Here is a 112,641-nt window from a genome sequence, read left to right as displayed (position 1 = left end):
CATCTGATGCACCTATTATTCCTACAAAGAGATATCCTAAGTTTTGCTCAGTTTACCATGACTACGACAAATCTGTCTGTTGTTGGCTCTGGTCCAATATGGGCACCTGCAAGTGCAGGAGATTAACTGTCAGACAGCATGTTATTTAAGCAAACCTGGGAAACTATAGAAGGTACATCTGGCAGATTAGAAACCTGGATAGCTTGTTCTTAGCAGATGCTTGATAAAAGTTGTTTTACCAGTAGAATATTGACCTAAGAGCATAACCATTGGCTTTGCATCAAAATCACTACTCGTCTGCAAAAAAGGAAAAAAAAACAAAGAGAAAAAGAACTGAAATTAACTGCATGAAAAGGACTTATTTGGAACAAAATGACAAGGGGAAAAAGATAATAATGACATAAAAAGACACAGGAAAGTAGTCATTTATGTCTTATACAGTATTTAGAAACTGGGAATATAAGTATGTACCAGCAAAGGAGAAACGAAATCATTGAATTTGTATGTAACTTCCAAAGGCTTTAGCTTTTCGATGTATAATTTTTTCAAGCCATCGATGACAGAAGTAACAGCAGTCAGCGGTATCTGTTTATATATAACAACATAAAAGAAAATATCAGCAATAATGATATATGTTTCATTAAAGAAATTAGGGTCAATTGACAAAAAATTATTTATACAGGGCAAACATTTCAGCAAACAGATACGTGTGCCCACACTACCATAATTGTACTAGTATTTCCTTCAAAATTTCCTTTGGTGCTGGTTCAATAAACGGATGGAATGCAATATTTATTCGCAAGAGCTAATATCCTAGGAACATACAGAAGTCATTGAAAAATTCTGAAGACAACATGAGTTATTACCTTCTTTGATGACTTTGAGCTGAACCATTTATTTGAAGGTGATTGTTCCTGAGGAAATCCTGCATGGACATAAAAGGTTTGTGTCAGATTTCTCGCAAGCATGAACTTCCTATTAAAGAGGAGCATTACTTACCATCCAATTCTGGATCCACCCGCTTCACCATATGCTTAGATTTCTGAAAAACAATTGCTGACATATTACTATATGACATTGGGATAAATCACAACATTGATAAAGAAACAACTATAAGGGTATAATACATTACCGCAAGTAGAGCATCCAAACCTTCCATCACAGGTGGATTCAAACTGCCTAAATCTGTCAGATATAACCTTAAACTGGTTAGCTTACTTAGATGCATAAACATATGCTATCAAATAGGCATGATTTGGAGGCTAGCAACAACCATCGCGCTTAAGGCTATCTTGAGTGATCTCATTCCCTGCTTGAGCCAGAGAGACTAGCTGCCAATTGATAAGAAGCCCATTACTGGTGAACAATAACCCAAATCGCCCGGTAGAAGCAGGGAGCACAAGAGCATCGAATAGAGTAGGCAAACCTGCATTGCCGCGACAAATTCGGGGAAACCCAGGTACCCCTGCCGTCTGGAGTCCGCGATCGCCCATACCTTAATCGCAATACAGTTCGACAAAAAATGGCACATGAGGAAAAGAAAAACCGATAGCTCCGCCAGCGAGACAGAATAGGAAGGCGGGAGGGGCCACAGCGAGAGGCCGCACCTGCTTGAGGTCGGGGCGGGAGAGCTTGGACATGCCGAAGAACTTGATGGCGTCAGGGCCCGTGATGCGGCCATCCCCATCTGCAGCACCGTCGATTAGATTAGACCACGCCGCAACCCACGCGAGCAACAGGGAGAGCGGGGGATTGGGGATCGGAGGGGAGCAGAGCAGGGGGTTGTGGATCGGACCTGAGTCCGCGAGCGCGAACCACTCCTGGTAGATCTTCTGGTGCTCCTTGGAGCAGCCGCTCACGGGGTAGCGCCCGATCTCCATGGCCGGGCGGCGGTCGCCGCGCCCCTCCGCCTCGCCTCCGCCTCCGCCTCCCCGCTTTACCGCCGGGAAAAGCAAAACCCTACGACGTGGCCGCACTCACTTTGGAAACAGTGCAGCGTTTTCAAATGGGGCTTTTACTTGAGCTGGAGGGGTGCCCACTGCCCGTGCGGCCGTGCCTCCTCTGGAGTTTGGCTCGAACCCACGCGAGCTTGGCTGCTCTGCTGGTTGCCCCAACGCGATGAGCATTGACGCGGCCGTGCCAGGCTGCCAGATCGTGGCGCGATGGCCGGTGGGGATGAAGTGGGAGTGGACCGGATCCTACGTGGATGATATTTCTCCGAGAACCGATTTGGACACGCGACCGATTCTAGCGATTTAGCTCCAAATTGACATTCTAATGGGCATGCCTCCGAAAAAAAAACTAATTCGAAATCTGCCATCTCTATTGAAATATCACTGAGTTGATTTTTTTAACCCCGGAATACAGAGATATGATGGCATTAAATATACTCCCGTTTGAAAATAAATTTATTTTTAATTTCGAATCAAACTAATTTTAATCAAATTTTTAGGCTATATTATAAATCAAAAATTTAAAGTATGCACATTTGGTGTCATAAATGTTGATAATCTTCTCGATAAATTTGATCATACTAGCATCTATTTCGAGTCAAAACTAGAAGGGCACATTATTCTATGATGCCATTTTTTTGCAGATCAAAGATTAAATATTACCTTTACCGTGGTGGCACATAAGAAATTAATCATGTTCTAATATAATATTTCAGTCTATGTGGTACTTTGGTTCTTTTGAGTCTAGCAAATATGTATACTTTATTTCGATAAAATACTGTTGCTAGACCCCTTTTTGCTTAACTTGTTTAGTCACAATTTAAAGATCTTCAAACTGTACCATGATTGCTGATTGGCCAAATGCCCTCCCAGCCGGCGCAAAACTGCAAATGCTGACGTCTTAGATCGAAGGAATGAACGGTCGCGATGCAAACAAACCCCATAAGACTACACACAAACTGATGAGCCTCCTAGAAATCTAGCCCCGCGCCACCGGTATCTACCACCACAAAGAGCAGTCGAGAAACCCTCGCCGCTGCGCCGCCTCCCTCGTCGTCTCCGCCGTAGATCTCCGTCCCCAAAGCCTCAAAATCCCTGCAACCCGAAGCTGCCCAGCACGCTGTTCTGTTGGCAACCAGTAATAGTATTTTTCTCTCACACCAAATCAGCACCAGCCACCAGCTAGCCAACAATACTTTTCTCTCACAGCAAATCAGCACCAACCACCAGCCACAGCCAGCTGAATAGAGTGACGGCGATTCTGGTAAGCAGCAAGGATCAATCAATGCTATAAACGCTGCAACTGAAGCTGCTTGTCTTATTCTCAACTAGGAGGAGACCGTTAAAAACAATGAGGTAAGGAATGTACAGGATTCATAATGTTGGCCTTACTAGGTGTGCAAATGCTTTTCAAACTCTATATTGTCCACTAACAACACATTTTACTATTTTAGTAGGAACTTTAGTCTTGTAATCGTTTTTTCCCAAATGTAATTTGAAGAAACAAAAGAAAGTGACTGCAATTTCTTGGCTCAGGATTGAAGAGAGTTAGAGCTATTTCTTGTTTTTTAACTGTTAAGGTTTCATCCTTTTATGCACGTGTGATGTAACCACACTTCAGTATGGCAATCAAAATTCAAAACGATGCTTTGAAGTGTAATTGTGATTTTGCCTTTATTTTTTTAACTTTATGATTTTCCCTTTATTTTTTACAAGTAGTTGCGATTTTGACCTTATTCTTTGCGTATTTGCCCATGTTTTGATCGTTGACTAGGGATAAAATCGCACTGAATTGTGAATGGTAAAGGGCAAAATCACAAAGTTAAAAAATAGAGGGCAAAATCACAATTTCACTTCAAAGTAGGGGTAAGAACACAAATGCCTCATTCTTTTTATTATGCTGCTACACAAAAAACTGACAAACCCAATGCTGAGTGCAACACATATTCTCTGCATTAAATATACTTTTTTTTGCAAGCTGTTTCTTTGCATATATTGGTGCTACAATGTAGTTCAAATAATCCAACTGGGTTGTCATCTTTGCTCTAGCCTGAGAGTGCACAAGGCGATGCTGCTACTATCACTATGGGTGGTCGGGGCCGTGGTGGAGCAGCAGCAATGCGCGGCCGCGTGGATCGGAAGGGGCATGAGGCGGCAGTAATCGATCCGTACTGCATTGTATCTTCGAATATCCACGTTTTTTTGGAGTTAGGCCCTTCCTCTTGCTATATCCACGCTCTTTGCGTGGCGTTGTTTTGTGAGCTCTATGATTTCCTCCTAGATGTGCTAATTGGAGCAGCAAATGGATGGGAAAAATATTGCTGTTATGTAACGTCACAGGCAGATTAATTATTGTCCCATCTTGTTCGTTTTCTTTGTAGGATTATTTGGTAGTGTCATCATGCGAACCAGATTTTTATGCTGAGATTGGTAAATATTATTTGTTCATCGTGTGGGTTTCATCTCATCTAGAGTTGGTGAGATCACCATTCTCTGATTCGGCACACACTTCTGCATTGTTCGTCATTCACAAAATGTCTGGTTTGACGGAGAAAAAAAAAATCTTATGGCTGAAACCGAAATTGTTGCCTGGAGAGCCATGTATAGACCTTTTACAAAACTGCAATGGAAAGCCGGCCGGTGCCTCAAATGAACCGCTAAACTACAGCTTCACTTTAATACTCGGATATACTATCCATAATGTCACGCGTATGATGACGTATCTGGACAGTATTGTAAATAGTGAACCCGACACATGCAGTGTTGATCCAGAAGAAGCAGTGATCGGCAAACCGCAGGAACTCCTCAACGTCACGCCTGCAGTGGAATAAAATGAATGAATGGCATTCAGAATTCGGAAAGAAAAAGTTTGCTGAGCTGAAAGCACCATTATACCCCGAGGAATCAGATTCTCCGTCTGCTCTAGGAGGCTTTTCGTTTCCCGGTGCACTGGGATCCTTCTTGGATGAACTCATCTGCAGTTAGATATAGCAAGCTTTGTTCTTTTTTGAAATGAAAAGACTCATTGTTCTCAGTGTAGGATGAACTCATCTGCAGTTAGATATAGCAAGTTAGATATAACAAGAGCTTTGTGCCAACTGAACAAGATACAAAAGGGATATCCATACAAAAGAGGCAACTCGATTTGTCCTTTTCAAGTGAAACATAAAGGTAATTAAACACCTTACACTCCAGTCGCTTATTACAAGGGGTTAAATAACTACTCCCTTCTTCCATGTTCCACCATAAGTGATATTATATATGATAAATAAAGGGTCAAAGTATCGTTTGGAAGACCGTGACATATTCCACCATGCCTTATAAACGTGGAAGGAGGGAGTAATCAGCAAGACATGTTCCCAATTGCTTTAGTATCAGCAAGAATTTATTCTATAAGAAAGCGTGCAAAGAAATACACCAATAACCTTTAGTATCAGGAAACCACTATATATAGTTTAGAAATTTGATTTGAATCTTTTGATACCTAGTATATTGATAACTAATTCATACAAGAATAAACCAACATTGCAAGGAAGAAAAGATGTTCCAACATGTTAGAAATCTTAGTGACAAATAACTGTATAGTTAAACAATCAATTATCCAGGAAGAGTTTAATGCCGTTAGAAATATGAGCGGAACACTATACCCGAGTATTTTCACTGGGAAGGCCTGAACTGAAGTTCCTTCTTCCAAAATTTGAATCAGAATGAACCTGCCTGTGCCTGAATGGGCAAATATCGTGCTTAGAATCAAATCAGGAAATAAACTGGTTCTTCTGTTAAAGAAGCAAAATAAATCTGACGGTGCTAAAAAAATATTATTCCATGGCGAGTGAATCGCAGAGGTCAATTAAGGCGTATACCATGTTGAATTAAGAAAAAGAAAAATTGTTCATGAAATTTCGTTTCTGAATGGACTCATAACACATAAATATATATTCGAGGAACAAAGGAAGACCCAGGTATATATATACAACTTTTTTTCGATGGGATATATATACAACTTTATTAGTACATAATGTGACGAAAAACTTGACTGGAACAGAAACGACACGCATAAGCTTCTTAATCAAATCCACCTTTGAGGATGAACCGAGGCTATAGGTAGCATTGGTTCTAGGCATCAGTAGATCCTTGGCTCTTGGTGGGCAACCAAAGGCGGAGCTCCCTTGTACCTGAAGAGGAGGAGCAGGCAGAACCCATCGAACCTAGGGTTGTTAGGAAAGAGTTCACGATCGACATGGCACCTGAACCCAAGCAGAGACGATCGAATTCGCCTACCAACGGAGCGGTAGTCTTAGCCAGTGGGGGCAGCCGCTTCACAAGTTGACGCGGCAGGGCTTGGGGAAGCTTGGATCCGAGAAGGCGCAGCGCCATGGCTGGCTCTCCGCGCGATCGACGAGGAAGAGGAGAGATGACACGACACAGATCCTCACCGGGCCAACCTTTTTAAGCCGCGGCGACGGGACACCACGCATCCTTGAGGAGACGTACGACACGCGAGGCTAGCCAACAGAGTCGTACACGAACAAGGAAGGTTTCCATCCTACTAGGCTTGGACTCTTACCATACAACCATGCATGAGCACACCTGTCTAAACTCTAAACTTTCTTCTGGATCGCGATGGAGTATCTGCGATGACTCGGCGAGCCAGCACCTACGTACCAAGATTTCAGCAAAAAGTTGACAGGTCACTTTAGGATCCGTCGCTTATGTGGTCGTCATCTTCCCGGTGGTTTAGCCGCCACTTCCCATCCTGACCCAACCAGCAGTCAGACATGGAAGATAGTCTAAGAAGAAGGCAACTATGGTGTCATGGCGCATGGATATGGAAGGACCGAAGGAGCCACAGGCGCCTTCCATGTATACACAAGCGCCCCGCCGACGACGAGTCCCAATCTCGGAGCGAACGCCGCCGCCGCCGCCGATGCCGCGATCACTGCATCTATATAAATTTGCCACCACACGGCATGAATAACTAGCTGATCAAGCACGCACGCGAAACCCAAGCTGCTCGTTAAACCCTAGGCACTAGCTAGCTGCTAGCGTCAGCCACCGCTCCGAAATCATGCATCTGCTCCACTTCGTCGCGGCGTGGCTGTTCCCCGGCGCTGTGTGCGGAGCCGCCGTGAAGATGGCCAAGGCCACGACGATGATCGCCGAGGCCCTCGAGCCCGACAACGCCTCATCGCTGGCGTTCAGCGTGGAGGCGCCCGATTCGGCCTCTTCCATCTCCTCCTCCTCATCTTCGCCCTCGTCGTCGTCGAGCGACGGTCACCCAAGGTTCTTCACGTCCCGGCAGCAGAGCCCCCCCGCCTCGCCGTTGTGCTTCGGCGCGGGCGGCGCCGGGCGGCTGCTCCGTGGCTTCCGCGGCGGCGCCCGCGCGCGCTCGTCCACGAAGCATGACCATGCGGCCGCGGCCGCGGCAAACAAGGGCGGCGACGTGGTGGGGAGAAATCTGCGCAAGATTTCGAGGCGGCTGAGGAAGGCGAGGAACCCCAAGGGGTCGCCACCGTCAGCCAGCAGGTGCGCCGCTGATGACACCGCCCGTGAGAGAGCCGAGGCCGTGGCGCGCGCCATCGCGTACTGCAAGGACACGCTCCGGCGCGGCGCGGCGCCGGCCCGGCCGCCGCCGCCGCCTTCGCCCAGCCTCGACGACTGGCTCCACGACAGGCAGGAGGAGATCATCGCAAGCGCCGCCGCACACTGCCACAAGCGCACGGACTCGCAGACCCCGCCGCTGCGGCCGCCCTCACCAAGCCGGGGCAGTTCGGTCACCGCAACCGCCGTCGGGAACGGCGAGGAGTCGCCGCGTCCCGGCCGCGACGCCATTGACAGTAGGTTCCTCGCTCTCTAGTCTCTACCACCCGGCAGCCGGCACACAATCTGTGGTGTCAGGGCTGTCGTAGAAATTATGATGCAGGGCAATGTCTGATGCATTCGCTCTCAACGCATGCGTGCAGAGTGCAGCGTCGAGTCGTCGGTGACGGCAGCAGATACTGCGATGTCGTCGTCACCAAGTGATCTGGCGGCCGATGAGTTGAAAATGACAGGCAGCTTCGACGAGATGCAGTTTCTGAAAATCTTCGACGGGGACGAGGAAATGATCGGACGTCACTTCATCACTGTACGGATCTGAAGAATAGGCGTTCTTGATCGTGTTCAGGAAGCAGTGTCTACTGCATCGAAGAGACAACTGGGAAGGGCACGAAAGCATAGCTACAGTTGGTCGCTTAGTCAGTTTATGTTCTCTTTTTTTTTTCTTATAACTTTGTAACTACTAGAGGTGTCACTGAAGGGACTGAAAATGTTACTAGTAGTGTAGTGTCAAGCTAGAATTAGAGTTTATTTGTTTATCATAGTGGTTCAAAACGAATTAATTAATCCAAAAGCTGACCCTAATGCTAGCTAATCGGTGCAAACTGTATCTATGCATGTTTTTTTTTTAAATTTGTTTGCTTTCAATGCAACATTGTTCGAGCTTATCAGAAAATTTAGTTGTATTATCATTTGCTATTGGATTTACATGCCACCATGCGTAGGAACATCCCAATAATCATGTTCAGAATTGGATGCTGAAAATTAAATCTTGTTAATAAATGTCATATAAATGGGCCATGGCTCTAGTGGCCTCTTCACAGCCCAACAAGACCCTTAAATTTTTTAGCTCAAAATTGTATTAGATTAAAGCCCAGTCTTTTTAGGGCTCGGCACTTAGATTTTCTAGTTCAAAATTTTGAGCCCTTTACCACCCCTATTATAGCAAAGTAGCTGAGGATTGACAACCTTGTTTGTCAAATTTATTCATGCATTTTTGCTACTATGTTCTGTGATGTAGTTTGTGTCCAATTTGGTCATGTTGCCACATACTCATGAGTCATGATGCACGAGAGCCAGCGGCGCCGGCAACCGGAAAGCCGCGACGGAGTTGCCTGTAAAATGCAAACTGCATTCATGTAACACAAGCACTTCGATTATTTCCTAAAGATGAATAAGAGGCCTTAGGTTGCAAGATACTAATGGGGGAAGGAGCATTGTAACGGCTACACTAAAATGTGCATTGGCGAATGAGAAAATTTGTTCTGCGCGTGTGCTATCACTTGCTAAGTGTGTCACTTAAGATCTTAATTACCCTGATTAGCATACCGTCACTGCAGACAAGTCATAATCCTGATTTTTTTTCTTTTCAGGATGCTTGCCCGCATCCTAACAAGCTTTTTCTCGGAAGATGCAATTTGATAGCACCATTTATTCTTGATTAGTTTTGTGATGAGGGCAGAGCAAAATTTCCACTTGGCTGCTGACCCGCTGGAATATCCTTGCAGGCCACGGAGCACGGAAGCAGAGACCTCTGTCCAACTTTCAGTTCGCTCAAGCTCAAGTAACCCTTTGTAGTTTGCGTTGCCTTTCCATGCGCAAGCTCGGCCAGCAGATGCTAGTGGTCACAATTTGGTCAATCAAAGAATTCCAGAGCTCGCATAATCCACTCTGAACCTGAACAGGCACCTACAATGGTAACCATGCAGACGCAGGTACTTGCTATGCAGGCCAGGCCGCCGCACGGAGACCTGCCCGGCTGACGGTTGTGCGGAGGCGAGGAACTCCCACAATCGCGTCTCTGGGTGCTCTGTCGCCGGCCGTCTTCACCGGCGAAGGGGAATCCCGCCCCCCTCTGCCTCTACTGTCAACTGAGACGGCGGACATCACGGCATGAGGAGGAAGACGACTCCCTTAATTATACGATTGAATCCAGACCGTAGAAGTGCGATCGGACGGACGGTGGGAACCAGGGGTGGACAGTATTTCGATTACCGTCCACCCGGTCGGTATTTGAAACGCCGTCCACGCCTTGCGTCGCGAAGAACGCCGCCTCCGCTCCAGGCCATGCCTTGCCGGAGCTCCTCCGCACCCAGGCTGCTCCGTCTTCCCCTCTCCCTCCTAATTGTCCCCTTGCGCGGCTGATGTTGGATCGTGCAGGTCTCCAGGCCCAGCTCGCGGCGGCGACGTCGTCGACAGAGGTCACAGCGATGCGGAGGCGCTGGGAGGTAGGCCTGCAACTGCAAGGAGGGTCACGATCGATCCGCCCCCACTCGGCCTTGATCGGTCACGGCGCACCTGAGGATCTGCAAAATTAGATGGAAAAGAAGAGACGGTAAAGTGATGCAATTACCATGAACTCAATTCAGATCAGAGTGGCAAGATAAAATACTAGACATATAAATACATTCATTGGCACATGCCAGAGGAAGCAAATCAAGAATGCAGATGAGGACGCATCCAATTTCGTCAAAAAAAAAGAAGGAAAAAAAAAGGAATTTTAACACCACAGCCCACGAGAATTTACAAGGCTAAGGGAACCATAGGATGAGAGAAGTTAGGAGAAGCAGATGCAGCACGTTGAGCATTTCTATCAAGACAACAGCTCCAAATAGCTACTCGGCTCAGCAGGAAGTGAAAGAGCACGAACGGAGATTATATTTGGAATAATTGTTTAAGATCACATAAAAGAAAGAGCACCAACGGAACCTTATGCTGGCTCAATATAATCCTATTGCTCACTGGAACAGGAACAACCGAAACAACATTTTTCAGCCGAGAAGATTTTTTGTAAATGAGAGTCCCCAAGAGGCTAGAGCTTCCGAACAAATTCCGTGCAAAACTACGAAATTATCCCTAAAAGAACTTTGACGAAATTCAGGCGCTTCAAGCGCACTGATGGAAAAGCTACTGCTGTTCGCTGGCCCAATTGATGTCTCTCCTCTCCCATAAATCTGACAGTCTTTACTCAAAAATAAATATTTAAGCTCAAAATCTCTACTACAAGTCCAAGCTAGACCGAACGACTCTCATTTTTGGAGAGGGTTGATGAAGATTAAAGAAGAAGTCTTGGCCTGTGGATCCTTTGAGATTAAAGATGGGAAACAGACGAGATTTTGGGAGGACACTTGGGTGGCCCAAAGGTCATTGAAAGAACAGTATCCATCAATTTGCAACAATGCTCGCCAACCACATGCATCAGTAGCGAGTGTTTTAAGTTCGAAACCACTAAACATTTCGTTTAGAAGGGCATTGGTGGATGAAAAACTCCAAAAATGGCTTGATCTGGTAGCTAAGATAACCAATATCAATTTAGTTGAAGGGAGTGATCACTTTAGATGGAATTTACATAAATACGGGGTCTTTATTGTTAGATCTATGTACCTCCGCAAGATAAACCAACATGCTCCCTTTCGCACAAATTGATTTGGAAACTAAAAATTCCTCTCAAAATAAAGATCTTCTTTTGGTTTCTTAAAAGAGGAGTTTCTAACAAAAGATAATGTAGCGAGGAAGAATTAGAAGGGGAGTTTGAAGTGTTGCTTCTGTAATTGTAATGAATCAATTACACAACTCCTCTTTGATTGTCACCATGCAAAGGAGATTTGGAAGATAGTCTATTTAGCTACAGGGTTAACCCCACCAAAATCTATTTCCCATATGCTAGGAAATTGGCTCTCAAATTTTGATAACAACGAGAGGCATGTCGTTTTGGTGGGGGCAGCTACATTGTGTTGGGCTATTTGGAGATGTCGTAATGATATTATTTTTAACAAAACCAAGTTGCTGTTTCAGGGGGCCTACTGGTTGCGCTTATGGGCGTAACTACAGCGTAAAAATATGATAAAGGTGTTGTTCCGAAAGGCGAGTCTTGCATTGGAGATCGTTGCCTTGGAGATAGCCAATCACGGGTGGAAACATAACTTTAGAATTGGTTTAGATTATTTTTCCTTTGTTTATTTCCCCAGTTAGTCAATAGACGGCTATATTTTTAATAATTGTTAGGCTGTGTACACTTTGTTCAGGTCGGAACTTGTTTTCATTATTAAAAAAATAAATCTAGCGTACTGCCCAACCAAAAGGACATCACCGATCAATACTTTTTCTCTCTCTCTTGGTCAGCAGTCAACACCTTGTTAGCTACTGTCTCTACGTGTCGTGTGGCTCATTTAATTTATGGAGTAAGCTAGTACTGTTTAGTGTCCGAGCCCGCACGGCTGCACGGCTATTGGGCTGCTGGGACCTGGGAGGATTACAAGTTCTTATACCGTGCGGTGCCTTGTCGGTGGCACGACTCGACCGCAAGCGCAAGGGGGGTGTGTCCGGCCAACCCGAAGCCCCACTTCGCTGTCTCTCTGGCCGCTCGTGCACGAACAGGATGAGCCAGCCGTGCGTGCACGGTGGGGATGGCACCACCCGTCCACTCGAACTCGAACAGTGTGGTCACTCACATCCTATCAGGCTCGGTTCAGTTTCCTGTTCGCCTCGCGCGAGCACCGTCAGCGTCGCTCGTCGGTTCGGGCGATCGAGGCACCGACGAACAACCACGCCGCTGCTCTGTTCGTTGACCCCCGCGCGCTGACGTCACGCCTCTCGCGTCTTCGACTCCAGGTACGCCTAACACATGGTCGATTAATTAGTCACCACCTTGCTGTAAGTGTCATGTGCATCATTATTAAGCTACTATGCTTAAGTCTCGAAGTCTTCACTATTTGGGGGTGCCGGGGACGAAGACCGTGTGACGTCGACGCGTCCATTCCAAGAGCAAAATAGCAGTCCCACAGGTAGGGCCTTGTTTAGTTGCTTGGGATGTGTTTAGTTCGCAAAAAAATTTGAATTTTGGTACCGTAACATATTTTGTTGCTATTTGACAATTAATGTCTAATTATGAACTAATTATACTTAAAAGATTCATCTCATATAAAAAAATTATACTGTGTAATTAGTTATTTTTCAACTGCATTTAATGTTCCATGCATGTGCCCGAAGATTCGATGTGACGGATAGTAGAAAATTATTTGGGAACTAAACAGGACTTGGTGTAAAGTTTTTGAAAAACAATCTTTTCATATCTGAAGTATTAAACATAGACTAATCACAAAACTAATATAAGAACTCGTCTGTAAACTATGAGATGAATTTATTAAGACTAATTAATTCATCACTAGCACATATTTACTGTAGCTTTACTGTAACAATTTATTGTCTAAATATGGCCTAATTAGGCTCATTTGATTCATCTCGTAATTTACAAGCAAACTATACAATTAGTTTTTTATTTCGTCTAATTTTAATACCTCATACATTGCCCTCATACATTGCCGTACCCATTTGATGTGATAGTTTTGAAATTTTGAATTTTGCATCTAAACCAAGCCAGAGATAGCATTATCCACTTGTTTTATTATCCATTTTATTTCACACCATGCTCGAGCATAATTGGCTTCCATCCGTGTTTTCCACCCTTATCCACAAAGCGTAATTTTTGCGTGCTCTTCTATGCTAGCTTCGTACACGTGGTTTTGTATAACGTGCAGTGTAAGGCAAGCGTAGTCCATTTTCGTCATCTCCACCAATACATACGTAGCCGCCGCCTGCCGCCCCCACACCGTTCTCTTCGTTTCCTCGGCGGCCAATTTCGTTGTCATATTGCCCGATGATGACTGCGTGTCACGGCATTCAGCGTGTCAGGCCATCTTCTGCGCAGAGAAGAAGATGCTATTCATAAACACACTTAGGGCCTGTTTGGTAGGGCTCCGGCTCTTCCAAAAACAGCTCCGGCTCCGGCTCCTCAGATGGAGCGGCTTCTCTGGTGGAGTTGGAGCCGTTTTAGAAAATGTTTGGCAAAATAGCTTCACTTGTTAGATTGATGTGTAAGCTGCGTGAAGCCACGATTTCATGGCTTCACCTTGCCTGTGTAAGCCGCCGATGGCTTCAGGACCGGCTTCACATGTGAAGCTGGTTACAAAACAAACGTTTGAGAGGGCTTCACCTGGAGCCGCTCGTGAAGCCACTGGTGAAGCCCTCCCAAACGGGGCCTTACATCTCGCCGAGACAGTAGAGTGTTTGTTGAACTAATTACAGCAGCAACTAATGAACTACTACAGAGTGTCTCAAGAGACGAAAAAAGAAACAAAAAAGATCATGCAAATTACACAAGAGCTTCTAGCCATTCTAACATACACAAGAGTTAGTAGTTTTTTTAATCTTACTTTTGCTCTTAGAATAACTAAGGCAAATTCTTGCTGGAAACCTCGAAAACATTCAACTAATGAACTACTAGTAACTACTTCAGGGCATTTTCTTTCTCCTTTAGCAGTCTGTACTGTTTACTTCCCTTCTTTAAACTTTCCATTCGAAGAGTACAACTCCGTGTCCAGATGGGAGATGGATATCCGGGTATCGGCTACACTTGCTTTATTAGCCATTTTCTTCGATGGTGCCTGATCTTTCCTTCTCTGTTTTCCCTCGTCAGCTGAGAAGATGATGAACTGGAGACCCAGGTCTCGACCCAGATCACACGGTGAAAGTGAGACTAGGCGACGACTCCGACTTCAATCTGTCCACACGATGCGGAAAAAGCAGGCGAGGCCGTCCTCAGATTTCGCTGTTCGTTCGACCACGGAGCGAAGGGCAGTAGTGATGCGCGAGCTGTCTTTGTTCCACCGCCGTGCCGCGCACGAGCCGGCAGAAACCTTTGCGTCGCGTCTGGCCGCCTCCGTCAGTGCCTCCCCTCTCCAACAGTCGCCGGCACGGGCGCGCGAGGCTCCACTCCCGCCGCCCATCCCGCGCCGGGGCCCTGTGTCACGGTCCCCGAGACCCGACGTCCGGCCAGGGAAACAGTGGGGGGCTGGCCGTGGACAGGCAGGCAGCGAGGCCCGGGCGGCCAGACCGCCAGAAGAAGGGCCCCGCGTCAATGAAGGATCTGCAGAGAACCAAAAATGGCAGCATGTAAATGCGGCCAATTCGACGCTCACGGCTCACCCCTGGCCTCTCCTCTCCATTGCGAGCACTGAACATGATTGATGATTACGGCCGTGTTAGTTCGAGCGCAAAAATTTTTTGTGTTGGAATTTTTCTAATTTGAAGTACTAAATGAAGTCTATTTATAAATTTTTTTCACAGATGGGTTGTAAATCGCGAGACGAATCTAATGATGCTAATTAATTCATGATTAATCAATAATTAGCAGGTAGTTACTGTAGGCTCATTAGATTCGTCTCGCGATTTACAGTCAATCTATGCAAAAAGTTTTGTAAATAGACTTCATTTAGTACTCTATGCATATATCGAAACATTCGATGTGACGATTTTTTTTATGTTTACGGAGTTTACGTGTAAAGATGACCTACATATGATGCCATTGTTGTATGTGGTACTGCGAGACAGTGAGAGTGATCACTTCTAGATTGTGATGGCGTACACTTCTTACTGCTAAGAATTTAACAGAGAAATTCAGAACACTCTTATTTTCAAAAAAAAAATCAGAACACTCAATTCTATCCTCACTTGCAATACTCTACTGCAGTACCTGGGAATGTTCTGTTCCGAGGTATTCAGGGAGTAATGCTAACGAATAGTGTCAAATTTCTTTGCACGTGTCGGTTTTTGTTTTTCAAGGAAGGAATTTTTCTGGTTCTGGTTGGTAGTTGCGTCGAGGAAACGCGAAAAAAATCCGTGGCAAGGGAAAGGAGGAAGAAGAGAGAATGAACCAGCACCACGGATTCGTCAAGGACAGAGACACATTCCTCTGCATTTTCTTTTGTCACACCAATTTTTACAGGCTTCACCTTTCTCTTTTTTTCACTGACATGACAAACAACATCATCATTGACAACCATCATCGAGAGAGGTTAAAAAAAAAGTAGAAGAGGAGGTGAGTGAGAGTAATCGGAGTAAAAAACTAGTGGGCGGCCGCCGCGCCGGCGCCGGAGCAGAAGGAATCCCGGCGGACGGCGCTGCCGCCGCGCACGACGAAGTGGGCGAGCGACCGCGTGCTGGTCTCGGCGACGCGGTTCTCCTCACACAGGAACTCCCTGGAGCACGCCCGCTCCACCTCCCGCTCGTAGTCGTGCACCAGCACGTCCGTCGTGGCGTCCTCCCCGGCCCGCGTCCGCGCCAGCACCCCCGCCGTGAATATCGCCGACATCCTCCCGGGCGACGACGCCGTGTACCTGTTCCACCGAGCACGAACCGCATTGGGGAGGGATTTAGAGGGTTGCGTTCAGCTCGAACTAGAAATGGATCTTTTTTGGGGGTGTGGGTGGAGAAGAGGATAATGGAAGAAGTTGGATCTTGGATGGGTTACCCACCCGCGCGGGCCGTCGACGAGGATGACGTCCCAGGAGACGTCGTAGAGCTGGTTGGGGAGGTCGTTGATGGCGAGGCGGCAGTCGGAGAAGAGGAGGTTCTGGACGGGGCGGCACTCGGCGGCGCGGGCGGCGCGGGCGGCGTCGAGGAGGTCGGGGAACTCGCGGACGGTGGTGGTGTAGGCGACGTCGTAGGCCTCGAGTCCCGGGTGCCGGCCCTCGAGGTGGGAGACGTAGTACTGGTTCTCGTCGAGGAACACGGTGCGGCCGCCGTGGTTGAGCGCGCGCCACAGCGGCGTCTCCCCGCCGAGCCCGAACACCAGCAGGTTGCACGGCGCGCGCCGCTTCAGCACCGCCGCGATGGCGCGCACGTCGGCGCCCGGCATGCTCGCCGTCGAGTTCCCGCCCGCCGAGGAGTACTGCACCAGCGCGTCGAACACGTACCCCGGCAGGCCCTCCCCGGTCCCCGCCGCTGCCGCGCCGCCGCCGCCGCCGCCCCCGCCCCTCGCCGGCACCGCGAACGCCGCCGACGCCCTCCCGGGCGCGCCGGCCGCCCCCGGGTCCCGCGCCGCCGACAGCAGCGTGGTCGCCAGCGACACGCACGCGAAGCAGGCCAGGAACACGGCGGCGCACACCCGGCGCCGCGCGCCAAGAACCGCCCCGGGCGACCCCGCGCCGCCGGGCGACTTGTTCGACGACGGGTGGACGACCAGCAGCTTCGCCCCGCTCAGCCCCTTCATCTCCTCCCCTCCCCCGGCTGCCGAACCCCAAGGCACGAACTTGGAGCAAGGCAATGGCCAGGTGGAGCCGACGTGCAGGTGGGCGTGACGAATTTAATAGGACTGATCGGCTCCCCCTTCTCCCAGAGAAATAGAGAGAGCGAGAGCGAGTTGGGAGTGGAGAGCGAGATGGGGAATGAGATCCTCTGCAGTTGACGCCCCTGCCGTTGAGATGGGGAGGAGGTTGTGGTGGTGGCTGCGTGGGATGGGGAATGGATGAAGTGTCAGCTCAAGTGGAGGAGGAGGGAGGACCGGAGGAGCTAGCTAGATGAAGAAGATGGGTTCGGTCCGGAGTCCGGAGGGTGGTTGAATTGAAGGGGGAAAGGAGTTTAATCCCGCCGCGATTTGCGGTGGGTGGTGCTCTTCGTTTTCGTGAGCGGCGCTGGCGTTCGGCATGGAGGATTAGGCAAGGCTCCAGAAGATTAATCGCGCCCAAAACATGTCGAACCCAGATAGGAGCAGTGTTACACCGCTACTGTCTACTACCACAGACTGTTCCCATGAAGATAGCAAACGAGTTGCTTAATCTGAAGTAGTAGCATCTGCCGCTGATACTGTAGCAGTAGCCCCCCAAAAAACAATTATTTGTGGTAAGCAGAATCTGAATTATAGTCCTATTAAAGTAATCTGTCCGTTACAAAACATTAGATGCTACAGTATTTAATTATGTTTCAGTAGTAGGGGTACCACTGTGGAGTTCAATTTCAATCCGGTTGCGTCAACGTAAGGTACGGTTTTTTGTCATGTAGGAAAACTCACGTTGTTAGGCCGTCGAGGCTCCTTTGAATGGACGAAATGTGGAGAGCCATGAAAGCCATCGCTGTCTGCCGTTCTGCACGACATCAAGGGAAAACAGCAGAAAGCAGCATGATGAAATGAAACGTGCTGGCCCTCTCACATTTTCTCGCCTGCAAATGCCAGTTCCAGCTTGGCCTTGGAACGGCTAAACGCTGCAGGTCGAGGAGCACAATCAATTAGTTGGGAAGATATTTTGCAGAAATTAGTTGAACATATGACTACATGAGGGGATGTGCCATCAGTTTCGAAATGAAAAGAACTTCATACTGAAAGTCAGCATGAGGAGTCATGAACCGATGCGTAAAAATTTACCACCTAATTCCTTATATAAAAGTCAGCAAGAGAGGTCTTCAGATACACCAAAGTTTGGTGCCAGGAAATGTTGTTTTGTTTTGGTAACAAAAAAGAAAAAAAAAGAAATGCACACCTCCATCCATAAATGAGTTTGATGGGGAGGTGTTATCAGAATACGCTTGGAATTTAAGTCACGGGGCTGACACGTATACGCCAATCTGCTGCCCATCCATCGACGTCCGGCCATTTCCGGCCGCGTTTAGTTTGTAAAAAGGAGGGTAAAAAGTTACTGTAGTACATTTCGTTGTTATTTGACAAATAATGTCTAATCATGAACTAATTAGGCTTAAAAGATTCATCTCGTGCTAATCAGTTAGACTGTGTAATTAATTATTTTTTCAACTACATTTAATGCTTCATGCTAAACGGAGCCTAGCCGAAGAGAGCACAAGCTGCCACCACACTGACGACCCCCCTGCAGCGCTGCTGCTGTCCTGAACCTGAAGCATTTGCCCCCGCTTTTTTTTCTAATAAGGATCTCTGAACCACTGGGATTAGTGATTACTCTATTGTGCAACCGAGAATGAAGCAACTGTAAGCTAATCTCAGAACAGAGGGTGCTCCGACAATTAGCGCCAGAGAGATTTATCTTACTGGCATAGAACGGGGCAGCATTTTGCATAAGCATAGTACAGCACCCAGCGTATCTTATCCCACAGAATCTTTGTACAGGCATCCCCAAAATTCCTATAGAAAAAATATATATTGGAGAAAATGTAGAAAAATTCCTATACGAAAGGCATTTCTTTGGGGAATCCATGAAAACCATGGATACTGATGGACTGCTTGCTCTGCCAATATCGGTTGCTTCTCTGAGACCCAAGGGAGTATAATATAATAGAAACACCAAGCATCAAAAGCAAGAAACGATCAGTGCATCTGAAGAAAGGTGAGAGCAAGCATGCTGTCTTGGTCTCTTAACATTGACGCCCATAAACTTTAGGCGGCTTCCCAAGGATGTTTGGCATGCGCCAAATCTCCACGCCATGCCGGCGCTCCCCTTGCAATTGCAAGGTGAAAAGGAGAGCTTGCTCGTCTGATGCTGCTCCTCCACCAGAAAATAAAATATTAGGTCGATAATGGCGTCAAAGAGTTAATGGAATCATCGAAAGCAATGTCTCGCCTTCTTTTCAGATCCGCAGTGCTTATGGATGCTGTGATTGCTCTTGCTCCCAGGATCAGAATCTTGCTGAAAGCTTTGAGGGTGGTTTTGTTTAATCCTGATAGTATGCCAGCTCAGTGCTCTTTTATGGACTTGTTTTATGCAGTTTAGGGTTCAGAGCATGGATAGGAGAAACTAGAAAGCTTATTCCATCCAGCTGGGATGCAGGAGGCAAACCTCTGAGAGCCTTACACTTGACCGATGCTTAAGGACTCGAGTTTAAAAAGGAACAAAGTACATTGCTGTCTTCTGAGCTAGCATGCAACTAGATTCGAACAAGTTATGCTCCAATGTGTTGGTTTGACGGCCAAATTGGGGTACAAAGTATTTTGGCCTTGTATTCCAAACATAAGAATGCCAGCTGCCTCCGTGGAGTTTCTGGCCTTGTATTCCAAACAGAAAACCTGGACAGCAACAGTAAACAACTTCAGCTGTCAGTTTCGACAAGAACTAGCAAACAGTGTGGCGAATGCAAGCAAACACCATTTTTTTTAGGACAAAGCAGACACCATTTCAAAGTACCCATAAACCAGTGTCAATGCAAGCAAACACCATTTTTTTTAGGACAAAGCAGACACCATTTCAATGGGAACCGGATCCGCTGCAGTTACCTCCCCTGCAGTTGGGTCACTGCCACGTGGGCCCCACACGTGCAGGCCCCACACGCAGTGACTCAACTGCACGGCGGCCAACTGCAGCGGAGCCTCGTCCATTTCAATGTACCCATAAACCAGTTTCAATTTTCAGACAGAGCACTAGCAGATTGCTGTTGGCCTGTTGCTGCAATCAGCGGAGCTCTGTTGGGATCTGACTGCGCTAGTGTTTTCGAACGCTGCATTGAAACATCGTACTTGATGGAACCGGAGATCTAAGCATTGACTCCTGACGTGTCTCTATGAACAGCACCTGGATTAGTGAGTAGTGTCACGACTCCTGAAGAAAACCAAAAGGTATCTTGTCATGGGCTACATCTGTATGGACCTAAGGCCATGTAATAGAACTCTATTGGGCCTGCGTGCCGACTGGGCCACGAGCCTGTGTACCCAGTACTTGTGCCTGTGCGGCGACGGGAAACGCATCGATGAGAAAACCTAAACACAACTACCGTTCCTCTCTCTCCATCGCTTGCTCTGCCGAGGCGGCGCCGCCGACCTCGCCCCCCCGCTGTGCGCGACGCCGGCGAAGTTACCCCAGGAGCGTGACATTTGGTATCCAGAGCTTCCTCTCCACCGCGGCGACTCGATCTTGTCCTGTCCCGCCGGATTAGTTGACCCTGGCGCCACCATCCACCACCGCCACCACTTCCCGACCTCCACTCAATCCACAACCCAGTTCACCTTCCCCAAGCCCACCACCGCCGCCGCCGCCGCCGCCCCCAAAATCTCGCCAACGCGGCCGGAAACCACCAACCCTAACAGCAAGGATGGCCACGGCGGAGGAGAAACTCGATCTCCTTGTCACCGAAGTGAAGGCCCTCCAGGCTGGGCAACTCAAGCTGCTCACCACCGTCGACGGTCTCAACACGTGGAGTATCAATGCAGACTCAATCTCCACCGAACTCAGCATGTCGATGAAGAATCTCACGTCGCGCATCGAGGCCTTGGAAGCAGCAACCGCTACTGCTCCGCCTCAGGCCCCGCCGCGCGAGGAAGAGGGGCGGGCCAACGGCCACCGCGTCGTACCACACTACCAGGGTGCCGATGGGAGGAACTCTTCTCTCCATCACACCCTGGTCAAGGGTGAGAATCAGTTTCCCAATTCCACTTTCTTGGCTACTGATTTCCCTGAGACCAGCACTAGAAGGCAGAACATGTTTACTCACCAGTATGACTCTAGGGAGTTCAAGTTGCCTAAGTTAGATTTCCCTAAATTCAGTGGTGAACACCCTAGAGTGTGGAAAGAAAAATGTGAAAAATACTTTGCCATGTATAATGTTCCTATGCATGTGTGGGTCCCCTTTGCAACCATCAATTTTAGGGGTAATGCTGAGCTATGGTTGCAAACTTATGAAGCACAACACTCCATTGACAATTGGCCTGAGTTGTGTGTAGCAGTAGAGAAGAAGTTTGGTCAAGACCTTTACCATAACTACATGAGAGATCTCCTTTCCATTAGGCAAACTGAGGATGTGCTTGAATACGCTGGTAGATTTGAAACTGCCAAGCATAGAATTCTAGTTCATAACAAGGACATAGAAGATGTGTTCTTTGTTCAAAAGTTCTTAGATGGCTTGAAATATCCCATACGCAATGCCATAACACTACATAAACCTAGAACAGTTGATGCCGCGTTATCATTGGCTTTAATGCAGGAAGAGTTGCTGGAAGCATCAAACAAAAGATTTTCTTCCGGAGCCCGAGAATACAGCAGGAGTGCTGTCAAAACCTCAAGCACTACACCAACTGCTAGTGTGCTGAACAATCCTGCCACAGCAGAGAAGCCTCAAGCAGACAAGTACCAGAACAAGAACAAATGGGACAACAAATACGAAGCCCTGAGAGCAAAAAGAAGAGCAAGTGGTCTCTGTATGAAATGTGGGGAACAATACAGCCCACAACATCGCTGTCCCAAACAAGTGGGTTTACATGTAGTTGAAGAACTGATGGAGCTGTTGCAGCATGAAGAACAAAGTGAAGCTGGAACTGACAACGGTAGCCAAGATAGTGAAAAAGAATTATTGTCCTTGTCTGCCTTTGCTGCAGAAGGTACACAGGGCAATAAGACCATCAGGATTCAAGGGCTGATACAACACATAGAGGTCCTCATCTTAATTGATTCAGGCAGTTCAGGCACCTTTGTGAGTGAGGCACTAGTGCAGTCTCTAAAGCTGCCAACTGTTGATATTCCAGCAACACAAGTGAAAATGGCCAATGGGGGCTTACTAAGGAGTACCAGAAAAGTTAATCAGCTAACATGGTGGGCTCAGGGGCATACTTTCTCCACTGAAGCAAGAGTTTTGGCCTTAGGGTACTATGACATAATTCTGGGCATTGATTGGTTGGAGCAACATAGCCCAATGTGGGTGCATTGGAAGAGAAAAAGGATGAGATTCAGTCATCAAGGAAAGAGAATTACACTCAGTAGGGGTTAAGGATAACACAACACACTGTAAGAAGATTACAGTCAAGAAGCTCAAAGGCCTGATCAGAAAGAGAGGGGTAGCACAAATTGTCCAATTGGCACCACATGATGAAACACAAACAAAATCTACAGAAGTACCTCCAGAGCTGCAGCAAGTACTAGATCAGCATGCTACTCTGTTTCAAGACCCTAAGGGGCTGCCACCACAAAGGAAGTATGATCACTCCATACACTGCAACAGGGCACCCAACCTGTTAACCTCAAGCCTTACAGATACTCTCCAGCCCAGAAGGATGAGATAGAGAGACAACTCAAAGATATGCTGCAGCAAGGGATAATCAAGCCAAGCACAAGCCCATTTGCCTCTCCAGTACTATTGGTGAAGAAAAAAGATGGTACTTGGAGATTCTGTGTCGACTACAGGCACCTCAACAACATAACTGTGAAAAACAAATATCCACTTCCCATAACAGATGAACTCCTGGATGAGTTACATGGAGCACAGTGGTTCACCAAACTGGACTTGAGATCTGGATATCACCAAATCAGATTGCTACCAGCAGATGAACACAAGACCACCTTCAAAACACACAATGGCCACTGGGAGTTCAAGGTCATGCCCTTTGGCCTTACTAATGCCCCAGCGACATTCCAAGCAATCATGAATGACATATTTGCCCCAATGCTGAGGAAGAGTGTATTGGTGTTCGTAGATGATATACTGATTTATAGCAAGTCCATGGAGGATCACATCAAACATCTCAAGGAAGTCTTTGCTATATTGCAAGCCAACAAGCTATTGCTGAAGAGGTCCAAGTGTTCTTTTGCACAAAACCAACTGGAGTACTTAGGGCACATCATCAGTGCCCAAGGTGTTGCAACAGAACCAAGCAAAGTACAAGTAATGCAAAACTGGCCAACACCAACTGACATCAAGCAACTCAGAGGCTTTTTGGGGTTGTCAGGGTATTACAGGAAGTTTATAAAAAATTATGGTTCCATTAGTAAACCATTGTCAGACTTGCTGAAAAAAGGAGCAACCTTCTTGTGGAATGCAAATCTGGAAGACAGTTTTCAAGCTCTCAAGCAAGCTCTCACAAGTGCACCAGTTCTGGCATTACCTGACTTCTCCAAGAAATTTCAACTGGAAACTGATGCTTCAGATAAGGGGATTGGGGCAGTACTGATGCAATCTGGGCATCCCTTTGCCTATCTCAGCAAAGCCCTAGGACCAAAAGCCCAAGCAATGTCCACCTATGAGAAGGAGTGCCTTGCAATACTGCTAGCTATAAGTAAATGGAAATCCTATTTGCAGCATAAGGAGTTCACCATTTTAACTGATCACAAGAGCTTAACCCATCTGTCTGAGCAAAAGTTGACTCATGGACTCCAGCACAAGACATTCATCAAACTCATGGGGCTGCAGTACCGAATCCAGTACAAGAAAGGACCAGAAAACAAGGCAGCGGATGCTCTCTCCAGGAAGGCACAATCTGATTCAGAAATAGCAGCCATATCCACTGCAGTGCCTACATGGCTGGAAACAATTGCTGAGGCCTACTTCAAGGACCCCGCAACAAAGAACTTACTGGCTGAGCTTAGTGTGACAGGCTCCAATGCTAAAGGATACACTCTCAGTGATGGCATCATCCGCTATAAGGGCGTATTTGGTTAGGCAACTATGAAGAAGCACATAAGGCCGTGCTGCTGGCTCTACACACAAATGGCATTGGGGGTCACAGTGGTATAACAGCCACATACAATAGAATCAAGCAATTATTTGCTTGGGAAGGCATGAAGGACGACATAAAGAGGTATGTCACCAACTGTGAGGTCTGTCTGAAAGCAAAATCTGAACATAACAAGTATCCAGGGCTACTGCAACCGTTACCAATTCCACCAACTTCATGGCATACAATCAGCTTAGATTTCATTGATGGACTGCCCAAATCCAAGCACTTTGACACCATACTAGTCATCATTGATAAATTTTCAAAGTATGGTCATTTCCTGCCCCTCACACATCCATATACAGCATCATCTGTAGCAAAACTATTCATGGATAATGTGTATAAGCTGCATGGAATGCCTCAGATCATAATTTCAGATAGGGACAAAATATTCACAAGCAACTTATGGCAAGAATTGTTCAAGCTAGCTGACACAACACTAAATATGAGTTCAAGCTACCATCCGCAAACAGATGGACAGACAGAAAGGCTTAACCAGTGCTTGGAGACATATTTGAGGTGCATGATTCAAGCGTGTCCTAATCAATGGGCTTCATGGTTGTCATTGGCGGAGTTCTGGTACAACACCACGTATCATTCCGCTCTCGGCAAAACTCCATTCGAAGTACTCTATGGGTATCCACCTAGGCATTTTGGCATCACACCTGAGACACAGTGTCAAGTGCCTGAATTGCAGTCTTGGTTACAGAACAGAGCAGAGATGCATAGAATTGTGAAGCATAATCTAGAGAGAGCACAAACAAGGATGAAAATGCAGGCTGACAAAAATAGAACAGAACGCAGCTTCACAGTAGGGGACTGGGTCTATCTTAAATTGCAGCCATATGTGCAGCTATCTGTGGCAAGGAGGTCCAATCAAAAGCTCAGCTACAGATACTTTGGTCCTTACCTTATACTACAGAAAGTGGGTGAAGTAGCATACAAGCTCCAACTTCCTCCAGGAAGCCAAGTCCATCTTGTAGTACACGTCTCTCAACTGAAGAAGGCATTACCACCATCTACCGAGGTTAGTCCTGACGCTGATCTATCTTGCATTTCTGTTACATCACCATTGCTTCCTGTTCAACTGCGAGCTATCAAGCACTGCAAGGTGGGCAACCGGATGATTCCCAAAGTGCAGGTGCAATGGTCTAACTTACCACCATCATGGGTCACTTGGGAGAATCTGAATACACTACAAGCTACTTTTCCAGACTGTGTGAATCTGATCGTTGGCTGATTTCTGTTGAAATGGCAACTCGAGGGCGAGTTTGTTTTTTAAGGGGGAGGGGATGTCATGGGCTACATCTGTATGGACCTAAGGCCATGTAATAGAACTCTATTGGGCCTGCGTGCCGACTGGGCCACGAGCCTGTGTACCCAGTACTTGTGCCTGTGCGGCGACGGGAAACGCATCGATGAGAAAACCTAAACACAACTACCGTTCCTCTCTCTCCGTCGCTTGCTCTGCCGAGGCGGCGCCGCCGACCCCCCCCCCCCCCCCCCCCCCCCGCTGTGCGCGACTCCGGCGAAGTTACCCCAGGAGCGTGACATATCTGTACTGGTATTTTGATCCCTTCTTTTCTGAAGGGCGGGATAGCTCTGCAGTTAAGTGGGACAGGCCAATCACATTGATAACCCATTGCGTTGTTCTAAACTAGACGTCAAACTCAACCACTAGCTAGAGGTACAGGAAGTTCAGGTAGCATAGGGTTGGGGGTTCTGTTGCAACGGCGAAGGGGTCGGTTGGTGACCTGCAGCTAACAGCCTAAAATTCGACCGGGGGGTTGAGAGATGATCGCCTTTGTCCTCATCATATCCAACATCAGGCTCTCTGTTATTGGTAGACCAGGCTTGCAGAGGCAGAAGACTAGGAGCACGGGTAAAATATATTTTCATAGAGCAGAGGCTTGCAGAGGCATTTATCCATGGGCATTATTGGCGCAATCACTCGCTACTTTTTTTTGTGTTTACAGTGTGCACCTTTTCAGCGACCACAACCTCTCATGGACGGTGTGTACAATCATTGTTCAGAACTTCAGAGATAGGGAAACAAAAGCGATGGTACAGTTCATCAGAACTATCACTATTAGATAGAGTACTTCAGTGCAGAAAGTAGGACAACCTGCAAATATCACGAAGAGCGCCAAACCCTTCTCATTTTTACATAACCATTCACAGTATGACAGTAGTCGTTGACGTTTCTATAATGCAGTGCCATACGCCCATACCCCACCTGGATTCAAAGTACATCAGCGATTGTGAACAACAAATGCACACCATTCACAGTACAGTTAATTGTCTTATTGACGCTTCTACAGTGCTGCGCCAGATCTTATCCTGTCATCCATCAACAAGTACAATAAATAACGTACTGCAAGACTGATTTCTCATAACCATGTTAAAGAGTAAATGTGTTATCAATTCATAACAACACTACTAGCTTAAAATCTGAAGAGGGCCGGTGACATGATAGGGGAGGGAGGGGGGATGTGCACTGACAATACTAAGTGATACAACCAAACCCAGTTACATCATGTCATGCATCTAAAACATGGCCAATACATTTCCTGCATGACTATGTCAGCGGGTTCGGTGTCAGAACCAGTCATGAGTGAACAACGTTGATAGTTGTTCAAATCCCTTATCTTTCAGCTGCACTAGGGGTGCTTATCACGCTTTCGAAGGCCCATCCGGGATTTGGCATATCTAAAACATGTTAAGGAACTTGATTAAAAAGTAAAAGAAAATGAATGTAAAGTGGTGATAATGCATGGTTACTCTCAAAAAGCTTTAGCATGCATCAGCATTAGACTACAGACAACTAGTTCAAATAATGAAAGAATAATTACTCTCACAATGATTGTTAATTGTTAACTTGCAATGCCAAGCTCTCATGAATTGTGGTGAGACTGAACAAACATGAACTAAAATCAGACTAGAAACCACATAAAATTATCCGCATGATCTGGTGATGTGCTGCTAAAGTTCAGGTATAACAAATATGTAATGAAACCAGCTCTCGTCAAATGGTAATTAATTAAAGTAATCAAATTAACACTACATATATATTTGCAACCTAATAAACTCTGAAAAAGGATTTGCAGCTAAATATAATAGTAGAAAAGTTAAATTCCTTATTGTAGGATACTCTAAGCGTATTCCCTCGCCAGGTGATGAATACAGGACAACTCCTTGGAGACGATTTAGGGCTTCAGTTGAGCTGTTCGCATCCTGCAGACATGAAATTAAGTTTAGGGTTTACTTGGTAGAAGTTCAAACACAAAGATAGCAGTAGTAAAAAAATGTGACTAGAGAACGAGCAGCAGCATTGCATCACAATGAACAAAAATGCTAGTTTTCCAGCTACTAAGTTGCTACCCACTATTTCATGACATCACATCACATCAGGAAAGCTTTGCATTGATCACTGTACATACAGTAGGATAACAATAGTCAATGGGGCATTGTATTGGCAGCTGCGTTTGGAGCAACAGATTAAAATCATGTATACACAGAAAGAACATTAAAGTAAACCTGAAAGCATATACTAACTTATTCAAAGGACAATTAAGACAACCTTAATTGACTGAATTCCTTCTTTCAAAAAAAATAATTGACTGAATTCATCTTGTTTCTTAACATACTGAATTGACAGAATTGAAATTTTGGCCTGGTGCAGCGGTAGAGCCTACCGTCTGTAACCGGAAGGTCCCGGGTTCGAGCCCCAGCCTCTGCACATTTGTGTGTGTAAGGCTTGGGGCTTAAAAACAACCCTTCCCCAGACCCCGCACAGTGCGGGAAGTCTACGGCACTGGGTACGCCCTTTTTTTTATGATAAGTAGAAACATGTTTTCCTTCCATAACCCACTTCACTCATGTACAAAGGCATAGCTGCATTTCCTCAGTTCCAATTCAAAAGATTAAAAAGAGAGAATCTCTGCAGGATTGTATAAACCAGGAAGGAATCTAATTAGATACTCTGAACCTTTAAGAAGACTCGGCTCAATTTATAGGGCATTGATGTTTCGCAATATCTGCCTAGTGATGAAATTAAGTGTGTTGTTCTTGTGCCAGTACTAACTAAAGCTTCTAGATTTGGCATGAATTGAAAGCTCAACCATTATATATCATGAACCCTGTATGTACACCATAAGCAACGTAACAAAAATAAAACCACTATTAGCCCCATGTAATGGCTGCCTTGTTCGAAATTAAGAATAGGCAGTATGATAGTCCACATCACTGTTTCATAGGAAATAAAATAAAATGGTAATCAGGGACACAGGAAGAGCAGCACTTTTCTTTACTAATCATTATACCTTGAAATCAACAAATGCAACTGGAGCTCCAAGCTTGTTTTGCATCTTCAGCTTCACAAATCCCGCACAACTAATGACGCAGATAAGCTTGTCAAAACAAAGATAAAGGTTTAACCCCATCTCATGAAGCACTAATATATTGGCAATACCTCGAGAAAACATCTATGAGCTCTTGCTCTGCACAAGTTGGACCAAGGTTCGCAACAAAAAGAGTAGGACATGGAGGATTATTTTGAGGCACAAATGTGGATGGATCCTGAAGGCAAGTGCGTGACGTAAATATGTAAACATTGCACCTCTTCCAATAAAGCATCTCATCCAAAAACAAGAAGAAATAGACTAAAAGCTGACAACGTCGAAACATTTCAGTTTCTTAAATCCTAAGCTTCGCGGTTCTTGTTCATAGTGACATGGGATTTATTCAGCATTCTATTGAACAACTTCAGTTTTTAATATTGTTCAGTTAGCAAGACAACATCAAAGGTCTTGTTCCTCATCATCTGGACATATGATCGATTGTGGTTTTGTTCTTCATCATCTGGACATATGATTGAACACATGTGTGGACAACCAATTAAAGTACAATTGAAATCATTAAGTTGACAACACAATAAAAGGTTGCTTAAATTCTGACTGCAGATCTAATTATCATAAATGCAGGAAATGACTTCTTCTCCTTTTTTTCTTAAAAAAATGGCATACAACTTGTGAATAAAACAAATCACAAGTGCCCCCATTCATATAATGAGGACTTGGCAAAACATATCAAGCTTTGTAGCAATTGTTTACAGTTAGCATTTTAAATACTTAAAATGGCATAAAATCCCCCCAAAAAACTTGGAAGTAGCTAATTTGGGACTACTGCTGGAGAGTGACCCCCTAGATCCAAAATCCTGTTCCATTGCTTCAAAGTTCAATATCAAAACGAAATGCATGCCCTACATACTTGTATCAAGAGACAAGGTGTGGGACTATAACTTACCTTCCTGACAGAAGTACTAGACTCAAAGCTTGTGTAACTGCATGATGGAACGGTGTTAATTATAATTGTAATATTTCCTGAAAGTAGAGCTCCAATATAGTATTGATTGTCTACATCCTATTATCAGCTGGCGGGTAGCTTAAAGCTGATTTCCCCAACAAAATCACATGATAAAACTGTGCTCAAGTATTGTGCCATAACCTTTGTGCAGAAGAATAACCACTCAAGCTGTGTGAAGAATTACCCATTCCAGATATGTAAATATTGCTTCCAGCACCTGATAGGGCGCAAAGTGTGCCAAAGATGTGCAAGGTGAGTGCTTTGTAATAATGTTCAGCCATGTGAGTAAAAGAGGCACTTCACTGAGGATATGAAGTCACAGATATACACATTTAGTAGGGTATGAAAACAAAGAAAATAGTGGAATATATACTGTAGGTACTCAAGGTAAACTAGTCTCCCTGACAGTTCGAAATTGACTGTGATGCTGGGAGGGAGTAGAACTGTTATTTGGAACAGCCTATGCATGGTTCAAGTGATTGTGATTGCAGTGGAGCTAAGCTCTAAGCACTACCTCATCATGCATAGACCAACAAGGTGTGAAAACACAGGTAGTTTTCTTTCATGACATACAATGTCAAAAGCTACTTGAATGATACCTGAATCAGGAAATCCCATTGGCCTTTTAGTTCTTTTCTCAGGAGAATAAGGTGAAGCATCATCTGATGACATCAAAAGTGTGTCAGCATCAATGAAGAACCCATAGTAGAGCTGGAAAGCTATCCTGGAACTGAAGGCTACCTGATCTCAAGCGCTTTGATCTAGAATTGGATTTTGCGAGATCCACATGTAGAGAACAATTCTTCTCAAGGTCAAACACCATTCCCTGCGGCAAAAAAAGGTCGATAATATTGCCGGTAACTTGATATAAACAAATTGCTTGCTGCCAAGACTTCTGACACGGAAAGAATCACTTTGGAAGCATGATGAATAGAAAATCATGTAGGTAATGGTAATTTAGCTGCAATGAGTGTGACTGGAATATTTGTTCAACAATGTCGAGTGGAAATCTTACATTTGTCGCAGTCAAGGCAGCTAAGGCAGATGGTTGATCAGCAAATACAGCAAATGCATATGCCTGCAACACAGAAACAGATCGATTAGGTTAAATATAGCCTTCGAAAAAAGAGCAGCGAAAGGAAGATGGAAGACCTACAGGCTACACCACGAGTGAAAGCCCTAGCGGTGGAGCATACCGAGGGGTTCGACTAAGGGGAGGGGTGAACCTGGGAGGATTTGCCGGTGCGGAGATGGGAAGAGACGTATCCAGGGAAGTCGCGGAAGAGGTTGTAGACCTCGCGCGGCTTGGCGTCGGCGGGGAGGCCAGCGATGAAGAGGGTGCGGAGCTCGTCCCGCGACGGGAGGGCCTGCTCCGCGCGGTCGTAGTAGGCGCCGTAAGCGGTGGAGGGCGCCGGCGCCGGCGGGTAGGCGCTGCGGTACGCGCCGTACGAGGAGGTCCCCGGCGGCGGAGGCGGCGCCGGCGGGTAGGAGGAGTGGTTGAAGTACGAGGCGGCCATGCGGCGTGCGTGCGCGGAGAGCGGGGGGTCCGGCAGGCGGTGGCTGCAGGCTGGCGCGGCGCCGGCGGTGGGTGGAGGAGTGGCCGCGCGATGGTCTAGCCGACGCGATTTGGTGACTTCCGGCCGCGCGGCGGTGCGGGTGCGGCCTACGGAATTACGGGGATGGTTTTGGAGTCCGGGTTTGGAAACTTTGGCCTGGAAATTTCCAATAATTTGTTCCAATCTGCACTATTTGGATTTGAATTCGAAACTTCTCTTTTTTTCAACACCTGAGAGCTGAGTAACAGAATAGTCACGTGGATACATATCTCGTGGTCTTCATAGTCCTTTTAAAAATATGGAATTGTTAGTAAAATTATATAAGGTGAGAATTGTAGATATTAGTCGAACTTTGTTAACACGTATCGCCATTAAATTAAAATTTTAACAACGAACCAATAAATATGATAATAAAATTATTTATATTTATTAATTTTCTTTTATTTGAAGCAATATTAGTGTACCGATCATATGTTTTTATCTTGTGTTCCACATTGACAATAATGCTACTACACAAAAAAATTGATTAGGTGCTATTTGTTAAATGTAATGAGAGAGAGACAATAAGTCTATTTTGCAATACTTTTGTATGGAGCGATGGATATAAGCTTTTACTTGATTGGTGGTATTATATGCATGTTTAGGTGAATATTGGATCAAGTGTAATATAGTCACTTTAATTAATTGAAATACCTAGACTCACAAGAGACACCTCCTCAAGATAGTGCTTGAAAGGTTAAGACAAATCACCTGAAAAGGTGGCTCCTCCATCATTACATATTAAGGGCTTCTCCGGTGGCTGACCCATAATCCTACATGGCAGCCTCACGAATCGATGAGGAGAGAGAATGAACTGTCTTTCAGAGTTTTGACTCCTGGTGATTAAAGAAACAAGATGTCCCATTAGCTGCTCGTGTTGTGACTTGTGAGGAGGGGCACTGAACAAAATAGAAGAATAATTGTTTTAAACTCTATGGTGGGTCCTATTGTTGATTATTTAGAGGATGGAATAACTGGAGAGAGAAAATAATAATCTACGTGGGCTGCATGAGTCGACTCACGGAAAAGGTCACCGCGGATGCCCTTAGAGGCACCATTTGAACCTACATTTTTAATGAACACACATTGAAGTATCTCCTTTATGGGAAACAACATTCAAACTATTTTTGCAACTTTATTATTGAAAGATTTACCACTGTTTGCACTTAATACCTATTCTATATGGTCTAAAATAGTGAGAGACTATCTTCGTTAACATATTATTATCTGTACCGTTGGAGTAAAGTAGAAATATTAAAGGTTCAAAATAGAAATGAATATATATATATATATATATATATATATATATATATATATATATATGTTTATTCAAGATCGGACTTGCGCTGCTGCTCTTAATGACTTAACTCATAAAATAAAGTTTATCCATTCCCGTGAGATCACCAAATGGTTCACAGAAGCCATAAACCAAACCGTTGCTGTATAAAATCAAACATTCGAACGCTACGTGACACCAGGCTGATGTTTAAAACAAATCCCCGAGCACTACACACGGAAATCCTGTAGAATTGTGTTTGTTGCATGGTACAGAAAAACTGACCCAGATAATGCCAGCCAGCAGGTAACAGGACGGCCGTAGCCCGTGCCAGTTAGGGCAACCGCAACGTAGGTTCTTAGGTGGTGCTAGCATGTGAGAGAAGACCATGACACCTTGATTAAACGTTGGAGCAGTGGTGTGGTGCTAGCCTAAAATTCCTTCGCGCCGGTAGCCTGAGAGCAGGGGCAGCGTATATTGACAAAAAAAAAATCTAAGCGGCTGAACACGGCACGTAAGAGTTCCAGAGTCACACGCAGTCCAGGATTTAGTTCAAACGGTAGAGCTCTATCTAATAAAAAAAAAGTCATCCCCATCTCTTTCCTCTATCTCCTGTCATTTCATTCCCAACGGTCATGGTAAAAAAAATATGTTATTTTATTTAGAGCATTGGGTGCAAAACAGAGCGGTGGTACTAGGATGGTGCTGCGGAGCGCCCCCTCCTTCAGCGTGTGGCAGCAGAGAATTTTTCTCTGACAGCCCTTAGTAGCCCCCAAAACCGCACGCTGGAGATGCTTTGACTAGCACCAGAGCTAACCTTTAGCTAAGGTTAAAAATATCATTCATTCTCATCCATGAGTAGCGCAGGGCGTGGGAAAAAATTGAGTAGGGGAGTATTTTATTTTTTTATTGTGGGTTCAGATCTGTGCTAGACTTTGATAAACGTTGGAGTAAAATGTGACAAGCTAGTACTACCTGACGTGTTAAAGGATAGCTCATCTTTCTTTGCTATATGTCTTGTTTAGTTCTCTTCAAAATTCCAAAATTTTACAAGATTCCTCATCACATCGAATCTTTCAATCCATGCATAAAGTATTAAATGTAGCTAAACAAAATAACTAATTACATAGTTTATCTATAATTTGCGAGACGAATTTTTTGAGTCTAATTAATTCATAGCGAGACAATAATTATCAAATACAAGCGAAAGTATTATAGTGCTTTACACTTAAAATTTTATACATCTAAACAATGCCATAGTTAGAGTTGCCCTTACGGCGAGGACGCTCGTCTCCTCACCGTGCGGGTCCGACAAAAGTCCTCGAACCTACGCGTCGCCCGGCACCGACTCGTGAACAACTCGCGAAATTCCTCCCGCCTCCGCCGTAATCCCCCGAACAACGGGACCCAATCGGCCGATCCACTTCCTCCGGTCAGCACGCGGCCCACGCCTCAGCCTCATGGAGGCAGGACCGGAGGAGGATACGGGTCCCGGCTTCTCGGGGACCGCGGCCCACGACCCATGCCTTCCTTCCCCTGCGCACAGCCTCTGCCACGGGGGCGTCTATTTATCGCGTTCTGCGATTGGAACCCGAGCCTGTCCAATCGCAGAAGCGAGCCACGCGAGGAAGATGAACAGCGCCCCCCGCTGCCCCCGCGGCCCCCGGCTCTGGCGGCGCCTCCGCCGCCGCCCTCCACCTCCGCCACGCTAACCGAGCTCGCCGCCGTGTGCCGCCGCCTTCTCCTCGCCCCCGCCGCCGGCACCGCCCACCGGTTGTCCGGCCCCGCCCGGCCGGCGGCACTCCCGCGCCGCCTCGCCCTCCGCCGGCCGAATCGCCGCCGCCGCCTAGCCGCCCCCCGACCCCCTCCTCTATGGACGGCGGCCATGGAGCCGCCCCACCCCCAGCAAACCGGAATCATAAGGCCGCCGCCGCCTTCCACCACCCCGACCGCCGGCGACCACTCCGCCCACCAACCACCCCTCGGACCCCGGCCACCCCCCTCCCCTAACCCCGGCGCCAACCACCATCGCTGGCTCAAGGTTGAAGAAGCACAGTGCGCACGGGCCCACCTAGCAGCGAGCTGCGCCTCCCTTCTGCTGTGCGATAGCTCGACTCGACCTCCAGCAGCGCGCGCGATAAATAGCCTCCCCGTCTGCCACCCCCACGGCCCCACCAATGGCAATCCGCCGCTCGCATTTGCTTTCCCACGCGGCTACGGCTTCCCCTCCCCTTCCGCGTTCCCCGTCCGTGCGGTGCGGCCCAGCCGCGAGCGGTGCGCCCCACACGGTCTCATGCCGGCGCCGCCCGCGCCCGGCCAGTAAAGAGAGACACGCCGCGGGGCGCACGAGCGAGCGGGGAGAGGGAGGGCGATGACGCCGCCGCCGCATGGCCGGGGAGGCGGGCACGGGGGTGGCGGCGCGCTGGACCGGCGCGCGTACGCGTCCCTCCTCGCGGCGGCCGTCGTGTCGCTCGCGCTCCTCTGCCTCTTCTACGGCGCCGCCTTCGCCCCCTCCATCCGCAGCGCCCACTCTCAGCTCCCCGTCCGCCGCCTCGGGTTCCGGGCCCGGGCGGCGGGGGCGCTCCCGGCCGGCCTCGCCCTCTCCTCCATCCCGGTGCGCGGCGCGGCCGCTCGGCTCGCACTCGCACCCCACCCCCGTGCTGCTCTCCGCTTCGATCGTAAATGGAGTCGTGATGGCCGGTCTCTGGTTTCGTGCAGGTGTGCGACGCGAGGCACTCGGAGCTGATCCCGTGCTTGGACCGGGCTCTCCACTACCAGCTCCGCCTCCGGCTCAACCTCTCCCTCATGGAGCACTACGAGCGCCACTGCCCGCCCGCGCCGCGCCGCCTCAACTGCCTCGTCCCGCCGGCCGACGGCTATCAGGTGAGCGAGACCACCGTGTATTGCACCACCAATGCGCCATTTCTGTTGTGCCCATGCTCATGCCCGTGCTGATGTGATGCGTGCGATTCTTACTTAGGTGCCCATCAGGTGGCCGAGGAGCAGGGACGAGGTGTGGAAGGCAAACATACCCCACCCCCACCTTGCTGCTGAGAAGTCGGACCAGCGGTGGATGATCGTCAATGGTGATAAGATCAACTTTCCTGGTGGGGGCACTCACTTCCACACTGGCGCTGACAAGTATATTGTGCACCTTGCGCATGTTTAAGATTTTCCTGCAGCTAATCTACTGCACATTGTGGTTATCTTATTAGGCTAATGGATCATTTTTCTACTTTTTTTTTCTTGTTTTGGTATGGTGGTAGATGCTGAATTTCCCAAATGGCAAGCTCAACAATCGTGGGAATGTTAGGAATGTGCTTGATGTCGGCTGTGGTGTTGCCAGCTTCGGGGCTTACCTTCTTTCGCACATATGCTTGCAATGTCTCTTGCTCCCAATGATGTGCATGAAAACCAAATCCAGTTCGCCCTTGAGAGAGGAATCCCAGCAACCCTTGGCGTGCTGGGCACAAGGAGGCTGCCATACCCAAGCCACTCGTTCGAGATGGCACATTGCTCTCGTTGTCGGATCGACTGGCTGCAGAGGAATGGAATATTGCTGCTGGAAGTTGATAGGGTGCTAAGGCCTGGGGGATATTTTGTGTATTCGTCACCGGAGGCCTATGCTCTGGATCCCAACAACAGGAAGATATGGACACAGATGAGCGGTCTTGCTCGAAGGATGTGTTGGCGGGTTGCATCTAAGAAGAACCAGACGGTGATATGGGCCAAGCCATTGACCAACGGATGCTATATGAGGAGAGAGCCTGGAACACTTCCTCCCATGTGTGAACGTGATGATGATCCAGATGAGGCTTGGAATGTACCCATGAAAGCATGCCTAACTCCATACTCTAAGAGTAAGCACAGTTCCTTGATTTTCCTTGAGATCACCAAATGCCTTGATTTTCCCCATGTGTCATTTAATTAAGAAGAGAGTTTAATGTACAAAGAGAGACCAAAGACGTTACATTAGCGCTGATGCTAGGAATTAGTCGACCACAACCATTCCTCCTTCCAGATCAGACTAATAGTCTGGGACAAGTAACCGAGTGCCTTAACCTTTAGTGCTGCCTTCTGTGGAGTTTGAATTTTATGTAGATTTTATTTATGCGAAGAAAATACATGGTGCCAGAAACGCTGGGCTACCCTTCATGCACCAATAGGCTCTGACAGTCCCCCTTTGTTGTATCATTGCAGACCTCAAAAATTACTCCCTCTTTAAGTTGCCAGCAGTGCTTCTAACTCTTTCTATACAGATATCATTGGTTTTATTTTTACCTTTTTTTAAGAAAATATCACAAAATTCGTTATTAGGAAAGTCAGAACACATTGTTACCTGGTGAGCATTAGTAAATTATGCGTTACATGATTTACCTTGAATTTTTTTCGAATATTTTACTGTTAACTAAATGATTTGTTGTGTCATTTGCTAGAATAGTTGTACGTTTTCCTTGCTAAACCAACATATGTAGTCTAAGAGTTATAGCACTATATTGTGTATTTGGATGAGTTCAGGTATGCAAGTTGTATTCACCTTGCATATTTTCCTTGAAAACTGTAAATTCAGTAATTGTTCTATACTCCTATACTAAATAACTCAGGTGTCAATCATGTGTTGCCTCCCTATTGGTTTAGCACATTGATATTCTGGTCTGGCATGTTCTTTTGCCTAACCAGGAGTTAACAAGGTTAAAGGCAGTGAATTGCTTCGCTGGCCACTAAGGCTCACTGCACCACCACCTCGCCTTGAAGAGCTTGGGATCAGTTCAAACAATTTTTCTGAAGACAATGTGGGTAACCGCTTGATTTTGCAATATAAACATGCCCATCTTTCTGACGGCAATCTTTTTGACATTGAAATATTGCTTGCAGGAGATTTGGCATTCTAGGGTAACTCAGTACTGGAAGCACATGAAATCTGAGATACAAAAGAATTCCTTTAGAAATGTTATGGATATGAGCGCCAACCTTGGTGGATTTGCAGCATCTCTGAGGAATAAGGATGTCTGGGTAATGAATGTAGTTCCTTTCACCGAATCTGGAAAACTGAAGGTTATATATGATCGCGGTTTAATGGGGACTATCCACAATTGGTAAGAGCTTTTTTCTACTCCTCATCCTTTTATGCAATTGTTTCAAGGTCAAATTTGCATGCTTGGAATTGTTAGAACCTTTTTTAGTTTGTTCTCTATTTTTAATTAACTAGAAAGGACAAATGTTCAATTTGCTTTTTGGCAATTGTCCATATAAGTTTGCTGTCATGTACTCATGTGTAGAAGATGTTGGTTAGAAAGATGCAATTACATGTAATTCTGTGGAACTCAGCTGTGCAACTACTAGATGGTGGCAGACTGGCTCCACTCCGCTTGTGTGGGATAGGATGGCTGGCAGTTATAGACACGGTTTCAGAAATTCAGGTAGTCCTGTTGTCATATTTTGGAAAATGATGTAGATGGTAATAAGTCAACTCAATGTGATTGGGAAATCCGGGCAGGAGTTATTTCCATAAGAAATTTTCCTAAATTGCTAATATCATTACACAAAACTGAAAAACCTGAGCCTATTTCCACATCTGATCAGGTGCTCAATTCCATTGTTTCTCTCCATTTGTAAGCACTTATATAGTTTTAACTTATTAATGACCAGTGTTTTGTGCATTACTCTGTGTATATCCATATTCAGATGCTTCATACATCTGCTTCTGAATTTCTTTATTCGTGGCTCTTTTTAACTGAAGGTGTGAATCATTCTCGACATACCCGCGCACCTATGATCTCCTTCACGCCTGGCTCCTACTCTCTCAGATTGAGAAGCAGGGGTGTAGCCTGGAGGATCTGCTGATTGAGATGGACCGCATCCTTAGGCCTCATGGGTATGCCGTATGCCATCATCAGAGACAAAGCCGCTGTCGTAAACTACATCAAGAAGCTTTTATCAGTGCTAAGGTGGGATGACTGGACATTTGAGGTGAAACCTAAGAAAGATGCACTCTCGTCTGATGATGAAAGAGTCTTGATCCTCAGGAAAAAGCTGTGGAATCAGACGTTGCAAGATTTGTAGCTGTAGTCGCTTTCGTTTTGATCCCTAGCTGTAGCTAACTGAGGACCGTGATTATCCTAACCGTCAAGTGTAATATAGTTCAGGGATTTTTTGGTTTGCCCGTTGTTTGCGTGGTGGAATGTTAATAGTAGAGTATCATGAATCTTCGGGAGCAGACTTCAATATTTCATAATACATAATAGTATATTACATAGGAAATTTGAGTTGCCTTGAGTGCGCCGCTCCTCTTGTGAACTGTTCATTTATGTCGGAGGCTCAACTATCACTCTCGGATTGCAGTGGCCCAATGTGAACTGTCTTTGTGCTTGTTTAGATTGTAATCACACCGTGCTACAGGAGAAGTTGCTGGCAACGGTACCGCACCGACTCCTTGTATGTGTTGTTTGATTACCTGTTTGCAAAATAAAACAAATCGATCAATTGTTTACAAAATATCATTTTAGAAATAGAAAATCTGCCTAAGATCAGTCCATTTTGGAAGGATTTCAAAAGTAGAGCCTCATTTTTAAATTTTAAGGCACCATTCCTTGTGAAAGTTGAAGGCTTGAAGTCGTCCTGAAGACCTGAACTGTCAACTGTGAACAACCAGAAAGCTGGTAACAAACCTGTTCCGGGTGGCGCAGCCAGGCCAACGAACCCGACCTCGCCTGACTTCACTCGGGAGATCCGAACAGTTGGCTGCCGTCGCCTCCGCAACCGCGATACTCCCCTCTCGCCACCGCGGAAGAAGCGGGGAGAAAAAGAGGCTGCACCCCCGCGCCGACGCCGCGCGGCGGGGGCGGCGGCCGCGCCATGGCCGAGCTGCGGTACGCCACGGCCGCGGCGGCGGCGACCCGCGCCTCCAGCTCGCCGTCCAAGCGCGACGCCGACGCCGCGTCCGCGTCCTCGCCCTTGGTCGCCTCCCCACGCGTCGGCGGCGTCAAGGACGCCCCCCGCCCCCACCAGAGGTGGTCCCTCCCGCCCCCCGTCCGCTCCCTCCTCGCGCTCGAGGACCCCAGGTCGCCCGCCGCCTCCACCTCCTACCGGATCCTGGTCGCCGCAATCGCCTGTTTCACCCTCGCCGCGCTCTTCTCCGCCCCGTCTGTCTGGTCACGCCTCGTGAGTTCTCAATTCCTTGATTGCGGCATCTCAATTACGTTCATGGAGATCTCTTGCTTTCTACTTACGCTCGTGTCGGTGCTGGACCCTAGAACGCGCCGTACCTGTGCCGCAAGGAGGGGATTCGGCTCCACTGCCCTCGGGTAATGAGGTGTTCATTTAAGAAATGCATTCGGGAGAACCTAATTGTGCATGCGATGTGATTGCGACCTCTTGTTTGGCTTGGTGTTGCGCTGCAGGTGAGTGAGCGGGACTCTCTGTGGGAGAATCCTCATGCAGCAGCCACTTCCTGGAAGCCATGTGCTGAGCGCCGTAGTGATGAGATCTCAGGCAAGTACAAAATCTGATTGTTCTAGTGAAAAAGTAGATGGTAATTGGTTGATTGCTTTAGTTGCATCCTAGTTTCCTGTAACGATCACTTTAATTGGCTATTCGTAACTTGGACCGTGAGCCATGTAGTTTTTCATTGGATGATGCACCACTTCTTCATGTGCCATTACACTAGTTGGAGTGGATGAGTAATGACAGCAGAAATAAAATAGAACAATCATCCCAAGAAAAGAAGTTGCATAACTTGGTGCCATGCTTTTCCCCCGTTGGAGCCTTATGTACAGGCAAAATGCTTTGGTGATATCTGAGAGAGATGATATTGTCACGCACGTATCTAAGTGCCTGCACAGACGTTAACCTCTCCAATGCAATTTGGAGGTTAAATAGGCTTAAATACCTTGTTAGCACACCTTAAGCACCCAGAGAAAACTTAAGCACTCTATCCATCTTATAAACACCCAGTGCATATGATGTGGCTGAAAAAACTTGTTTAGTTGCCTAAGAACAATGTGTAACTACCTCCATTGTACATGCCCATAGGCTATAGGGGAAGTGTTTTAACTTTTCAAGACATGAGTTTTCAAACTGTGTTGGTTCCTCTTTTTTGTTTCTTCTTATCAATTTGTAACTTAAGAGCAAATGACAAACATCCAGTTCAAATCATGGTTGGATCCTGACAACTTCCAGTTTGATCTATTTTGCAGATCTCGTGCCAGAGAATGAAACCTCTGGGTTTATATTTATTCATGCTGAGGGTGGATTAAACCAGCAACGAATAGCTGTACGTATGTGCCCTTTTCACAATTTATGCCCTTTAAGTGGTTGGCATGTGAACACATGAGTTATTCCACAGTCTTGGACTTAAAAGGAAAATGTTGATGTAACTGACCTATTCTACTTTGTATTTTTTTATATGATGTTTGGTGCTTAATACTAGAATGTTGGAAGATTGCCATTTTGTTGCCAGCAAATTTTGTTAGCTTCTTATGCAGTGTTTCATTTTCTACTAAAATCTGCGTATTTTCTTAGCACAATTCTTAGCTTGTTTGTAATATTTGGTCGTTTACAGATATGTAATGCTGTTGCAATTGCTAAGATAATGAACGCCACACTTATTCTGCCAGTGCTGAAGCAGGATCAAATATGGAAAGATCAAACGTAAGTGATGAACTATGATGTTTTTTTAAACAACTTATGGTCACACTTTATGTTGAGATTTTTTTTCTCTTTGTGCAGGAAATTCGAAGACATTTTTGATGTAGATCATTTTATAAACTATTTGAAGGATGATGTACGCATTGTGCGAGATATTCCTGACTGGTTCACAGAAAAGGATGAGCTGTTCACCAGTATAAAGTTAGTTGCTTCAGTTTCAGCTATCCCTTGTGCTAAAAATTACACACAGGATTGATACTAGTATTGGCCATATTACTTTTTGTCATCTCAATATAAGCACTACTATTGTCAGTGAGAGGATGATTACATCTTGATCACATGAACCTGAAAAAAAAAGGCTTTGTTGTTGTCGATCACATGAACTGGTGAATTGGAATGACAACCTGACTGGATACTCCGGCTGCTTGCTTTGTATAGCCGCACTTTGCAACCTAGTTGCCTAGTCATATACACTTACATTGTTCATTTTTGGTTTTGCAAGAGTAATTATCCTTGTACAGCCTTGATGCAGCTGCAGGTTGTGTTTTTCCATTCTTGCCTATTAAAGTTTTGTATGTTTTTTTTTGTAACAGGCGCACTGTGAAAAATATCCCGAAGTACGCTTCAGCACAATTTTACATTGACAATGTGCTTCCAAGGATCAGAGAAAAAAAGATAATGTCCATCAAGCCGTTCGTTGATAGGTTAGGGTAAGTTTCACTACATCAATATTATGACAATATAAAACATTTTGGTTACCCTTTTGATGCATCTGTAGATGTGCTAATTATGTTAAGCATGCCATTTCAGGTATGATAATGTTCCAATGGAGATTAACCGGCTCAGGTGCCGAGTTAATTATCATGCTTTGAAGTTTCTACCTCACATTGAAGAAATGGCTGACAAGTTAGCAACAAGGATGAGGAACCGAACAGGCAATTTAAATCCGTACATGTAAGCTTGGTTTGCTGTCTTCTATTTATCTTGCTTGCAGTTGACAAATTGATATCTTATATTCAATTGCACTTGCTCCCAAAGGGCTCTTCATCTGCGATTTGAGAAAGGAATGGTGGGGCTTTCTTTTTGTGATTTTGCTGGAACTAGAGAGGAGAAAGCTATGATGGCTACTTATAGACAGCAGCAATGGCCAAGACGGTACAAGGTGACATGAATCTTCAGTTTTCTGAATGCCAGACGATGACATATCCTTAAAAAGATTAAGGGTGGAGACTGGAGAGTGCACTATTTGAATATAGTCAATATACTCTATTCACTTGTATTTGCTTGCAGAATGGATCTCACCTATGGCCATTAGCGCTAGAGAAGAGAAAAGAAGGCCGCTGCCCACTCGAACCTGGGGAAATAGGAATTATTTTGCGTGCAATGGGGTATACAAAGGAAACTCAGATATATGTTGCATCAGGGCAGGTATATGGTGGAAACACTCGAATGGCACCCCTGAGGAATATGTTCCCCAATCTGGTAAGTGCCTCTGAAGTTTACGCATGCCTTTTTTCCCCTCTCTTTGATATTTAAAATATAGACAAACACATAATGCAAAACGCGTTCAAAGGAATATGTTATCATTACCATTGTAGATTTATGGAATTTATAGAAGCTGCCTGAGAACAACCGATCATGCTTCTCAAGAAGCAACTGACCAATCCTTTGGCAACTGCAGGTTAGCAAAGAAGATCTTGCAAGCAAGGAGGAGATGGAGTCTTTCAAGAAGCATGTAACCAGTCTTGCTGCACTGGACTTCCTGGTATGCCTGAAGTCAGACGTATTTGTCATGACCCATGGTGGCAATTTTGCTAAGCTGATCATCGGCTACCGCCGCTACATGGGGCGCCACCGCCTCAAGTCTATCAAGCCAGACAAGGGACTTATGTCCAAGTTCTTTGGCGACCCTTACATGCCATGGGCCACTTTCGTGGAGGATGTGATGATCACCCATCAGACACGGACCGGTCTCCCTGAGCCCACCTTCCCACACTATGACCTCTGGGAGAATCCCCTCACCCCTTGCATGTGTAGAGCTTAAATTATAGACCACGAGTGATTGTTCATAGTTATTCTTTGTCCATATACTGATATTGCAAATTTTGTATAACTTTATTTTTTACCATTTGTACTGTATATTAAACCCCAACTGATGCCGAATCCTCTTCTTTCTTTCCACAAGAAACTGTATGATGCATAAATGCGTAGCTGAATAGAGTTCTTTTATGATCAAATGCAAGGATTTTATTAGTGGCAACTAAACTCATGCCATCGGCATATTTGTGTTTGTAGATCACCCATGTGAAGAGCATGGTTTCCTTCCACAGATGTGAACGTTCATAACATTTCAAAGGCAGAATAATACATCTGCGTGTACATGTATTATGTAGCATCCCTACGATCCTGATGCTTTTCTGATGGTTTTGACTATTCACGCCTTCAAATACGGTGTCAGCCGGAGCAGAAGAAGCAACACCTGCCGCCGCCGCCATGGTGCGCGTGGGTTACGATTTGGAGTCGTCATTTGCTCGTTGATTGATTGGTGGGTTAGTGAGAAAGAGGAAGGTGTTTATATTTAAAAAACAATTTGTACTTGTGCTGTGTCGTGGTGTACCTAAGACTTGTCACACCCTAAAATTTTTGGATTTCAAGATATGATTAAAATTAAAAGTAAATCAATAATTTTCTCATAGTTTTAATTTTTTTTCAACATTTACTTTTCTTCACAGGGAATTTAGTATAGAAGAAAATGTATAATGGTTGTTTTCCAATATTAAATAAGATTGTTCTTTTGTGTTGCATTCATGCCGCACTGCATTGTTTTATTGCTTGTTGTTCAACTCGAGTTTAAATTCTCATGAATTTAAATTTGAATTGAATATGTTTGACTCTATTTCAAAAAAAAGCAAAACCATCCCTTTATACTCTTTCCTCCGGGCCAGCCCAACTCCTCCTCTCTCTTTTCTTTTCTCTTTCTCCCTGCGCGGCTCAACATTTTTTTCCCGCCGGCCCAGCCCTTCCCCTCCCCCTCTCTTTCACTGCCGCGCGGGCCCCGCCCGTCGGGGGCATCCCCTACCTCCTGCCCGAGCCGGACTCGAGCTTAGGGAGTCCGACTCGGCGCCGTCGCCCGTGTGTCTTGGCATACACGTCAAGGCCACCCACCCTTCGCCTCATAAATAGCGCCCGCGACCCCCCCTAATCCCTATCGAGCTGCAGCCGCTGCCTCTCGCGCGAACCCTAGCCGCGGCCACCATTGGAGCTCGTCGAGCTCGGGCTGCCGCCGAACGACCTCTTCGTCGTCTCTCTTCGCTTACCGAGCCTTCCTAGAGTTTCGCATCGCGGTGAGGAACCCCCGCCGGCCACTCCCCCCCCCCCTCTCTTGCTCTTCCTCGTCTGGATTTGCTCGCCGGAGCAAGCTCTGACGGCCACGCCGCCCCTCACCGTCGTGAGCCCTGCTCCGCTCGCCTATACCCCGCGCAGAGCACCCAGTCGAGTTCGCCGCGCCGCGCTCTCGCTTCCCGTACCAAACCCGAGCAGAATCCAAGCCTAGACGGCCGTTTCAACCAACGCCGGCAAGCTCCGCCGCCACGCAGTGTCGCCGCCGGCGCCTTGCGCCGCCGCCCTCCGCCCCAACTGACCTGAGCCGTTCGATCAAGATCCAGCGGCCATGATTAGATCTAAACCCGGTCAACTAAACCTTATACCGGTCAACCATGGCCTCTTTGCAAAAGAGCCCTTCAGTTTTCTGGAAATCAACCCGCCGTCCATGCTAGTTCAAAAATATTTACAAACCAGTCCTTTCTTTTCTGTTTTAGCTCCTGTTCTTTTCTAGAATAGAATCCGCCGTCCCTAGCTCTGATCTTTTTCATATCTAACCCTCGCTTTTACCCTTTTTGCGAGCACTATTTGCTGTGTCTTGCAAAACTCCTCTGTTAGCCCTAAAGTCTATAGTTAATCGCGTTTAGGTCCCTGCAGCCTTGTTTATCCCATAGAATTGTCGTTTTAGCTCCGTTTTTCGCGTTTCTTGCGCCCTCGTAACCGTAGCATGAAGCCCTATCCTTTAGTGTGTTCTTTTAAAGTTTTTCTTTTGGTTTTGGTGTATTGTTCTTAGATGTACTTTTTGTTTGCTTTGTATGTTTGCCCGATGATTGCTCCGAGTAGAAGGATCACTGTTCGAAGATTGAAGATCAAGTTTTCCATGTGATCAAGAGCTGAAGAGCAGTAAGAGTAGCTTTTCGTTGGAGAAAGGCAAGTGACTCTAACCATACTTCTATCTTTGCTTATTTATGAGAACACTTGATTTAATTGGAACATGGAGAACCACCCAAGAAAACCGTACAACCACAATACTATATGGCTCTAGTCTTGGCTAAGTAATTAGATGAACTATATGTTGTGTTGGGGTGGTTTTGCTTTGTGGTTATGAGTTTGTGTGGTGGAGCGGGTGAAGTAAGCTGCGTCTTCTGAGGTACCGCAAAGGTAGGGACCAACACATACATATAGGGATTCTTTGGAAAGGCCTCGTAGCGTTCCTATGCAATCACACCTCGAAAGTGTGGTATTGTGCCTGATCAGCACATATCGTGGTTGGGTTCAATGTTCTTCGGAACTTTTACGCGAATTGTGGTGGAAGTGTACAACCTCTGCAGAGCGTAAAACTGATATATCAGTCGTGCTCACGGTTAAGAGCGGTTTGGACCCTCACATGATTAATTTAAATTAAAGATGAATTTAAATCATTTTCTGGTTATTTCTTGTGGCCTTGCTGAGTACCAACCATAAGTGTACTCATCCTTACTGTTGCTCAGAAAGAAAAGGTTATGAAGTTTTATGAAGATGTTGCTGAGTTCTAGGCGTACGCAATCCCCCAGTCGATTGCTTGTGAAGTTTGAAGCCTTCGTTTTCAGGATAAGCTGTATAACTCTGATAGTCTTTTATTTGCTGTTTTCTCTCTTTCGTGATATTGTTACTGATTATTCACTAATAATGTCTCTATATATATAAAATTTAATCTTTGCATACATATAGTTATTCATTCGGTTTTGTCCTTAAAATCGGGTGTGACAAGACTCCAAGAGATGAGGGAGAGTACTGGAGCGGTGGAGGTAGATTAGTGCACGATGCGTATTTTGGAGATTTTGCGCGGCCACGAGCGCGCCCTTCCCTTGAAAATTTCTCCTGTTTTACGTTACTGCTAGATGTTCCAAGTCAATTTGAAGTTTAAGCTCGCTTATCACTGGCGTTGCCCAGTGAGGCACATTGATCTGCGCTGCCAATTGGCAACAAAACCTGCATTCCCAACGCATGAACGCATCATCGTCCGGCCGAGGAGAACGCGTGCGCCCGCCCGCGATGATGTCGAGACGCTAGCTAGCTTTTGGAGCATCCTCGGCTCAGCTCACGTGACGGCTCCCCCTCTCCTATAGTCCTATACTCCTATCCGTTACCGCACGCTGCCGAAGTGCCCGCACCGCAGGAAGGAAGCTGCGCTCGCGGGGCCACATGTCGGCGGCACAACACGGCCGTCCTGACCGTTGGAAGACACGTCCAAATGGACCCCCCCAGTTGGCCAGTTTGTTGGGCTGGGAATTCCAAGACGGCAGGGGGACACGCTGCCACAGTGCTACTCTGTTTCTGCGGAAGTATTTTTTCCTTTTTTAAAAAAAAACTCTTTTTCTGCGGAAGTATTTTTATCCATTGTTGCCAGCTTGTGACAGGAGCTCTATGGAACCTGACTGACACTTGGGCCACGAAATTTGACGATTTCCCCATCTCGGTTAACAGATCAGTGATGTCCTTGCGATTTTGTCGGTGTTTTCTTGGTGTATTAGCCAAGAGATCTCCCATTACGCATGTCGTTTTCCTAGGCTTTGTCATGTTGTCAACGACTTGAACTAGATGTTACTACAGAGCAGTTCTTTTCCCGTTCCCCTTGCTACAGTTGAGAGCTAAGGCGACGAGCGATTTCTTCGGCCCCGGGCTCGATATCGGCGCTTCCCCCTCCTCTCCGGCGGCCTCGCCGGCGCCGGAGAGGGAGGGGAAGTCCAATCGACCGGGGTCCGTGTAGTTTAGGCCTAGGTTTAGAATTAAGTCTAGGATCTAATAAATGTCCCCATGGTGCTCGGTTACATGGGGTTGGGTCTCTTCTTCATCGTCGGCGTCGCATCTGGTGTTGCTGCCACGGTGGTGAAGCTTTTTGTGTTCTCCAGATGATTCCAGTGAGGTCTTCGCCGATCGCCTTGTGAGGTTTGTATTTCCCTTTCGATTTGCGTTCGGATGGGAACTTTTCTTTCGGGTCGTCTTCTTCATTGGAGTCGATGGTGGATTGGGGAACCGGCAAGCTTTCTTCATCGAAGGTGGTGTTGGCTTCCTCTATCCCTTGTCATCTCTGGACCGGCAGTGCCGACGGTCGTTCAGCGTTCGTAATACGCCATCGAGGGAGTCGACGGTGTTTGGTCCTGCGGCAATTTCCATGCTTTGGAGCTGCGGTTTGGATGTGACTTGTGGATCTTGGTCCGGGTCAGCTGTTTCTCATCTCGTCGTCTTCAGTGGACGACGCGATGTGTGGCGGCGGTTGTGTGTTGTTTGTTTTGTCTTTTAACCTCAGGGGTGTTTCTGTAAATTGGGTTTGTACTGTGTATTTATATGCAATATAATCCCAATCCGTTTCGCAAAAAAAAATGTTGTCAACGACTTTGGACAGGCATTCGGTCCTAGATTCCTCAAGTTTTTAGTATTGGTTTTCTACCTTTGACAGTCCAGAATGTTGCAGAAACAATGTTTTTATAAAAGCCTCCGAGGACGGCAGTAGCTAGCAACGAGCTGCTGTCATGCGTCCATGCATATGGGAGTGCACTCCACTTCGCCGGCGCAACATTTCTCATTTGTTTAATCCCTGTTTCCTGTCGGCAATGCTTACTCTGGCCTGGTTTAGTTCATCGCGAGTATAAATGCAAAAAAAAATTTGCGAAGGAATCTTGTCAATTTGAAGTACTAAATGAAGTCTATTTACAAAACTTTTTTACACAGATGGGTTGTAAATCGTGATACGAATCTATAATTCATGATTAAGCAATAATTAGCGAATGGTTACTGTAGCATCACTGTTGCAAATCATAGATTAAGTAGGTTCATTAGATTCATCTCGTGATTTACAGCCTATCCATGTAAAAAGTTTTATAAATAGACTTCATTTAGTACTTCAAATTAGTAAAATTTCTTCGCAAAATTTTGCGTTTTTCTGTTTTTGCTTTTACGGTATGGGCTGTGTTTAGTTCCCACGAAATGTACTGTAGCGCGGGGTGAAAAACACTGTAGCGTACTGTAGCACGTTTCGTTTGTTTGTGATAGATATTGTCCTACTATGAACTAACTAGACTCAAAAGATTCGTCTCGCAACGTACATCAAAACTATGCAATTAGTTTTTTTATTTACCTACATTTAGTACTCCTTGCATGGGTTATTTGCTACATTTAATGTTTTGATGTGATGGAGATATGATGGGGATGTGATGGAAAGGGATGTTTTTGCGGGGGTTTTTGGTGGAACTAAACACACCCATGGTAACTAAACAGCGCCTCTGTTCGTCAGAATTCAGAAGAAGAACCTGTACCTGTCACCTAGCCACGTCCTATCCTATGCTAGTCTGCTGATTTCCACTGTTGATAAAAGATTTTTTATGGTAATGTCTTCCTTCGAGATTCTAATGGGGGCAAGGCATCTTGTTTTTCTGAAGAGGTTTTTCTCTTCTTCTCTGACATGGCATGCCAACCATGTTATGTTATCTAGTCAAAAAAAAAACCATGTTATGTTATGTTATGAAAAGTTTTTGTCAACGGCTACCAGTCACACGAAAAGGCTGCAAAGGCAACCTCCTTTCCTTCACCTGGCTAGCTGCTACAGCCATCGGAGAAAGGTTTGGCAGGTGACAGTTGAGTGGATTAGCCCGTGCCAATCGATCGATTGTTTTCTACTGGAATCTGAGACCATAAATCTCTCTGCATCAGCTCATTTTTTTTTTGAAACAAAGCATCAGCTGAATTATTTCGGCCTAGTACAGTTCTCGGAAGAGTGTGGTACAAGGAAGCCATGCCATTGCCGGAACGAAAGCTTTTCTGATGAAAGCCTGTCCCCTGCCGTTCGTTGCTGCTGCTGCCCAACGGAAAGGCGAACATGATGAGCACCTGACATTACCGTCTCGAAGTACTTGAAACCACTTGCGCTAATCACCCTTTTACCCCCCATGTGTCAGGATAAGCACCTGCACGAGAAGCAGATAAATGCAGTTGGAATTTGAATCTAAACCATGTAGAATACGCCAAGGTTTTGTATCAATATATTTGCTTTTTTAGAAAAAAATAAATCACTATATCTTCTTGAAACAGAGATTCTGCGTGCAGCAGCATGTTGGAATGTTGGGATGCTCAGAGAAGTCAACATGGGCAGCACCAGCACAACATGTTGGCAGGTACTAGGCAACTCGTTCTTTTTTTTTAATGAATCTTACAGCAAGTATAATCAAAATTACGTATGAGCACAGAAGAAAAAAGGAGGATCTAGCATGTCCTGGGTAAACTTTTGTACGATTTCCTAGGAAAACCATTTTCAGATTTTTTTTCCTGATATAAGAAAATAATATCCAAGCGATGTATGTGGATGATAAAACTCGAATATAGTCTATTGCAAAACATCTCCTAAAAGAAAAGAAAAACTAGATGACATCTAGTACTCTTACTCAATTAATCTGGACATCTCATGATGGGACATGATTTCCTAAAATTTGGTGTGATAAATCTCAGCAGGTGCTCGCAGGGGTTCCGCAACGGGCTACCGCGAGATTAGGGCGTCTGAATTTCGAAAGGCGGTTGCTTTATTCCGCAACCTTTTTCTCCCCGTGTTTGTTAGGATCCATCCCCTCGCTGCCGTCCCGATCTCTGCCGTCGATATCCAATCGGACGGCTGGGAACACCCCAAAGCCCCCATCGCCGCCACCTGGCCTCGCCGCGCCTGCAGGCGGCACCGGCACGGCGGCAGCAACGAACAGCTGAGCTCACGTCCGTTCTGTTCCGTCTGCAAGACTGCCATCTGGGTGCCCACCACCACCTCCTCCACTTCGTCGACTTCTTCCCCAAACCGTCTCTCCCTCCCTCCCCTCTTTCCTCTGCCTCAAGGCCCCCTCCTCCTCATGCCTTGACGACGCCATTGGTGGCGTTGCCTGTTGGCCGAAGAGCAGGGAGAGCGAGAGGAGGGGGGGATTGGACTAGGAGGGAGGAGGTCACGGGAGGGGAGGGGGAAGAAGATGTTTGATACCTTGCTCAACTCCAAGTTCTACAACAAATGGTACTGGAAGATTGACCTCTTTGTTGTTAGGTTTCTTGATTTTTGGGTTTCTTTGTTCCGGTTCTAGTTGGATTCGTTCTTGCGGACGCTGTTCCTCGGATGAGTCTACTCGGGTTCTTTGGTCTTGTTGGTTTCTTGCGCTAGATTTTTTTTTCTCTTTTCATTATTGCTCAATGCGGGTTTCCGCCTCCATGTCCTTGACGATTTGGTTGCGTTTATTTGGCTTGAGCGAGAAAAACGGCTTCTGTTCTTGGATTGCGCTAACCAATCTTTCGTTTCTTGCACAACGGATGCAGCAAGCACGCGTTCAAATGCATCCGTACGCGGATGGCGCCCATACTGCGGAAGAAGCACGCCATGATTCGGTTCCTGAAGAAAGACGTCGCCGACCTCCTCGCCAATGGCCTCGACACCCACGCCTTCGGACGGGTACGTTCATCCGGTCTCTCCCTTGCTCAACATTGCGTTTCGGTTGCTCTGACGCCACAAATGATATTTGTCCTGGGAGCGAATGCGAATTGGGGAGGAAGTTATATCATAGGGTTGAATTGGTAAAAGCTGCTCTATGTCCCTTCCTTTGCAGTTTTTTGTGCAAGTAGTTTACTGGTCGGTGGTCGAACTGCGGTTAATTTGATAGAGGTGATTTTGCCTGCTGGCTCTAATTTTAATCTGGAATGCAGATCGATGGGCTGATAGTTGAGTTGAATCATGCCTCTTGCTATGATATGATCGTGGGGTTCTGTGATTACATTGGGAAGCAACTTGGCAGCCTTCAGAAGCAGAGGTAAATTTAGTCAACTCAACTAACGTTTGGTTTTGATTCCTTCTCTCTGTTATCAGCAATTAGCAATAATGGTTAGTTGGTAACACTGAGGAATTAGTCTATGAAACATATTGTTAATGGGCAATAAGGGGCCTTTTGGAGACTTCATGTCTTTAGGGGCCCTGGCTGGCTGCTAGGCTGTGTTGCTTTTGTTGAGCTATTAAGACTGGCACAGGAGTACTAGCATTCACAGTACTATATACAGCATGTCGACTTGATACTTCTGCCAGTCTGCTTTGGTGTTAGTAAACTGTTGGAACTTCAGTTATCGAATACCGACTAACCATTACTAGCATGCTAAGAGTTCAAATAGAGAAGCGTTTCCAATTGTCTTGACCATTAAATGGTGACCACATTGTGTTTCTTTCCTTCCAAATAGGGAGTGTCCCTCAGAAACCAGAGAAGCGGTCTCAACTCTGATTTTTGCTGCTGCTCGATTTCCTGATCTGCCTGAACTGTGCGACCTAAGGCTCATATTCACAGAGAAATATGGCAATTTTGTTGAGCCTTTTGTTAGCCTCGAGGTGCACAAAATGACACAACTTTGTTGTTATTGAATTGCTTTATGCTTTATGATCCTAATTCAATCCTTGTGTGCAGTTTGTTCGGAAGCTTGACAGTACAGAGTTCAGTAATGAGGAAAAGTTGCAAGTTATGCAAAGTATTGCTGAAGAATTTTCTGTCAGTTTTGATGCCAAGGAATTGAAACTCAAGTTATGGACCATGCCGGAAGCTGAACATGTGAGTGCTCAAATTTACTTTTGGATGAATTAGCGAAAAAAATATTTGTCCTTAACTTGGACTCACTGAATTTGTTTTTTGTAGGATATGCTTGAGAAGGGTTCAAGGAAGCCAGCAGAGCTAGCAATGCCTTTATCCAACAAGCAGAAATGCAATGACGATGGTCCATATGAAAGACAAAATAAGGATAAGCTTGAGAAGGGTTTAGGGAAGCCAGCAGAGCTAGCAATGCCTTTATTCGACAAGCAAGAATGTGATCAGGATGCTCCACATGAAAGAAAAAATAAGGATATGCTTGAGAAGGGTTCGTGGAAGCAAGCAGAACAAGCAATGCCTTTATCCAACAAGCAGAAGTACAGTAAGGATTCTCCATACGGAAGGCAAGGTGATATGCTTGAGAGTGAAATTAAGCCAGCAGAACTATCAATGCCTTTATCCAATAAGCAGAAGGGTAATGCGGATGCTTCATGTGAAAGAAAATATGGTGCTCAACCTGCATGCCGTACTGAGAAAGTGAAAATACAGCTGAACCGAAAAGATATCCAGGCCGCAGCTGATGCCATCAGTCAAATTGATGAGAATTCCAGGAAGCAGCAATCTGATAATTCTTGTGAGAAGCAACATTCGCAGAAATCAGTATCTCCAGTGGACACTAACAGAAGGAACACCCAAAAAGATGTTAGAAAACTTAACAGAAGAGATGGCCGCCCTTCCGAAAAGGAGCTGATGGAAGCAGTGGAGCTTGACCTCAATGGCCTACCTAAGAAGGGATTTGGTGCAGTCAAATTTCCTGAAACAGAAAGCAACAGAACAGTTCATCTAAATGCCAGGCCAAAGGAGGTTGTGAAAGAACACTGTGTTGAAAAAGAGAACGAGGAAGTCATTCGCCACCACCACCCATCACGACCTGGTGTAGCTCCGCGTCTAGAGAATCAAGGACGTCCAGTGAGTCCTTTGAATGGTAACACTAGAAACAAGGCTCCTCCTTATGCTAAGATGAATGGTGCAAATATGAAGAAACCTACCGAAAAACAAGCAAACAATGGTTTCTTGTATGACAAACCGCAACATTTAGCTGATCTGGGAAATCCAGTGCAGAAAGGACAAGGAGTGACAGAGAGGGCAACAACTACGCGACCCCCTTATGTGAAACCAAAATCTAACAAACAACTTGTGAATGGTGATCTTGAAAAGCGAACTCCAAGTGATTACAACAAGTACATCTCTGGAGAAACTGATAACTTGGACGAAAAAAATGTGCATCGACCTGTTTCTGTCAGAAGGAGAAGTGCAAAGCCTCCTGTTCCTGGTGATGTCTATGGTGAGGTGCCTAACAATCAGAAGGCCACAGGCCAAACACCCAGCAGTCACAAAAGCCACTCAAGCAGGCAGAATGGTGCTAAATTTGATCATGACCCGAAAGGCAATGGGACTGCTGATGTTATTGGTGATGGGAGAACTACTAGTAGGTCACCAAAGCACACAGGCGGAAGGAATGAAGCTTTGAACCACAACAATGACTATGACAGGTTCATGCGGCGTCTGCAACCAGAAGCAGATGATACTGCTATTGATTTTGGTAATCTCTTGCCTCAAAACGCAAATGGACATGGGAGAAGCAAAAACAGATGCAATGGTAACCTTGATGAGGAGGAAAGGATGATGGACAAGCTCCTGATGCACTATAGCAAGAAAGGTTTGGATCCAACCAACAAAGCGGATAATGACCAAGAAGCACAAATTGATTCCCAGCAAAATCTTTCCTTACATCCTTCGGGTAGAGCTATCTCGCTACCGCCTGAATCCATTGGCCCGGCTGAAGAAGTGAAGGTTCCTGCTCGGTCCACCTCTCTGCAGCCAGATGTTCCTAGGAGCGTGCATGTGCACCCCAAAATGCCTGACTTTGATGAACTGGCTGCCCGGGTCAATGCACTGAGGAAGGCTTGAGGTGGCATAAGATTGCATCTGGCTTGTGCACACGTTCTTTCAGCTGAAGAGTGGATCCTTTGTTGACAGTTCCTTGCAAGTCACAACCATTGAGTCATTCTGTATGTGCAGTGCCTATAAGAGATTAAACAGATTTGTGTATGCATTTTTACTCTTTTGTTTTTCTTTTATATTTTTCTATAGTGTCCTTGTAGGATTTCCTTGGCACCAGGTGTTTGTGCAGAATAGGAGCACTGGTTTGAGGATTGATACAGTTGATACGGAGTTCCATTGGTTATTCTTCATTTTATTGATAGGGGTTGGATTTGATGTACTAATTCACAAATTCATGATGGGATGTGTTACACGTTGTTGATAAAAGTCTCAGTGATTCTCTCCAACTGCCCGAGTTTGTATGAGTCTGTTGTATCCTGCATGTTTGTGCAGACATCTTTCAAAAAAAATGTTTGTGCAGACAGCTGGACTTTCAGCTCTGCAGTCTGCATGGGGTACTACTACTACTACATTTTCAGTCTACTTGTACTCTCCGCAGTCCTTTTCCTGCGTCCTGTCTAACAGGTGTTACACGTTTTGTTTGTTTGTTTCTTCTGTACAAAAATCATATTTTGCAAGAGGCACACTTTGATCTTATTGTAGTAGTGTTGGTTGATTTGTAGAAGACGTCGGATTGAGACCCATTAAAATTTGAGAATCCTACATGGGACATGGCGGCGGCCACTTGTATTGCTACTCCACCTTTTCCAAAACCATGGGGGAATCTCTCACCAACCTCAAACAATGGGCTCTTCGTAGCATAAGCAACGGATCCCAAGAGTATTTAGGTCAGAGTGCAAGTGGTTATCATCGGAATGCAAGTTTCATGTTACAAAATCCAGGGTGAATTTTGATTTGCGAACCGATCTACAGCAGCCAGGAGCAACACGCACTGCTAAGTCAGTGCCCTCTCTAGCTAAAATAGAGAGGAGGAAATGTGCGTCCAGGCCATCTGACTGATCCAAATGCCCATGCACAGACATGTCCAGCATCGCGGCCATCATCAACCCCTAGCACAGGCACCGCATCACGCCGACGACGAAGCTGGCGATGCAGTCGTGCCCCCGGCCGCCGTAGAGCGCGTCGTCCCGGACGAGCCGCTCCAGGCCCCGGTCCCTCGGCAGCGCGCCGGCGCGGTGCAGGATCGTGGCCGCCACGGCCGCCGGGCCGCCCGCCACTGCCACGCTCGCCGCGAACTGCGCGACCGGCCTGAGAAACAGCGGCAGCAGAGCCTGCAGGAGTGAGAGAGAAGCAAACATGTTAATCTATCAGCAGCGGTCACGCCACGGCCGCCTCCGCCGTAGCCCCAGTACACGGCGGCGCAAACGAGACCCTCGCCGCTCACCATGGGCGATGACCGGTCCGGCCGGCGACAATGCCGAAGTTGACGGCGCTGCCGATTGGCAACGAAGGTGACCGTCGCCAAGAATGATTGCGAAGCTGCAGATTTGTCCGGAACGGAACGCCTGATGCCAACAGCTCCTGGTCAGAGCCTCGCAGGGGCGTCTGGCTATTTATACACGCACGGCACGGGGAGGGGGAGCCGGCCGGGCCGCCGACGCCGACGGACAGGTGGGCGCGGCGAGCAGGTGGCGCGGGCGTGACAGCCACCCGACGCAGGCAGGCGTGCCCCCGTGGCGACGCAAACGGTTGGCGGCTGCTCGCGGCGGCGGCGCTGGTCCGGGTCCGGGGGGCGCCCACCGGCCCGGCCGCGCCGCGCCGTACTACGGACAAGCGATCGAGGCCCCGAACCACCCCACCGCCCACACGAGCCTATCTCGGGGCCTGCACCTTTGCCTCTGCCTGCCGCGGGGGCTAGCTCGTGCCGCCCCGTTTCGTCACCCTTCGCGCGCGGCGAGCGCGACCCTTTCGGCGCCTGGGGCTTCTGCTCCGCGTGGCGCGGCGCTCGGCGGGCGTGATCAGCAGCAGACAAGGGGTTTTTTTTGGGGGGGTTTCGTGGACCTTTTTTTTTTTGGGTGGTTTCGTGTCGGCTTGCGTCGAGGGATGATGGATGGATATGTACATGTATAAGTACGGTGTACCGTCGACGTACGGTGACTTGTCAGTAACGTCCAGAGGTACGATAAACCTGGATAAGTATGCGGTCACATGATCCGTGCTCAAGTTCAACTTTGGGCTTATTATCAAAAAAAAATCACCTTTGGGCTTTGGATGGGCACACGGCTCGAAATACTGACAAATACAGCCCAGAGAGTGATGGGCCGACGGATTCCATGGTAAGAGAATCTCAGCCCATTTGGGTACATTACACGCCAGAGGAAAGCCCGGCCCGAGCTCCGTGCCAAGGTTCCCAATTTCCCATGCGGTCGGCCCCTCGCGGATGGCGTCTCGTGCACGCGACCTTGCGGTCCGTCGATCTATATACGCCGTTCGCTCGCCCCGTCCCGTCTCCAGCAGTCTCGCTCGCTCGCTCGCCTTTCCCCACCTCCCCCCTCGTCGCCGCGGCGCCCGCCAGCTAGGGTTTCGTGCCCCCGCGCCCCGATCCGCCATGTCGAAGCAAGGTGCGTCCGTCTGCTCGTGTCCCCTTCCTCCTCCCGCGGTCGTTTCTTTCGCGGGATCTTGCTGCCGATACGGTTCGATTTGGTTTGCTGACCGCTGGGAATTCGGGGTGGTTGTGCAGGAGGGAAGGCCAAGCCGCTCAAGGCGCCCAAGGTAGACAAGAAAGAGTACGACGAGGTATGCTGCTACGCCTTGTCCTTTGCTCCCGGTTCGTTGCGCGATTGGTTGGTTGCCTGATTAGGATCTGCGCCTGTTTAGTCTCTGACCGTAGGGTTTGACTGCTGATGCAAAGTCGTGAGGTTAGGTTAGTTCATGTTTGGTGGTTGATTCGTAGCTAATTCTAGCGGGAGGTGCATTACCAGATCCCCAATAAGCTTACCCCCCCAATAATCCACTAGGTTGATCTTGGTTTTTCTGTCTACCCTAAAGAGCTTGTCTAGAATGGCTTGTCCATAGATCATGACTTTTTGGTCGAATTTTACTTGCTTCGGGTGCATCTTTACTTTCATGATTAGAGATTGTGCTAATTGGGAAGTCTGTCCTGTTTTCTGTAATTAATATAAGCTAGGTGGGATATAGTGTATATAGGGACGACATTTTGTTAAATTGGAATTGCACAACCTCATGTCTTATGTCAGAGAGAAATGCGATAATATTATAAAAAGAAATAATCTTTATATCATTGGTTCTTTTGCTGGAGCATATGGCTGTCAAGTTTCATTATAGCCAAGCATATTATGGAAAGGATTGTGTAGCAATCTGAATATGATATTTATTGTTCCTGCTGCACAAATCCATATCTTTCTTTTTTATATTTGGACAACTAGCAAATGTAACCATAGACAGTATTAGGGTAGTCTGAACTGCTTCACTGATTAGTTACTATGTGTCTCCACTTCACTTCATTCTGATACCATCTATCTTTGCAGTCTGATCTTGCGTATCTGCAGAAGAAGAAAGAGGAGGAAAAGGTGAGACCAGTAGTCAATTCTATATGCTACTCTGTTTCTACAGTAGTAGTCAATTCTATATGCTACTCTGTTTCTACAGTTAGGATCCTTACCTGCTGATGCAAGCTGTAGTCAATTCTATATGATACTTGTTTATTCAGTTATGAGTTATGACCCAAATTTGTTGACACAAGCTGTGTCTTTGTTGCATGGACAGGCACTGAAGGATCTGAAGGCCAAGGCACAGAAGGGTGCAATCGGAGGCTCTGGCTTGAAGAAAAGCGGGAAGAAATGAGTCTGTTATGTGTATCTGTGATACTTGGGAAATGATAAACCTCCTGCCAATATGTGTGGTCTTTGGCCATATGTGATTGTGACAAAACTAGTGGTTCTGTGTTAGTAATGCTGCAGTTGGTTGCTTGATCCGAAAAGATGATGTTGGCTATGATGCAGGTGGTTCTATGATAATAACAAGGCATTCTAAGATGTTATCTCAAATTTTCGGTGCTAATTTTGTTTTCTTTGCCAGTTCTTCCTGTCCTGAAGCTTATTCGCCCCTTCCAGTTTGAAGTAAACTGATCTGGCATCTGTGTTAAATTTTCATTCTTCCATGTCGTGGCAAAGCAATGCTGGATGCGTCTTTTTGCGTACAGATGTTTAGGGTTAAAAAAAATGCAACAAGGTGACTACTGAAAAAAGGAGAATGTTCACTCATCGTAATACTATCCAGTCCATCTGGCCACAGCTGCTGCAGGTTGCAGCGACAGAGAGATGCCAGATCGATGTGGCTGCTGTGGCTGCCTGACACTAGACGCAGCCAAGGCATTCGGCGTTTGCGGTGCAGCAACAGATGCCATCATATCCGTCCGTCTGAACCCTGATTTTTTTTGAGATTATACATTACAATTCAGACACTCATAACGAACGCACACTCACACTTCTATGAACACAAACGTACGCAAATCCTACCCCTATGAGTATCTTTGAAGACTGAGCCGGCAAATCCTCAAAATTGACAAAGTCACCACAGGCGTCTCGCTGTCGACGGGAACGTCGCCTACCACTTAATGCACAATGTCATTAAATCCCAGAATATTCGTTCTCATTGGGAGTCGAACCCAGAACCTCAGATATTACCGAGCCTCTTGTAACCACTAGGCTACACGCCTTTCGCGCTTAACTCTAAAAATTGGATCGCGGTAATATGCCTGATCGAGTACACTGGACACTGGTTCAGAAAAGCACAATCTTTTCGTTCTTCCATTGGATCTCGGTGACGTATATTCTGGTGAAGTTTAACTTCAACCAAGTCCTAAGTTTACGGTTACGGCGCCATATCCATGGCCCGGGCTGCCATCTGGTTCCGGTCTTCAGGAATCATGGCGAGATGCATGATGCTCGACGAAACGACAAGAGCTGGATGGGTGTTGTCTCGCCGCATCGGGGCTCAGCTACTACCTTCGTTTTGAGCAATTGGTAGCTCGCATTGGATCCCATACTGCATTCAACGAACACATCCGTGATCATCAGTGATTTTTGGCGTGTGCGAACCAGCAACCTCATATTCTCATCTGAACATATCATAATTCAGTAACATTTTATTAATTAAAGACCAAACACCTCGGTACATATGTAAACATACTCTAAGAACTAAATGTATCTTAAACTTAGCTAAACTTCTACGTGCTAACAATACCGACATACGATAACTCTACGGATCCAAGATATATTTTGCCGTCGTCTCTCTCCACCGCCTCGGTCGGCCTCACGTTCTTGGGTCCCTTCATCTCTTGCAGCTTTTCACCTTCAGTGCCAATCCTAATGGCGAGCAAGTGTCTATCCAAACCAAACAGAAGCTCGAACTTCTCCCGATGTAGTGCCACCCAGTATCCACCCTTCCCATCCGGCCTCACGTTGTCCGGGTATCCCGGCAGGTCAGCAAACGGCTCAGATGTGTTGGCCTCAGGTCCTCGGATCCAGTATCTCATTAGCTTGCATGGTCCGGTAAGAGCGACGATAAGGTGGGTTCTATCGGCACTGATGGCGATTCCATTGGGGTACGTCACGCCGGACTGGAGCACGGTGACTTGATTGGTCCGTGGGTAGTATTTCATTCTTCCATTACTGCCTATATTTAAACTTACTTATTTACTTTCTAAAATTTAATATCTTCTCTGTTATAATATGGATATACTAAGTGTACAAATTTATCTGCGAATGCTAATTTCTTTCCTTATATTCCGTTCTCCTTTTTGCCTTTAAATTAAATGTGATCATTCTTTTGCTTGACCTCTTCTTCATTTAATCTTTCAGAAGTTACTGAAACTGTTGCTTGGGAAATTCTGTTCAACTGAGCTCTACGGCTGACTTTCAAAGCAAAAAAATATGCTAGGATACTACAAATTTGAATTTTCTATCTATAGTTAAGAGAATTTGTTGTTTTCCCAGAACAAGCTCTAAGTCTCGACATTATTGATTAAGTGAACTGAATGTTGGCCATTGACCATTGTTCCAACTACTGTACTAAGCAGAAAGACGTTGAAACTTCAGATATGCATTGTCGTGGCTCTAGGAGGAGGGCCACAGCCGGGTGGCGTAGTGCACCCGTCTAATCCCTGAGGGTGGTTACTCGGGGAAGTGCAATTGATACCTCAGATCTACTCATCAAGTAAGCACACAAGAACACTCGAGGATTTAGAGTGGTTCAGGCCGCCAGAGCGTAATACCCTACGTCCACTGAGTGTTGTATAGCACTTGTGTTTGTGGATGAGTCTATCCTCTGCCTCCCAAGTCCCCTTCTTTGGACTTGAGTCCTTCTCTAGCGGGCGTCCCCCTTTTATAGCGCAAGGTGGACGCGTACACAGGCGTTGGACCCCGACAGGTTGGCCCAACAAGGATGTATATTATACCATGAAAAAGACTTTGTTGTGCTATAGTGATAGAGAATCTTTTGCCGGATACGCTTCATCGCCCTGTAGACTCTTTGACCGAGTGGGGTCTTCACCTGTCCCATCGGCGAGACGCCCGTTGAGGCGGTGTAGGTTGCGGCGTAGACTGTTGGGTCTACCGCGTAGGCGTTATGATACTCCGTCGCCGAGCTGTCGTGTCTAACTGGCGTTGCAGACTGACACGCGTGGCGTGGGTGGCGCCAGCGGCTGCACTGTGCGTCTTGGTAATGCGCGATCAAACAGTACAACCTGGCAAAAGTCACATCGGGCTCTGCTGTGGCAGAGCGCACTTAACGCCTCCTGTATTGAATGCGGTAGGTGGGCGAGTCTTCCCGAGGAAGCCTCGCAGCCGCGCGCGTGCCTACGCCTGCAGATACATGACGGCTCCGGACCTCCTTAGGCGGGGTGTCTGTTCCCTCCCCGTTGAGGGGCCCAGATAGTATTTGGGGGTCCGGGACCCCGGTTGTTTTGGCTGAGCGCTCCCTTCTCCGGGACACGTGGCGTCACCGGACCCTTCCCTAGCAAGGGACGGGTCCGGGGCCGCTGACCGGGTGAGAAGGGTCTCGGACCGCGAGGGCCTGGCTGCTCAGGCCGTCAGCGCGTAATCAAGGATAACTGCGAGGCTCTCGCCTAGACACAGCAACACTTCTAGGACACGTGGTGACACCGGACCCGCCCCCGAGCGGGAAGCGGGTCCGGAACCGTTGGTCTGGTGAGATAGAGCTGGACCCCAGGGGTCCGGCTGCTCAGCCCCTTAGGGCGTAGTTACGGATAATTATGCGAGTCTTAACACAGCAAGAGGGGGTACCCTAGTCCTGAGGTACCGACAGTGGCCCCCGGGCCCACCTCGGGGGAGGTACGAACCCGCAAGTAGGGACATTATCGTGATGTGTTCAGGCACAACTTGGCTGTGTTGGCGTGCTCATGTCGCGAGCGGGTGCTCCGGACCCCCTAAAGGCCGTAGCACTTGTTGCCAGGTTCAGGTACTAGAGCGCTCTCAGTAGGGCGGTGAAGGTGCAGGCTTAGGGTACGGAACCAAGCTAAGCGGCTGCACGGACCTCGAACCGCCTAGGGAGCAAGCACCACTTCCCCGGACCTGACTCCAGGCGACCGTGGCGAGCGGTCTCCGCCGGAGCGGGCCACCGGAGGGTACAGACTTAAGCTGTTGCCATCGATCCACTGAGATATGTTACCGGACCTCGCGGTGGGGCATAGGAAACCACGCCTTATACTGGAAAGGAGTCCGGACCCCTAGTCACGGCAGTCTCAGATACTAGGGTACTCGTAACAGGGCAGTGAAGTGCGTAGGCTTAGGGTACATTACAAGCTAAGCGGCCACGCAGAACTCCTCCACCCCAGGATACAAGCACCACTTCCCCGGAACATGTTCCTAGGAGTTCGGACCACCTTTCAGCTAGAAGGGGTGTCTCAACCTGACCACAAGCCAGCAACTCGATTTAGATCGTTAGTAACAAGAGAAAAAACTCCGTTCGGGAGAAGAAAACATGCAAGCTGAACGGACAAGTGCTATTAAGTTAATGTGAAGATAGGACTGAGAAAACAAATCTCCTTTATTACTTGATTTGTGGTGTAAATCAGAGGTCGGGATTACGAGGGCGGACCTCTACCGCTCTGGACCACTTGCTGGTGTCGCCTGTTTGTGCGATGAAGCCGGAGGTCGGGTTTACAAGGGCGGACCTTTACCGCTCTGGACCACACGTCGGCACCACATCATTTCAAAAGAGAAACACACTCAATCCAATCTAGTGGTAACCTACAGCCATCGCCCCGTAAGGCATGCACGTTCCTGGCCGGTGTGGAACTGCCACCTTGGAGGTTCCTCAGTCGTTGGGGGCGAAAGCGCCCTAGACGTACATATACAACATCATCTAGCATCACCTTGGGAGCTTGCAGGGCCCTCCTCAGCACAAGAGCTGTTTCATGCTCAGATAGCATGAGAACAACTACTTTGGCTTTGAATGGGAGTGGCCCTGCCGTTGCCAGCTGCCGTCGGAAGCCAGCCCGATGGCCGCTCATAGTGACCTGAAGCCGGCTTGTCACCCTAGCGCAGCGGAAGGACGGGTGCTCGTTTAAACGAGCACGGAGTGTGGAGAATGGCGGTCGTTCGCCGGCTCCACCTTGGTGCTGGCACAGGGCCCCCGCGCCTTGCGGTGGAGGTCGACGCCTGTCTGCAGCAGGTCCAAGGGAGGCTTGAGCCAGGCGAGGGAAAAGGCGACAGACATCCTTCCCAAGCCACAGCCGTCGGCTCTAGGTTCCATTTTGAGAGGAAACCTTGAGCCGACGCCGTGCCGCCGCAGGGGACCCCCGGTGGTTGCTTGAGAGAAAACCTTGAGCCGACGCTAAGGTGTCGCAGGGCGATGCGCAGCAAGTGTCGCCCCTGCGCGCCACCGTGCCGGCTCGGAGGTGTCGCAGTGGCGACGCACAGCAGGCGCCGCTGCCGTGCGCCACCGCACCGAGGACACTGCTGCCTCGGTGCCAGGGCATGTGGCGTAGGTGACGCCGTGCCACTCTTCATCTTCTTGTCGTCGTTGCAGAGGATGAGCTCAACCTCAGAAGCCAGGAGGTGAGCGAAGATCTGGCCAATATTTTCTCGTTCCCCACGGACGGCGCCAGATGTCGTGGCTCTAGGAGAAGGGCCACAGCTGGGTGGCGTAGTGCACCCGCCTAATCCCTGAGGGTGGTTACTCGGGGAAGTGCAAGCGATACCTCAGATCTACTCATCAAGCAAGCACACAAGAACACTTGAGAATTTAGAGTTGTTCGGGCCGCCGGAGTGTAATACCCTACGTCCACTGAGTGTTGTATATCACTTGTGTTTGTGGATGAGTCTATCCTCTGCCTCCCAAGTCCCCTTCTTTGGACTTGATTACTTCTCTAGCGGGCGTCCACCTTTTATAGCGCAAGGTGGACGCGTACACAAGCGTTGGACCCCGACAGGTGGGCCCAACAAGAATGTATAGTATATCATGAAAATGACTTTGTCGTGCTATAGTGATGGAGAATCTTTTGCCGAATACGCTTCATCGCCCTGTAGACTCTCTGACCGTGGGAGGTCTTCACCTGTCCCATCGGCGAGGCGCCCGTTGAGGTGGTGTAGGTTGCGGCGTAGATTGTTGGGTCTACCACGTAGGCGTTATGATACTCCGTCGCCGAGCTGTCGTGTCTAACTGGCGTTGCAGACTGACGCGCGTGGCATGGGTTGCGCCAGCGGCTGCACTGTGCGCCTTGGTAACGCGCGATCAAACAGTACAGCCTGGCAAAAGTCAACTCGGGCTCTTCTGTGGCAGAGCGCACTTAACGCCTCCTGTATTGAATGCGGTAGGTGGGCGAGTCTTCCCGAGGAAACCTCGCAGCCGCGCACGTGCCTGCGCCTGCGGATACATGGCGGCTCCGGACCCCCTCAGACGGGGTGTCTGCTCCATCCCCGTTGAGGGGTCCGGATAGTATTTGGGGGTCCGGAACCCCGGCTGTTTTGGCTGAGCTTTCCATTCTCCGGGACACATGGCGTCACCGGATCCTTCCTTAGCAAGGGACGGGTCCGGGGCCGCTGACCGGGTGAGAAGGGCCTCGGACCGCGAGGGCCTGGCTGCTCAGGCCGTCAGCGCGTAGTCAAGGATAACTGCGAGGCTCTCGCCTAAACACAGCAACACCTCTAGGACACGTGGTGACACCGGACCTGTCCCCGAGCGGGAAGCGGGTCCGGGACCGTTGGTCTGGTGAGATGGAGCCGAACCCCAGGGGTCCGGCTGCTCAGCCCCTTAGGGCGTTGTTACGAATAACTACGCGAGTCTTAACACAGCAAAAAGGTACCTTAGTCCGGAGGTACCGATATGCATTACTATTCAAGAGCAGTCTCCGAGTTCTGAACATTGATGAGCTATTGAACGGAACTGAATGTTGGCAACCATTTTTTAGATGCACAGGTGATCGGTGATGATCTCGGTGCCTCTGGAAGAGCAGATGAAGGAGATTCTGCAGATGGTGATCTGGTTTTTCTGAAACTGAACCTTTTTCGGTTCCAAAGATGTGGGCACACGGCTTCACCGGAGGATCAGACGTCCGAAAACTTGCTTGGTTCGTGATCGGATCTACAACGTTGCTCCGTGTACGAGTCGTATCGTGACCGCGCGAGGTATTGATTGTCCAAGTTTTAATTAGAATTCTGATTAACGGATCAAAAAATCAGTACATCCTTTAAAAAATAGAAATAGAGATTAATCATTAATTCTTTCCTTATAACATTGCTGCCGACCGGTGGAGTCCGCGATGCCGTCGCTGACGGCGACTCCGGGGACAGCCGTGCCTTTCCGCCCCTATCCCGTTGGCTTTCCAGGCGACAGCCGGAGCGCGGTGTCCATTACTGTGCGCCACCCGATCGATCATGCACGGACAAAGGTATAGTATCCACACGTCCGTACTCTCCGCACGTACTCCCTCCATACCCAAAATAATTGACATTTTGGATAAGGTTTAAGTTAAACCTTGATAATATAAAACATGAATAACTCTTAAATTGTTGAGTTTGAAAATGTAAAAATTATATGAATATATTTGTCTTGAAAAATATTTTTATGAAAATATACATATATTACTTTTTGATAAATATTTTTAGAGAAATAAGAAATTAAAATTGTATTTTGGAGACCGTGTCGCTTTCCTAAACGTTAATTATTTTGAGGATGGAGGGAGTACCCTCAACAGCGGCACGCCAAACTGACTGACGACTTGTCGGTGTGGCACCACTACAGTCAGCTCCTTCGCCGGCGTGCCCGTCAGCAAGCCGGCCATTGCCGACTTGTCGTGGTACACGATTGGACATCGTGGCGATCAGTACAGTACAAGGGTTAACCCGTCGTGATTGGACTCACAGGCCGGGCCACAATCGCACGGCTCGTTCACCTGTCGACACAAGGAATAATTCGCGAACAGAGAACACAATGGTGACTACTAGTACTAGTAGAATAAGACCGGGGATCATCACCCGGTACCATCCCGTCGTCGCCAAACCGAATTCGCTGCAGGAGACGCGGCGTGGAATTGGGAACAGAGCCTGAACTCCCACGCCGACGCGAGCGCGCGACCCGATCCCGGCGGCACGGCGGAGGCACTCGCGTCGGCGTAGAAGGCCGACCGGCGACGGGCGGCGAGGCGTCGATGATGTCTGCATATATAGTTCAAGTATTTATACTATTTTTTAAATAAAATTTTATTTTAGAAAAATATTACAAATATTTAGACTAAAAAAAGTTGGAGATGCATCTAAAAATCATCATTTTATACTCTAGCCGGCATGATGATGATGGTGATACGAGAAAGAAAGAGAGAGGCAGACCCGGAGGAGCATAGGCGATGGGTTGGGTTGGAGGCATGATGAGTGCGAGGTGCGTCGATGGAGCACCACATCACTGGTCCATGCCATCTACCACTAGCCGATTCTTTTTGAGCCTTTTACCTACATGCCATTATAAAAGATGCATGTTACTTCTATGCCATCGAAATTTTAAAATGTTCCTCCATACCATTGAACAAAGTTCCTTTTACCTGGGTGCCATTGCCGTCAAATTCACCCCTAACATCAGTTAACTTGCTGCGGAAAAGACCATTTTGCCCTTGCTTGTAGAATGCAACAATTTTACTATTTTTCACTCTAGTGGCATTGTACAGGAACACAGGTTATAACCAATAATGTGATGAGGGTGTAATTTTCATGTGCAAACATATAACCTGTGTTTCTGTACAATGCCACTAGAGTGAAAAATAGTAAAATTGCTGCATTCTACAAGCAAGGGCAAAATGGTCTTTTCCGCAGCAAGTTAACTGATGTTAGGGGTGAATTTGACAGCAATGGCACCCAGGTAAAAGGAACTTTGTTCAATGGTATGGAGGAACATTTTAAAATTTCGATGGCATAGAGGTAACATGCATCTTTTATAATGGCATGTAAGTAAAAGGCTCATTCTTTTTCTCCCTCATGTCGATCGATCCGTGCACTGAACCTGACCGCCGGACAGCCGACGCCGGGCACGGCTGCATCTCGTGTTCAGCGGCCGCGGTCTGCTTCTCCCAGATGGACCGATCGATCGATCGGGCCAGCACCTTTGCTTCCCGGTCACTTTTACTCACGCCTCGACAGGGTTTTGTTTAGTCTTGAGGGTAAGATCGGATCAACTTTTTCATGGCCTCGGACCGGTGGACCCACGATCGATCTGTTCCAAAAGTTGCCAGTTCGTCAACTGAAAGTCTGAATCTTGACAGGTTTCCAGCGAGCTGAAGAAGCGTTGGTTGCCAGCAGATCAAGCGATGAGCCGATCCTGATCCGGCATTCCGGGCCCCCGACCTCGGGGCGGGCAAGCTAGCAGCTTCTTCTGATCTTCTTCTGGACGTCGCGGTTAGGCCCGGGAGAAAAGGAGACGATGGCATGCCATGGCATTGGGGATGGATCTCTTGAGCGCTCGCTAAGGATGCAATTAATTATCTAATGGTATTGCTGATTTATTATCACTCTGTTCGGTTGGCTGTAGTTGATGCTGATTTATTGTGAGAGAAAAATACTGCTGACTGGCTGATTGTTGGTGGCTGGTGCCGATTTGATATAAGAGAAAAGTACTGCTGCTGGTTGCCGGCAGAACAGAGTGTATGATGATACGCCACCCTAATTTGTTTCTTCTCTCAAATTATTTACGCGGAATGATATCATATATTCTAGTTCATTTGATCATTTTTTTCATCCATCCAATAACCCAAAAATTGCATCCCGTTCGCTGTTGCGGCCATGGTTTACCAAACCGTCGGTAACCGGACCGGTTTGACCGGTAACCGGTCCGGACCGGTACCGGTTTGGTCCGGTATGAAACCGGCCAAATTTTAAAATTTGAATTTGAATTCGTAAAAATGAAAAATTCTCAAAAAATTCCTAAAAATATTTCAAGGTACGACGAATTTAATGGTGTCAAATTTTCCCAAATATTTGATCATTTAGTATGGTTTGCAGAATTTAGAAGTTAAATAAAAAAGAAAAAGAAAAAAAACGACGGCCCATTAAGGGCCATCGCGCGGCACAGCGTATTTAACCTATCCCCAAGTGTCCCGCAGCCTCAACCGCCCCCCGTCCGCTCCTCTCACCCCCTAGACACCCCTGTCTGCCGCCAGCACCCGCCGTCCGCCGCCCTAACCCGGCCATTCGGCCCCTGGGAGCGGCTAACCGGTCCCCCACACCGGTAAGCCGGGCCGGTACCAGATCTACCGGTACCGACCGGTTAGCCGCCCTTGGACGCCGGTTTACCGGCCCGGTTAGGCGGTAAACCTCCACGAGCGGCGGTAAGCCGCCGGCAGGTGAGGTTTTTTCCCCTAGGATTTAGGTGTATTTAAATGATTTTTTTTAGGATTTAGGTGTATGACTTAGGTATATTTAGAATGTAGGTAAGATTTAGGATTTATAATGTTTTAGGATTTAGGATGTTTTAGGATTTAGGTGTATTTAGATGATTTTTGACACTATGACTTAGGAGTTAGAATATTAGATGATATATTTTTGTTGTCCATGTATGCAGATAGACAATGGCAAGCAGAGATGTTGTATGGGAACACGGGGAAAATCTTTATCCCGGATGGCGATGCAACTATTGTCGTACGCAGAAAGAAGGAGGTGGTGCGACTAGATTGAAACAACATTTGGCTGGGCGCGGGGCGGAGGTGGTCCATTGCAGGAATGTGCCACCTGATGTGCGGGACTTCTTTCAGCGTGAGTTAGATAGGGCAAAGAAGGCAACTGCTGACCGGGCTCGAGAGAGGTTGAGACGGGAGAAGGCTGCAGCGGAGGAAAACTATCCCGGTGATGAAGAAGATGAAGAAGCTCAGGTGCAATGTGCCATGGATCTATCAAGAGCGGAAGCAGAGTTCCGACGGGGGGTGGAATAGAGAGGAGGTGCATATGAGCGTGGAGGGGGTAGTGGTTCGACGAGGGGGAATGTTATGCAGAGGATGTTTTGACATGTTACTAAACAATCTGTCTTCCATTGCAGGAGATTCAAAAGGTGGTGGAAGAGATTGGACAGGAGAATGTCGTGCACGTAGTCACCGACAACGGCTCGAATTACAAAAAAGCATGCAACGAACTACTAAGTGACGTGTATGACCACATAGTTTGGACACCGTGTCTAGCACACACCGTCAATTTGATGTTGAAGGATATAGCTCGAAGGCCTGAACATGGTGTTATCATCAAGCAGTGCAAGCGAATTTCAAATTAGTTACACAATCATGGTCAGTTGAATACAATGATGAGGAACGCAATCGGTGGTGAGTTGGTCAAGTGGAATGCCACTCGATTTGGAACCAACTACATGTTCCTAGAGAGCATCTATCGGAAACGTGATCGTTTCATGCAGTGGATGGCATCTACTGAGTTCCAACACAGCAAATGGGCGAATACCATAGATGGTAGATTTACTCATGCAAGTTTTTCAAGTATGGAGTGGTGGGATGCATTGAAATATATCATCGACACGGTTCAACCAATATACAAGTTCCTTCGCTTCGCTGATCAGGACAAGAAGCCGAACATGTGCGAAGTCGTGATGGCCTACTCAGGACACCGACCATGGAGCACCGCAATCGCAGAGGAGAACAGGTGGACCAACGGACTATGATAGTCAACAGCACTCTTCTTCCTCCTACAGCGATTCGAGGCACTCTTTTCACTATCTCATTCCTGACATCAGCATGCAGCCACCGACGAGATGGGTGTACGAATGGGAAGACCCCTATTTTTACACTATGTTAGTTCAGGAATGGCAGACAACATCGGCGTGGACGGGCCAAACTTGGCAACACTACAAGGCTGAGCTGCTTAGAGTGCGAGGTATCGCTTTGATGTCCAACGCCGAATACCAAACCGCGTCCCAAATGGGGGTCTTCCCATTTCTACGTTGAATTTTTGTTTCATGTGTCTAGGTGTATGACTCTGTATTTGTATGCACGCTTATTACTATTGTATTTGTATGTATGATTATAACTTGTTGCTTTGGTATGGTCATTTACATTAAAATGTGCATAGCTCATGCCGAAATTTTCTTTTATTTTACACCGGGATCTATTTTTGAAGCGGTGGAAAACTAACCGGTATACCGGTCCAACCGGCCGGTATACCGGTATAACCGGCCGGTTTACCGGTTCGGGCTGCCCCTCCCACATCACCAGTATACCGGCCAAACCGGCCGGTAAACCGGACCGTCCGGCCGGTATATCGATCCGTACCGTTTGAACGCCGAGATTTGAATTCAAACAAATTCAAACTTCCTTTTGTCCGATTCCGACCGGTATCCGGCCTAACCGGACCGGTAAACCGGTACCGGAGCCCGGCGGTTAGGCCGGTCCGGTCGGAAATGGAAATCCTGGTTGCGGCGTCCACCTCCGGGAAGAGCCATCGGCCAACAGCGCACGTGGGGCACACCGGCGGGTGGAGTGCCGCGCCCACTCCCCTACAGCACACCGCAGCAGCAATCCCTGGTGGCCTCGTCAAATCAATTCAAGGCCCGGCCCGGCCGGCGCAAAATCGCACGGGCACGCCTGGGGTTTCAGAGAATTGCAGATGTATATGATCTTCCTTTTTTTTCCCCCCGACTATCTTAGCATAGCTGATCGAGCTTTTCTTTTAAAAGACTCGGCGGCCTTTGCTTTTGGCGGGTAACGTGCGGTACGGATCTTCGTTGAATATTGCGGGGAAGGACACAAGTGACATGATGAGATGGAGCGTTCACTGCGAAAAGAATAAGTAGGCCGCGATGCGTCTGTAATGACTTTGCTAACTTTAAGATTTGTCAGCCTAGTCTTCTATAAGCATCCATACCATATGTGTGGGTTTCTTCTTCTTCAAACATGTTGTGCACCGAAGAGATCATAAAACATGCCAAGAATACCAAGTGTCCCATTTCACATAAAAGATTTTTCTAACGCTGCTAGTGGGGCACCAGTTACTACTAGTGCACGTTATAGTTATAGGGGAACGAAGGTTTTGACCAATGGATTAAGTAAATCCATAAGCCACTAATGTCGTCTAGAGAAAACTAACTAAAATATAAATCATATTGTTTTGAAAACTCATGCAGCGGAGACGAACAATGAGGACTTACATGGTGCATCTCAGATAAATTAAACCAGTACAAACTCGCAAAACTTGTTTTTTAGATGAAAGTACCCCCCCCCCCCCCCCCCCCCCCCCCCCCCCCCCCCCCCCCCCCCCCCCCCACACACACACACACACACAAAACACTTTATCGGAAAGGCCGAAGATTCTTGCGCTGAAACTGCAATGAACCTGCTTACTACTAGTAGTACATGATTAATCAAGCAAGGAACATGAACCCATCTTTTCCGGTCGTAAAGGGTCACCAAAAGGACTACCTTTAGCACAACCACGAAGCACGAGGTGCTCCGTGCAAAATCGCCTAACAAATCAGGTATAGAAAACCCCACCCCTTTATCGCCTTCCCCCACTCAATTAGCAGCCTCCTTCATCACCCACCTTCCCCTCGCCACTCTAATCACTCGTCACACGATCAAAATCCAAGAACCAGAGGAGAGGTGGTTCTGGGAGCTCCGATCGTCGTCCACATGGAGAAGTGCAGGTCGGTGCCGCACGAGCACTCGTCGGCGTACTACGGCTGCGGCGGCGGGTACGACTACGAGGACGGCGGCGGCGGCGGCGGCGGCGGCGGCGGCGGGCAGGGCAAGTCGTACAGCTTCAACGGGCCGACCGCCCGCGACGACCCGGAGGCGAAGCGCAGGCGGCGGGTGGCGGCGTACAACGTCTTCGCCACGCAGGGCCGGATCAAGACCACCGTCCGCAGCAGCGTCAAGTGGCTCAAGTCCAAGTTCTCCGACATCCGCTACGGTGGCCTCTGAAACCTCCCCTCCTGCAAATCAGTAGTAACCCTACACCGTATCCGTATACTATGATGAATTCATGATCATACGCGTCTGCACGCGGAAGCTGTATGCATGGAGTAGTTGCTGCATATATGGAGGTACTGTGTACATGCTATGTTTGTATAGGCATGAACTGTGTATGTGTGCCGTCTCAGGTCACTGTGTGCCTCTGCTTTTCTAGACTGGTCTGCTCTGTGTTCTGGGTCTGCAAAGAAATGGTGGTTGTACTCTGCTTGAATGTTAAATCTGGAGATCAAGTTGTATCATGCTCTTGTCTTGATTTGGTTTGCTTTTCCCTTTCTTAATTTGCTTTTGTTTGTGATTTTTTTTTGCTTTGGAGTGGAGAATTTCAGTGTCTGAAAATCACCATGCCAATTTGGATCGGTTGGTTTGTTTTCTAGTTTTGATTGGCACAAAAATTTGCGTTGAAAAGGCAATAGCCGGCGTATCTCCTTTGGCAAAGGTTTTCTTGAGCACCAACGCAGGCTATTGGCAGTGAAGATCAATTAGGAACTGAAATAAAAAAAAACAATGATTCTTCTTTTTTTCTGAAGAGATGATTATTTGGTGGTAGTACATATGAAGCATCAGTCTCCACAATTCAGAGGATGCTCAATTGGAAGAACAGCCGTGGCCTTCAAAGCGCTGACCAACAGTTGCGGCCTACACATGATCCACAAGAACGTACTGCTTGGGAGGGAGTTCTTCCGATCCGCGCAGGGCTGCCGCGGCCGCCTCGAAGTCTGTCATGAAAGCAGCCGATCTGCACTCCGGGCTGCGGCTCACAGTGCCGCTGCCGTTGCCGCTGCCCAACAGCGGCTCACCATCGGCCTCCTCCTCGTCGTCAGGAGCCGCAATCCGCTGGCGGTTCTCGTGATCGTCGTCGCTACCTGAGCGGTGCAAGGTCTGTGCCTCTGGCAGCTTCTGCTGATCCTGAGGTGCAGCAGGTGAGGCTTCCTGTTGTGGTAGTCCCTGATCCGGACTAACTGAAACCCGTCCTGGGATTGTGCTGTATGAGTATGAAGCAATGTTGATGGTGATGTCCAATGGCTCTTTGATCACTGCGCCGTCTGATTCTTGGCCTGAATTCGCTGTCTCGATTACTTTGTCCTCCTACTCAAATGTGAGCAATGGAGCCCAGGGACAGCGCCAGCAGTCAGAGTAAGAAGAGAATTTCACATGAACCAGCTGAATCTCATAGTAGACGGGACTAAAACGATGGATCTGATTCTGATGCAACAAAGGAACAAGACGATGTGAATTCGTGCTGTACCTCTTTGTTGGGAGAATCGGTGTTGATCTCTGACTGCTGCTCCTCAGCTTTCTGCTTGCTGTCCCTGTCCTTCCGTCTCTGCGAGCGCTGTCTCTGCTTGGGCCTGAACGCAGAGGATCAGAGAACTCATGAGCAACGAAAATGCGGCCTGCAATGCAGTGGGTCTGGTTCGTCGAGTCCACGGTGCTCACTTCCTTCCGCCGTGAGAAGCAGCAGGGTCGGCGACCTCCTCCTTGTACACGACGGGGAGCGACGAGAGGTCGCACGGCAGCGGCGGGGTCCTGAAGAACTGCAGCAACACCACCAGAGGAGGTGTCCTTTGTCAGGGAACATTCTGAAGAAGAAGCATTGAAGCAGCAGTTGTCAGGTACGCACGCTGCTCTCCAGGGCCTGTCCGGCGGTGCCGCGGGCGGCGGGGTCGAGGGCGAGGAGCGTGGCGAGTAGGCCGACGGCCGGCGGCGGCAGCTCGCGGAACCTCTCGGCCGTCGTGGGCTTGTACGCCTTGGGGGGCTTGAACGTCGGGGACAGCTTCATCTTCCGCCAGTAATCGTCCGGCGGCGACCCGCACAGGCTGAAGATCTTGAACAGCTGCTCCACCTGAAAAAATTGTCAGAGGACCGAAGAATCATTCGTCACCGTCAGATAATCCGTGCCATTTCGAAAGAATTCTGCAAGACAAGTCCAGCGATCCGTCGTCCAGCTAAAACCATGCACTGCCAAATCAACCGGCGGACGAGGACGAGTCAAGCTCACCTCGGTGGAGGCACGCAGGAGGGGCTTGCCGAAGAACATCTCGGCGAGGAGGCAGCCGGCGCTCCAGAGGTCGATGCCGACGCCGTAGTCGGTGGAGCCCAGCAGCAGCTCCGGGGCGCGGTACCAGAGCGTGACCACGCGGCTGGTGAGCGGGCGGCGGCGGCCGGGCCCGTAGTAGTTGGCGAGGCCGAAGTCGCCGATCTTGAGCACGCCGTGGCGGTCGATGAGCAGGTTGGAGCCCTTGATGTCGCGGTGCAGGATGCCGCGGTCGTGGCAGTGCTGCAGCCCCGCCAGCAGCTGCTGCATGTACCTCTTGATCTGCAGGCGTGCACGGCCATCAGCAGTGTTCAACAAGAGAACAGATTTCAAATGGGTAGAATAAAATACAATTCAGCGACAGACATTCGAAAAGCTTGCATTAGATTCAGGTGGGTGCACATTTTCAACTGGGCTAATTCTACAGCAATTCATGGAATTCAGGCTTCGACTGTTCACTGTTCAGGAAATCAGGAAAGCAGGCCTGTTTAGTTCCCAAAAAATTTCTTACAGTACCCGTCACATCGAATTTTTGTACGCATGGAGTATTAAATGCAGTTAAAAAAATAACTAATTATACAGTCTAACTGATTAGCACGAGATAAATCTTTTAAGCCTAATTAATTCATGATTAGATAATATTTGTCAAGTAACAACAAAATGTGCTACAGTACCAAAACTCAAAATTTTTCACAAACTAAACACAGACTCTCTGCCTTCCCTGTCGGTATCCACAGTACGTAACTTGCCATTTCCTTTCCTATGGCCTTCTGACGAGGAACACGGTGATGAACTGAACTAGCATGTTCAGTTTGCAAACAGTGATCTCTCTACAAAATTTGCTAGATGATTTTATCTTATTAAACATCAGAGCAGGACTCGAATACTTTTGACCATTTCGCACATGCCATAGCGTTGTACTTGGTATCCACTCCGCATATAAATACGGCCAAGATGTCCTCTAATATCATACCATGTCAAACACAAATGTCAGTCTGACAATGGTTAGTGTTGATAGGGCTATTATGTAGTTTTCTAATGTCTATTTGGGGACAGTGGAATATCCGGTGCTTGCGTCACACAAGGCCGCCGGCCACATCGATGGCTCCAGATTCCAGAACGGGAAAGACAAAACGGCCATAGACGACACGTCAGAGCAACAGCCAGCAGAAACAGGCTGCGTATCCAAGGCGCGACTACTGACTGTGAAGAGGAGGAGGAGGAGGTCAGCCATGGCCGCCGCCGGCGCTACGGTTACCTGGGGCTCGGTGAGGCGCTGGCCGGGGCGCGCGATGAGCTTGGTGAGGTCGGAGTACATGAACTCGAAGACGAGGTAGATGCTGCGGTGCATCCGGGAGGTGGCGATGCCGTCGAGGCGGATGACGTTGGGGTGGTCGAGCCGCTGCAGGATCCGGATCTCCCGCGCCATGAACCGCACGCTCTCCGACTCGGACGTGTCGAAGCGCACCTTCTTGAGCGCCACCACGCGCCCCGTGCCGCGCTCCCGCGCCTTGTACACGTTGCTGTACGTCCCCTGCCCGACCTTCTCGATCTTGTCGTACGCGTCCGCGCTCCGGGGCACGATGCCCTGCAGCGCCTCCCGGGGCACGTTGTCCAGCAGCCACGTCGGCCACCCGTCCACCAGCTCGTCCTCGCGCCGCGGCGCCGGCGGCGGGAGCGCCGGGGCGGCCACCGCGGCGCCGGCGTCGTCTTCCGGTGTCCCCGAGGAGGCGACGGCGCCGCGGCGGGCGGCGTGGGCGAGCTCCGTGGCACCGGCAACCGCGCGCTCGGCGGCGGCGGGCGGGGGGTCGGAGAAGCGGGAGACGGCGGCGGGGCCGGGGCGGTAGGCGTTGTCGCGCTTGAGGCGGTCGATGCCGCGGCCGTCGCTGCGGGCGGGCGAGCCGCGCGAGGGCTTGGCCTGCGCGCACCCCATGCCGCCGCTGGTGGTGCTGCCGTTCCCGCGCCGGCGCCGGCGCCGGCCGAAGAGGAGGTGGAGGTGGAGCGGCGCGGAGGGAGGCATGAACGAGGCGGGAAAGCGCCCCGGGGGCCCCAGGTGCCGCCAACCATATAACGCTCGCGCCGGCGCCGCGCGCCACCCACTAGAATAATAATATTACCACCAGCGGCCGGCCGGCCGGCGCCGGCCGTGCCCCCGTGCGCGCCCGCCGCGCGGCAGAGCGCGCGGCCGCTGCGGACGTCGACATCGCTGCCGGAATCGAACGTGTCGGTGTCGACGTCGACGGTGTTGTACTACGAACATGATATCATCTACCGCTGCGTTTCACGGAAAGGGACCCGACGCGCGGCAGGACGGAGGAGGCCATTTGGCGGCGGCTCGGTGGCCAGCCATGGCCGGGCTCGGTGCCGCTTCGACGTCGCCGTCGCCGTCGCGGCGGCGTTCTGGAAGTTGACGACGACGACGAGGAGGTCACAGGATGGGAACGGCACTACCAGTTGGCGCAGCACACATGCAGAAACTAGCGCACCATGTGGGGCCAAAGGAGCAGAGACGCCTGCGCGTTTAGCCAAAGGAAAGAAGATGAAACACCAGCTGATGCTAGTGTAATCTTCGTTGCAGGTAAAGTTCTGAACAAGACGCGGCTGGGTGGCTGCGCTGTCATGCAGCAACAACATAGGAGAGCTGCCGTCGCAGGACGTTTGGAAGTACCATGAATACGTCAACGAATCATGATACGGCTCGTACAAGTTACAAAAGGAAGTAGCCAGGGTCCAGGGATGCCAACGGGCACCGACTTTACTTTTGACAGATTGACTGTTGAGGTCAGTGAAAGCTAAGGGAGCTGAGCTCGATTCTAAAATCGCTTCCTTGTTTCCAAAAGATCACTACCATACAATGGGAGTAGGATGGAATGACAACATCTCAAACGTGAATAACACCTGAAATAGGTGAAACGATGAAGATAACTGAGAGGGCCCAGGAGACCCACCGAAATTTCACATTACGATCCTATGGGGAACCAATTGAACTCATACGACTAAATCAGCCTCATCTGCATCTAGCAACATAAGCGAGCTTCTGTCGCAAGGCTTTTGGAAGTATCATGAATACATCAAAGAATGACAGTCTTAGAAGTTACAAAATAGAATAGCCATTGATTGACAACAGATTGTCCAGGTCAGGGAAGCAGAGCTGAGCTTGACAGATCACGGAACAACCCTCCCAGCATGCAGCAGCAGAAATGGATGAACGATGAAGATAACTGAGGTCCACGAGACCTATCCAACTTCAGATAAGGGTCCTGTGGGGGTAACCAATTGAATTCCTTGATACTAATCCCATACGAGTAGATCAGCTGGACCTGCAGCTCGCACCCGCTGTCATGTCGAGAGATCAAGCACCTCAATTCAGCATCTCGATCGCTTCAGGCTTCTTTGCCTGTTAGTCCAGTTCAGGGTCAAACAGAACAGTGACAGCCTCCACCCTCGATGGTATTTCACAAACCAATTTCTTTGCATAAGGAACTAATGTCAGGGATTATTCCGCCACCAGAGTTTCTAATGATGGCATCACCTGCGAAATCCTTTAGCAAGGATGATGGGTCCTTTGACCCGCCATACCGCAAGAATTTATCCCTAATGGCACTGCCTGCACTGCAGGACAATGGATCATCTTGGCATATTTCCTGCCAGATTGTTGTGGCAAAACACCGAGCATAGAGGTAGCTATAGTAGCCTACAACAATATGACATAGTTAACATAGCTTATATGCTTATATGTCTATGAGAAGAAATGCAAACAAGTTCATGGAACTAGAGGCCAGCCTGAAAACTTACCAGCACCATAGTTTATGAGATGGGTAAACCGGGTATGCCAGTGTGTGCCTTCTGCACATTTCCAACTCGTGTGCTTCCTTCTCAAATCAGCAACAGTGGAAATTGTGTCCATAGGCTTGGATGCTTGCTCCCCAAACAAGGTTAGGTCCATTATAGAGTAGAAGATCTAGGAAGGGGAGTAACAACAGCACTAAGTGAAACAAGAAATACGACAAGGAAAACAAAGGATGAATCCTACTTTTGTGAGACCTGGAAGGCTGGAAATAAAAACAAACCTGCCGCTGGAGCTCAGTAGCAGGAAACATATTCCGAGAAGCATTTAGCGCCTTTACCAGCTTTTCTGGTATTGCATCTCCAGTTGTTTCATCTAGAGCAAATGTCTTCAGGACACGATAGTCCCACGCATAACATCTGCAAAATCAATGAAACTCAACTATGGGTACAGAGGCTGCTAACCAAAAGAACTCTCTCTCTTTTTTAATGAACAACTCTCATTTTGAATCAGCCAAAACTAGATAGCACTGCTAAAACAACTAACTACTATGGAAGTATGGAACCATACATACTCAAAGAGGTTTGAGGGAATTTCAGCTACATCAAGAGCAACCCTAGTACCAGAGAAATGCTGATATTCCTGCATTCAAATATTAAAAATAAGCCAGGTAACAAATCTAGAAGTCAAAGCACAAGTCAAAATATTAAGAAGAACAAGCAAAGTACCGTTCTTGATAGCAGAGAATGAAGGGCGTGCCCAAACTCATGAAAAAGAGTTTCAACATCCCCATGGTTAAGCCTTGCAGTTATTCCACTAGAATTTGAGAAGTTGCAAACTAAGGCGATGATCTGAAAATCAAGCGTAGAGTCCATTAGAACTGAAGCAACTTTTTAAATTGAAAAACAGCAATTTTCTATGATATATCCATCGATCTTTTTACATTTTAACGTCCTTCAAAAATCATGTATATGCTAATGAAGCCAGAAGCTGCAACAGATACTCCACATGGCTATCCGACTAGGAATATATTGAACCTATTTAGGCTGATAATAGCTACAAAACAAACCCTTGATTCTTTTAGCTACCATTTCCTTGTATGAAGCTTGATCTTGATGAAAGAACTTCATATATTCTACAGCAACATGGAACAAACAATGAATAAGAGAACATATACCGGAAGTTGGTAATTTGAGTCCGATAATCTCCGCCCTCCTTGGACAGCAAAATGAGCACATCCTGGATATTTACCCTTCCTGGAGTAGAGATCAAGATACATGAATCCTAAATCACCCTGCTCATTAGACATTGTTGCCTTTAGTTAATTTGTTCCGAGAAAATATAAGAATAAGTAGAAATTGTGGTGCACATATGTCCAAGTGGCAAGTAGTACTAACTGGGATCTTGATTAGATTTCCCCAAAGCACTTATTTTTTCATGAAATTTGCATGTTTACAAACAGCAAGAACTGACAACAAAATATAGAACATTAGTAATGATCATCACTAACAATTACAGGTTACACAGTGTAAACCTCACTATCAAGCAGTCTAATTCTAGCCACAAAGTTCTAAATCGTCTACTTAGACAAGAGGGAGCACAAATGGTGCAAGACACATTGAAAAGGATCATCAGGCAGGCTGCCTACTACGATATGAGCCTTAATTTACGATTTGCCGTTTGAATTTTAGTAACAAAAGGCAAAAAACCATGGTGATAATGCCAGCATTATATAAGTTGAGCACATAGAAATAACTAAATCAGGGAAGCTGAGGATGTATTTTTAGGTTTGTTGCAAAATTATCATTTAAAAGCATGCTTGGCAGCACTTGTACCTCATCAGGATGACGGAGTGAGAGCTTTATCACATCTGGATGCCATGACTCTCCATCCCTCATAGGAATTTGATGGAATGTGGCACCAAATAATGATTCAACCAGCACATTCAGACCTTTTAGGCATTGTGACAAGGGAAAGTATTTTGCAATGACCTGATAGATAAAAAAAGGCGTCAATATTGTTATTACAAAAAGTAAGGCCTACACTCTAAAGGTATGCATCCAGTGTATGTCAAACCGGTGTTTGAATTAGCCTTTAGGTATAGTTATTTCATCTCTGAGATGTATATCAGTTAGCACATACGGAAGCATCCAGGTTGTTTAAAGAAGATTTCATCATTCCAATGAAGTAATCTTCATCCCAGGGTTCAAGATCAGCACTCTTTTCATAACATATTCTTCTCTTGAAATCCTGTATAGCCTTAAATTCCTGTGTAAGGGAAGTTATCAAGAGAGACAGAAATAGATTATTGAATTTAATGATGCATAACATATACAAGTATAGAACATAACAATGCATAATGTCAAATTAAGTTGAATCCATTCGTACCTCATCAGCTTTATGCCTAACAATGTTACTCAAATCTCCGAGAAATGACATAACTACATCAGCTGATGCAGCCATGTTCGGACGAATAGCAAAGTCAGCATACGATTTGCATCCCATAATCTGTAGGGCCATCAGCAAGGGGAAAATATGTAATTATCTATGGTTGCTGCACCGGTTGCATTTGTAATCAATGCTATGCTATTTGAATAATAAAGCCTCGAAACTTCAAAATATGAAGAAACCGCAATACCTTTGCAAGCTCATCACGAGCATCTATAAGTTCATTAAGAACACCAATATTTTCTCGAGGTTCAGAGTTCCCAACAATGTATACCTGTTTCCTGACCTTTGGAAAATTTGAAATAGTTAGATTGACATTGTCACTGGATTGTGATATGCATCTGTACAGTAACAGACAAAGTAATTGAATCAATCAAGAGCGAAAGTGGGTCATAAGAAATTCAAACATTGTTCAATGTTATCATGCATCTTTATCTGTGACATAAAAAATTGGGTCTATGAATGTTCCAGATGTTTTGCAAGTGGAACAAGACATACTTACTTCCTCATCAGAAATACATCTTAGTGCTGATGATAGATTTTCCGAGTCTGTTACAATCCTTAGACCCTTCTGCTTTGCATTGCCAAACTGGTTGCTTTGCTTCTCAAAACTTCCAGAATTAAATCGGTAAACAGACTGGAAATGGTGCCGCAGGTTTCTTGGGACCCGTGAAGCTGGGTATACATCCACAAAACCTGGTTTGTCCATTACGTTTTCACTGAACCTGGAACAGGAAAAGGAAGTAAGTTTACACTAGATACAAACAGTTCACTCCATCTAGCAGTACCAATCGACAGGCGAAACATAAACTGCAAAGCAAGCAACTAGCCAATTCACTAAAAGGAGCACTGTACAGCGAAGCTAGAGTGACAGGGCATCATAAACTGTCCATAAAAGGTGCAAGTAAAACAAATAGAGTTCCACTGGGCAGTTTAGAGGGCTACTTGGCTGACCATGAGATCAACTAACAGCGTGCATAATAGGTGCGCGATAGAGCAGAATACTTGAGAATTGTCCAACACTATTTCTCATTTTCAGCAGTATGGGAAAAGTTCAAAAGCAATAATCATTTTTTCTTTAATCAACAACAACAACATAGCCTTTTTTCCCAAGCAAGTTGGGGTAGGCTAGAGATGAAACCCGAAAGAAATAAGTTCAATGTTCAGGCACATTGATAGCTAGTCTCCAAGCGCTCCTATCCAAAGCTATCTCTTTAGAGATATTCCAATCCAAAATCATTTTTTCTTTAATAAATGCATGATTAACTAATCACATATACTCCTTAACCTGGTACTCAACTTAATGTAGAATGCATGCCACCTAATTGCTTGGTTTAAGAACATCAAGATAACTGAGCAGAGAGAGAGAGAGAGAGAGAGAGAGAGAGAGAGAGAGAGAGAGAGAGAGAGAGAGAGAGTTTTATCCAAGTACTTTCAAGCACTGGAACAATAAGAGTCAACCAGTTGGTCATTCATAAACATCTCAGTTGTTATTCAGTAGTCAGCACAAGCGAGCAAAAACCAAAATTTCTAAAACAAGATGAAACTCACAGGTCAGTGCTAGCATCAAGAATTTTAACATATAGGCAGGTTGCCAATAACTCAAGTCATTAAACAATGAAATTACTTGCCAATACACAGCCTGAAAACATGCAACTAACACATATCAAAGCAGCTCAACAGTAAAGATGGTAAAGACTATCAAAAGCAAGTGTCCAATTGAAGTACCTACTTTCTACCCAGCTGGGCAATCTCAAGGTTCAGCTGATTAGCACGCTCAAGTTTATCTGCCAAAGAAGAACCATGGTTTACTTTAACAGTCAGTTATGACAAGAGACAGTGACATAAAATTTCAGTTGGCAACCTTCAGGAAGATGAATCCCTCCCTTTTCAAAGTCAATACGCAAGGTAGTTGCCGCTCTTCTAGCTTCCTCTGTGAGCAGGACACTTTCACCCTCAGCTTTTAGTATAGCATTGTACAAAGTAGTGTTTGTATTCAGGTACTGCAATGAGTTACAGAAATCAAAATGTTACTCCAAATTGATCATTTAACCTAACTTCGGGATTTTCAATTAGCTAAAGGATTGCAAAGTTTCACAAAGATGTTTTCAACCTATCATCATAATTGTTGAGATCACCATACAGTATGCAAAGATGCAGATTGTTTAAGTTTCTATTATACTCCAACTCCACCTGAAGCAACACCCTGCTGTTAAGCTCACCTGAAGATGCTCATAAATCCTCATTGACGCCTTATCTGCCTCCTCCACAAATTCCCTGGCACACAAGCATATCCATTTAATTCAAACCTGAAAACACATTGCCACCCAGCACCGAAATTGAATAAGAAGCAACCATCACAAACCCACCTATCAGGGTGAGTGTTCCTGCACAGCTCCGCCGAATCAATGACCGAGCAAACCTAACCATATCATCATAGCATCGACATATCAACTACTCCGCATCAATGCAAATAGCATGGATAAAAAGCCACTAGCAGAGAAGGAAGTAGATTACGGTATTGGAAATCTCGTCCATGGCACGGACAATCTCAGGGGCCGACGGCAACCCCGCGACGTGTGCGACGAGCTCGTCCGACCTGCGAGTTCGAGCAAACATTCACTGAGGATTAGCGGCCGTTGTTTGGTTTTGGGCATGCAAGCATTGGGTATAGTTGGCGCTCAGGTTTCCTTACCGCTCGATGGCGTCGTCGACGAAGCGGCGGAACCCCTTCGCCGTGCGCAGAACGTAGAAGCCATACAGTCCCGTCTCCGGCTTCTCCGACACCGTGGAGAACGCAGCCGCAGCGCCGCGGCGGATGGCGGCGGCGCGAGAGAGCATTGCGGCGGGCGCTCAGTTGATCAGCTCTGAGGTTATTCTAGGGTTTCAGTTGGGACCCTATCTGCTCGGCGTTGCTTTCTACTCGTGATGTCTAGCGAAGGCAATATGCAGGTGGCTGGCCTCCGCCGCCGCCGCCGCCGCTCGCCGAGCTTTCGCTGCTCGGGAGTCGGGAGCGACAGCAAGGGGAATGGGGGAAGTGGAGGTAACTGCAAAATGCAACAGTTCGAGGGTGCTTACGCAAAAGACCCCTTTGCCGTCACCTTTTTCGCAATCGTGGCCGCCAATAGTTGATCGAGTGGTGAACATAACTCCTTCGGATCGCGATTATTAATCGCGGTCCAAATTCTGGGGGCACAAACGGAACAAAGAATAGTCCGAGGGCCTCACACGAAAACGTCCTCCAGTTGGCCGCATAAGCCTCAATCGGACCGTCAAGCAAAACCCAACCAGGCTGCCGGAGGAAAGGAAGACGGGAGCTCCTCCCCTTCACCTCGCCGGAGCACTCCACTGCAGCTTTCACTGTAGTGGATGCTTCGTGCTTCAGATCAAAGTGATCCATGAATTACATGGTAGTCATGCCCGTATCTAGGCACGTGCGGGCTGTGCGACCGCACAGAGCCCCCGAATTTGAAGGGCCCCCAAAATATTAGATATACATTAGATATAGTCATGTAAATACTTTAATTTAGTTGATTGTTGATCTAATTTGTGGCAAAATATGACCCAAATTGCTCCTAAAAGATAAATCATTGTAGGCGTATCACTTCCTTTTACATGGATGCTACTCAGGGCCACATGTGTGATCTCGAGTGGACCTATCACAGCACCACAACCTCTCCAGGATTCCATATTTTGAACCTAAAATCGGCCTAATAAACCAGACCCCTCAATGCTTTGTTGCTAGAACAAACTTTTTTTTGGAAAAATTTTTGTTGCTCAAACAATAACAATTGTTCCAGCAATAAAAGAAATTATTCCGGAACAAAAAAATAGTTATTAGACTTTTTGTGATGATTTAACTGCCAGTCACACGTGTGACTTCTAACATTTGTGCTTTCACACAGCACATCGCGCTTGCCGGCTGCTATCGCTTGGTATTCGCTATCCTGCACTAGGCCACTAGGGCCCAGTTCATTGTTTCGCACAGGGCCCTCAAATTTGCCGGTACGGCCCTGTGGTAGTACAAAGAACATTTGATGTAATTATCCAAATTTAATACAGCACAATGAAGAAAGCGATGAGAAAATCTAGTTCAGATCCATCACCTCTACTGGCGGACTATAGGAATACACAGCAAAACAAATGTTGATTGTATCGATACATAGCCATAGCATCACCATCTCAGCAGAACATTGTAGTAAATCATCTATTGCGGGACCAAACAAAGGTAATCTAGTAATAGCGTGACGGATCTTATGCCAACACAGACCACAAAGCTAGGAACAAGCTCATCAATCCTGGGAATCCGAATGACAGGGTGCGATGACCGGAGTTGCTCCCACCACCTGATGGAGAACCTGCAAGAACGTAGAGTTTGTGAGGTCAAAAGCTCATCGTCTTGTTGCTGTTTGGAAACATATAGGTTTAAACAAGGGCGCTGCTTCATGTGCAGTTGAAATATAATGCCAGCTAATTCAGTTAAAAAAGTTTTATACCAGGTAAGTTACATTTACAAACATTGACACATAACATAAACCAAAAGAATATACTGCTTGTTTGTTTATAAAAAGTCTGCTATTGCCATTGCAGAACCAGAATTCCTTCCAGTACTTCGAATTCGAAGCAGTGGGTCATCCAGCTCTTATGCTTTTTGAACTGTGAGGATTCAGCTTATATACTGCATCGAAAATTGGCAAGTGTGGACACTAGTAGCATATAAAAGCAGCACCTCTAAAACAATAAGAGCATCACTCTGTTAGGCAGGCCCAACAGATTGCAAATAAGTTCCATTTAGCTCAAACTGTTCATGTGGAGCATTGCTGGGCCACCATCAGTTATGCTAAAATATACTGTTAACACAGTTCTCTGCTGGCCTACGGAGAGTTGTTTGGTAGCAATCCTGTCATCAATTTAAATAAGATGGGGCAACTACTTTGTAATGCGTTTATTATCTGTTTCAAGTAGCTGGTGGCTTCTGCCAATAACTGTTTTTCTTAGTGGATATACACATACAGCAGCGATCTAATCAGCAAATGAATGTGCTACAGTGTTGGCAATAGTAATCCTTGGGACCATGCCTAACCATACAGAAACTTTAAGCATGTTAGTGCGGCGTGTTTTCACCTTTGTCAGGGGTCAATTTAAATGTGCTTCACCCTGACACCCTATGTTAAGTAATATGGTCTATGAAAATTTTCTAACTCAATATGTATGACTTGAACCAATTTTCCCTAACTTCACAATTGAAATTTAATAACACAGGAAATTTTATTTGGTAATTAAGAATTTACCTGGAGGAGACTGGGTGGGAGAAAGGCCTGTAAAATCGAAAATTTAAGACATTTATCAGAAAAAACACCAAAAGGCATACCTTGAAATTATTTGAAGAAAAGACTAGCTATAGCTAGTGTAGAATAAAAGTGGGACACTTGGATGGATATAGTACGCCTTGTACCAAAATACATGGATGGCTGCTTTCGGAGTTGATTAATGAATTTTTGGAACCCTATTGGAAGTTACACGTACAGGATACAGCATGAAAGTTCTATACAAAACCAGGATCTAGTATATCAGGTCAAACTAGATATTTTTTTAGAGAACATATCAGGTGCACCGACTAGATATTATCCTGGATTTCTACTATGGCAAATTAGGCATCCAAGACTGAACTGAGAATGCTAGATTAAACTAAGCTCCTCACGGGGCTGACTGGGGGAGCATATGGTATTTGTATTTTTTATGACTCCAAGCCTCTTAGTGCTGCCTTTGACCTGATGGAGACAGCAAAGCAAGACCAACTTGCCTACGCCGCCCACACGCCACTCGCAACAAACGCTGAAACGCGAGTCACGGGCCCTTTGCACACCTGTCCTGCCTCGTGCTGCTGCCTGATTAATCACTTGCATCTAGTCTATCTAAAAAAACGCGGCCGGCTGGGGGGACGGACCCCACCCTTTTTCATTAAAAGGAAGTAACATGGCTTCACCCGGCCGTGAAAAAACCCCCGAGCTCTACCTCATGCCCGAGAGGGCCAAAGACTTGCGGCGACACAGCGAGGGGGATTTTTTTGGCTCACGAGAAAGTTCGTCTCGGCTGGGAATCGAAGCAGCGACCTCGAGTGGGAGTGACATGGAGCTGGGCTAGCCAGTTGGCCGCCCAACCTTAGGCACATCTAGTCTATCTGATGCCTACTAGCGCAAATCGACCACTGAACATGACAAATTGATCGCTAAAGATGCTTTCTTTAATGATTGTTCTAACTGATCGCTGCAAACTGGATGCTGGATAATCAGATCATCGGAAAGGTAAACGAAGAACACTTGTTCGGCGCCGGAAGATGGAAGGAGAATTACTCTTGCAGGCTTCGGTGGTGTCGTTGAGGCCGCAGCGCTTGGCGACGCCGAGAGCTTGGGTGACGTTGATGTTGAAGGCCTTGAAGATCTCCGGCGTGGCGTAGAGCCCGCAGAGGCACTTGAGGTCGTTCTGGACGGCGTCCTTGATCGACCCGCAGCAGGCCTCCGGCGGCGGCCCCGTCGTGTTTATGTACGGCGCACACGCCGCCAGCTTCGCCGCACAGTCCGGCGTCCTCGACGTCTGCGCTGCCGAGGGGGGCGCCAGCACGCAGAACACCACCACGACCGCCGCAGCCACCGCCATCCGCATCGCCATCTCTCTTCTCTGTCGAGTGTGGAGTTGTGGACTGCCTCGGTGCCTCCTAGTCTCCCCGTGCTGCTACTTTTTCGGAGGGGCGAGCAGAGGAAGCCAGGAGGATGGTGCCTTCTTTATTAGTGCTGGCTTGCGGGTAGTGTGTGCTTGGTCGGTTCTGCTTTATGAGAGACTATTCAAAGGTGTCTTTTGTTTGGAAATTGGAATATTCAATGATGGTTTATGTGCGTTTCATCCCATTTGTATTTCGAAAGTTGGCAAACTGGCACTATTTATCATTTTCCTCTAATGGAGCTCTTAGGAAATTACGGCTTGCGGTCTTTAAATGCCCTTACTACATTTCTCATGCGAGTTTTGCTTTTCATGTTATCAACAAAATGAAGAAAAACTAGTATCAAAAGGCATAGGTATTGTATTTACGAATGAAACTTTAGTATCTTTTGACTTTTCATATTATCAACAAACACCGCAAAATTATAGCAAAAGTTCCCAAAGTTGAGTTACACAACTTGAATTTAACTTGGAAATGCATAGGTATTTACCACCCAAAAAAATGCGGTCATCATGTATAATTTCTGGATTGTGGCTAAATTGCCGTTTTTTAAGCTCAGCTGCAAATTGCCAAATTCTTTTTTACTTTATTATTGATTGAAATTTTGACCGCAATACGATCCTAAGTCTGTAGTTAACAACATCTGCATGAAAGAGACTAGCATGTTTTTTGCGCCTGATAGTAAACAGTTGCCTCAAATCAACGGGCTAATAAGAAAGCAAAGATCTCTATCCATTCTGCAGCGGCTGGCGGCTGCTAAGTCCAACCTCCCACGCAGGCTCAACCATGACCTCTGACCAAATCTTGCTACGAAGTACTCTAACTCCTATACACCGTGGAGAGGGCGGCTTGGGGAGAAACGGTCGTCCTCGTGCCGACACGTGCCTGGTTTGGGGGTGGGAGCCAGCAGCGGCAGCGGAGGGGACGGTCGACGCGGGGCGTGGATTCCTCGGCCTCACAGCCCGCGTGCGCACCGCCTTGCCTGCGCGGTGGGCCCTGCCGTCTCCGTGAGTCCGCGTGCCGAACCGCCTCAGGAAACGCCTCGCCAGGCCGTGGGCCCCGACGATTCCCCACAACTCGGCCGCACGAGGTCTCGCTTCGTCCCTTTCTGCTTTCGTCTCCCAGTTGTGGAGGCGGGGTAGGGTTTGGGTAGCGTCCGCCGCCGCCGTCTTTGGAGGGTGGCTTCGTTGGTGCAGCCCGCTACCGATGCACCGGCGTCAGTGGAGACCGGCACCGCCCTCCTCCAGGTACGCTCCCCACGATACGCAGAAGTTTCCCCTGCATTGCCGCTGTCCTGCCCAACCTTACGCGCCGCCCTTGCCGTCCGGCTTCGTTGGTGTAGGTCACTGGCCGCCAGCCCACCGCCGGTGCGCAGGTCGTCTGTCGCGGCCGGCGGCGCCCTCTTCCACCAGCGCTACAAACGATACCCGAATCTTCCACTTCAGTGCTGGCTCTGTTCTCCCAAGCCTCACGGTGAGCTCCAGATCTGTGCAATTCGATGAACTCCGAATCGGGAGGTGGTGTACTTCTTCTACCATCGTGTGCTGATTCTTGCATTCCTATTTCATGTGTTCCCTGTGCGCCTGCTCCCATTCGTGGGCTGTCTTCCCTGCGGTTCCCGAAGCGGGTTAACACTGTCGGTCGCGCTGCCCGTGCTGATCTCCGGCTCCAGTTCTTCAAGTCGTGCTCCCATTCGCCAGGTCCTACTGCAGTTCGTCAGGTGTGTGCTTAGTTTTGCTGCGTGTGGCTTACATTATAGCTTTCTACTCCGCGTATGTCATTCGGCTCCACAGTATACAGATTGCATGGCTTTGCTCCATGTTTCTATGGGTGCCTTTGGTACATTGCAGCTGCTATTTTTTGTGCGTCTGTGCTGTTCTAGATTATACCTGCCTGCTGCTGTCGTGGTGCGGTAACGGTTTACAGGTTCTGATTTCTGTGTGCGTGTCCTACTGTAGTGCTGCGCTGGTGATTCTTGTTTTCTTTGGCTCTCACATGAGATGTCCTTCTGATCTTAGCATTTAGATGGATGCTCCTCCTTCTCGGCGCCGTTGCAGGGAGGCTGCGCCTTCCACTGAAAGGAACGTGCGCCGTAGGTGTACTATGCCTGATTTGGTTGCCTCCCGGCGATGGCGTCGTGAGGAGGCTGTTGCGGCCACTTTGGCTGCTCGTGTAGGCGCTGCTTGTGGTAGAAATGTACGCCCGCGGCTGCCTATGCGGCATGTTCCTTTCCCTGCGACGGCGGTTGTTGTTTCAACTTCAACCTCTATCCCTGTTGGCCCAAGACGTTGCGTTGTTGCCAGTGAGTTCAGCTCAAAACTTTGCCATTTTTTTAAGCTATGTTCCTGCCTACGTATGATTGACCTAGCCATTTTGCCTAGGAGACCATTTCTGCCCCCTTGTGCCTGCAAACACTGCTCGAGAGAATAGGGCCAGAAGAATGTCTAGGAACAAAAACAGAAACCTGATGAAAAAAGGTTGCCTTTCCTTAGCCTGCATCGTTTAGGGATTTGGCAATGTTTTTTCAGGTTCAGTTTTCATACTATCTGCTCAAATATGCAGCGTCTATCGGTTCTGCTCCTTTGGCTGAGCCTGTAGTTGCCTTCCCAAAAGAATATTCAGCTCTGCTAAAAGGTATAGTTCTGGATTGTTTCCTTCTCTGCTTCCCAGGGAACACCGTTTGTCTTCTATGTCCGCACATCTTAGCCCTTCATCTGTTTCATGCAGAGATGTATTCTGGTCGTTCCTACTATGGGGGGGGCCAGATTACATACGCGAGCATTGTGGCGCTGTTTTCTGGTACCAGGAACGCGTGCTTAGTTTAAGTTCATATGCGCAGAAACGTATTGTTTACCATTCATGTTGCCGTGGTGGCCGTATCTCTCTTCCAAAGCATAGGCCATTCCCTCCACCGTTGTGTGATTTAATCAAGTTCAATGGAGGTCCGGCGTCTAAGAATTTCATGAAGCTTATCAGACAGTATAATTCTATATTTGCCTTTACCTCTTTAGGAGTAGACATTGACAGATCCATAAATACTGGTAGAGGCCCCTATATATTCCGAATAAATGGAGTGGTTCATCATCGTATTGGTTCGTTAATTCCAGATGAAGGTACCAGACCCCAGTATGCGCAGTTGTACATCTATGACATTGCCAATGAAGTCCAGAATAGGCTTGGTATCCACTCTTCTGGCCCAAGTGACGATTCTGCAATCGATACTCATGTTGTTGACTCTCTGATTTCAATGTTCGATCGATGCAATCCTTTAGTTAAGCAATTCCGCATGGCTCGGGATAGACTGCGTTCTCCTACCACTCCGGATGTTCGGATAAGACTTTTTGGCTCATCTGGTACAAGTGCGGACAGATATAGTCTACCGGCAGTGAATGAATTGGCTGCGCTTCTTGTCGGGGATATGTCTTCTTCCACACATCCTTTTGATATAATTCTTGAGTCGCAACAGGGAGGGTTCAAACGTGTGCCTCCTATCCATCCTGCTCTTATGGCATTACAGTATCCAATTCTTTTTCCATATGGTGATAAGGGTTACCAGTTAGGCATCAAATTTAAGGATGTCCCTGTAGGATGCCGTGGTAATCATACTGAAGTGAGCATGATGGAATTCCATTCCTACTATCAGCATTACCGTAGAGGCGAGCCAAACCCAATCCTTTGTTCAGGTCGTCTTTCACAGCAATATGGTGTTAATGCCTATTCATGTGTTGAGGCCAATAGACTTTCTTTCCATTTTTTTAATCAAAAACTCCTTCGGACTAAAACATATCAGGGAATCTCTGATGCACTTGGAAGAGGTGCATCCACTGGTAAGGATGTAGGGGTCAAAACAATCTTGCCTGCTTCCTATCCAGGCAGCAGACGCAATCTGAATCAGAACTATCATGATTGCATGGCCATTTCTAGGACTTATGGTTCTCCCACTTTATTCACAACTTTCACCTGCAATGCTAACTGGACAGAGATAGAAGAGGCACTAAGATCAGAGCCTAGCCAAAAGCCCTCTGTCGTGGGCTTTTGGGGGTACCCACAGCCGGGTGGCAGAACGCACCCGCCTATTCCCCGAGGGGAAGTACTCGGGGAAGTGCAAAGCGATTAGGCCGATCTAGCTTGGGGGCAAGAACGCAAGAACACACGGATTTAGAGTGGTTCGGGCTGCAGGAGCGTAATACCCAACATCCACTGTGTGGTGTATTGCTCTTAGTATGAATGAGTCTATCCTTTGCCCAGCCGGGCTTGAGTCCTTCTCTAGCGGGCGTCCCCCCTTTATAGTGCAAGGAGGACGCGTTCACAGGCATCGGACCCCGACAGGTGGGCTCAACAAGGATGTATAATATACTACGTAGGAAGCTTCAATGGAGCTACAACAGTTGAGAATCTCTTCTCGGATATGCTTCATTTCCCTGTAGACTCTCTGACCGAGGGGGGTTTCTCAATCGTCCCATCGGCGAGGCGCCCGTTGGGGCAATGTAGCTTGCGGCGTAGTCTGTCGAGGCTACCGTGTATGCGTCATAATGGCGAAGCCGAGCCGTCGCGTCCAACTAGCATAGTAGACTGATATACGCAGCGTGGACGGCGCCAGCGACTGCTCTGCGCGCCTTGGTAACACGCGACCAATAGTGCAACCTAGCAAAAGCCGCCTCGGGCTCTGCTGTGGCAGAGCGCACTTCCGCCTACCGCATTGAATGTGGTAGGTAGGCGAGTCTTCCAGTGGAAGCCACGCGGCCCCGCGTGCGTGCCCGCACCTACGGACACATGGCGGCTCCGGACCAGCCCCAGGCAGGGTGTCGATTCCTCCCTGCTGAGGGGTCCGGATAGTATATGGGGGTCCGGAACCCGGCGGGGGTCCGGTACTCCCTGGGAGGTCCGGGGCCCCAGCTATTTTGGCTGAGGGCTACCTCCTCCGGGGCATGTGGCGTCGCCAGACCTTCCCCAAGCGGGGAGTGGATCTGGGGCCGTTTGCTGGGTAAGTAGGGCTCCGGACCACAGGGGTCCGGCTGCTCGGTCGTCAGGGCGTAGTTAAGGATAACTACGAGACTCTTGCCTAGACACAGCAAGAGGGGGTACCCCAGTCCTGGGGTACCGACAGTGGCCCTCGGGCCCACCTCGGGAGAGGTACGAACCCACGGATGGGGCCACTATCGTGATGTGTTTCCATGTAACTTGGTTGTGTCAGCGTGCTCATGTCGAGAGCGGGTGCTCCGGACCCCTTGGAGACTGGAACACCTTTTGTCAGGTTCAGGTACTAGAGCGCTTTCCATAGGGCGGCGAAGGTGTAGGCTTGGGGTATGGAACCAAGCCAAGCGGCTACACGGACCTCGGACCGCTCAGGGAGCGAGAATCACTTCCCCGGACCTGGCTGTGGCGACCGTGGCGGGCGGTCTCCGCAGGAGCGGACCACCAGAGTGGACTTTTGAGCGACCGTGGCGGGCGGTCTCCGCTGGAGCGGGCCACCGGAGTGGACTTTAAGCGACCGTGGCGAGCGGTCTCCGCCGCAGCGGGCCACCGGAGTGGACTTTAAGCGACCGTGGCGAGCGGTCTCCACCGGAGCGGGCCACCGGAGTGGACTTTGAGCGACCGTGGTGAGCGGTCTCCGCCGGAGCGGGCCACCGGAGTGGACTTTGAGCGACCATGGCGACCGGTCTCCGCCGGAGCGGGCCACCGGAGTGGACTTTGAGCGACCGTGGGGAGTGGTCTCCGCCGGAGCGGGCCACCGGAGTGGACTTTGAGCGACCGTGGCGAGCGGTCTCTGCCGGAGCGGGCCACCGGAGTGGACTTTGAGCGACCGTGGCGAGCGGTCTCCGCCGGAGCGGGCCACCGGAGTGGACTTTGAGCGATCGTGGCGAGCGGTCTCCGCCGGAGCGGGCCACCGGAGTGGACTTTGAGTCGTTGCTGACGATCCCATGAATTATGCCACCGGACCTTGCAGCAAGGTGTAGGAAACCAGGCCTTATACCAGAAAGGAGCCCGGGACCTCTAGGGACAGCAGTCTCGGATACTAGGGGACTCGTAACAGGGTAGTGAAGTGCATAGATTTAGGGTACATTACCAGGCTAAGCTACACGAAGCTTCTCTACCCTAGGATATGGGTACCACTTCTCCTGAGCAGGTCCCTAGGGGTCCGAACTATCTTTCGGCTAGAAGGGGTATCCCCGCTTGACCACAAGCCAGCAACTCAACTTGGGTCATTAGTAACTAAAGAAAAGACTCCGTTTGGGAGAAAGACACAGTTAAACCAAAGCGGATAAGTGTAACCAAGGTAAAGTTTAGATAAGACCGAGAAAGCAATGCTCCTTTATTATGGTTATCGTGGTGTACGTCAGAGGTCGGGATTGCGAGGCCGGGCCTCTACCGCTCTGAACCACTTGCTGGCGTTGCCTGTTTGTGCGATGAAGTCAGAGATCGGGTTTACAAGGGCAGACCTTTATCGCTCCGAACCACACATAGGCACCATGTTATTACAAGGATGTGCTCTCTTAGTCCTATCCAGGGGTAACCTTCGGCCGCCTTCTGTAAGGCATGCACATTCCCGACCGAAGTGGAATCGCCACCTTTGAGTTCTCCACGGTCATCGGAGGCGAAGGCATCCTGGACGTGCCTGAACTGCATCATCCAGCATCACCTTGGGAGCTCGGGGGCCCTTCCCTGCCTAAGAACTGTCATATGCCTAGGTAGCATAGAGACGAATTCTTTGGCTTTGAATGGGAGTGGCCCAGCCGCCGCCGTCTGCCATCGAAAGCCAGCCCGATGATCGCTCATCATGAGTTGGGTGCTCATTTGGATGAGTACGGAGCGTGGAGAAGGGCGGTCGTTCGCCGGCTCGACCTTGGTGCTGGCATTAGGCCCCCGCGCCTAGTGGCGGGATCCTGTCTGCAGCAGCACCGAGAGAGACTCGGTCCTGGCGAAGGAGGAGACGGCGGTAGACTTCCCCCGGGCCACAGCAGTCGGCTCCAGCCTTCACATTGAGAGAAAGCCTTGAGCCGATGCCATGTCGCCGCAGGGGAGTCCTGGTGGTTGCTTGAGAGAAAACCTTGAGCCGACGCAGAGGTGTTGTAGGGTGACGTACAGCGGGCGTCTCCGCTGCGCGCCACCGTGTCGGCTCTGAGGTGTCGCAGTGGCGACGCACAGTAGGCGCCGCTGCCTCGGCGCTGCGACATGCGGCGTAGGTGCCGCCATGCCTCTCTTCATCTTCTCGTCGCCGTTGCAGAGGATGAGATCAACCTCAGATGCCTGGAGATCTAGCCAACGCTTGCACGTCCCCACGGACGACGCCAAATGTCGTGGGCTTTTGGGGGTACCCACAGCCGGGTGGCGGAACGCACCCACCTATTCCCCGAGGGGAAGTACTCGGGGAAGTGCAAAGCGATTAGGCCGATCTAGCTTGGGGGCAAGAACGCAAGAACACACAGATTTAGAGTGGTTCGGGCCGCCGTAGCGTAATACCCTACATCCACTGTGTGGTGTATTGCTCTTAGTATGAATGAGTCTATCCTCTGCCCAGCCGGGCTTGAGTCCTTCTCTAGCGGGCGTCCCCCTTTTATAGTGCAAGGAGGACGCGTTCACAGGCGTCGGACTCCGACAGGTGGGCTCAACAAGGATGTATAATATACTACGTAGGAAGCTTCAATGGAGCTACAGCGGTTGAGAATCTCTTCTTGGATATGTTTCATTGCCCTGTAGACTCTCTGACCGAGGGGGGTTTCTCAATCGTCCCATCGGCGAGGCGCCCGTTGGGGCAATGTAGCTTGCGGCGTAGTCTGTCGAGGCTACCGTGTAGGCGTCATAATGGCGAAGCCGAGCCGTCGCGTCCAACTGGCATAGTAGACTGATATACGCAGCGTGGGCGGCGCCAGCAACTGCTCTGCGCGCCTTGGTAACACGCAACCAATAGTGCAACCTGGCAAAAGCCGCCTCGGGCTCTGCTGTGGCAGAGCGCACTTCCGCCTACCGCATTGAATGCGGTAGGTAGGCGAGTCTTCCAGTGGAAGCCACGCGGCCCCGCGCGCGTGCCCGCACCTACGGACACGTGGCGGCTCCTGACCAGCCCCAGGCAGGGTGTCGGTTCCTCCCTGCTGAGGGGTCCGGATAGTATATGGGGGTCCGGGACCCGGCGGGGGTCCGGTACTCCCTGGGAGGTCCGGGGCCCCCAGCTGTTTTGGCTGAGGGCTACCTCCTTCGGGGCATGTGGCGTCGCCGGACCTTCCCCAAGCGGGGAGTGGATCCGGGGCCGTTTGCCGGGTAAGTAGGGCTCCGGACCACAGGGGTCTGGCTGCTCGGTCGTCAGGGCGTAGTTAAGGATAACTATGAGACTCTTGCCTAGACACAGCAAGAGGGGGTACCCCAGTCCTGGGGTACCGACACCCTCAGATCGTGCTGATATCACCAGCCGTGTATTCCACATGAAACTACAGGAATATATAGAGGATATTAGGAGTGGAGAAGCCTACGGTCCTGTCACAGCCTGTGAGAATTACCCTTTGCTGAGATTTTTTAGCTGTCCATATATTGAATTGTCTCGACATTACCATTCCTTCTTTTGTATTCAGTTGTTGATACTATAGAGTTCCAAAAACGAGGCCTTCCTCATGCTCATATTCTTATTTGGCAAACTGGCTGCAACAGCGAACCTTCAACTGCGTTTGCAGATCAGTTTATATCTGCAGAGTTGCCTGATCCAAATGAAGATCCACTGGGTTTTGTGTTAGTACAGGAATTCATGATGCATGGTCCTTGTGGTGAACTTGATCCAAATTGCCCATGTATGAAAGATGGAAAGTGTTCTAAGAGGTTTCCAAAGAGTTTTCAAGACACAACCACATTCGATGCGGATGGGTTCCCTATTTATCGACGGCGAGATACCGGTGTCAAGGCCCGTAAAAGCGGTGTGGATCTTGACAATAGATGGGTTGTGCCACACAACCTTCAGGTCCTGAAGAAATTCCAAGCACACATCAACGTAGAAGCCTGCAATCATTCCTACCTTATAAAGTATCTCTTCAAGTATTGCCACAAAGGCCAGGATGATGCAAGGCTAGGTGTTGCTGCGGACAATTCTGCGAGCATAGATATGCAGCCAGCCAGTGCTGGTGGTGTGGATGAGATAGCTGAGTACATTAAATCAAGATACCTTTCATGGTGTGAAGCTGTGTGGCGCTTGCTTGGTTTTGAGATACATGAGAAATTTCCGGCGGTTGAGAGACTGCACGTGCACCTTCCGGGTATGAATATAGTAGCTGGGTCGGAGGAGGATAATTTGGAGGGGGTTGTAGACGATCCCGATTCAAGCAAGAGCACATTGACAGAATGGTTTGTTGCTAATCAAAGATTTTCAGCAACCCGACAGTACACCTACTGTGAGTTCCCAAACTATTACACTTGGAACAACAAGAACAAGGCATGGGAGGGCCGTAGGCGCGGGACCAAAATCGGTAGGCTGCGTTACATTCATCCAGGCATGGGTGATGCGTTCTACCTTAGGATGCTGCTTATGGTCGTTAGAGGTGCACTTCACTACAAAGATGTTAGAACCTATGAGGGTGTTGTATACAACACATTTTGAGAGGCCTGCCAGGCACGTGGGCTCATTGGTGATGATACTGAGTGGGCCTTTCTGTTTGATGAGGCTATACAATGGGCGACTGCATTTCAGCTTAGAAGCATATTTATGACAGTTTTAGTGTACTGCGATATTGGCAATGTGAGAGCACTTTTTGATGCCTACTGGAAATATATGGCCGATGATATCAAATACAAGATGCGGAAAAATATTGGTAATCCTAAATATGCCATTACAGATAGTGTTCTGCTGTCAGGACTTTTGAGAGAACTCTCTGCGATGTTCTCGAATAATGGGCTGTCTATATCTTCCTATGATCTGCCTTCCCCCTCAGAACTTGGACATGATGAAGGTTCTAATAGGCTAATTCTAGAAGAGCTATCATATGATAGGGCTGCACTAGCCGCTGAAGCCACAGCTGCGGCTTTAGCACTTAACAGCGAACAATGGATTATTTATGACACCGTGATATGCAGTGTGTGGCAGCGTCAGTCATTTGTATACTTCATTGCTGGTCATGGTGGCACGGGCAAGACGTTTCTATGGAGGGCGATTCTTGCAAAATTGCGATATCAGGATCATATAGTTTTGGCCGTTGCGTCTTCAGGAGTTGCTGCTCTGTTGATGCCTAGAGGGCGAACATCGCATTCGAGGTTTACAATACCGCTGGATATACATGATAGAAGTATGTGTAATATAGGTAGGGGGACTATATCGGCTGCCCTCATACAAAAGACATCGCTTATTATTTGGGACGAAGCACCTATGACACATAGGTTTTGCTTTGAAGCACTTGACCGAACTCTTAGAGATCTGTTATCTGTTGATGAGCCTTCCAATGCAGCGAGACCCTTTGGGGGTATGCCTGTTTTATTGGGAGGTGATTTCAGACAAGTGCTCCATGTCATTCAGGGGGCAGACCATTGTCAGATATTGAATGCTTCGCTTATCAGATCACCTCTCTGGAAACATGTGCGCGTGCTTAAATTAATAGTGAACATGCGTCTTTCCAATCCAGCCTTAAGCCCTTCAGAGAGAGCAGATATGTCTAGATTTGCGCAGTGGGTGCTGGATGTAGGTGAGGGTAAGGTTCCAACACATAGAAAAGATGGAGACAGTGAAGATACATGGATTACCATACCTGATGATATAGTTACGCTCCCGAAGGGTGACAAACCTTCGGCAATTATTGATGCTGTCTACAAGGGCTTTGACAAGTCTTTCTCCTCTGTGTCGTACCTAGCGCAAAGATGCATAGTATGTCCTGTAAACATGGTTGTTGATGAGCTAAATGAAATTATGGTGGACAGGGTGCCTGGTGATTCTAAAGAATATCGTAGTTTTGATCAGATTGCAAACTCCATGGAGATGCCTTCTGATTATGAGCTATTATACCCACCCGAAGTTCTCAATTCTATAGTGCTAAACAATTATCCGCAACATTGCCTTTTGCTGAAGGTTAGTGTTCCTGTCGTGCTCCTGCGCAACATTGACCAGGCTCAGGGGCTTTGTAATGGAACAAGGCTGCTGATTAGGAGGCTGGGTGACCACATTCTTGAGGCTGAAATCATGACTGGTACCCGTGTTGGTGCGCTGGTAGGAATTCCCAGAATAGTGCTCAACGGCACAAGCCCGCGTTGGCCTTTCACATTGCAGCGTAGGCAGTTTCCAGTTAGAGTTTGTTATGCTATGACAATAAACAAGTGCCAAGGACAGACACTCAACCAAGTTGGTGTCTATCTATGGGAACCAGTTTTCACTCATGTGCAGTTGTATGTTGCCATCTCGAGAGTGACATCTCGTGAAGGCCTGACAATGGTTATTGAGGATGAGGAAGGAGTTGCTACAGCTAGCACAAAAAATATTGTTTATAGGGAAATCCTAGATTCTGTGTAGTTCCTTTGTATATAGTTCGCGTATGCGACCTTGCATATATGATTTGTGGTGTGACAGTAATGCTGTGCCCAAATACTCTGGTTCCTGTTTTAAGATATTTTTTGTGTGCTCTTGCTCTCTCATGTACGCTGTACCTCATCTGTCTACGCCTCTGCGCTTGCATCACAGAATTGTTTGCTGTTCCCACCAGTAACTGTGGTCTGCAAACTATGAATGCAGGATGGCCTGCATCCCATTGAAGAAGGTCTGTCCAGATCATTCCTGCTGGAAAGTGAGGGTCAGAGCTGTTCGTTTCTACAAAAAGTTCACCAATGAGCAGCCCCCAAAACTGTCAAGGTTTGAATTCATCATGCTGGATGAAGAGGTATTATCTTCTATGACCACTGGCTATGCTTCTTACGATTCTGTGTGTGTCTTCCATCATATTTATGATGTCTATATATATTTAGAATGTTGCCATGGAGGCTGTTGTTCCAACAAAATGGATTGATGAACAAAGGGCAAAGCTTATAGAAGCCGGGGTGTACACTATACAATACTTTGAAGTCTGCAATGCAAGAGCAGTATATCGCGTCGTTGATCACCCGTACATGGCTCGCTTCACCAAGCACACCAAGATAAATCAAGTTGTTGCAGTACCAACAAACTTTCCGCTCTACGCATGCTCCATAGTGCCTTTTCAGGTGCTCCGTGAAAGAGTGGGTAACAGAGATCAGATGTCAGGTCTGATGTCCAATTCAGATTTCCATAGTATAATATCCATGTTATATTTTGCCTGCACTGCTACACTTAATCATGTTTTTTTAATTACAGATGCTATTGGGATGTTTACTAAGTGCTCGCGCATTGCAAAGAAATCAACAAGAAATGGAATACAATCACTGGTCAATGTGCACATTACCGATGGCAGGTATGATTATGTGATCGACACCATGTGCACCTAGACACTAAATAATTAAACTACAGCACCATGTAACTGTCTTGTGGAACTTCCTGTTTTTCAGAGACAATGATGTGCTTGCCTTGTGGGGATCACACGCAGAGAGGTTCGATGCGCAGGCCCTCATGGAAATGAGCAAGGATACTCCTGTGGTGCTCCTTTTTGTTGGTGTGACTTCAAGCACTTTTGATGGTATGTGCCTTTGCTGTTGTTACGTGAATTACCTGTTTCTGACAATTGTCTAACCTCCTGATAAACATTAAGGTCGCCTCACACTTCAGTGCTCCACAACAGCCGCATGGTACGTCAATCCTTCTCTACAAGAAACAGCAATGCTGCAGCAGAGGTATGTTTGATTCATTTACTGCAAATGCAAACAGTTTATACCACAAAAATATGGTATGTGTTTATTGTGTGATGCTGATACGAATTGATGATGCCCACTATGAAAACAGTTTGGAGCTGCTGTTGGCCAGCCATATTGGATAGGCGAGGAACATGACAAACATCCCCAAAATGCAACTGTCACTGAACTTTCAGCAATCGACAACCCGCATGAGGCGGAGGCGTGTTTTCTCCCATAGAGAAGCTTAATTTTCCTTTGCTTATTTTAGTACACTGATTTTCTCGCACTTGGTTTTTGACAGGGTAACACTTACAGGGTCATACCAAAGATAAAGGAATTGGTCCCAAATGAACAATGGTCCTATTTAGCATGCACCAAATGCAAGAGGAGCACAAGGCCCAATGGAGATACCTACAAATGCTATGACGCTGAATGCATTAGCACAGACGCCATTCCAAGGTACAACTGTGCAATATTCATATGCTGAATCACTTTCTAGATCTGTAGCATTGCGGCTCTATTGACGGCATTAAATCCTCTGAAAACTTAGGTACAAGATTGCTTTCCTTGCCACTGATCTAGAGGTTCCTTCGGATGGCGAGGAAAAGACAATTGAGATCATTTGTTTTGGGGCAGTCGCAGAAGAAATGGTTGGATTACCAGCTAACAGCCTTGTGAGCCTTTCCTCAAATGTTCAGGGATATGTTCCTGAACAAATTAGAAGGCTATATGGTGCCAAGTTTGATTTCCAGTTCAGCGTGCCCAGAGGTGCTGTTCGAAGAGGAAGAACCAGTTTTAGGGTTGATTCTTTCACAAGAGTGTTATCGCCATAAATTAACAGGATTAATTTATGGGCCGAGAGCAAGATGGGCTTAAGGCAGAAGATTGAAGAAGGCTTGTAAATCGGCTCCTGCGTGAGCATTTGGGCCATATGGGCCATGTATCTTTAGATTTAGTTTAAGATTAGAGGTAGAGTCCGATCGGGACAAGATTATTTTAGATTGTTTCCAAAGTCTCCGGACTATAAATATGTACCCTATGTTATTCATGAAGGAAGAACGTCATCACGTCTCGCAAACAACAATCTCGGCGCAGCGCCACCCCTAATCCTAGGGTTTCATCCAAGTAAGCGCCATGCTGCCCTGATCGCTTCTCGCGATCAGGGCAGCGTTGTTCTTGCTTTTACCTTGATATTACTTGTACTGAAGCGTTTTTGATGGCGAGTAGTATTAGTTATCTCGATATTCGTAGCATGGATTTTAGTAGATTTGTTGTGCTTTGTTGCTTATCATCTACGAATATCATGTTGTTTCCGTGCAGTCACGTTTCAATCTTATGCTAACTCTTGTTACGTAGAGTTAGTTGCACGGAGACAACACTCTGCTTCTTTTCTATCTAATAGATCTAATCTGTTATGGTTTGCTCTTATTCTTGAGAGTTGGCATAATATCTGCTAGGTTAGGCCTTGCAAACGGATTGGATGATCCGGTGACGTGCTAGATGCTTTGCTCTAGTCTCAACAGGGAATTGATCCGGGAATCGGCTCTTGCTAGTTCTTAGGCCTCTGTTTTGGGTTACAGTTTAGTTATCTGTTACGTTTATTAGGCCCAGTCACGTGTAGGATGTTCCGATCTAGCAGTGAAGCTTTTACCGTCGTGGATTAGATTAGTTAGATTTAATTGAAGCAGCTTTACAGTTATTTGCTTTATTCATCAATATCTGGATAGATGCAGTTCCGATCTGACACCGGGACTCGATCGGCTCTTTAAAGCCGATGCAAGAGTCGTCCCGGGGAGCCGACCATGGCTCGGACTTATGTTTCCACGTGTTTGTGTATGCAGGCAAATCATTGCAAGCACGTTCGCACCTTCCTGATCGGGTATAGGTCAGGTGGCACGCCCTGCGTCTTCACAAGCCGCGGCGTGTGCTGGAATTGCGGGCCGTCGACGAGGGAGCAGTGCCTGCCAGCGCCCCGGCAACCTCCCGGCTCTTCGTGTTGCCTGTCGCTGCTCGCCGGTGGGTTTCGACCGACAACAAAGAGTTACAGAGCTGGAAGAACAGGAGGCTGCCAAACTGCCACCATGTATGTATCTGCTTCTGTTTAGGCAATGCTATATTTTTTCCGTACAAAATCCTGAATGCCGAATGAAATCAAGTTTTCCGGCCAGCAGGCACAGTATCCGCTGCAGAAGAAAACAAACTACTTGAGGCTTCTATAGCTGCCAAACAGTCTGCTCCAGCAAACAAGGATTCCTCTACACCTATTAAGGTACAGGCTAGCCTCAGTTACATATACTTGCGAGTGGTGACTCCTATATGCCTAAACTCATCATGGCTAATGCAGGATGTGCTGGACAGCGAGGCTGCCAAACTGCCACCATGTATGTATCTTCTTCTCCTTAGGCAATGCTATATTTTTTTCACGTAAAATCCTGAATGTCAAATGAGATCGAGTTTTGCGACCAGCAGGCACAACAGACGTTGTAGAAGGAAACAAACTACTTCAGGCCTCTATAGCTGCCAAACAATCTGATCCAGCAGACAAGAATCCCTCTACACCTATTAAGGTACAGGCTAGCCTCAGTTACATACAGCTGTGATTGGTGACTCTTATATGCCTAGACTCATCATGGCCACTGCAGGATGTGCTGGACAGCGATGCTCCCCAGATGATTATCACACCCTCTCTCACCAAGGTATACCATCCTTGCATACTCTTGGCACTCCTATATCTTTCTATACTCAATATCAGAGCACTATCTCCGCTGAGTAAATTACTACACAATGTAGGAAAAACATCCCATTAGTCACAGCAATGCAGAAGGGAATCTCGAAGATAGTGACTGCGAGAATAGGTTACTTTCTTCCCATCCCATTTTTTGTCGTCATTTACATCCTGTGAAGATTCTTATTTCCATTATGTTTTTGTTGCTTAGCGTTCCCTCCAAAAAGAAGCCGCGTGCAGCTAGGAAGCTATCCATGAACGACGATGAAGATGATGAGTAACCAAGCTAGGATGTTAACGTAGATGAAGGCTAGAGCTGCTGTTAATGTGTAGCTTATGACATGGACTGTGCTCAAAACTTCTAGGCCGGTAATGGGTGCCCAGCAACTTGGCGGCTCTGATATGTTGCTGGAACACGTCTTTTGTACTTACCTAGCTGTAGCCTTCTATTCCCAGACTACGGTATTTGTAATGTAAACTTACGCTTGGACACTCTTATTACCTGTGCCACTAGTGTGTGATAGATGCGATGGGCCGTCCTGCATCGACAATATAGAGGATACCATCCCATGCAATTAGTTGTTGAAAGAGCTAGACGTCTTCTGCTATACGCATCCAAAGTTCTATGGCCCAGCCCAGTTACTTAGCAGCCCATTCATGCAAGTGTTCCCTTGGATTCTTGTTCCTTCATACTGACAATACCAATACCGCCAACAGTAGCATTTTGCTGGTTTTAACCAGTAGGCCTGTCGGTGATCGACACGTACTCCGCTTGCAGAGACAGGCCTGCATATATTCTCGGTGCCTTGGAATAGCTTCCCCCACATCAGCCATGGAGCAGCAACACCTACTAAATCCAAAAAAAAGGATGCTCAGGGAGTGGTCCACGCGCGGAGCACCTACCATGGACCAGGTAAAGATTTCTTCCCTCTTTGTGCAGCAGTTATACCTAACTAGCTTATCCATTCCACAAATGCGGTGCAAATTCAGTCTCCCTCCTTTTTTTTCTTGGACATGCTGGATCTTCCATTTTTTACCCTCGCATGTTCGCTGACTGCACTGTTCTTCCGTTTTCTTTTCTTAAGCATCTTAGGTGCCTATCATTTTTCTATATTCACATCTAAACTTAGCGTTCTGCTTTTTTCAGAACAACAGTAGCAGTGACGTTGCAAAAAAGGATGCCGAGATCCTCCTATCCGTTCAAGATCCAGATGATGGCAGCCTTCTTGGGATCAAATCAAAGAAAGTCCATGTATGTAGCACCATCTCAAAAAAAAGAGAGTTTCTTTCCAAATTTCTCTACATCCTTGCATTAAATAATTTGCTCGGTCCTTTCCTATCTAATTTTTTGGCAGGAAGTGGACAACTCAGACCCGGCCATAGTGAATGTAAAGCCTTTCTTGCATGGTCCTGTTCTGGTCAAGGCGGAGATGGAGCAGACGCTGCCACTTCTCAGCCCGACATCCAGCCTAGGACCAGATCTGCCTAACAAGCTCTTCGATTTCACCAGTGGACACAACCTGACCCGTCCCTCTTCTGTTCGACCTGCCAAAAAAGAAATGGTAATGAACATGAACATGTTTATGATTCCACAGAGCCTCAAACATCCCAGATTTCTCACTGGCACAATGATTGTTCATGTCTGCATTGTTTCGGCAGGATGCTGCTTCTTCCTGGGATGGTAAGCAACCGCTTATCAGTTTCTTTGATGATTCTCTGCTGAGCTCGCCTGTCATCATCGAGCCAAAGGTATATAACTGCCTCCTTTATTAGATCCACTCACATCTGATTGCATCTGTAAAATCTCTTTGCTGATAGCCTAGACTGCTGTTTTCTGCACACAACTTTACTATTACCTATGAAATCTTTTGAGCTCAGTTGGTTTTCCACACGAGGCCTTTGTGGGTGTTCAGAAGTAGGGAAAAAAGTATGCAGTCCATAGCACTGCTGGTTTATTGTTACTTCATGCATGCCATTAGTAGTACAGTTATTTGCATAAACTGTGTGGACAAATTTAGTTATTCTAGGCTTATACATTCCAAAAAAAGGAACAGTCACAAGAATTTTGTATATTTCTGATACAGGTGCATGATAGCATTCACATCTCTCGACAACTCATCCTCAAACAAGTTATGGATAAACTTAAACTCAAAGTGCATGGCTCTGGATATGACTCTGCCCTCCAAGGCCTTGGCATGGAGACAGCGTGGATGGATGTTGATCTGCCATGTGGCAACAAGCCCGAGGCAGATTCATCCACTATCATCTTTGGCAGCCCAAAACCTTCTTACATTGAAGCTGATGAAAGTGCATGCGAGGCAGTGCTGAATTACTATTGCAATGCTAGAGATGTGAGCATAGATGACTTTAGTCACAGTGTTCTCAAGATGAAACAAGAGAAGTTGGATGCAAGCAATTTTTTCAGTGCTGCAATGCAAGATAAAGTGGTCCGCCTGGTTCTGGAAAGGGATGCTGCTTTGGCTCTTCTTCAGAAGCACAATGAAACCTGTGATCTGAAGATGCAACCTTTGAGTGAGGCATTCATCAAAAAGAAACAAGATCATCTCAACAATGATTGCTTCTATGAGATTCTGCAAGACAAAATCACTAATCTACTTGAAGATCATAATGTTCAGAAAAAGCGCTACACCAGCCTCATCAATGGACTGATCTCCATTTGTGACAGCTTTGGTGATCTGCTACCAGTCAAGGCGATTCATGGTGAGCAGAACATCTCTGACCACCCAGAAACTGGATTCATCTTCACTGGCAACAAGAGCAACCCCTCTCGCGTTGATGAGCTTGCTTTGGCTGTCTTGAAAATCCTTCGTGATGGGATCATTTATAAGACCAAGCACGCTACAACTAAGTACTGTACGTTTCTGACCTTATGCAAAAAAAAAAATAGTCTCTACACTTGCGCAGTACCTATGAACTAAACTAACCCGTGGTCATATTAAATGTGATTGCAGAAGGAGGCAAACCTTCCATCCATTGTATATAACCACCCGTTGATGCAGCCTCTATCCTAGAGCCACGGAATCAGCAACTCCCTATCCATCTAGGAATGGATTCTTTTGCGTGCTTCAGCATCTAGCGTGGCTAACTATGGTATGCCAATTTCTTTTGCCAATTGCTTTTGTCAGACAACATCATCACAACAGGTAGACCAATATTCTTTTAGGTGTTCCACCATGAAACACCAACTAAAACGTAGAACCCAATTGCGGTTCAGAGGGCAGCTTTTTATCAGCTTTGCACACAAAGTATTAGAAACCATGTTCGGAGTCATGTTAGGATACTGCAACTAGACCACTCGCTCGCCTGCTCAGCTAAAAATGCCAGTGAACATAATCCTGGCGAATTCTCCTTGCTGGTTTCATCTTTGTGTGTGTTTAGTTGACAAAATGTGCTGCTGCGACAGCTCTTCGTTACAGCCATAGTTGCTGGATGTGGCTAAGTATTTCTGGTTGAACATCTATTGTTGTACCAAAGATCTGTGATGACTATGATCGTTCAAACTAGCATTCAGTTCTCAAAGCTGTGCTTTCCACTGTTTAAAATCTTTTATGTCTCCTGCAGCCTGCTGCTATTCGTGCGATTAAATAATCAAACACCGATTTACTTGCATCCGTAGACAACTCCACTGGGAACAACAACTAGATCACTACTTCATATAATCGAGCACATGTATACAAATGCATTGAACCTTACATGAGGCTATAGCAGACGCAACATACAAAAGCAAACAAGTTCCAGCAGCCATTTTGACGCATACAAAACATTGCCTACCCTTATCTTTTAACGAACGGGCAACTACACAAACTTTATGCCCCACGACCAAACTACAGCCATCTCAGTTCTCATCCATAAACTCGCCAGCCGCCTCTTCCAACGCAGCTGTGCCGGACCAAACATTCTCCTCAGCCCACACAGCAGCTTCATGAGCACGCAAACCAATTGAGTTGCTCAGACAATCGCCAACAGCATCAAGAGTGATCGCTCCCAGCGCATCCTGAAGCACTTTCAAATGATCGAGTGACTGAGCCCAACCAGACCTAAGAAGCAAATTGCTCCGGCGAACAGTTTCGTTCTCTTTTCTGAGACGTTCCACCTCACAGAAACTGAAATCGCTGACAACAACGCCAAAATCACGCTTTGCTGCCACAATCATTGCTTTGGCTGCTGCCTCCTCTGCTCCATCCTTTGTGCGTGATGCTTCGCCCGTTGCCTCAAGAAGAGTAAGATCGTCAATCTCATCTCCTAAGGGAACAACAACAAACCCAGTGGCCACATAAAAACCATCAACACTGTTGAACGAATAGAAGGCGTGGACCCCTGTAAAGCCTTAACCACATCCTTCAAAATCGTGCGAGCAGAAACATAGGCAACAACACCTCCTACACGGATGAAAAAACACAGCAAGTGTTGAACAAAGACGACCACAAAACACAACCGTTTCGCCTTTGGATACACGAACAAGAAGGAGCACTACGTACCAGCGACGGAGCCGATCGTCTCCATGATGTGGCCCTCCCAGTTAAGGCTCTTGGCCGACATTTCCATTGCTCCAACGCAGGAACGGAGGCAGCTCTTTTTTCTGCTGTGCCAACAAAGAGCGAACCTCCATTAAATAGCATCACTTGCCTTTTTTTATAATATGTATCTGTATTCTTAGATAAGGAAAACGTACAAGTACTCGTACACATACAGAGACGTACGTACAGGATACAGAGGAAGCTGATACAGCCAAACTTCACAAAGGACCCTAACCAAAAGAGAAAATGCAAAGAAGCCCCTGGAACCTTCGTGAAACCCCTGCCGCCGACCTCGTCGTCGCCAGCTATCGCCGTCGAGGAAGAAGCCGATCTTCACCGTGAGCTGCCGAGGCCCCATCGCACCCTGGCTTTTAAAGGAGTCGCAGCAGAAGTCGCCGTCGGCTGTAGCCCATCGACCGGGGACACGCCCCGACCTCTGCAACCCCCGGATCCGCGCTCGCCATCGACGGCCGCCGCCGCCGAGGTGAAGCCGAGCCCGATCCGGCCACCCAACCTCCACAAAACCCACAGCTTGCCCTCTGAGGAGGAAACAAAAGAACTCACCTCCGACACGGTACCAAGGTCGAAGAAAGACCACAGTACCCGAGCTGGAGACGAGGAACAAACACGCAGGATCCAGTTGCCCAGATCCGTGAGACAAAAGGTTCACCAGCTCCCCGCCAGCAACAGGAACGACGCCGAACGGACGGAGAAGGAGCAGGAACCACCTTATTCCCCACACCATCGTCTTCCCCGCGACAACGATGGCGCACAGAAAACTGGACCTAGAACTACTAGGACTATTTACACCACCGCGCAGCAGATCCGGGGTCCCCCACTCTTCCGGCAGGCCAAACGCCCACCGGAATCGAAGGGGACCACCGGTCTCGCCGGTGGAGACGCGAGGTCGCCTCGGTTCCGCCTGCAGTCGCCTTTCTCTGGAAAGGTCGAGGAGGTGATAGCGGTTCTAGCATCACTTGCCTTGGCTCTAACGAAACCCGACATGCAAACCGACCCCTGCCAAACCGCAGCCCCTGCGCCTCATTGCTGCCAACCGACCTACTTCAAACACCAACCCAAAGACAGCAGCCCAGCCCATAAGCAATATGAAAGCCCAACGCAATGATAGAGCGCAAAGCTCGCCGGCCCATATAATCCACGGAACACAATGGACGCAGCGAAGCGCGCTATTTACCTAGTTTCTACATGGACCGTGGACGCGCTGGCCTGGTCCGTCATCGGAATTTTGTGCTCCGCGACTAGTGAGAAACGGGAAAAACTGATGCAAAGGGCTAGCCCTAGCAGATACGGCACGCAGGAGTCCTGCTTTTGATTGAACTCGATGATTCTCGTGCGACCATTTGAGCACTTTCGCTGAACAATCATACGGGAAGGTCAAAAATTTGAGAAAACTATTGTCGAAGTGGTTACGAGCCACGAATGTAGACTCATGTTCACTTGTCACAAATCAATACATCTGGAGCACAGCGGCAATCCGGCGACTTCAACCGTATGTGGTACGCTTAAAAAAAGTTTTACCATTATTCGTGACAGATTATCATTTTCTGTGCGGTTTGCATATAAATTACTTTAGCAGCTTGCCACGCTATCAGTACTGTAGCGGTTGCAAGCGAAATGATTAACAGGTACAGGCTGCACTACAATATGCAGAGAAACTTCCCTCTACCAGCTGGCATTCAAAGCAGTCTCCGAAACATCAAACTAGCAGCCTAGTACAGTTCCTCAAGCTCTACTTCTCAAGTAGCTAAGTTTGATTGAACATGTGCAAAGGAACTACCAGATCCTTCCCACGAAAAATTGCTCCAAAGGATTAATTGGCAACATTCTGATCTCTGTTAAGCAAAAACACTGGCTATGGAAGGCTACATGATGACCACTGCGACTCATTCGTGCTGCTCATATATTTGCATGTAGGCTTCTGAAAGAGCTACCATTTGAGGAAGAGTCTCAGTAACATGGAGATCCTGCATCTCATACCTGAGATGAAGATTATCAAACGATTAAATTGGGCTACCATATTTACACCCATAAAAACAATTCCGTGTTATCTAAGGAACGTACCAGGCTTCTTCTGATTTCCGCTGTACAAACACTCTGTAGCATCCTTCGCCTGGCTTCCCATCGTGGACAATGTTTGCTATAAGATCGTACTTCGAACGTAGCTTGTCATTTTCTTTGGGCTTGGGTAATGGAATGTAATCCTTCAATTCCAAGTTCTTGACAGGAAAATTTACTGTCACGTCGAATATTAAAACCTCTTAGAATAAGTGAGTTACCAGATAGCAGAGCAAAAAATTATATATAATCAAGTGAACACAAGATCTCACCTAGAGTAGGGTTTTTCTCGACGAAGAAGTTATTTTTGGTGAACCGTCGCATATGAAGGATCAGATACTTCGGCAGCCTAGTGACACGGTACCTCATCCGAGCAATGAATGGGCGGACAACCTCTGTCACAGTCTCACCATCAAACTTCTTCAGTATGTTAAACAATGGGACCTGAACAGAACGATAGATTTAGAATTCTAATAATATACCCAATCACAACAAACTAGAACAGAATATCTCAATGCTGAAAGAAAGCATGGAAAGAAATGTCAAGGTTTAATAGTGTTAAATCAACAATATTCCACCTATAAGTGTAATTCTAGAATGGGATCAGATATGTTCTATGTAGGGGATCAATCATTTGACCTAAAAGCCCTAGGCATAGCAGCCTTTGCCATACTGGTATTTTCCAACAACGTGATTGGTCAATATGCAGTCACATACAGATATCCTACAAGCATGTCCATGTTCCATGAAAATTTAGGATGGCAACGAGAAAGTATTACTCAAATGAGACTCTAAGAACAAGCATCTTTTGTACTAAGAAGAACAAAAATAGAAGCATAGGATTACAGCAAAGTTAAGTATAGAGCACTAAGCGCAAAATTTATGTCATGCATATTGTCTCACAGCTCTTAAAAAAAAGATCTCTTAAAAAAAAGATCTTGTATGTAAGCATTGAAGTATAAGATAACTGAGAAACACCATCCCAAAGTAGCTCTAGCAATTCAGACAGGGGAGTAAGGCTTTACTTATTAATGCTCAAGGTAGCTGTAACACAATTTACTTGGTCCTCACATTATCGATCCCAGAAATCTTAGCCACACACATTTTCATCCTAGAGTTCTACATCTATAAACATCAAAGCTAAGCAACCACGTGAGATTATGAAAAAAGGTGCTTGTGAAAAACATACCTGTGGGATGATATTTTTCTCCATGGCATCTTTGAAAAGAGGTGGAGGGGGCAGGTCAAGACCGAGCATCAAGAATGGGACCTTAGATGTTTCAGTGACAGTACCATCTGCTGTTCCAACCGCTGAACTTGCATCACCATTCTCATCACCATCTTCTCTTTTTTCCATTATATGCTTCCTGTGAACTTCTTTAACAACTTCAAGTTCTCCCTGCAAGAACAGTGATTCCAGGTGTGACCTGATAAGCTGCTAGAGTGATATAAATTCTGCTGTTGATGTCCAGAAAAGCTAACCTGAAAGCAATCATGTATTATGCTTCTGTTTTTTCTCTTTGAACTTTTTAATTTTGCGTGAAGTGTATTCAAGAGCCATGACATAAATTCCACAGGATCTGACTGTACACCAATCTGAAACCGCTTGTTGCTGGCCTTCATAACAGCTTGCAGAAACTCGTGGGGACTAACCTGGACAAAAAACAAAAGATTTGTTAAGAGACACGTGTTGACATAAAAGGAATAGCAGATTTAATAAACCAACCTGCCCCTTGAAGTTCCTAGCATGCCAAATCTTGCATGTCAGTTCCCCAAAACGATGAACCAATGGTGATTTGCTATGCTGATAATTTTCAGGGATTAGAAAGAAATTTCTCAGAGGAGTAACTCTCATTAATGACTGTATTGTGACATTCACAAAATCAGTCTCCTTGATGTTGTTAAGACCGACCTGCAGGGCAGTGATTTAGTTAGACGAGATAAAATGAATCAATAAGCCAAAGTCCTAGTTTCCCAAGTCCTTACGAATTTCCATGTGTGATAAAAGCATGTTCTTGAGATGTGGCATAGTGGCATTAATGTAACAGAATAACACAATCAGACAAATCAACTGAAGAAAAAAATTCCATGATCAATCAGGAGTCCAGTTATTTGTAAGCAAGTCCACAGCTCATTCAGGCTTTTGCTAGTACTGCAATGAATTTATAAAACTGCATTTGCTCACTATTTAAGGATACACGAATAAAAAACTTCTCCGGAATCTAAAAAAAATATTTTAGTAGGATTGATCAAGTAAAATTCAATAAAAAAGATCAGACTGCATAGCAAACAAAGTACAGCAGTTAAACCATCTCACAGGGAGACCATCTAGGTCCTCCAGACAATTTAGAGGGTACATACCATTCCAGGTAGATAATTGGAACCATCTAGTGCTCTAGACCACTGCTTGTTCTTGTCAAGATTTAGAACCTGCTCTTTCGTGAACCTATCAGAACAGTATGCCAATTAGCAACCTGAAACTATCAAGTATTGTTGAAATATAATGTTATAAGTAATGGAGAAGCACCTTGGGTTCAGAACATGACGAATATCTTCTAGTGATGGATCATTTATCTCATATCCATCAGGAAGACAGTAAGCCCTCTCGGTTTGAAGATTAATGAACACATGATGGCCTGCTTCAAGACTGTGCGTATAAGCATGAGATTTCAAGCCTCTTCCTTGGAAATACTTTCCACAGACCAAGCACGCATACACATTCAAATTTGACAAGGATATTGAACAGAACTTCTCAAAATCAAAATCAAGGACCTGCAAAGCAGCACAAAATGTACTCAGATGTAAATAACCATTAGAAATAACCAAAAAAATGTTACACGGACTAAGCAACAAAGAAATCAGCCACCAGAGTATAGATAGTCCATATGTAACGCATACAGTACAAGGGTAAGCATATGTAATTAATCCAAATAAACTGCCGCACCATGCTAGATAGTTTATATGAAGATAAACAGACATATGACAGAGGTAAATATAAGGAGCTTTTAGTATACCGATCATAGTATTGGGATTCACTTTGAAGACAGTGATGAAACCATATTGTAGGGTTTTTTTTTTTTTGGAAACAAACCATATTGTAGGTTAAGCCATTAGGATTGTACATTTTAATCAGCAATTTCAAATCACATTATTCTATATACTCTGGCGCAATATCAGTAACTGGTAATTCGATAGCTACAAGTACATGTATATCTCAAGGTGTCAGGTCACTTTAAGAGTAATTCACATTCGCATGTGTACCTGTCTGTTCACGGTGTCGAGGTAAGGGCAGTCACGGCGCAGCTCCACCTGCATCGGCCGCCTCTCCGGAGCCCTCCTCACATCGTCCTCGTCGTCGTCCTCGTCCTCGCCCACCTCCCCATCCTCCCCCTCCGCGCGATGGCCATTTGCCTGGCCCCTGGCCGCTTCTTCCTCTTCGTCGTCCTCGTAACTCGCGAGCCCTAGCAGCGACGTGCCCTCCGCGCGCGGGCGCTTCCCGGCGGCGCCCCCATCGGCGAGCTCGTCCACCTCCTCGCGGTCGCGTTTGCGCGTCGGGGATGGTTGCTCGTCCGCGCCCATCTGCCGCGCCAGCAAGGGTCTAGGGTTTGGCGTGGAGACGGCAAGGCGAGGGCGAGGGCGAGGGCGGAGGCGGACGGCGACGATGGAGGGTGGATGCGGGGGCTAGGGTTTCGGGTTGAGCGAGTAGGCCGAAGATCGCCGTGGATTGCTGGAGGGTTTTACATTCATCCCATTAAAAAACAAAAAAAAGAGGTTCCCGATGTCCATATATACCACTAAAAATTTTGTTGATATCTCTATATTATCGCGTTTTTCGGTTTTGACGTGTGTATCATTTTGGATGGAATGAGTGCTAATAGAGGATAACGGAGCTGCGAAAAAATCATTATACCCTTAGATGCCAAAAATTGCTTAAACTCTCTCCTCTCAATGACGAGCGGCCCCACTTGCCATCTTCTTCTTCCTTACGGTTCTTTTCTTCTGTCTCCCTGACTCGCGCGCAGCGGAGGACCTCGGCGGTGCTGCGCTAGGCGTGTTGCGGGACCACGACCGGTGGGGACGCGTGCGGGGGCGCGGCCGCACGGCCCGCAGTGGCGCTGCGCGTGGCGGCAGGATAGCACCGAGCTCGCCGCCTCGGCGCCGGCAATGGCCCCACCGAGGCGGAGCTTCGCGCGGCGCCATGGCCCTCTCACTGGCTCGCGCGTGCGGCGGCGGCGGCTCGCCCCGCTAGGGGAGGCCTGCCCGCGGCGAGGCCTGCGCCGGCGGCAGCCCGGCCGAGGCGGCGCTCGCGCCGGCGTGCTGTGGTGTGGATGACGCCCGGCCAGCCTCGCGGCGGCACAGCCCCTGCCTTCCTCGGCGCGGCCGCCCTCGCCGTGTGCGCCCTGGCCGCGCGGCCGC

The 112,641-nt window shown here is 47.5% G+C and overlaps 15 protein-coding genes, 1 long non-coding RNA gene and 1 pseudogene across 31 annotated transcripts in view; 8 read left to right on the top strand and 9 right to left on the bottom strand.

Annotated features, from left to right (window-relative positions):
* The window catches only part of LOC120704290 (EH domain-containing protein 1-like), a 6,133-nt gene extending 4,146 nt beyond the window's left edge, over window positions 1-1,987 (bottom strand). Inside the window, exons 1-10 of the mRNA XM_039988635.1 lie at window positions 1,796-1,987; window positions 1,608-1,687; window positions 1,427-1,495; window positions 1,274-1,331; window positions 1,133-1,185; window positions 1,000-1,042; window positions 867-925; window positions 472-585; window positions 195-297; window positions 57-106 (exon numbers count right to left, since the gene is read on the bottom strand). Coding sequence (XP_039844569.1) covers window positions 57-106; window positions 195-297; window positions 472-585; window positions 867-925; window positions 1,000-1,042; window positions 1,133-1,185; window positions 1,274-1,331; window positions 1,427-1,495; window positions 1,608-1,687; window positions 1,796-1,880 — 714 coding nt within the window. The 5' untranslated portion in view covers window positions 1,881-1,987. The remainder of the gene's footprint in view (window positions 1-56; window positions 107-194; window positions 298-471; window positions 586-866; window positions 926-999; window positions 1,043-1,132; window positions 1,186-1,273; window positions 1,332-1,426; window positions 1,496-1,607; window positions 1,688-1,795) is intronic.
* A 13,506-nt stretch (window positions 1,988-15,493) lies between these two features.
* On the bottom strand, window positions 15,494-17,329 carry LOC120704288 (protein IRREGULAR XYLEM 15-like). Its single transcript, XM_039988634.1, has 2 exons — window positions 16,082-17,329; window positions 15,494-15,943 (listed from the first exon to the last, which is right to left on the bottom strand). The coding sequence occupies exons 1-2, from the start codon at window positions 16,816-16,818 to the stop codon at window positions 15,673-15,675; spliced, it is 1,008 nt and encodes a 335-aa protein (XP_039844568.1). The 5' UTR covers window positions 16,819-17,329; the 3' UTR covers window positions 15,494-15,672.
* A 9,016-nt stretch (window positions 17,330-26,345) lies between these two features.
* LOC120704287 (U2 small nuclear ribonucleoprotein B''-like) lies at window positions 26,346-31,023 on the bottom strand. 3 transcript variants are annotated; one of them, XM_039988631.1, is made up of 10 exons: window positions 30,573-31,021; window positions 30,362-30,424; window positions 30,088-30,172; window positions 29,946-30,008; window positions 29,488-29,563; window positions 29,287-29,323; window positions 28,454-28,560; window positions 28,305-28,374; window positions 27,134-27,216; window positions 26,346-26,691 (listed from the first exon to the last, which is right to left on the bottom strand). In XM_039988631.1, exons 1-10 carry the CDS (start codon window positions 30,861-30,863, stop codon window positions 26,643-26,645), a joined length of 924 nt encoding a protein of 307 aa, XP_039844565.1. In that variant the 5' UTR covers window positions 30,864-31,021; the 3' UTR covers window positions 26,346-26,642. The 3 variants fall into 3 exon arrangements, with proteins under 3 accessions (XP_039844565.1, XP_039844566.1, XP_039844567.1); XM_039988632.1 differs by lacking the exon at window positions 28,454-28,560 and having other exon boundaries at window positions 28,305-28,391; window positions 30,573-31,023; XM_039988633.1 differs by lacking the exons at window positions 28,454-28,560; window positions 29,488-29,563 and having other exon boundaries at window positions 30,573-31,023.
* Window positions 31,024-34,390: 3,367 nt separating this feature from the next.
* LOC120704285 lies at window positions 34,391-38,493 on the top strand (annotated as a pseudogene).
* A 416-nt stretch (window positions 38,494-38,909) lies between these two features.
* On the top strand, window positions 38,910-43,128 carry LOC120704286 (protein PECTIC ARABINOGALACTAN SYNTHESIS-RELATED-like). The gene is made up of 11 exons (XM_039988629.1): window positions 38,910-39,378; window positions 39,471-39,521; window positions 39,618-39,708; window positions 40,413-40,489; window positions 40,778-40,866; window positions 40,945-41,064; window positions 41,457-41,573; window positions 41,674-41,817; window positions 41,902-42,025; window positions 42,154-42,345; window positions 42,545-43,128. Exons 1-11 carry the CDS (start codon window positions 39,073-39,075, stop codon window positions 42,905-42,907), a joined length of 1,674 nt encoding a protein of 557 aa, XP_039844563.1. The 5' UTR covers window positions 38,910-39,072; the 3' UTR covers window positions 42,908-43,128.
* Window positions 43,129-48,701: 5,573 nt separating this feature from the next.
* Window positions 48,702-54,094, top strand: LOC120704284. Of its 7 annotated transcripts, none has more exons than XM_039988625.1 (7): window positions 48,702-49,069; window positions 49,252-49,334; window positions 50,503-50,635; window positions 50,887-50,990; window positions 51,409-51,553; window positions 51,630-51,770; window positions 51,855-54,094. In XM_039988625.1, the coding sequence occupies exons 2-7, from the start codon at window positions 49,279-49,281 to the stop codon at window positions 53,715-53,717; spliced, it is 2,442 nt and encodes an 813-aa protein (XP_039844559.1). In that variant the 5' UTR covers window positions 48,702-49,069; window positions 49,252-49,278; the 3' UTR covers window positions 53,718-54,094. The 7 variants fall into 7 exon arrangements, with proteins under 7 accessions (XP_039844559.1, XP_039844558.1, XP_039844557.1 ...); XM_039988624.1 differs by having other exon boundaries at window positions 48,702-49,189; window positions 49,270-49,334; XM_039988623.1 differs by having other exon boundaries at window positions 48,702-49,189; window positions 49,267-49,334.
* A 462-nt stretch (window positions 54,095-54,556) lies between these two features.
* Window positions 54,557-55,212, bottom strand: LOC120705243. Its single transcript, XM_039989703.1, has 2 exons — window positions 55,096-55,212; window positions 54,557-54,982 (listed from the first exon to the last, which is right to left on the bottom strand). Exons 1-2 carry the CDS (start codon window positions 55,096-55,098, stop codon window positions 54,761-54,763), a joined length of 225 nt encoding a protein of 74 aa, XP_039845637.1. The 5' UTR covers window positions 55,099-55,212; the 3' UTR covers window positions 54,557-54,760.
* Window positions 55,213-56,084: 872 nt separating this feature from the next.
* On the top strand, window positions 56,085-57,731 carry LOC120704283 (translation machinery-associated protein 7). Its single transcript, XM_039988620.1, has 4 exons — window positions 56,085-56,272; window positions 56,392-56,447; window positions 57,200-57,241; window positions 57,438-57,731. Exons 1-4 carry the CDS (start codon window positions 56,092-56,094, stop codon window positions 57,513-57,515), a joined length of 357 nt encoding a protein of 118 aa, XP_039844554.1. The 5' UTR covers window positions 56,085-56,091; the 3' UTR covers window positions 57,516-57,731.
* A 12,939-nt stretch (window positions 57,732-70,670) lies between these two features.
* Window positions 70,671-71,393, top strand: LOC120704282. The gene has a single exon (XM_039988619.1). It carries the CDS (start codon window positions 70,801-70,803, stop codon window positions 71,089-71,091), a length of 291 nt encoding a protein of 96 aa, XP_039844553.1. The 5' UTR covers window positions 70,671-70,800; the 3' UTR covers window positions 71,092-71,393.
* Window positions 71,394-71,629: 236 nt separating this feature from the next.
* Window positions 71,630-74,937, bottom strand: LOC120704281 (probable serine/threonine-protein kinase At1g09600). The gene is made up of 6 exons (XM_039988618.1): window positions 74,436-74,937; window positions 73,142-73,459; window positions 72,764-72,985; window positions 72,580-72,677; window positions 72,389-72,491; window positions 71,630-72,228 (listed from the first exon to the last, which is right to left on the bottom strand). The coding sequence occupies exons 1-6, from the start codon at window positions 74,604-74,606 to the stop codon at window positions 71,779-71,781; spliced, it is 1,362 nt and encodes a 453-aa protein (XP_039844552.1). The 5' UTR covers window positions 74,607-74,937; the 3' UTR covers window positions 71,630-71,778.
* Window positions 74,938-75,984: 1,047 nt separating this feature from the next.
* Window positions 75,985-82,473, bottom strand: LOC120704280 (mitochondrial intermediate peptidase, mitochondrial-like). Its single transcript, XM_039988617.1, has 17 exons — window positions 82,108-82,473; window positions 81,930-82,011; window positions 81,782-81,834; window positions 81,635-81,689; window positions 81,277-81,415; window positions 81,145-81,199; window positions 79,915-80,137; window positions 79,603-79,698; window positions 79,353-79,472; window positions 79,107-79,232; window positions 78,800-78,955; window positions 78,142-78,258; window positions 77,693-77,815; window positions 77,539-77,606; window positions 77,248-77,383; window positions 76,973-77,138; window positions 75,985-76,871 (listed from the first exon to the last, which is right to left on the bottom strand). Exons 1-17 carry the CDS (start codon window positions 82,251-82,253, stop codon window positions 76,633-76,635), a joined length of 2,100 nt encoding a protein of 699 aa, XP_039844551.1. The 5' UTR covers window positions 82,254-82,473; the 3' UTR covers window positions 75,985-76,632.
* Window positions 82,474-83,430: 957 nt separating this feature from the next.
* LOC120704279 (non-specific lipid transfer protein GPI-anchored 9-like) lies at window positions 83,431-86,203 on the bottom strand. Its single transcript, XM_039988616.1, has 3 exons — window positions 85,766-86,203; window positions 84,704-84,730; window positions 83,431-83,770 (listed from the first exon to the last, which is right to left on the bottom strand). Exons 1-3 carry the CDS (start codon window positions 86,079-86,081, stop codon window positions 83,667-83,669), a joined length of 447 nt encoding a protein of 148 aa, XP_039844550.1. The 5' UTR covers window positions 86,082-86,203; the 3' UTR covers window positions 83,431-83,666.
* Window positions 86,204-87,489: 1,286 nt separating this feature from the next.
* On the top strand, window positions 87,490-98,172 carry LOC120705242. The gene is made up of 4 exons (XR_005687851.1): window positions 87,490-87,603; window positions 87,755-87,850; window positions 97,820-97,964; window positions 98,050-98,172. It is a non-coding gene; the product is annotated as an uncharacterized LOC120705242 (long non-coding RNA).
* An 18-nt stretch (window positions 98,173-98,190) lies between these two features.
* On the top strand, window positions 98,191-99,029 carry LOC120702272. Its single transcript, XM_039985991.1, has 5 exons — window positions 98,191-98,323; window positions 98,414-98,510; window positions 98,605-98,732; window positions 98,805-98,886; window positions 98,996-99,029. Exons 1-5 carry the CDS (start codon window positions 98,191-98,193, stop codon window positions 99,027-99,029), a joined length of 474 nt encoding a protein of 157 aa, XP_039841925.1.
* Window positions 99,030-102,515: 3,486 nt separating this feature from the next.
* Window positions 102,516-105,220, top strand: LOC120702271. The gene is made up of 6 exons (XM_039985990.1): window positions 102,516-102,524; window positions 102,759-102,863; window positions 102,967-103,173; window positions 103,271-103,360; window positions 103,696-104,403; window positions 105,194-105,220. The coding sequence occupies exons 1-6, from the start codon at window positions 102,516-102,518 to the stop codon at window positions 105,218-105,220; spliced, it is 1,146 nt and encodes a 381-aa protein (XP_039841924.1).
* Window positions 105,221-105,266: 46 nt separating this feature from the next.
* Window positions 105,267-107,151, bottom strand: LOC120704278. Of its 8 annotated transcripts, none has more exons than XM_039988614.1 (3): window positions 106,337-107,151; window positions 106,111-106,214; window positions 105,267-105,874 (listed from the first exon to the last, which is right to left on the bottom strand). In XM_039988614.1, the coding sequence occupies exons 2-3, from the start codon at window positions 106,175-106,177 to the stop codon at window positions 105,468-105,470; spliced, it is 474 nt and encodes a 157-aa protein (XP_039844548.1). In that variant the 5' UTR covers window positions 106,178-106,214; window positions 106,337-107,151; the 3' UTR covers window positions 105,267-105,467. The 8 variants fall into 8 exon arrangements, 4 of the variants coding, with proteins under 4 accessions (XP_039844548.1, XP_039844547.1, XP_039844549.1 ...); XM_039988613.1 differs by having other exon boundaries at window positions 106,111-106,211; XM_039988615.1 differs by having other exon boundaries at window positions 106,111-106,211; window positions 106,417-107,151.
* A 511-nt stretch (window positions 107,152-107,662) lies between these two features.
* Window positions 107,663-111,985, bottom strand: LOC120704277 (U4/U6.U5 tri-snRNP-associated protein 2-like). The gene is made up of 9 exons (XM_039988610.1): window positions 111,487-111,985; window positions 110,753-110,997; window positions 110,587-110,671; window positions 109,952-110,137; window positions 109,708-109,878; window positions 109,415-109,624; window positions 108,498-108,669; window positions 108,232-108,403; window positions 107,663-108,147 (listed from the first exon to the last, which is right to left on the bottom strand). Exons 1-9 carry the CDS (start codon window positions 111,802-111,804, stop codon window positions 108,054-108,056), a joined length of 1,653 nt encoding a protein of 550 aa, XP_039844544.1. The 5' UTR covers window positions 111,805-111,985; the 3' UTR covers window positions 107,663-108,053.
* Window positions 111,986-112,641: the final 656 nt, after the last annotated feature.

The sequence above is a fragment of the Panicum virgatum genome, chromosome 4K (assembly GCF_016808335.1).
Source record: "Panicum virgatum strain AP13 chromosome 4K, P.virgatum_v5, whole genome shotgun sequence".
In the NCBI taxonomy this organism is placed as follows: Eukaryota; Viridiplantae; Streptophyta; class Magnoliopsida; order Poales; family Poaceae; genus Panicum; species Panicum virgatum.
This window is presented reverse-complemented; position numbering and strand designations above follow the sequence as displayed.

Excerpts from the sequence above, each read along its gene's own strand:
- LOC120704288 (XM_039988634.1), bottom strand. The coding sequence starts at position 16,818 with ATGAAGGGGCTGAGCGGGGCGAAGCTGCTGGTCGTCCACCCGTCGTCG. Across the intron at positions 15,944-16,081 it reads CTCGTCGACGGCCCGCGCGG|GTACACGGCGTCGTCGCCCG; the intron begins GTGGGTAACCCA and ends TCGGTGGAACAG.
- LOC120704287 (XM_039988631.1), bottom strand. The coding sequence starts at position 30,863 with ATGGCCGCCTCGTACTTCAACCACTCCTCCTACCCGCCGGCGCCGCCT. Across the intron at positions 29,324-29,487 it reads GGTTATTCTTCTGCACAAAG|TTACACAAGCTTTGAGTCTA; the intron begins GTTATGGCACAA and ends TCCATCATGCAG. Across the intron at positions 28,561-29,286 it reads CTAGTACTTCTGTCAGGAAG|GATCCATCCACATTTGTGCC; the intron begins GTAAGTTATAGT and ends ACTTGCCTTCAG.
- LOC120704286 (XM_039988629.1), top strand. The coding sequence starts at position 39,073 with ATGGCCGAGCTGCGGTACGCCACGGCCGCGGCGGCGGCGACCCGCGCC. Across the intron at positions 40,867-40,944 it reads CAAATATGGAAAGATCAAAC|GAAATTCGAAGACATTTTTG; the intron begins GTAAGTGATGAA and ends CTCTTTGTGCAG. Across the intron at positions 41,065-41,456 it reads GAGCTGTTCACCAGTATAAA|GCGCACTGTGAAAAATATCC; the intron begins GTTAGTTGCTTC and ends TTTTTGTAACAG.
- LOC120704284 (XM_039988625.1), top strand. The coding sequence starts at position 49,279 with ATGTTGGGATGCTCAGAGAAGTCAACATGGGCAGCACCAGCACAACAT. Across the intron at positions 50,636-50,886 it reads ACACCCACGCCTTCGGACGG|ATCGATGGGCTGATAGTTGA; the intron begins GTACGTTCATCC and ends TCTGGAATGCAG. Across the intron at positions 51,771-51,854 it reads CCATGCCGGAAGCTGAACAT|GATATGCTTGAGAAGGGTTC; the intron begins GTGAGTGCTCAA and ends TGTTTTTTGTAG.
- LOC120704283 (XM_039988620.1), top strand. The coding sequence starts at position 56,092 with ATGGCGTCTCGTGCACGCGACCTTGCGGTCCGTCGATCTATATACGCC. Across the intron at positions 56,273-56,391 it reads ATCCGCCATGTCGAAGCAAG|GAGGGAAGGCCAAGCCGCTC; the intron begins GTGCGTCCGTCT and ends GTGGTTGTGCAG. Across the intron at positions 57,242-57,437 it reads AGAAGAAAGAGGAGGAAAAG|GCACTGAAGGATCTGAAGGC; the intron begins GTGAGACCAGTA and ends TTGCATGGACAG.
- LOC120704282 (XM_039988619.1), top strand. The coding sequence starts at position 70,801 with ATGGAGAAGTGCAGGTCGGTGCCGCACGAGCACTCGTCGGCGTACTAC.
- LOC120704281 (XM_039988618.1), bottom strand. The coding sequence starts at position 74,606 with ATGGCGCGGGAGATCCGGATCCTGCAGCGGCTCGACCACCCCAACGTC. Across the intron at positions 72,986-73,141 it reads TCCTGCGTGCCTCCACCGAG|GTGGAGCAGCTGTTCAAGAT; the intron begins GTGAGCTTGACT and ends CAATTTTTTCAG. Across the intron at positions 72,678-72,763 it reads GACAGGCCCTGGAGAGCAGC|TTCTTCAGGACCCCGCCGCT; the intron begins GTGCGTACCTGA and ends GTGTTGCTGCAG.
- LOC120704280 (XM_039988617.1), bottom strand. The coding sequence starts at position 82,253 with ATGCTCTCTCGCGCCGCCGCCATCCGCCGCGGCGCTGCGGCTGCGTTC. Across the intron at positions 81,835-81,929 it reads TGGACGAGATTTCCAATACC|GTTTGCTCGGTCATTGATTC; the intron begins GTAATCTACTTC and ends TGATATGGTTAG. Across the intron at positions 77,384-77,538 it reads ATTCCCTCAAACCTCTTTGA|ATGTTATGCGTGGGACTATC; the intron begins GTATGTATGGTT and ends TTGATTTTGCAG.
- LOC120704279 (XM_039988616.1), bottom strand. The coding sequence starts at position 86,081 with ATGGCGATGCGGATGGCGGTGGCTGCGGCGGTCGTGGTGGTGTTCTGC. Across the intron at positions 84,731-85,765 it reads CACCACCGAAGCCTGCAAGA|GCCTTTCTCCCACCCAGTCT; the intron begins GTAATTCTCCTT and ends TCGATTTTACAG. Across the intron at positions 83,771-84,703 it reads TCCCACCCAGTCTCCTCCAG|GTTCTCCATCAGGTGGTGGG; the intron begins GTAAATTCTTAA and ends ACGTTCTTGCAG.
- LOC120702272 (XM_039985991.1), top strand. The coding sequence starts at position 98,191 with ATGGCTCGCTTCACCAAGCACACCAAGATAAATCAAGTTGTTGCAGTA. Across the intron at positions 98,324-98,413 it reads TAACAGAGATCAGATGTCAG|ATGCTATTGGGATGTTTACT; the intron begins GTCTGATGTCCA and ends TTTTAATTACAG. Across the intron at positions 98,511-98,604 it reads GTGCACATTACCGATGGCAG|AGACAATGATGTGCTTGCCT; the intron begins GTATGATTATGT and ends CCTGTTTTTCAG.
- LOC120702271 (XM_039985990.1), top strand. Across the intron at positions 103,174-103,270 it reads GACCTGCCAAAAAAGAAATG|GATGCTGCTTCTTCCTGGGA; the intron begins GTAATGAACATG and ends TTGTTTCGGCAG. Across the intron at positions 104,404-105,193 it reads ACAAGAGCAACCCCTCTCGC|CCTGCTGCTATTCGTGCGAT; the intron begins GTTGATGAGCTT and ends TGTCTCCTGCAG.
- LOC120704278 (XM_039988612.1), bottom strand. The coding sequence starts at position 106,894 with ATGGTGTGGGGAATAAGGTGGTTCCTGCTCCTTCTCCGTCCGTTCGGC. Across the intron at positions 106,212-106,416 it reads GCGGCAGGGGTTTCACGAAG|AAAAAAGAGCTGCCTCCGTT; the intron begins GTTCCAGGGGCT and ends TTGGCACAGCAG. Across the intron at positions 105,843-106,110 it reads GACGATCGGCTCCGTCGCTG|GCAACGGGCGAAGCATCACG; the intron begins GTACGTAGTGCT and ends ACTCTTCTTGAG.
- LOC120704277 (XM_039988610.1), bottom strand. The coding sequence starts at position 111,804 with ATGGGCGCGGACGAGCAACCATCCCCGACGCGCAAACGCGACCGCGAG. Across the intron at positions 108,670-109,414 it reads AGAAAAATATCATCCCACAG|GTCCCATTGTTTAACATACT; the intron begins GTATGTTTTTCA and ends CGTTCTGTTCAG. Across the intron at positions 108,404-108,497 it reads CGAGAAAAACCCTACTCTAG|TAAATTTTCCTGTCAAGAAC; the intron begins GTGAGATCTTGT and ends TCGACGTGACAG.